We start from the raw sequence: 144,179 nt of genomic DNA, 5'->3' as shown, positions 1-144,179 counted from the left end.
AATAGAACATGAATGTTAGAAATGCAAAAAAACTTACTGCCTTTAACATCAAGGTGGCTTTTGACCAAGTGGCGCATTAAGGTGCCCGAGTAAAATTGAAGTCAACATAAATCATGATTTGCTGCTTGGACTCACACCTAGCACAAAGGAAGATGGTTGTTGTAATGATATGTAGACAGACATACAACTAAGGGGTTAATCAGAACACCCAGTTGTGGCCTAACTACTAGAGGGCATTACACGACCACTATAAAACCACAGCTCACACAAGCTATCGCTCTTACTCTCAGCAGAGACTGGAGGAACAACACGAGTGTAGCAGAGATCTCAGTCAAGCCACCAGATGTGGCTTAGATACAGTTTGTACAGCTAGTAAAGTTTACTGAATTGTTAAAGTTAGATCGGCAGAGTGTCGAACTCATCTATGAGCTTTGTCATTACTAAATAAATACTTTCAACTTACTTTGAGGACAGGAGTATTCTTCAACATCATCTCCAGTTAGTAGCGACTTATGTTACTCAAATAACATAACATAATAGTTGAGGCTGTTCCTTCCATCATCGTCAGAATACCTCCACAAATAATGAAATAGTCTGTACCTGCATACAGCAAGGCACCAATCAGTGCATATCAGTACAGAAGAGTTAGGACAACTAAAGAAAATAAAAAAGACCAAAAGCTAACCTATGTGTGGAGGTGGAAGATGTGGGTATGGTTCTTCATCAATACTTTGCCTTAACAAAAGAGGGGAGGCTGAAATGTACCCCAGGCTGTTATACAATGCCAAGGAGGAACTAGTGGAGGGTCAGAATATCATTTTTCAATCCTCACTGGATACCGGTGTGGTTCCGAAGGATTGGAGGTCTGCTAACATTTTGTATCTTTGTTCCAAAAGGGAGCGAGAGATAGATTGAGTAATTACAGGCCAGTCAGTCTTAGTGAGCATATTTTTGGAATCAATTCTGGGTGTCACTTGGAAAAGTAAACATTAATCAAGGTCGGTCAGCATGGATTTGTGGAGAGAAGGTCATATCTGACTAATTTGATTGAGCTTTTTGAGGAAGTAGCAAGGAGTATTGATGAGTGCAGTTGATGAGGCCTAGTGGAATTAAAGCAAAGCTTTTGAGGAAGTCCCACATGGAAGACTGGTTAAAAAAAATAAAAGCCGTGGGATCCAGGGGAACATATCGAGCTGGATACAAAATTGGCTCAGTGGCCTGATACAAAGACAATTGTTGATTAATGTCTTTTTGACTGGAAGGTGTTTCCATTGGAGTTCCACAGGGCTCAGTATTACGTTCCTGTTTTCTTGTGGTATAAATTAAATGTTATGTCAATAAGGCATGAACAGAAATCCACAACTGTATTGCTTTTTGCTATTTTTAAAATGGGTCCTGAACCAAAAAGGTGGCTGCCTACAAGTCACTTAACCACAGAATTGGCCCTTTGTTCTGAAAGCTACCAACAGGATTTACAAGAACAAAATACTCCTCCTCTCATCATCGTGGAATCTGACACAGGATTGTAAAGTCTTTACAATCACAAAACCAGGGGATTCGCAGATCGAAACTCATTACTCCCACGGATTTGTTAAAAGACCCACCTCACACCTGGGACTGCCCAATTCCATTTCAAAGAGGGATTTTAAAAGACTATCGTTCATTTCAAGGATTTTTGAGTTGCCTCTGACCAGAAACCCAGCTGGGCTGAACGCTGCCAACCTTTTCTCACCATCCTTGCTATATGTGAGTGTGTGTGTGTATGTATGTGTGTGGGGTTGTATGCGTATTTATCTGTGTATGTGAGTGTCTGTGTATTTGTGTGTATGGATGTAGGTGTGCTTGTGTGTATATAAGTGTGTGAGTGTGTCTGTGTGTGTATGTGTCTGAGTGTGTATGTGTGTACAAGGCTGTGTGTGTGTTTGTGTATATATGGGTGTAAGTGTGCACGTGTGAATGTGTGTGTGGGATGTTGCAAACAATCTACCCACCCCTGGGTTTTGAATGTGAATAAGTAACCTTCTGGGTTAATCAGAACATGGGTTTGCTGCAAATTATTACTAAACTGGATCACAGCAGCTGAGAAATTGGCGAAACATGTCACAGCCAACTTTAGAAACAATTCAAAAGCACATCTGCTTACAGATTGGGAGAGGATAAGGAAGTTAATTTTTTCTCTCTCCTGTCTATAACGTAACGATTTGGATGTAAACATAGGGGAATGATCAACAAATTTGCAGAAGACACAAGAATTGATCACATGGTTGACAGTGAGGAGGATTGCTGTAGACTGCTGGAAGATAGCAATGGACTGGTCAAGTGGGCAGTGAGTGACAAATGGAAGTCAATTTAGAAAAGTGTGAGGTGATATATTCAGGGAGGTCAAACAAAGCAAAGGATTACACAATGAATGGGAGAATACTGAAAGGTGTAGAGGGAATGGGGAATCTTGGAGTGTATATCCACAGCTAGTTGGACTGGTTGATTGGCGATTAAGAAAACATGGTATATCATTTATTAGCCGAGGTATAGAATCTAAGAGCAGGGAGGTTATGCTGGAAATGTAGAAATCATTAGTTAGGCCACAACTTGAGTACTGTGCACAGTTCTGGTCACCTCATTACAGAGAGGATGTAGTTAATTTCGAGAAGGAGCCGAGGGGATTTACACAGGTGTCGCCGGGACTGGGGAATCGCAGCTGTGGTGAAAGATTGGAGAGGCTGGGATTGTCCTTCTTGGAACAGAGGAGGTCGAGGAGAGATTTGGTTGAGAAGTACAAAATTGTGAGGGGGCCTGGATAGAGTAGATGTAAATGTAAAGGGCCTATTTACTTTAGCAGAAAGGTCAGGGAGTTAGGGGCATGGATTCAAAATGATCGCTGGAAAGATTCGAGAAGGAGATGAGGAAAATCTTTTCACTATGAGGGTTGTGGGAGTCTGGAACTCACTGCCTGAAAGGGGAGTAGAGGCAGAGACCCTTAACTCATTTAAAAGGTGTCTGGATATGCATGCACCTCCACACAGCCTGAAGGGCTACGGACAAAATGTTGGAAATGTGTGAGCATTCAAATTAGGAACAGAAGTAGGTCCATTGAGCCTGCTCCACCATTCAATAAGGCCATGACCAATCTGAATGTGGCCTCAAATCAACACTTCACCTCCCCCAATCACCTTTAACCCCCCATGTTCGTCAAGAATTTGTCAAACTCTGGTTTAAAAATATTTAATGGTTCCGCCTCCATTGCACTCTGCGGAAGAGAATTCCAAAGATTGATAATCCTCTGAGAGAAGGGAGTGAGTGTGCGTGGGAGTCAGTGCCAAAAAAGGGTCAATGATCTTCTGCGCTCGGCAAGGGTGAGTTCTGAGTTGGCCTGGCCCCATGTGGAGAAAACTGGTAGAGTGGTCATTCTTAGCGGCACTGTTGAGGCTGGGAGATAAGATTCATAGAAGAACTACCTTCACCTTCATAGACTTTATGGCCAGAATTCTCCAATCGTTGCAATTCAGTTTACGCGCCAGCAGCGCACTTGCGGCAGTGGGCTTCATGGTGGCATGGGTGGTTACAATGGGAGATCCCATTGATAATCGGTGGAAAGGTTGAATCCTGACGCCAGCAAACGGCGCGCGCCCGGCAAACACATGGCTGGGGGACCGGAGAATCCCGCAGCAGTGCTAACCACTGTGTCACCATGCCAGGTTGACATTGGAGCATCTGTTTATATTGTTTCAGAAAAGACATGGGTGACCATTTTCAAGAAATGTTCATTGGAGAAAATTGAATCGCAACGACTGGAGAATTCTGGCCATAAAATCCATGAATGTGCAGATAATATGTGACAACAGGATCTGGTTCTTTGAGTCTGTGCAATGTGCCAAGTCAGTTCCCATGATACATACCTTCTGTGACACTCCCAGGCGACAAGGCATTTTTAAAATCCAGTTTGGCTGGATGGTTGGTTGCTGGGTGACAAAAGGTATCATGACACCATTCTACCACCCAAGGACAGGAGCGGAGGAGAGGTACAATCGTTGTCATGCCTCCACAAGCATGGTGGTGATTGCGAGCATCCACACTGGCCTGTAAATATACTTGGAAAAATGTCAGTTCTAGCTAAGTATGGAGATCAGACAGCACGGGCGTCACTTATCATTGTTCATCACTTATTGGCAGAAACTGGCTAAAAGAAATTCGGCTATACTGGAATAAAGTAAGTACAATGTGTGGCAACCCCATGTTGCGGTCCTTGTTAGACAAGCATGCTGACATCTTCAAAGAAGGTCTTGGATTAAAGACATTGAAGCCATACTCACTGTGAAGGCCGAAGCTTCTCCAAGGTTCTCCAAACACATTCAGTTCCTGACTCAATACCACTGAAAATCGAGCAGAAGGTAGAACAACTTGTAAACTTTCAAATAATTGAGAAAGTTGATTATACCGAGTGGGCAGCTCCCATAGCCCCAGTAATGAAGGACCAAGGATCTATCAAAATATGTGGCAAATATAAAATCAACAGTAATCCTACAGCTACTAAAAACTGATGACCTGTTCACTGCTCTGAGTGGAGGTGAATTAATCATAAAACTTGAGATATCACAGGCATTTCGGCAAAAGCAGCTGAGTGGTAATTCCAGGAAGTGTACAAGAGCACATACAGAGGTCTATATCAATACAAAGGACTACCTTTCAGAATCGAGTCATCACCAGCCTTATTCCAGCAGGCCATGGACAAAATGGTCTCCCTGGTGTAATCTGCTTCCAAGACAACATGCTCATTACCAGGGAAAACACACCCAATTCATTTAGAAAACCTAGGCAGAATCCCACGTACACTAGGAAAATACAGCATCTGCTGTAAGAAATCCAAATGCTCAATCCTGAAGCCCTCAGTGAAGTACCTTGGCGTGTGATCGATGAATCTGGCCTCTCAACCTCAGACAGAAATGTGGAGGCATTGATGAAAGCACCACAGCCCAAAAATGTTAAGGAGCTTAATTTGCAGGATGCAGCACCACTGAATAATCTGCTGAGAAAAATGCAAAATGGGATTGGCCACATGACTATTTGGAAAATTTCAAGGAACTCAAACTAGAGCTTACTCCTGCTAACGTTCTGGCACATCACAATTAAAAGTTGTCTATCAGTCTGGCTTGTGATACATCTAGATATCGTGTTGCAGTTGTCATCACCCACACATTTCCTGATGGCAGTGAAAAATCCCACTGCGCATGCCTCACGCATATTGTTCAAGGCAGAACAGAATTATACATAGAAACATACATAGAAAATAGAAGCAGAGGAGGCCATTTGGCCCTTCGAGCCTGCTCCACCATTCATTATGATCATGGCTGACCATCAAGTTCAATACCCTGATCCCACCTTCCCTCCATTTGTATCTTCTGCAAATTTAGAAATACTACATTTAGTTCCCTCACTCATATCCCTTGATCCCTTTAACCCCAAAAGCTATATCTAATTCCTTCCTGAAATCATGCTATATTTTCGCCTCAACTAATTTTGGTGTTAGTCAAATCCACAGATTCACCACTCTCTGGTTGCAGAAATTCACCTCAGTCCGAAAAGGTTTTGCCCCTTATCCTCAAACTATGACCCCTTGTTCTGGACTCCTCCACCATCAAGAACATTCTTTCTGAATCTACCCTGTCTAATCCTGTTCGAATTTTATAAGTTTCCATGAGATCCTCCCTCACTTTTCTGAACTCCAATGAATACAATCCTAACCGATTTAGTCTCTCCTCATATGATAATCCCGCCATCCCAGGAATCAGCCTGGTAAATCTTTGCTGCACTCCCTCCATAACAAGAACACCCTTCCTCAGATAAGGACACAGAAACAGCACACAATATTCCAGGTGTGGCCACCAATGCCCAATACAATTGTAACAAAACATTCCTATTCCTACCCAACATACCATTTGCCTTATTTACTGCCTGCTGTATCTGCGCGCTTACTTTCAATAACTGATGCACGAGGGCACCAAGGTCTCATTGAGTATCCATCTCTCTCAACTTACACCCATTCAAATAATAATTTACCTTCTTATTTTTGCTACCAAAGTGTCATATTTATCCACGTAACTGCACCTGCTATGCATATGCCCACTCACTCAGCCTGTCCAAATCCACTGAAGCATCTCTGCACCCCCTTCAAAGCTAACCCTCCCACCCAACTTTGTATCATCTGCAAATTTGGAAATACTACATTTAGTTCCCTCGTCCAAATTTTTTACGTATAATGTGAGCAGTTGGGGTCTGAGCACAGACGCCTGCGGGACCCCACTAGTCACTGCTTGCCAATCAGAAAAAGACCCATTTATCCCAACTTTTTGCTTCCTGTCTGCTAACCAGCTTTCTATCCATCTAAAGACACTACCCGCAATCTCATGTCCATTATACCCAAATTGAGAAGGAAGCCTCATATTATATATCTTTCATGGCTTTTTAAAATATGACAGCAGGGGTAGGGCAGGGATTGGATCTATGTATGGTTGTCTTTCAAATGCTCGGTGCAGATTCAATGGGTTGAATGGCCTCCTTCTGCACGGTAGGGATTCTATGATTCTATAAAGGGTGATGAAGACTGCTGCATGGAACTGATAAGTGCATTTCCAGAACTGCTTATGGGCTAAGGGGAACAGGACTGTCGTGCTCCATCTCCACTAAGCTGGTTGATTGGACTTATCCCCATAATCGAACCATCCCAAGATCATTAGCGTTCCCTCCAAGCTTGCATGCCCCTCGAACTCTCTTCTCAATCCCCGATGTCTTCCTTGCCTACTACGATAACTGCTTGAACCTCAAAGCCATGCTATAACCAGCCAACAACCCCCATCCTCATGATCTCTTCCACAGCAGCAAGAAACCTATGTATTCCTGGGGTTCTAAGTCTGTCAGTACCAAGACTTCCAGGTGTGGAACATGTTGAAAATAAATCTCCACAATCTTCAGAGAAGATCTATTCCCGCCTGGCTGGAAATCATTCTGCAATGAAGATAAGGGCCTATCTGTGGCCAGTAAATCATAGCTTCTATCATGGATGTTATTTCTAATGATGTAGAAGTTGACTTGAAGAATAGCTCACATGAAAAAGTTCCAAATTCGATTGACATTTCTAGCACGAGGAAAGTATATTTGAATTCTTTCCAAAATAAGTCTTATGACAACTGTTTGAAATTACTTTTACAGTCAGTTGAAATGTGAATGAAGATAAATGAAGTGTGGTTAATGAATGTATTTGGATTTATAATGTCTGGTTAAACACCACTTTATTAATCATTTTAAAATGAATATTTTATTGTTACCACATTTTTCAGTGGTTGATTTTGGCTTACTTTGAAACTCTGTTAGCTGGCCAGGAGATAACAAAATGTCTGCTTTGTCAAATTGTCTGGCAAATTCTAATTGAAAAGAAGAATTTCTCCTCTCCTTGTTATTGTAGCAAATATTTAACAAGGGATCCAATGGAATCTTGTTGAGACACAGGCAGTGGCCTCGAAGAGTCAGCGTTGAATACAGTTTCTCAGTATTCTGCATTGAGGCAATAAATGCTTCAATATCACCTCACCTGTCAGCCTCTTCTCTATACAATGATCCAGATCAAAACTTTCTCAGGAGAAACTCTTATACATGTAGTTTTGTTTAAATCCTTAATTTGATAAAAGAAGTGCAGCTTGCATAAATTACCATAAACTGTTGATGGCAGAAGAAATGACAGGAAAGATGTGTTTGTATCCCCTTTGGAAAATTTACAGATCATTGTAATATTAATGAGACATATAATGACACTGTGCACAGCATTAGTGGTAAGATAAGAGGCACTTTGATTCTTATTCCTGTGGATGGTGCGTAAATTGTGCAAACTCAGAGATTTATGTATCAATGTGGATTCTCCCAATCTCTGACACCGTCAGTTACTACATGTTCACCCCGTTAAAGGATATGGTCGTGTTAGGGACAGGGAGGGTTAATTTAATGCCTGGAACTCGCTGCCGGAGGAGGTGGTGGAAGCAGGGACGACAGTGACGTTTAAGGGACATCTTGACAAATACATGAATAGAATGGGAATACAGGGATACGGACCCCGGAAGTGTGGAAGATTTTAGTTTTGATGGGCACCATGGTCGGCGCAGGCTTGGAGGACCAAAGGGACTGTTCCTGTGCTGTATTTTTCTTTGTTCTTTGTTCTTTATGACTAATTTCTTCTTCCTCACCACCAGTCTGTAAAGAGAACGGTGTTTTGATTTGTTACAGACCTGTCTACATGGAGACGGAGCCCTCATGCCCAATTCTCACTCCGGAGGTATGGCGGTGTGATTAGTGGGGCCTGCTGCCTCCAGAGACAGTTTGAAGGGAATCAAAGAGATGGGTGAGTGCCGAGGTGGGCTGGTTAGAAGGCCCGCCTCAGTTCTCAGAGACTTTGACTCAGTTGAACAAAAGGTTGTTCGGCCTAACCCCCTCACGCCCACCATGCTACACCCAGGCTCCTTCGAATTCCTCTGCTATCTCCATGTCCCCTCATTTAAAAAATATATATTTTTATTCGCCTCCTTTTTCACATTTTCTCCCAAATTTACACCCACCAACAATAAACAGTAAGCAGTAACGAATATAATGTCAATCCCCATATCAATAACAACAATCCCATTCTCCCACCAAACCCCCAAACAACTGCCCACATGTTAACATAAACAAACAACAAAAAAGAATCAGGAATCACCCATGGTCACCATTAACACATACAGTCCCCCTACCCCCAACCCTCCCAACAGTCCCCCCACTATTGTTCGATGTTATCCAATTCTTGAAAGTGCATAATGAATAACGCCCATGAATTGTAGAGCCCCTCCATCCTTACCCTCAGTTCAAACTTAACCTTCTCTTTAAACTAATGTTGCAGGGGGATGGGAACCACATTAGGAAGTTAGATGTCAGCAAAGAGGCAGCAACTAAAGCCAGTAAGGTGCTAGATAATAAACTCATTGTGACTCAGGGGAAGAGTAGACAGGGAAGAGATGATGAACGCAAAGGGACAGGTGGTCTGAGGTGCATTTGTTTTAATGCGAGAAGTGTAGCAGTTAAGGAAGATGAACTTAGGGCTTGGATTAATACCTGGGAATGTGATGTTATTGGTATTACTGAGACTTGGTTGAGGGAAGGGCAAGATTGGTAACTAAATATCCCAGGGCATAGATGTTTCAGGAGGGATAGAGAGGGAGGTAAAAGTAGCAGAGGAGTTGCATTACTGGTCAGAGATGTTATCACAGCTGTGATTAAGGAGGGCACTATGGAGGATTCGAGCACTGAGGCAATATGGGTCGAGCTAAGAAATAGGAAGGGTGAAGTAACATCGTTGGGACTTTAATACAGGCCTCCCAAAAGTGAGCGTGAAGTAGACGTACAAATATGTAGACAGATTATAGAAAAATGTAGGAGCAATAGGGTGGTCGTGATGGGAGATTTTAACTTCCCCAACATTGAATGGGACTCATGTAGTGTTGGGGGCATAGGTGGAGCAGAATTTGTAAGGAGCATCCAGGAGAGTTTTTTAGAGCAGTATGTAAATAGTGCACCTTGGAAAGGGGCCATACTGGACCTGGTAGATGGAGTTCAATCCAGGCAACTGCGAGTTCTTGCATTTTGGATTCAAGAGCGGACTATATGATCAATGGAAGAGTCCTGGGGAAAATTGATGTACAGAGACATCTGGGAGTTCAGGTCCATTGTACCCTGAAGATGGCAACTCAGGTCGATAGAGAGATCAAGAAGCATGCTTGCCTTCATCGGACGGGGTATTGAGTACAAGAGTCGGCAGGTCATGTACAGTTGTATAGGACTTTGGTTAGGCCACATTTGGAATACTGCATGCAGTTCTGGTCGCCACATTATCAGAAGGATGTGGATGCTTTAGAGAGGGTGCAGAAGAGGTTCACCAGGATGTTGCCTGGTATGGAGGGTGCTAGCTATGAAGAAAGGTTGAGTAGATTGGGATTGTTTTCGTTGGAAAGACGGTGGTTGAGGGGGGACCTGATTGAGGTCTACAAAATTATGAGAGGGATGGATAGCAACCCAGTGGGTTGACACTGTGCTGACTTGACTGGAGGCCTGATACTAGCCTAACCAGACTTACTGGCTACCACATGGTGTTTGCACCGGCCAGCTCACTAACTCCGACTGGGTCAGAGGCTGGGTCCCGAGAGAGCGGGAAAACTGATGCCCTCTGGCTTTATAGTGGTCGTGTCCTGTCTGGTGATTGGCTGCTCTGTTCTGTGTGCTTACTGGTCATCCTGTGTGTCAATCACTGCCTATCGGCACTCCATTATATACATAGATGTATATTATGACAGCCACCTCCCTCCGAAGCTGACCCGCTAACAATTTCCCTTGCCGCCGTCTTCCCTCCGTGCTCATAAACTGCACCCCTTGCTCGCCTCAGTTGGCACACCGTCTTCCTGGTAGGTTGTCGGTCAAAGCTCGCTGGGTCCCCATCTTCTGCAAAACTCCTATCTACCTGCAGCATCTCATCTATTACCCTCTGCCGCTCCTACCTCTCCTCTTTGTCCACCCTCGCCTTAAACGAGATCACCTCACCACTCACCACCGCCTTTAGAGCCTCCCAGACAACTGTCTTCGGCACCTCACCCGTACAGTTGAAATCTACATATTCCTCAATTACTTTTAAAATTCTGTCACAGAACCCTCGGTCCCCGAACAGTCCTAGATCTAATTTCCACCCCGGCCTCTGTACTAACCGCTTCTCCAGTATCATATCCACCCAAATGCGGAGCATGATCTGATACTGCAATTACCGAGTACTCTGACACCTCAGCCAGCAAAGCCTTCCTCATCATGAAAAAGTCGATCCACGAGTATACCTTGTGGACGGCCGAAAAAACGAGTACTCCCGCTCCCTTGGGTGCAGAAACCTCCAAGGGTCCACCCCTCCCATTTCCACCATTAGCCCAGCCAATGCCTTCGCCCCCCCCTGACGGGACCAGCGAGCGCGGCCGTGACCTGTCCAACCTTGGCTCCTGCACCAAGTTCCAGTCCTCCCCCACTATCAGTTTGTGTGTGTTCAAGTCGGGGTTGGCCCCAAACATCTTCTTCGCGAATCCTACATCGTCCCAATTGGGACCATATACACTTACCAGCGCCAATCACCTCCCCTCCAGCACCCCTGCCACAATCACATATCTACCCCCCTGATCTGCAACCACATTCTCCATCTGGAACCATACTCTTTTGCTGTCCATTACCGCTACCCCTCGAGCCTTTCCGTCAAATCCAGAGTGAAACACCAGACTAACCTAGCACTTTTAAAGTCTCACCTGGTCCTTCACCCTGCAGCATTGCTACATCGGCTTGCAAACTTTTAAGATGAGCAAACACCATTGACTTCTTGACTGGACCTCCTAACCCCCTCACGTTCCACGTGACTATCCTAACTGCGGGTCTCTCATGTGCCCCCCCCCCCTTCTTATCCACCATCATCAAACCACATGGCCCTGCCCCATGAACCTGACCCGCCCCTATCAATTATTGACATCAAACCCCTTTCCCCCCCCCCCCCCCCGAAGAATCGCCCCCTGCACTTCCTCTCGAAAAAACATCTCCCAGCATCAATCCTTTCCCCGCCCCTTGCTCGCCTCGTAGGCCCATGGAAACCTGCTAATCAGGCTCCAATGTCCACAGCCCTCCTCTCACCTCACCTTCATTCACGAGCCGACTTTCATCAGCTCGCGCGGGTGCTCCCCCCCCACCATCCAAGGCATGCCGTCCACTTCCACCCAGTCCCAGAAGAAAAAAAAACAAACCCCCCCCAAAAAAACAACAATCCAACCCATACAATTCATCAAAATAACATAACCATCGCAACAAAGAATGCCAATCAACCCAAACAAAAACTTAAACTCTATAACAGGAGGCAAAAGAGGGGGAGGTGTGGCGCTGCTAGTCAAGAGCAGTATTACGGTGGCGGAGAGGATGCTAGATGGGGACTCTTCTTCCGAGGTAGTATTGGCTGAAGTTAGAAACAGGAACAAAGAACAAAGAACAAAGAACAAAGAAATGTACAGCACAGGAACAGGCCCTTCGGCCCTCCAAGCCCGTGCCGACCATACTGCCCGACTAAACTACAATCTTCTACCCTTCCTGGGTCCGTATCCTTCTATTCCCATCCTATTCATATATTTGTCAAGATGCCCCTTAAATGTCCCTATCGTCCCTGCTTCCACTACCTCCTCCGGTAGCGAGTTCCAGGCACCCACTACCCTCTGCGTAAAAAACTTGCCTCGTACATCTACTCTAAACCTTGCCCCTCTCACCTTAAACCTATGCCCCCTAGTAATTGACCCCTCTACCCTGGGGAAAAGCCTCTGACTATCCACTCTGTCTATGCCCCTCATAATTTTGTATACCTCTATCAGGTCGCCCCTCAACCTCCTTCGTTCCAGAGAGAACAAACCGAGTTTATTCAATCGCTCCTCATAGCTTATGCCCTCCATACCAGGCAACATTCTGGTAAATCTCTTCTGCACCCTCTCTAAAGCCTCCACATCCTTCTGGTAGTGTGGCGACCAGAATTGAACACTATACTCCAAGTGTGGCCTAACTAAGGTTCTATACAGCTGCAACATGACTTGCCAATTCTTATACTCAATGCCCCGGCCAATGAAGGCAAGCATGCCGTATGCCTTCTTGACTACCTTCTCCACCTGTGTTGCCCCTTTCAATGACCAGTGGACCTGTACTCCTAGATCTCTTTGACTTTCAATACTCTTGAGGGTTCTACCATTCACTGTATATTCCCTACCTGCATTAGCCCTTCCAAAATGCATTACCTCACATTTGTCCGGATTAAACTCCATCTGCCATCTCTCCGCCCAAGTCTCCAGACAATCTAAATCCTGCTGTATCCTCAGACAGTCCTCATCGCTATCCGCAATTCCACCAACCTTTGTGTCGTCTGCAAACTTACTAATCAGACCAGTTACATTTTCCTCCAAATCATTTATATATACTACAAAGAGCAAAGGTCCCAGCACTGATCCCTGTGGAACACCACTGGTCACAGCCCTCCAATTAGAAAAGCATCCCTCCATTGCTACCCTCTGCCTTCTATGGCCTAGCCAGTTCTGTATCCACCTTGCCAGTTCACCCCTGATCCCGTGTGACTTCACCTTTTGTACTAGTCTACCATGAGGGACCTTGTCAAAGGCCTTACTGAAGTCCATATAGACAACATCTACTGCCCTACCTGCATCAATCATCTTAGTGACCTCCTCGAAAAACTCTATCAAGTTAGTGAGACACGACCTCCCCTTCACAAAACCGTGCTGCCTCTCACTAATACGTCCATTTGCTTCCAAATGGGAGTAGATCCTGTCTCGAAGAATCCTCTCCAGTAATTTCCCTACCACTGAAGTAAGGCTCACCGGCCTGTAGTTCCCGGGATTATCCTTGCTACCCTTCTTAAACAGAGGAACAACATTGGCTATTCTCCAGTCCTCCGGGACATCCCCTGAAGACAGCGAGGATCCAAAGATTTCTGTCAAGGCCTCAGCAATTTCCTCTCCAGCCTCCTTCAGTATTCTGGGGTAGATCCCATCAGGCCCTGGGGACTTATCTACCTTAATATTTTTTAAGACACCCAACACCTCGTCTTTTTGGATCACAATGTGACCCAGGCTATCTACACCCCCTTCTCCAGACTCAACATCTACCAATTCCTTCTCTTTGGTGAATACTGATGCAAAGTATTCATTTAGTACCTCGCCCATTTCCTCTGGCTCCACACATAGATTCCCTTGCCTATCCTTCAGTGGGCCAACCCTTTCCCTGGCTACCCTCTTGCTTTTTATGTACGTGTAAAAAGCCTTGGGATTTTCCTTAACCCTATTTGCCAATGACTTTTCATGACACCTTCTAGCCCTCCTGACTCCTTGCTTAAGTTCCTTCCTACTTTCCTTATATGCCACACAGGCTTCGTCTGTTCCCAGCCTTTTAGCCCTGACAAATGCCTCCTTTTTCTTTTTGACGAGGCCTACAATATCACTCGTCATCCAAGGTTCCCGAAAATTGCCGTATTTATCTTTCTTCCTCACAGGAACATGCCTGTCCTGTATTCCTTTCAACTGACACTTGAAAGCCTCCCACATGTCAGATGTTGATTTGCCCTCAAACATCCGCCCCCAATCTATGTTCTTCAGTTCCCGCCTAATATTGTCATAATTAGCCTTCCCCCAATTTAGCACATTCATCCTCGGACCACTCTTATCCTTGTCCACCAGTACTTTAAAACTTACTGAATTGTGGTCACTGTTACCGAAATGCTCCCCTACTGAAACATCTACCACCTGGCCGGGCTCATTCCCCAATACCAGGTCCAGTACTGCCCCTTCCCTAGTTGGACTGTTTACATATTGTTTTAAGAAGCCCTCCTGGATGCTCCTTACAAACTCCGCCCCGTCTAAGCCCCTGGCACTAAGTGAGTCCCAGTCAATATTGGGGAAGTTGAAGTCTCCCATCACCACAACCCTGTTGTTTTTACTCTTTTCCAAAATCTGTCTACCTATCTGCTCCTCTATCTCCCGCTGGCTGTGGGGAGGCCTGTAGTATACCCCCAACATTGTGACTGCACCCTTCTTATTCCTGATCTCTACCCATATAGCCTCACTGCCCTCTGAGGTGTCCTCTCGCAGTATAGCTGTGATATTCTCCCGAACAAGTAGCGCAACTCCGCCTCCCCTTTTACATCCCCCTCTATCCCGCCTGAAACATCTAAATCCTGGAACGTTTAGCTGCCAATCCTGCCCTTCCCTCAACCAGGTCTCTGTAATGGCAATAACATCATAGTTCCAAGTAGTAATCCAAGCTCTAAGTTCATCTGCCTTACCCGTAATGCTCCTTGCATTAAAACATATGCACTTCAGGCCACCAGACCCGCTGTGTTCAGCAACTTTTCCCCGTCTGCTCTGCCTCAGAGCCACACTGTCCCTATTCCCTAGTTCTCCCTCAATGCTCTCACCTTCTGACCTATTGTTCCCGTACCCACCCCCCTGCCATACTAGTTTAAACCCTCCCGTGTGACACTAGCAAACCTCGCGGCCAGGATATTTATGCCTCTCCGGTTTAGATGCAACCCGTCCATCTTATACAGGTCACACCTGCCCCGGAAGAGCTCCCAGTGGTCCAGAAAACGGAAACCCTCCCTCCTACACAAGCTGTTTAGCCACGTGTTTGTCTGCTCTATCTTCCTATTTCTAGCCTCACTGGCACGTGGCACAGGGAGTAATCCCGAGATTACAACCCTCGAGGTCCTGTCTTTTAACTTTCTGCCTAGCTCCCTGAACTCCTGCTGCAGGACCTCATGCCCCTTCCTGCCTATGTCGTTAGTACCAATATGTACAACGACCTCTGCCTGTTTGCCCTCCCCCTTCAGGATTCCCTCTACCCGTTCGGAGACATCCTGGACCCTGGCACCAGGGAGGCAACATACCATCCTGGAGTCTCTTTCACGTCCACAGAAGCGCCTATCTGTGCCCCTGACTATAGAGTCCCCTATTACTATTACTCTTCTGCGCTTTGACCCTCCCTTCTGAACATCAGAGCCAGCCGTGGTGCCACTGCTCTGGCTGCTGCTGTTTTCCCCTGATAGGCTATCCCCCCCGACAGTATCCAAAGGGGTATATCTGTTCGAGAGGGGGACAACCACAGGGGATTCCTGCACTGACTGCCTGCCCTTTCTGGTGGTCACCCATTTCTCTGCCTGCACCTTGGGTGTGACCACATTTACATAACTGCGATCTATGACGCTTTCCGCCACCTGCATGCTCCTAAGTGCATCCAATTGCTGCTCCAACCGAACCATGCGGTCTGTGAGGAGCTCCAGTTGGGTGCACTTTCTGCAGATGAAGCCACCCGGGACGCTGGAAGCCTCCCGGACCTGCCACATCTCACAGTCAGAGCACAGCACCCCTCTAACTGACATTGCGTCAATTAATTAAAATTTGTCTCTTTTTTTTTTTTAAATACTTTTTTTTTTAAATTGCAAAGTTAAATTGCAAAAGGAAAGGAGAGGTCACCCTGTTGGGAGTTTTTTATAGGCCTCCTAATAGTTCTAGGGATGTAGAGGAAAGGATGGCGAAGATGATTCTGGATATGAGCGAAAGTAACAGGGTAGTTATTATGGGAGACTTTAACTTTCCAAATATTGACTGGAAAATATATAGTTCGAGTACAATAGATGGGTCGTTTTTTGTACAGTGTGTGCAGGAGGGTTTCCTGAAACAATATGTTGACAGGCCAACAAGAGGCGAGGCCACGTTGGATTTGGTTTTGGGTAATGAACCAGGCCAGGTGTTGGATTTGGAGGTAGGAGAGCACTTTGGGGACAGTGACCACAATTCGGTGACGTTTACGTTAATGATGGAAAGGGATAAGTAAACACCGCAGGGCAAGATTTATAGCTGGGGGAAGGGCAATTATGATGCCATTAGACGTGACTTGGGGGGGATAAGGTGGAGAAGTAGGCTGCAAGTGTTGGGCACACTGGATAAGTGGGGCTTGTTCAAGGATCAGCTACTGCGTGTTCTTGATAAGTATGTACCGGTCAGAAAGGGAGGAAGGCGTCGAGCGAGGGAACCGTGGTTTACCAAGGAAGTGGAATCTCTTATTAAGAGGAAGAAGAAGGCCTATGTGAAGATGAAGTGTGAAGTTTCGGTTGGGGCGATGGATAGTTACAAGGTAGCGAGGGAGGATCTAAAGAGAGAGCTAAGACGAGCAAGGAGGGGACATGAGAAGTATTTGGCAGGAAGGATCAAGGAAAACCCAAAAGCTTTCTATAGGTATGTCAGGAATAAGCGAATGACTAGGGAAAGAGTAGGACCAGTCAAGGACAGGGATGGGAAATTGTGTGTGGAGTCTGAAGAGATAGGCGAGATACTAAATGAATATTTTTCGTCAGTATTCACTCAGGAAAAAGATAATGTTGTGGAGGAGAATGCTGAGCCCCAGGCTAATAGAATAGATGGCATTGAGGTACGTAGGGAAGAGGTGTTGGCAATTCTGGACAGGCTGAAAATAGATAAGTCCCCGGGACCTGATGGGATTTATCCTAGGATTCTATGGGAGGCCAGGGAAGAGATTGCTGGACCTTTGGCTTTGATTTTTATGTCATCATTGGCTACAGGAATAGTGCCAGAGGACTGGAGGACAGCAAATGTGGTCCCTTTGTTCAAAAAGGGGAGCAGAGACAACCCCGGCAACTATAGACCGGTGAGCCTCACGTCTGTAGTGGGTAAAGTCTTGGAGGGGATTATAAGGGACAAGATTTATAATCATCTAGATAGGAATAATATGATCAGGGATAGTCAGCATGGCTTTGTGAAGGGTAGGTCATGCCTCACAAACCTTATTGAGTTCTTTGAGAAGGTGACTGAACAGGTAGACGAGGGTAGAGCAGTTGATGTGGTGTATATGGATTTCAGCAAAGCGTTTGATAAGGTTCCCCACGGTAGGCTATTGCAAAAAATACGGAGGCTGGGGATTGAGGGTGATTTAGAGATGTGGATCAGAAATTGGCTAGCTGAAAGAAGACAGAGGGTGGTGGTTGATGGGAAATGTTCAGAATGGAGTACAGTCACAAGTGGAGTACCACAAGGATCTGTTCTGGGGCCGTTGCTGTTTGTCATTTTTATCAATGACCTAGAGGAAGGCGCAGAAGGGTGGGTGAGTAAATTTGCAGACGATACTAAAGTCGGTGGTGTTGTCGATAGTGTGGAAGGATGTAGCAGGTTACAGAGGGATATAGATAAGCTGCAGAGCTGGGCTGAGAGGTGGCAAATGGAGTTTAATGTAGAGAAGTGTGAGGTGATTCACTTTGGAAGGAATAACAGGAATGCGGAATATTTGGCTAATGGTAAAGTTCTTGAAAGTGTGGCTGAGCAGAGGGATCTAGGTGTCCATGTACATAGATCCCTGAAAGTTGCCACCCAGGTTGATAGGGTTGTGAAGAAGGCCTATGGAGTGTTGGCCTTTATTGGTAGAGGGATTGAGTTCCGGAGTCGGGAGGTCATGTTGCAGCTGTACAGAACTCTGGTCCGGCCGCATTTGGAGTATTGCGTACAGTTCTGGTCACCGCATTATAGGAAGGACGTGGAGGCTTTGGAGCGGGTGCAGAGGAGATTTACCAGGATGTTGCCTGGTATGGAGGGAAAATCTTATGAGGAAAGGCTGACGGACTTGAGGTTGTTTTCGTTGGAGAGAAGAAGGTTAAGAGGAGACTTAATAGAGGCATACAAAATGATCAGGGGGTTGGATAGGGTGGACAGTGAGAGCCTTCTCCCGCAGATGGATATGGCTGGCACGAGGGGACATAACTTTAAACTGAGGGGTAATAGATATAGGACAGAGGTCAGAGGTAGGTTCTTTACGCAAAGAGTAGTGAGGCCGTGGAATGCCCTACCTGCTACAGTAGTGAACTCGCCAACATTGAGGGCATTTAAAAGTTTATTGGATAAACATATGGATGATAATGGCATAGTGTAGGTTAGATGGCTTTTGTTTCGGTGCAACATCGTGGGCCGAAGGGCCTGTACTGCGCTGTATTGTTCTATGTTCTATGTTCTATAACAATGTGAAGTCAAGTAAATTACAATACATGTCAATGAAAAGAAAGAAGTCTTACAACACCAGGTTAAAGTCCAACAGGTTTGTTTTGAACCACTAGCTTTCGGAGCGCTGCTCCTTCTTCAGGTGAATGAAGAGGTAGGTTCCAGAAACAGATATATAGACAAAGTCAAAGATGAAAGACGGTACTTTGACTGCGAGCCTTTGCAGGTAATTAAGTCTATACAGATCCAGAGAGAGGGATAATCACAGCTCACAGAGGTGAGAATTGGCTCAAGCCAGGACAGTTGGTAGGATTTTGCAAGCCCAGGCCAGATGGTGGGGATGAATGTAATGCGACAAGAATCCAAGGTCCCGGTTGAGGCCGTACTCATGTGTGCGGAACCTAGCTATAAGTTTCTGCTCGATGATTCTGCGTTGTCACGCGTCCTGAAGGCTGCCTTGGAGAACGCTTACCTGAAGATCAGAGGCTGATTGCCCTTGACTGCAGAAGTGTTCCCCAACTGGAAGGGAACATTCCTGCCTGGCGATTGGCACGCTATGCCCGTTCATCCGTTGTCGCAGCGTCTGCATGATCTTGCCAATGTGCCACGCTTTGGGACATCCTTTCCTGCAGCATATGAGATAGATAACGTTGGCCGAGTCGCACGAGTATGTACCACGTACCTGGTTGGTGGTGTTCTCACGTGTAATGGTAGTACCCATGTCGATGATCTGGCATGTGTTGCAGAGATTGCCATGGCAGGGTTGTGTGGTGTTGTGTTAGCTCTTCTGAAGGCTGGGTAGTTTGCTGCAAACAATGGTTTGTTTGAGGTTGCGCGGTTGTTTGAAGGCAAGTAGTGGGGGGGTGGGGATGACCTTGGCAAGATGTTCATCTTCATCGATGACGTGTTGAATGCTGCGAAGAAGATGTCATAGTTTCACTGCTCCGGGGAAGTACTGGACGATGAAGGGTACTCTGTCGGTTTTGTCCCGTGTATGTCTTCTGAGGAGGTCGGTGCGGCTTTTTGATGTGGCGCGTTGGAACCGTCAATCGATGAGTCGAGCGCCATATCCCGTTCGTACGAGGGCATCTTTCAGCATCTGAAGATGTCTGTTACGCTCGTCCTCGTCTGAGCAGACCCTGCGTGTATGGAGGGCTTGTCCATAGGGAATGGCTTCTTTCATGTGTTTAGGGTGGAAGCAGGAGAAGTGGACCATCGTGAGGTTATCCGTGGGCTTGCGGTAAAGCGAATTGCTGAGGTGACCGTCCTTGATGGAGATGAATGTGTCCAAGAATGCAACCGATTTTGGTCAGTAGTCCATGGTGAGTCTGATGGTGGGATGGAACTTATTAATGTCATCGTGTAGTCATTTCAGTGATTCTTCGCCTTGGGTACAGAGGAAAAAAATGTCATCGATGTATCTGGTGTATAACGTCGGTTGAAGATTTTGGGCGGTGAGGAGGTCTTGTTCAAACTTGTGCATGAAGATGATGGCATATTGAGGTGTGAATTTGGTCCCCATGTCTGTTCTGTGTGTCTGGATGAAGAACCTGTTGTCGAAGGTGAAGACGTTGTGATCCAGAATGAAGTGGATGAGTTGCAGAATTGTGTCTGGAGATTGGCAGTTGTCTGTGTTGAGTACTGAAGCTGTTGCAGCAATGCCGTCGTCATGGGGGATGCTGATGTAGTGAGCCGAGACATCCATTGTGACGACGAATGTTCCAAGTTCAACTGCTCCATGGGTGCTGTCATGTGAGAGTACCTTTAAGAAATTGGTGTTTATTACTACATTGATGTCAGAGAGTGGAGCTCGGCTGTCTGTCAGCTTTTTACATTCGTTTTAGGCTGTTTACTGTAGGGTCTGTTTTAGTTTTGTTTTCAGAGCTGGATAGCTGCAGTCACAGCCAGAAAGTGTATTAGAGTCTCTGTCTATAATCTAAAGACTGTAAATTGATCCTGGTGATTTAAAACTAATAACAGTAGTGACTTTAACCAGATGTGCTTCTGGCAAAAGGTGTTTTAAGTCTTCTGGATGTTGTTTGGGAAGTTATTAAGGATTGCTTTGTGAGTTGTATTTGAATTGGTGGTTGCTAAGATGTTCACTGTATGTTTTAAAAAGGTTAACCTGAGTTCTTAGAATAAACATTGTTTTGCTTTAAAAAATACTTTTCCATTTCTGCTGTACCACACCTGTAGAGTGGGCCGTGTGCTCCCCATACCGTAATCTCTTAAAAGGTGTGGGTCAGGTGAACTCCATGATACACTTTGGGGTTTTCCCAACCCTGGCCCATAACAGGGCTGAGTTTCTATAAGAAGTCCGTCGTGTCGCGGCAGAAGCTGGGCGTTCCTTGTTCGATGGGTTTCAAGATGTCCTCCATGTAGCCAGAGAGGTTTTCACACAGGGTCCCATTGCCTGATACAATAGGACAGCCTGGTTTAATGGCCTTGTGTATTTTCAGGAGGCAGTAGAGATCTCCAACGCAGGGAGTACGTGGGATGAGAGCACGTAGGGTGCTCTGAAGGTCGAGATCCAAGATCTTGATCAGTCTGTTGAGTTGGCGGGTGTGTTCCTTGGTCAGATCTGCGGGTAAATGTCTGTCATGTTCCTGGTTGTTGAGTTGTCGGTACACTTTTTGCAGTAATCCGTTCTGTTCAGTATGACAGTGGCCGCTCCTTTGTCTGCTGTTTTGATGATGATGTTGCGGTTGGTCTTGAGAGCGCGGATGGCATGCATTGTGCTTGGGTGACGTTCGGGGCTGTCTTGTGAATGCGACTGATGAATTTGGCATTGCCGCGACTCCTGACGGCTTGAGCATACATGTCGAGTCTAGGGCAGCGGCCTTCCGGAGGGATCCAATTCGACTACCTGGCTCACATTCAAAGTATCGTCTTGCATCTTTGTTTCTGGAACCTATCTCTTGATTCACCTGAGGAAGGAGCAGTGCTCCAAAAGCTAGTGATTCGAAACAAACCTGTTGGACTTTAACCTGGTGTTGTAAGATTTCTTACTGTGCTCACCCCAGTCCAATGCTGACATCTCCACATAATGAAAAGAAAGTTATAGCATTTATACATTTTCCAGCTCCCCAATCAGAGTCCACAGTCTCTCTTCCAGCTTCGCTCCTCACGTATGTTCCAAGTCTTCTGCCTTCACAAACGCCTCAGCTGCCTCCACTGTTTCGAAATAAAAATCTTTGGCGTAATACGTTACCCTCAGCTTCGCCGGGTATTGTAGTGATCTGTACATCAGTACATACATCTGCACATACACCAGGCACTACAGCACAGATGTAACAGCCACAGCATCACTAGAGGGCAGCATCAGAGACGGGTATAAAGGGTCCAGCCCAAGGGAGGATCCGCCTCTTTCAGAAGCACAAGGCTAGTGAGCAGCAGCAGACAGAGACAGCTCAGCATAGGCAGTTTACCTTAACTTCACTGGTCATACCTCGTGACTGTATTATATCTAGTTAAGCTCTGGAAACAGAACGTACCCACTGAATAAAGTATTTGTGTTAACTGCAAGTCTACAATCTTTATTCAGACTTAGAGAATAACACAGGTATACCATACCAAATCGCACCCTCTTGTACAGTGCCGCCTTTACTCGGCTGAACGCCGCTCGTCTCTTTGCCAACTCCACGTCAAGTGCTGGTAAATCCGAACTGTAGCACCTTCCCACTGCACCTCGCGATTCTGCTTTGCCCAGCTTAACACCTTCTCCTTCATGTGATATTTATGGAAGCAGATAATTACTGCTCTTGGCGGCTCATTTACTTTGGACTTCGGCCTTAATGACTGATGAGCTGGGTCCAGCTCATAACGGGAGAGGTTCACACTCTTCCCCATCAACTTTGCCAGCATCTTAGCGAAGTACTCTGTTGGCCTCGAGCCCTCTGTCCCTTCGGGCAAGCTCACAATTCTCAGATTGTGACACCTCAAGCGGTTCTTCAAGTCCTCGAGCTTTGCTCGGAGTCCTCTGTTGACCTCCCCATCGAGGTGAGCTGGTCTCTGTGCTGTGACACGCCCTCCTCCATTTCCTTCATCTTCTTGCCCTGCTCTCTCACCTCGGCCGATGTTTTAGCCACAGCTACCCTCACCGAGGCGATTGCCTCCTCGACCAATAACTTCAGTGCGACCGCCATCTCCTTCCTCTACGCTTCCATGTGCCTTGCAAACTGCTTTTCCAGCTCCACAGCCATCATTTCGGTCATCTTTTCCACCGTAAGCAGTGCGGCCCCACCATGCGGTCCGGCATCCGCCATCTTGTCAGCGCTTTTGCTGGTCTTCTCATTCGACGGTGAACCTGCGGTTCCTTCCTTCTTCACAGCTGCTTTTCGCATCAATTAACAACTTATTATTTTTCTTTTTTCAATCTTTTAAAAAACAAATTTCAAAAAACAAAAATTCAAAACAAAAACGTTTTCATAATTTGTTTTTGCAAAAAAAACCTTCCGCCGGGACCTGACTTCAGACTTCTTAAAAACACATTTTAAGTGGGAGCCACCCGATGTGCAACATCCCCACTACATTGCGCCCTGCGTTCGGGCAAGCTGCCACTGCAGCCTCGTCTTCAGTTTGGCCCCTGCCTCGCTGTTCAAAATGCCGCGCGCCCCGGGCTCGACATCTCAGCTCCGGCCGTCCGACACCCGCGCAAGGTTCCTCGCCGGTTTCCACACCGGCCCGGTTTGGTGCCCGGGACGGCCCCAGATGCCGACAAAAATTGGGGGAAGAGCAAAAAAATGGGGAAACCCCGAAAGCGGCGTAAACAGCGGACACCAGCGGGAGCTCGTCTCGATGCGGTCGACCCGCTCGCGAACACCACCGGAAGTTCCCCTCCATGTCCTCTCATATCCCCCTATTGCATCTATAGCTACTCACCCGAAATCCACAATGCCATTTGGAGATGAAAAGAAAGTAAACCTCCAACAATCCAAGAACATAGAATATAGAACATACAGTGCAGAAGGAGGCCATTCGGCCCATCGAGTCTGCACCGACCCACCTAAGCCCTCACTTTCACCCCTTCCCCGCAACCCAATAACCCCTCCTAACCTTTATTTTGGTCACTAAGGGCAATTTATCATGGCCAATCCACCTAACCTGCATGCCTTTGGACTGTGGGAGGAAACCGGAGCACCCGGAGGAAACCCACGCAGACACGGGGAGAACGTGCAGACTCCACTCAGATAGTGACCCAAGTCGTGAATCAAACCTGGGACCCTGGCGCTGTGAAGCCACAGTGCTATCCACTTGTGCTGCCCCTAAAACAATTATTGTTTCGTGGTCACCATTACCGAGACTGGCTTTCAATTTTATTAACTGAATTTAAATTCCACCAGCTTCCGTTGTGGTATTTGAACCTTTGTCCCCAGACGATTGGCCTGTTTCTCTGGATTACTAGTCCAGTGACATTACCACTGTGCCACAATCTCTCCAAAGAAGGCACTCACTTGCACACATGATAAAGAAAATAAAACTCATCATGAAAGCCAGTCAATAATATTTAATTTCTCCAAGTGATCAATCTGTTGTAAAAACAATCAAACTTCGATTCACGAACAAGATCAAAGATAGCCAACACATGATAGCCTCTTAAACTGTCAATCAAAATGTGAATTATGATAAGTGTTGAACATATAGAACAGAGAACTGTACAGCACAGTACAGGCCCTTCAGCCCACGATGTTGTGCCGAACTAGTCTGAAACTAAGATCAAATCAACCTACTCCCAATCATTCTAGTGCACTACATATGCCTATCCAATAACCGCTTGAAAGTTCCTAAAGTGTCCGACTCTGCTACCATAGCTGGGAGTGCGTTCCACGCCCCAACCACTCTCTGAGTAAAGAACCTACCTCTGACATCCCTCCTATATCTTCCACCATGAACCTTATAGTTATGCCCCCTTGTAACAGCTGCATCCACCCGAGGAAAAAGTCACTGAACATTCACTCCATCTATCCCTCTCATCATCTTATATTCCTCAATTAAGTCACCCCTCATCCTCCTTCGCTCCAATGAGAAAAGCCCTAGCTCCCTCAACCTTTCCTCATAAGACCTACCTTCCAATCCAAGCAGCATCCTGGTAAATCTCGTTTGAACCCTTTCCAATGCTTCCACATCCTTCCTATAATGAGGTGACCAGAACGGCACACAATACTCCAAATGTGGTCTAACCAAGGTCTTAGATAGTTGCAGCATAACCTCACGGCTCTTAAACCCAATCCCCGTGTTAATAAATGCTAATACACTATAGGCTTTCTTCACGGCTCTATCCACTTGGGTGGCAACTTTCAGAGATCTATGGACATGAACTCCGAGATCTCTCTGCTCCTCCACATTCTTCAGAACCCTGCCGTTTACCCTGTAATCCGCATTCAAATTTGTCCGACCAAAATGAATTACCTCACACTTAACAGGATTATACTCCATCTGCCACTTTTCAGCCCAGCTTTGCATTCTATCAATGTCTTTTTGTAGCCTACAACAGCCCTCCACATTATCCACTACTCCACCAATCTTGGTGTCATCAGCAAATTTACTAACCCAACCTTCAACTCCATCGTCCAAGTTATTGATAAAGATCACAAATAGCAGAGGACCCAGCACTGATCTCTGTGGTACACCGCTGGTGACTGGGCTCCAGGATGAAAATTTACCATCTACCACCACCCTCTGTCTTCTATGTGATAGCCAGTTACTGATCCAATCAGCCAAATTTCCCTCTATGCCATGCCTCCTTACTTTCTGCATGAGCCGACCATGGGGCATCTTATCAAACACTTTACTAAAATCCATGTATACGACATGTATACAACTACTCTACCTTCATCTATGTACTTAGTTACCTCCTCAAAGAATACAATCAAACTTGTGAGGCAAGACTTACCCCTCACAAATCTGTGCTGACTATCCTGGATTAAGCTGTATCTTTTCAAATGATCATAAATCCTATCCCTCAGGACCCTTTCCAATAATTTACCTATGACCGAAGTGAGACTAACCGGTCCATAATTCCCAGGGTTATACCTATTCCCTTTCTTGAACAAGGGGACAACATTCTCCTCTCTCCAGTCTTCTGGCACTATTCCGGTAGACAGTGAGGACATAGAGATCAAAGCCAAAGGCTCTGCAATCTCATCCCTCGCCTCCCAAAGAACCCTAGGATATATCCCATCAGGCCCAGGGACTTACCTATCCTCAGGCTTCTCAAAATTTCTAACATATCTTCCTTCTGAATATCTACCTACTCCAGCCAACCAGCCTGTATCGCACTATCCTCCTCAACATGTTGGCCCCTCTCCTTTGTGAACACTGAAGAAAAGTATTCATTTAGGGCCTCTCCTATATCTTCAGAATCCATGCACACGTTCCCACTATTGTCCTTGACCGGCCCTAACTTCACCTTGGTCATTCTTTTATTCCTCACATAAATATAAAAAGCCTTGGGGTTTTCCTTGATCCTACCCGCCAAGGACTACCCGCCTAACTGAAACTTGTTTTCTCATCCTTACATAAGCCCCCTTCTTCCTCTTGATAAGACATTCAACCTCTTTTGTAAACCATGGTTCCCTCACTCGATCATTTCCTCCCTGCCTGACAAGGACACGCAGTATTTGCTCCTTGAACAAGCTCCACATCTCAATTGTGCCTATCCCTGACAGTTCCTGTTTCCATCTTATGCTCCCCAATTGTTGCCTAATCGCGTCATAATTACCCTTCCCCCAGTTATAAACCTTGCCCTGCCGTATGTTCCCACCCCTGTCCATTGCTATAGTTAAAGTCACCGAATTGTGGGCACTATCTCCAAAGTGCTCTCCCACAACCAAATCTAACACTTGGCCCGGTTCATTACCAAGTACCAAATCCAATGTGGCCCCACCTCTTGTCGGCCTATCGACATATTGTGAGAGGAAACCCTCCTGCACACACTGGATAAAAGCAGGCCCATCCAAACTATTCAAATTATAATGGTTCCAATCAATATTTGGAAAGTTGAAGTCACCCATGACATCTACCCTGTGACTACCGCACCTATCCAAAATCTGCATTGCAATCTTTTCCTCCACATCTCTGTTACTGTTTGGGGGCCTATAGAAAACTCCTAACAAAGTGACCGCTGCTTTCGTATTTCTAACTTCAGCCCACATAACCCCTCCTAACCTTTATTTTGGTCACTAAGGGCAATTTATCATGGCCAATCCACCTAACCTGCACATCTTTGGGCTGTGGGAAGAAACCAGAGCACCGGAGGAAACCCACACAGACACGGGGGAACATGCAGATTCCGCACAGACAGTGACCCAGCGGGGAATCGAACCTGGGACCCTGGCGCTGTGAAGCCACAGTGCTATCCACTTGTGCTACCGTGCTGCCTGTGGTGGTTTGCAGTAGACACACTTCAAACCACCTCCATGCCTGCAGGTCTACTCTTGTGACCTTGGTACCTTCCTCAGTACTGCACTACCCTCAACGTCCTGAACTCCAGCAATGCTATCTCCTGGGCTACAAATCAGTTTCTCATCCCCCTGCCAAATTAGTTTAAACACCCCCCCGAAGAGCTGTCGCAAATTTCACCCCCAGGATATTGGTGCCCCTCTGGTTCAGGTGTAACCCGTCCTGTTTGTACAGGTCCCACCTTCCCCAGAATGTGCTCCAATTATCCAAGTAACTGAAACCTTCCCTCCTATCCCATCCCGGTAGCCACATGTTTAACTGCACTCTCTCCCTATTCCTCACCTTGCTAGCACGTGGCACTGGCAGCAAACCAGAGATGACAACACGGTCTGTCCTGGCTCTCAGCTTCCACCCTAGCTCCCTGAATTCCTGTTTTACATCCCCATCCCTTTTCCTACCTATGTCGTTGGTACCGCTGTGTACCACGATTTGTTGCTGCTCCCTCTCCCCCTTAAGGATCCTGAAAACACGATCAGAGACGTCACGGACCTTGGCACCCGGGATGCAACACACCAACCGTGAGTCTCTATCGTTGCCACAGAACCGTCTATCTGTACCTCTAACTATAGAGTCTCCAATAACTAATGCTCTCCCCCTTCCTTTCTGAGCCACAGGGACAGACTCTGCCAGAGACCTGGACACCGTGGCTTACTTCTGGTAGATGCCAACCCCCCCCGCCCCCCCCCCCCCCCCCCCCCCCCCCCCCCACCCCCCCAACAGTATCCAAAATGGTATACCTGTTATTGAGGGAAACAACCGCAGGGGATCCCTGCACTGACTGCTTCCTCACCCTCCTTTTAAACGCCACCCAGCTACCTTTATTCTTAGGAGTAACTACATCCCTGTAGCTTCTATCTATAACTGACTCTGCCTCCAGAATGGTCCTCAGTTCATCCAGCTCCAGCTCCAGCTCCAGTTCCCGAACACGGTCTTTGAGGAGCTGGAGATGTGTGCATGTCCCGCAGGTGAACTCAGCAGGGCTACTGACGGTGTTCCTCACCTCGAACATCCTGCAGGAGGAACATAAGGGCAGTACGGTAGCATAGTGGTTAGCAAAATTGCTTCACAGCTCCAGGGGCCCAGGTTCGATTCCCTTCTTGGGTCACTGTCTGTGCGGAGTCTGCACTCTGCACGTTCTCCCCTTGCCTGCGTGGGTTTCCTCTGGGTGCTCCGGTTTCCTCCCGCAGTCAAAAGATGTGCAGGTTAGGTGGATTGCCCATGCTAAATTGCCCTTAGAGTCCAAAATTGCCCTTAGTGTCGGGTGGGTTTACTGAGTTATGGGGATAGGGTGGAGGTGTGGGCTTGGGTGGGGTGCTCTTTCCAAGAGCTGGTGCAGACTCAATGGGCCGAATGGCCTCCTTCTGCACTGTAAATTGTATGTATTGCACTGCCCTCTCTGCCATCCCTTCCATTTATCCAATTGACAATTACAGAGGAAAAAAAAAAGCTTCCTTGATTTTCACACTCCCCGCAGGTTAGAGGTGGTAGAAGGGTGGAGAGAGGAAAAGGAAAGAAAGGCTTACCTCACCAACTCACCACACAGTCTTTTTTTGGGGGTCAGAGGAGGAGGATGGGTTGGAGACACTACCTGTGTAGTGTCTCGGGTTTAGCCACTGCCTGAAATATATTCTAGAAACTCATCCGACAGCAGCTTTCCACAATTCACTCCCCGTAACAGCCAATCAGCATCGCCGCTCTGCCGCCCTCTGCAGGATACTTGCCTCAACTTGTCCCCGCAGTCTATCCTCACTGAGAGCTCCTTCTAGTCACAGTGACTGCACCTGAGGCAAATCACTCACCGCATCAGCCAATCAGTGTCGCCGCTCTACCGCGCTCTGCAGGAGGACGGTAGAGCACCCTCCTGCAGAGAAGTGTTGTTTGCAGCATTTGGAACTCTATCATGCATTAACAATGGCTTCAGCTGTAATAACAGCCCTTGGGAAATGCCAACAATAAAGTTTATTGAAGCTGTATTAACAGATGTTTGTTTTCCTAAGCTACAGCAAATGCCTCTAATGCCATTAAGTCTCATGGCATCAGGCCAAACATGGACAAGGAAACTTCCTGCTGATTACCACACACCGTCGCCCCTAATACTCCTCCATGTTGAATACCACTTGGAGGAAGCACTGAGGATGACATAGGTGCAGAATGCATTCTCAGTAGGGGGCTTCAATGTCCATCACCAAGAGTATCTTAGTGACAGCACTACTGGCCAAGTTGGTTGAGTCCCAAAGGGCTGAGTCTGCGGCTGATGGTGAGAGAATCAATCGCATTGTCACCAACCTGCCTGCTGCAGTTGCATCTGTCCATGACAGTATCGGTAGGAGTGACTACCACAAAATCCTTTTGGAAACAAAGTCCCAAGTTCACAAAGAGGATACCCTCCATTTTGAAAATGCTGGAAAATCTCAGCAGGTCTGGCAGCATCTGTAGGGAGAGAAAAGAGCTAACGTTTCAAATCCAGATGACCCTTTGTCAAAGCTAACACACAGAGAAAGTGGGAAATATTTATACTGTGGAGCGAGAATGAAAGATGAGTCATAGCCACAGAAACCCAGGGAAACGGGGTGCTCATAGCCACAGAAACCACGGGGAAAGACTGCTAATGGCAGTCCCCAGAGAAAACAAAAGGTGTGAAAGGCCAAACTGCAGAGAAACTAACATCAGAGGGTAAACTGTGACAGATGTAGATGTGGGAGGAGGAGAAGTATAAGGAAAGGTGGATCAGATTGGGCGGGGGGGGTTAAATATATATAAATACAGACAAGAGAGCAAGAAATGGTAAAATACAGTTAAAATGAAATGGGATGAAAACAAATGGGTTGAGGTGGGGTAGAGCTAATCATCTGAAGTTGTTGAATTCGATGTTGAGACCGGAAGGCTGTAGTGTGCCAAACCTGAAGATGAGATGTTGTTCCTCCAGTTTGCGTTGAGCTTCACTGGAACCTTGCAGCAGGCCAAGGACAGACATGTGGGCATGGGAGCAGGGTCTTGTGTTAAAATGGCAAGCAACGGGAAGGTCAGGGTCCTGAATGCGCACAGTCTGAAGATGCTCAGCAAAGCGATCACTCAGTCTGCATTTGGTCTCTGTGATAGAGAGGAGACCACATTGGGAGCAACGAATGCAATAGTGCAGGTTGAAACAAGTGGAGGTGAAACGCTGCTTAACCTGGAATGAGTGTTTTGGGCCTGGGATGTTAGGCATGGAAGAGGTAAAGGGGCAGGTGTTACACCTTCTGCGATTGCATGGGATGGTGCCATGGGTGATGGGAGAGGAGTTGGTATGGTGGAGGAGTGGACTAGATTATCTTGGAGGGAACGGTCTCTGCAGAATGCTGACAGAGGGAGTGAAGGGAAGATGTGTTTGGTGGTAACATCACGCTGGAGTTGGCAAAAATGGCGGAGGATTATGCTTTGCATACGGAGGCTGGTGGGGTGAAATGTGAGTATGAGGGGGACTCTATCCTGGTTCTGTGTGTAGGGGGAGGGGACGAGGGTAGTGGCGTGGGAGATGGACCGCACACCGTTGAGGGCCCTGTGCACAACTGTTGGTAGGAAATCACGGTTGAGGAAGAAGGAACACATTTTTGAAGCTCCATTTTGGGAAATGGCATCATCGGAATAAATGCGACGGAGGCGAAGGAGCTGAGAGAAAGGAATGGGGTCGTTACAGGGTGTAGGGTGCGAAGAACATAAGAACATAACAGCTAGGAGCAGGAGTAGGCCATCTGGCCCCTCAAGCCTGCTCCGCCTTTCAATGAGATCATGGCTGATTTTTTTGTGGACTGAGCTCCACTTTCCGGCCCGAATACCATAACCCTTAATCCCTTTATTCTTCAAAAAACTATCTACCTTTATCTTAAAAACACTTAATGAAGGAGCCTCTACTGCTTCACTGGGCAAGGAATTCCATAGTTCTGCTTTCACCCGCCAGTGGAAACAACCTGCCCGCGTCTATCCTATCTATTCCCTTCATAATTTTATATGTTTCTATAAGATCGCCCCTCATCCTTCTAAATTCCAACGAATACAGTCCCAGTCTACTCAACCTCTCCTCGTAATCCAACTGCTTCAGCTCTAGGATTAACCTAGTGAATCTCCTCTGCACACCCTCCAGCGCCAGTACGTCCTTTCTCAGTTATGGAGACCAAAACTGAACACAATACTCCAGGTGTGGCCTCATTAACACCTTATACAATTGCAGCATAACCTCCCTAGTCTTAAACTCCATCCCTCTAGCAAGGAAGGACAAAACTCCATTTGCCTTCTTAATCACCTGTTGCATCTGTGAACTAACTTTTTGCAACTCATGCACGTGCACACCCAGGTCTCTCTGCACAGCAGCATGTTTTAATATATCATTTAAATAATAATCCCTTTTGCTGTTATTCCTACCAAAATGGATAACCTCACATTTGTCAACAGTATTCCATCTGCCAGACCCTAGCCCATTCACTTAACCTATCCAAATCCCTCTGCAGACTTCTAATACCCTCTGCACTTTTTGCTTTACCGCTCATCTTAGTGCCATCTGCAAACTTAGACACATTGCACTTGGTCCCCAACTCCAAATCATCTATGTAAATTGTGAACAATTGTGGGCCCAACACTGATCCCTGAGGGACACCACTAACTATTGATTGCCAACCAGAGAAACACCCGTTAAGCGCTACTCTTTGCTTTCCATTAATTAACCAATCCTCTATCCATGCTACTACTTTACCCTTAATGCCATGTATCTTTATCTTATGCATGCCTGGGGGCTGTTTAGCACAGGGCTAAATCACTGGCTTTGAAAGCAGACCAAGGCAGGCCAGCTGCATGGTTCAATTCCCGTAACAGCCTCCCTGAACAGGCACCAGAATGTGGTGACTAGGGGCTTTTCACAGTAACTTCATTTGAAGCCGACTTGTGACAATAAGCGATTTTCATTTCATTTCATTTCAATCCTAAATTTCTAACTAAACATTATTTATTGGGGGCAGCACGGTAGCCTTGTGGATAGCACAATTGCTTCACAGCTCCAGGGTCCCAGGTTCGATTCTGGCTTGGGTCACTGTCTGCACATCCTCCCCGTGTGTGCGTGGGTTTCCTCCGGGTGCTCCGGTTTCCTCCCACAGTCCAAAGATGTGCGGGTTAGGTGGATTGGCCATGATAAATTGCCCTTAGTGTCCAAAATTGCCCTTAGTGTTGGGTGGGGTTACTGGGTTATGGGGAAAGGGTGGCGGTGTTGACCTTGGGTAGGGTGCTCTTTCCAAGAGCCGGTGCAGACTCAATGGGCCGAATGGCCTCCTTCTGCTCTGTAAATTCTATGAAATCTATGAAATGCAGCAACCTTTTGTGTGGCACCTTGTCAAAGGCTTTCTGGAAATCCAGATATACCACATCCATTGGCTCCCCATTATCTACTGTGCTTGTAATGTCCTCAAAAAATTCCACTAAATTAGTTAGGCACGACCTGCCCTTTATGAACCCGTGCTGCGTCTGCCGAATGGGACAATGTCCATCCAGATGCCTCGCTATTTCTTCCTTGATGATAGATTCCAGCATCTTCCCTGATACCGAAGTGAAGCTCACTGGCCTATAATTACCCGCTTTCTGCCTACCTCCTTTTTTAAACAGTGGTGTCACGTTTGCTAATTTCCAATCCGCTGGGAGCACCCCAGAGTCTAGTGAATTTTGGTAAATTATCACTAGTTCATTTGCAATTTCCCTAGCCATCTCTTTTAGAACTCTGGGATGCATTCCATCAGGGCCAGGAGACTTGTCTACCTTTAGCCCCATTAGCTTGCCCATCACTACCTCCTTAGTGATAACAATCATCTCAAAGTCCTCACCTGTCATAGCCTCATTTCAATCAGTCACTGGCATGTTATTTGTATCTTCCACTGTGAAGACCGACCCAAAAAACCTGTTCAATTCCTCAGCCAGTTCCTCATCTCCCATTATTAAATCTCCCTTCTCATCATCTAAAGGGCCACTCTTTTTTGTTTGAAATATTTGTAGTAACTTTTACTATCTGTTTTTATATTCTGAGCAAGTTTACTCTCATAATCTATCTTACTCTTCTTTATAGCTTTTTTAGTAGCTTTCTGTTGCCCCCTAAAGATTTCCCAGTCCTCTAGCCTCCCACTAAACTTTGTCACTTTGTTTGCTTTTTCCTTCAATGTGATACTCTCCATCATTTCCTTCGATATCCACGGTCGATTCTCCCTCTTTCTACCATCCTTCCTTTTTGTTGATATAAACTTTTACTCAGCATTGTGAAAAATCGTTTGGAAGGTTCTCCACTGTTCCTCAACTGTTTCACCATAAAGTCTTTGCTTCTAGTCTACCTTAGCTAGTTCTTCTCTCATCCCATTGTAATCTCCTTTGTTTAAGCACAAAACACTGGTGTTTGATTTTACCTTCTCACTCTCCATCTGTATTTTAAATTCCACCATATTGTGATCATTCCTTCCGAGAGGATCCCGAACTAGGAGATCATTAATCAATCCTGTCTCATTACAGAGGACCAGATCTAGGACCGCTTGTTCCCTCGTAGGTTCCATTACATACTGTTCTAGGAAACTATCGCGGATACATTCTATAAACTCCTCCTCAAGGCTGCCTTGACCGACCTGGTTAAACCAATCGACATGTAGATTAAAATCCCCCATGATAACTGCTGTACCATTTCTACAGGCATCCGTTATTTCTTTGTTTACTGCATGCCCCACCATAATGTTACTATTTGGTGGCCTCTAGACTACTGCTTTTTTGCTTTACTATTCCTTATTTCCACCCAAATGGATTCAACCTTATCCTCCATAGCACTGATGTTATCCCTTACTATTGCCCTTACTAAGAACTGTAGTCCAGATAGCTGTGGGAGTGAGTGGGCTTGTAGTGGATATTAGTAGATAGTTAATTGTCTGAAATGTAGACAGAATGATCAAGGAAGGGAAGGGAAGTGCCTGAGATGGACCAGGTGAAAGTGAAAGAGGGTTGGAAACTGGAAGCGAAGGTGATGATTTTTTCCAGGTCTGGACGAGAGCATGAAGCGGCACCATAAGACCATAAGACATAGGAGCAGAATTAGGCAACTCGGCCCATCGGGTCTGCTCCGCCATTCAATCATGGCTGATATTTTTTCATCCCCATTCTCCTGCCTTCTCCCAAGAACCCCTGATCCCCTTATTAATCAAGCAAAATAGTCATCAATGTACCGGTAAAGGAGTTGTGGGAGTGTAGGCTGGAACAAGGAATGTTCCACATACCCCATGAAAGGCAAGCGTTAGGGTGGCATGTGGCGCAGTGGTTGGCACTGAGATTGCGGTGCTGAGGACCCAGGTTCCAATCCTGTTCCTGGGTCACTTTCGTGTGGAGTTTTCACATTCTCCCCATGCCTGCATGGGTTTCACCCCCACAATCTGAAGATGTGCAGGGTAGGTGGATTTGCCACGCTAAATTGCCCCTTAATTGCAAAAAATAACTAATTTGGTGGGTACTCTAAATTTATTAAAAATTAATTAGTTAAAAGACAGGCGTAGCTAGGACCCATGCGGGTATCCATTGCTACACCTTTGATTTGGAGAAAATGGGATGGGTTTCTCCAAATCAAAAGCCGTGTATTACGTGCGCTTCTTTCAATCTGGTCTATTGCATTCACTGCTCACAATGTGGTCTCCGCAATATCGGGGCGCCCAAAGGCAGACTGGGTTATCGCTTTGCTGAGCACCTTCAGTCTGTGCGCATTCAAGGCCCTGACCCTCCCCTTGGATGCACATTTAACACAAGGCCCTGCTCCCATGCCCACAGGTCTGTCCTTGGCCTGCTGCAATGTTCCAGTGAAGCTCAATGCAAACTGGTGGAACAACATCTCATCTTCCAGTTAGGCACACTACAGCCTTCCGGCCTGAACATCGAATTCAACAACTTAAGCTCCACCTCACCTCGACCCATTTGTTTTCATCCCATTTCATTTGAACTCTCTTTTACAGTGTCTTTCTGTCTTGTCTGTCTTTATACATATTTAACCAACCCCCAATCTTACCTTTCCTGACCCTTTCTCCCCTTTGCTTCCATCTACCCCTCCCCCCACATCGACATCTGTCACAGTTTACCCTCTGATGTTCGGTTCTCTGCTGTTTGACCTTTCATACCTTTTGTTCTCTCTGGGGACTGCCATTAGCACTCTTTTCCCTTGCTTTCTGTGGGTATTTGCACCCCGTTTCCCTGGGTTTCTGTGGCTATAACTCATCTTTCATTCTCACTCCACAGTATAAATGTTTCCCACTTTCCCTGTCTTTTAACTTTGACAAAGGATCATCCGGACTTGAAACATTAGCTCTTTTCTCTCCCTACAGATGCTGCCAGACCTGCTGAGATTTTCCAGCATTTTTCCTTTGGTTTCAGATTCCAGCATCCGCAGTAATTTGCTTTTATACCCTTCATTGTGCTGTGTGGCATCATCAATGGGATAGATTTCAAATGGATCTAGCAACTCAAGACTGAGAATGCTTGAGGTGCTGTAGGCCATCAGCGGCAGAATTGTACTGAACCACAATCTATAACCTTGTGGTCCAGCATACCCCTATTCTACCATTACTACCAAGCGAGGGATCAACCCTGGTTCAGTGAAGAGTTGGGAAGGGCATGCCAGAAACAGCACCTAAAATTGAGGTGTAAACCTGGTGAAGCTACAACACACATTTGCATAAGGAGCAGGGAATAGAAAGAGTTAAATGATCCCACAATCAACTGTACACATCTAAACTCTGCAGTCCTGCCACATCTAGCCGTGAGTAGCAGTCATAATTAAACAGCTCACTGGAGGTGAGGGGTCACAAATATCCCCATCCTGAAAGATGGAGGAGCCCAGCACATATGTGCAAAAGACAAGGCTGAGACGTTTCCTACATTCTTCAGCCAGAAGTGCCGAGTGGATGATCCATCTCAGCCTCCGGAGGTCCCCAACATCACAGGTGCCAGCCTTCTGCCAATTCGATTCACTCCACATAATATAAAGAAATGGCTGAAGACACTGGATACTGCAAAGGCTTTTGGGCCCTGACAATATTTTGGCAATAGCTCTGAAGACTTGTGCTCCAGTACTTGCTGCACCCCTAGCCAAGCAGTCCCAGTACAGCTACAGCACTGGCATCTACCTGGCAATGTGGAAATTTCCCAAGTATTTCCTGTACGTAAAAAGCAGGACAAATCCAATCTGACCAATTACCGCTCCATCAGTCTACTCTCCACTATCAGTAAAGTGATGGAAGGAGTCATCAACAGCACAATCAAGTGGCACTTACTTAGCAATAACCTGCTCACAGATGCTCAGTTTGGGTTACGCTAGGACCACTTAGCTCCTGACCTCATTACAGCTTTGATTCAAACATGGATAAAATAGCTGAATGCCAGGGGTGTGATGAGAGTGACTGCCCTTGACATCAAAGCAGCAATTAACCGAGTATAGCATCAAGGATCCCTAGCTAAACTGGAGTCAATGGAAATCAGCAGGGGAACAATCTCCAATAGTTGGAGTCATAACTTGCACAAAGGAAGATGGTTTTGGTGGTTGGAGGTCAATCATCTCAGCGCCAGGACATCATTCCAGGAGCTATTTATGGGAACTAGACTGCAGTTTTATCTGGTTCTAAAAGGAGTACAAGAAAAGTTTCAGGGCGACAGCTCCTAGGTACTTTTGGTGTGTGACGTATATCTAATTTTTCACGCGAGCGCTGTTGGGAACGCTCAGGTTGTTGTGTGGGACGTTGCCGGGCTCCGCAACCTCATGGTCCCAGTGAGTGTTTGCAAGGAAAATAACGTCAATTTGTGCCTTGGGTTGATGGTTAGATGCCATATCGCGTCCCGTTCCTGGGTTTGGTTGTTGCCGACTTCGCGTCCTGTGTGTGACCTGTAGAGGCTGTCGGGCCGGAGTTTCTGGCTGGGTACATGCCATCTGCTCCTACCCATCCGTTATATGGCCCCGGACTGGAACTGGGACGCTTTTGTATTTTTTTCTTCCCTGTCCTCCATCACCGCAGGTGCTACGCCGGTTCCGTCCTCTGTTTTTCTTCGACTTGACAATTTCGTCGATTCCTCCTCATCGTTGCCCTTCATGGGTTTTCTGACCATGGGGCACAAGGGGCTGGATTCTCCCAAAATGGGGCAATGTCCCCACGCCGGTGTAAAAATGCTGACGTTGCACTCCCCAGTTTCCTGCAAAAAATACAAGTCGATTCACTTACCTTCTGTGGGCTAGCAGTGACCCGGAGTTGTACGATACTGTTTGGCTGTGGATACAGCCCCCGCACCTCCGGTTCCGAGTCCGCGCATGAACACGGCGGCGGAATCCAGCAGCTGCACTGACCAACACCAAAAAGCTAGGCCCCTCGAAAGGGTGCGCGCCCAAGTATCCTTCCGGCCCGATCGCTGCCCCGGCTGCCTAAAGGCCCCCCCCCCCCCCGATGCTCGTTCCCCTTCCCCCCCACCAGGCCGGCCGTGGACTGAGTCCGCAGCCGTCATGCGAGAGTCCTGAACGGCCATAGAACATTAGTTCCACGCCGTCGGGAACTCAGCCGGTCGGGAGCGGAATATCGCTGGGACGGCCTCTGGCCAATGGCCCCCCAGCCACGTGGCATAATTTACGGACGCGCGGATATTCGGGGCAGGAGAATCACCAGAGCGGCGCCGGGCCCGATTGCATTGGGAACTTTGATTCTCCGCCCCCGTGCCAAATGCAATTTCGGGGCAGGGCTGCGGAGAATCTAGCCCTCGGAGTGTAATAACCTGCACATGGCATGTTCAATTGAGGATGATTGTTTCCCTAGGCTCATTGGGAGTGCCAGCTCTCTCACCCTCTTGAGAGTGGGGTAGCTTACTAGCACTGGGATAAAAGGTCAGCCAGTGTGAGGCTGACTAGAAAGGAGTGAGAGGTCCCAGTAAGCTTTAACTGGGCCTTGTGTAAATAATGTGTGAATAAATGTCTCGACAACTCGCCTTGGACTCCCTGTGCCTTTATTAAACATTAATTCCCTCCACCACTGATGCATAATAGCAGGGATGTGTACCATCTACAAGATGCACTGTAGGAACCCACCAACACTGCTTTGACAGCACCTTCCAAACCCACAACCACTACCATTGAGAAAAACAAAGGTAGGGGATACATGGGAACACCATCACTTGGCGGTTCCCCTGCAAGCCACTCACCATTCTGTCTTGGTAAACTAAAGAGCTGGTCATTGACTTCAGAAAGCAAAGTACTGAACACCCCCCCCCGTCAGCATCAACGGGGCAGAGGTGAAGATGGTTAGCAGTTTCAAATTCCTTGGGGTACACATCTCCAAAAATTTGTCCTGGAACACCCACGTCAATGCTAACACCAAGAAAGCACAACACGCCTGTACTTCCTTGGGAAACTAAGGAAATTTGACATGTCCACATTAACTCTGAACAACTTTTACGGATGCTCGATAGAAAGCATTCTATCTGGCTGCATCACAGCCTGGTGTTGGGCCAGGGTTTAGAGAACCCCAAATTGTATCATGGAGTTCACCTGACCCACAACTTTTAATAGATTGTGGTATGGGGAGCACACGGCCCACTCTACAGGTGTGGTAAAGCAGAAATGGAAATGTATTTTTTTAAACAAAACAATGTTTATTCTATGAACTCAAGTTAACCTTTTTAAAACATACAGTGAACATCTTAGCAACCATTAATTCAAATACAACCCCCAAAGACTACAACACTAAGTAATCCTTTAAGCTTTCCCTTTAACATCCATACGACTTAAAAACAAAACCTTTAACAGAAGCACATCAGGTTAAAGTCACTACTGAAAACATTTATAATTCTGAATTCACCAAATGATCAAGAGATAGTCTTTTGATGGCAGAGAGAACAGCAGTACACCTGCTTGGTCTGGCTTCAGCTCCAACACTGAAATGAAACTAAAACGCACCCTGCAGCAAACAGCCTAAAATGAAAGTAAAAAGCTGAAAGAACGCCCAGCTCCACCCACACTCTGACATCACTGATATACACCCATTTCTTAAACACACATTTCTTAAAGGTACTTTCACATGACACCTCCCTCCAAGAAAAAAAAAAACCCCATCAAATTCAAGATGGTTTCATTTTTCACCTTTTCACCATCCTTTAAGATACGCACACAGTAAATATACTTTTTCATTTAAAAAAAACAACACATGAAAACAGGTATAATAATATAATCCATTTTTTTTCGTTCGTCTTCCTCCAACTGAAATCCTTCTCGATTGACAGTATCTTTGAACAAGAAGGTCTCTACGCTATCCATCCATTTCTCTATGTCTCGACATTTCTCTTTAAAGTCAGATACGTTAGTTCAACCTGATCACAAAGTCCCTTGTAATTCTCCAACACAGGAGCATTGGTTATCACAGCTTTCAGGCAGTCAAATGCCCGTTGAAAGTCCGCTGTCCATTGAAATTTTTGAAGTTTCTTCAGCAAGTCCATCAGTGGAGCAATCACGCTACAAAACCTTTGCACAAATGTCCGATCAAATCCACTCATGCCAAGAAATCGCATTATTTCCCTTCGTCTTGTGGGTATCAGAAACTCCTCAATGACTGTTGGTTTCACATCCCGTGTGACCATTCGACCCTGTCCGATTGTATGGCCAAGGAAAGTGACTTGGGCTTTTCCAAATTCACTTTTGGCTAGGTTTATCAACCGACCCGTCTCCTGAAGCCGATCGAATAAATACATCAGATGTGTTAAATGTTCCTTCCATGTCTGGCTGAAAATTACCACATCGTCGATGTACACCGCACAATTGGGTAATCCTGAAACAACTTTGTCAGTTAACCGTTGAAATGTGGCTGGTGCGTTTTTCATGCCAAATGGCATAACTTTGAATTGGTATATACCATATGGAGTCACAAAAGCTGAAATCTCCTTCGCCCATTCGGATAAAGGTACCTGCCAGTAACCTTTAAGTAAATCCAGTTTGGAAATAAAAGCTGATTGTCCCACTTTCTCAATGCAATCCTCCAAACGTGGGACAGGATAAGAGTCCGTTCTTGTAACTGCATTAACCTTTCTATAGTCCACACACAACCGTTGGGTACTGTCTGGTTTTGGTACCATAACTATGGATAAGCTCCATTGGCTGCAACCCAGTTCAATTCTGCCATTTTTAAGCATACTCTCAATCTCTTTGTTAACCTGTGCCAATTTTGAAGGGTTAAGTCTGTATGGATGTTGTTTGATTGAAACAGTATTTCCAAAATCTACGTCATGTATAGCCATTTTAGTACATCCCAATTTATTTCTGCAAACTTGCCCATGTGATATCAATAACTCTTTCAGGTCAGTTTGCTTTTCCTCTGGAAGGTAACTCTAAAATTTATCCCAATTTTTAAGAACATCCTCGTTTTCCAATTTAATTTGAGGTATGGCAAATTCACAGTCATCTGGATTTGGTTCGTCACTTTGAGTTAGAATCATTAAAACCTCCTCCTTTTTCTCTCCTTCCCTTTCAAAGTACCTTTTAAGCATATTCACATGACACACTTATATGTTTTTACCATATAATTCACCTCACTTAAGTTCCTTTCAATCTGATAAGGTCCACAAATCCTTGTTTTTAAAAGGGTCACCTACCACTGATAACAATTTCTTGTCCGCTACCCGTTTCATCACATTTAGTGCAACTTTTAAATGTTGTCCAGCCAATTCATCTACTCTATTTAATCGTTCCCCAAAATGTGACACGTAATCCAATAATGTAAGTTCCCATTTCTCACTCACCAATTTTTCCTTAATCAATTTAAGTGGTCCTCTTACATCATGACCAAAAGTTAGTTCAAAAGGACTAAATTTGGTTGACTCATTAGGTGCATCCCTAATGCAAACAGTAAGAATGGAATTCCTTTATCCCAATCCTCTGGATAACCTTTACAATAAGCCCTCAACATTGTCTTTAATGTCTGATGCCACCTTTTTAACGCTCCCTGCGATTCTGGATGGGTACGCAGTTGATTTAAATTGCTTTATTCCTAAGCTATCCATAACTTCTTTGAATAACCTTGAGGTAAAATTCGATCCTTGATCTGATTGTATTTCTGTGGGTAGACCATATCTAGTAAAGAATTTAAGTAACTCTTCCACAATCTTTTTAGCTGTAATATTACGTACTGGAATGACCTCTGGAAACCTAGTAGACACATCCATTATCGTCAAAAGATATTGATTCCCACTTTTCGTTTTAGGAAGCGGTCCTACGCAATCAATTAGGACCCTTGTTAAAGGTACCTCAAATGCTGGAATGGGTATTAAGGGCGCTGGTTTTATCACTGCTTGAGGTTTCCCTATCATTTGACATGTGTGACATGATCGACAAAATTTAACTACATCTTTATGTAGTCCAGGCCAATAAAAATGTTTCTGCATTTTAGCTTGAGTGTTCCTTATTCCCAAATGACCTCCCACTGGTCCCTCATGTGCAACTCGCAACGCCTCCTTTCTTTTAAAAAAAAATATATTTATTAAGAATTTTAACACAGTTTTTCACCCTTACAAACAACCCCCCCCCCCTCCCCCCCGTAACAAAAGGAAAGAAAGCGCACATAGCAAGACATGAACATGGTAAAACGATATATTACAGAGCTTTGTAGATTGGATTCCTCCCATACATGTCAGTTTTCCAGATCCTTCATGTATTTTCTTGCTCAAATACCCCCCAGACAGACCCCCCTACCCCCTCCCTCCCTCCTCCCCCCCCACCCCACGCAAGACATCCCCCCCTTTCCCCCACCTCCCCCCCACCTGGGTTGCTGCTGCTGACCGACCTTCATCTAACGCTCCGCGAGATAGTCTAGGAACGGTTGCCACCGCCTGTCGAACCCCTGCGCAGACCCTCTCAAGGCAAACTTTATCCTCTCCAACTTGATAAACCCTGCCACATCATTTATCCAGGCCTCCACGCTGGAGGGCTTCGCCTCCTTCCACATTAGCAAGATCCTTCGCCGGGCTACTAGGGACGCAAAGGCCAGAATACCGGCCTCTTTCGCCTCCTGCACTCCTGGCTCGTGCACTACTCCAAATAGTGCTAGCCCCCAGCTTGGCTTGACCCGGACTTTCACCACCTTAGATATTGTTCCCGCCACTCCCCTCCAGAACCCCTCCAGTGCCGGGCATGACCAAAACATATGGACATGGTTCGCCGGACTTCCTGAGCACCTCCCACATCTGTCCTCCACCCCAAAGAACCTACTCAGCCTCGCCCCTGTCATATGCGCTCTATGAACCACCTTAAATTGTATCAGGCTAAGCCTGGCACGCGAGGAAGAGGAGTTAACCTTACTTAGGGCATCAGTCTATAGCCCCTCCTTAATCTCCTCCCCCAACTCCTCCTCCCATTTACCCTTCAGCTCCTCTACCAAAGCCTCCCCCTCTTCTTTCATCTCCTGGTACATCGCCGACACCTTGCCCTCTCCGACCCATACACCCGATATCACCCTGTCTTGAATCTCCGGTGCCGGGAGCAATGGGAATTCCCTCACCTGTCGCTTCACAAACGCCCTCACCTGCATGTATCTGAAAGCATTTCCCGGGGGTAGACCAAACTTCTCCTCCAGTGCCCCTAGGCTCGCAAACGTCCCATCAATGAACGAACAGGTCCCCTATTCTTCTAATCCCTGCTCGATGCCAGCTCTGAAACCCCCCGTCCATCCTCCCTGGGACAAACCGATGGTTACCCCTGATCGGGGACCACACTGAGGCTCTCATACCACCCTTGTGCCGTCTCCACTGGCCCCAGATCTTTAGCGTTGCTGCCACCACTGGACTCGTGGTGTACCTTGTCAGCGAGAGCGCTAGCGGAGCCCCAGGCTCGTTTCCTTGCAGGACGCCATCTCCAACGCAACACGTCCTTTCTATATACTACGTGATGAACTTCTGCCCACTTTTCATCCGCTTGCATATGTAAAGGTCTCCATTTTCTCATCAAGACATTACTTTTACGGTAATAACACTCTGGTATACATGCAGATTCCTCTTCTGTATATGCTTTCTGATACATCCGTTTTATTTCTACATCTTTCTGTTATAACTGCGCCAATTTTCCTGAACTAAAAATATCCGCCTCATCCTCCACCTGTTCTTGTTCTTTTTCAACCATCTGATCAAAAATTGTTTCTGGTAATTGCACTTCAACTTCATCTTCACTCTTTGATTTCTCCTCTTGACTGTGACTTTGTGACCTTGTTACTACACAATCCAGAAAAATCCCAGGATATTCATCTTTCAACCCTTCAGTTGTCTGATTTTCCACTGGCTTATCAACCACAGTAGGCATCACTCCCACCTGCGATCCAGCTATATCATTACCCAAGATAAACTATATTCCTGGACAAGATACTTTGTCTATTACTCTTACTACCACTTCACCACTCTTCACTGGACTTTCCAACCTTACCTTATAAAATTGAACACTACTCCTCTCACCCTGAATTCCATACTAGCACCGTTTATGGCAACATTCTTCCCAAACTACATAACTCCTCATCTCTTACCATCAAAGATTGACTAGCTCCCGTATCTCTTAAAAGTGTGACTTCTTTACCTGCTCCTCCTGATACACAAGAGTAAACTTTGCCCACACAAGTAAATTCTTTAAAGAGATCTGGCACTTTCTTATCAATCACCTCTTGATCAGGATGTACAATCTTTTGCACCTCCTTCGCTTCACTTGGGCTTTCCTTTAACAGACCCCACTGTCTTATCCTGTTTTACCACATCAGCCTTCCCAGTGCTTTTCTTCAACCACCAACGCTGTGACTTTGCATGGCCCAGTTTATTACAGTGAAAACATTTTCATTTATTTTCCACCCTCCTGGATTTCCTTTTAATCTGTGGTACACTCTCCTTATTATCTCCCATCAGATCACCTTTACCTTTACCACTTGAGTATTTCTCATATCCCCAGTTTCTATCAGTCCCAGGCTGAAACTGATGTCGGAAAAAAAGCTTTGATTTATGAACTAATTCATAATCATCTGCCATTTCTGCTGCTAATCTCACAGTTTTAACCCTCTGCTCTTCTACATGAGTTCTCACTACATCAGGAATTGAATTTTTAAACTCCTCCAAAAGCATAATTTCTCTGAGAGCTTCATAGGTCTGGTCTATTTTCAAAGCCCTTATCCACCTATCAAAATTACTCTGTTTGATCCTTTCAAACTCCATGTATGTTTGAACAAATTATTTCCTTAAATTTCTAAACCTTTGTCTGTAAGCTTCAGGCACTAGTTCATGTGCACCGAAGATGGAATTTTGCACCTCCTTATACGTCTCAGATACCTCCTATGGTAGTGATGCAAACACTTCACCAGCCCTACCTACCAGCTTTGTTTGAATCCGTAATACTCACATGTCCTGTGGCCATTTCATTTGTTTAGCTACCTTCTCAAATGAAATGAAAAAGGCTTCTACCTACTTCTCGTCAAACCTTGGCAATGCTTGGACATATTTAAATAGATTCCCACCATGCCTTCGACTCTGATGCTCTTTCTCACTATCCTCATCACCATCTTCCAACCGTACGTTTCCCTTTACTTCTGCCAATTTTAACTGACTGAAATGATTCATAGCCATTCAAACTCTCTCTCTTTTTCCCTTTCCTCTCTATCTCTTTCCTTTTCCGCTCTATCTCTTTCTTTGTTTCTTTCTTCTCTCTGCTTTTCTTTTTCCCTGATCTGTATCTCCCTTTCTCTTTATTTTTCTCTCATTGCATATTCAAGCTGCTTTAATTCTTTATCATGTTGAAGTTGTTTAATCTGCAACTGGATCTTTGCCATTTCTAATGAGTCAAACTGTATCTCAGGCAACTTTAAATGCTCAACCACCGCCATAATTACCTCATCTTTTCGCATTTTGTCAGGTAATGTTAACTGCAATGTTTTTGCCAAATCTAACAGTCTGTTTTTACTCTCTGTCCATAAGGTACTACGTGTGACCGTCTCCACCCCCAAAAACTTCAGAGCCTCTGAAAGAGCCATTGTCCACAACACACACCCTACTTAAACTAAAATACCACACCTGAAAACCACCCACAATATGCTCAACCCTCCCTGTCTTTAAGTTCACAAAGCCAATCCAATAGATAGACTTTTATCCCCCTTGAGCCCCCAATCTGTTATGGGCCAGGGTTTAGAGAACCCCAAAGTATATCATGGAGTTCACCTGACCCACAACTTTTAATAGATTGTGGTGTGGGGAGCACATGGCCCACTGTACAGGTGTAGTACAGCAGAAATGGAAAAGTATTTTTTAAAGCAAAACAATGTTTATTCTATGAACTCAAGTTAACCTTTTTAAAACATACAGTGAACATCTTAGCAACCATTAATTCAAATACAACCCCCAAAGACTACAACACTAAGTAATCCTTTAAGCTTTCCCTTTAACATCCATATGACTTAAAAACAAAACCTTTGACATAAGCACATCGGGTTAAAGTCACTACTGAAAACATTTATAATTCTGAATTCACCAAATGATCAAGAGATAGTCTTTTGATGGCAGAGAGAACAGCAGTACACCTGCTTGGCCTGGCTTCAGCTCCAACACTGAAAACGAAACTAAAACACACCCTGCAGCAAACAGCCTAAAATGAAAGTAAAAAGCTGACAGAACGCCCAGCTCCACCCACACTCTGACATCACTGATAAACAACCATTTCTTAAAGGTACATTTCTTAAAACACCCATTTCTTAAAGGTACTCTCACATGACACTGGTATAGCAACTGCTCGGCCCAAGACCGCAAGAAACGTCAGAGAGTCATGAACACAGCCCATTCCATCAAACGAACCTGCCTCCCATCCATTGACTCCATCTACACATCCCGCTGCCTGGGGAAAGCGGGCAGCATAATTAAAGACCCCTCCCACCTGGCATACTCACTCTTCCGAATTCTCCCATCGGGCAGGAGATACAAAATTCTGAGAACATGCACAAACAGACTCAAAAACAGTTTCTTCCCCACTGTTACCAGACTCCTAAACGACCCTCTTATGGACTGACCTGATTAACACTACACCCCTGTATGCTTCACCCGATGCCGGTGTTATCTAGTTACATGGTGTACCTTGTGTTGCCCTGTTATGTAATTTCTTTTATTTCCTTTTCTTTTCATTTACTTAATGATCTGCTGAGCTGCTCGCAGAAAAATACTTTTCACTGTACCTTGGTACACGTGACAATAAACAAATCCAATCCAATCCAATCCAAATATATCACTGTTCATTCATTGTTGCTGGGTTGAAATCCTGAAATTCCCACCGTAACAGCACTGTGGATGCACTTACACCACGTCGACTGCAGCGGTTCAAGAAGGCAGCTCACCACCACTTTCTCAAGGGTAATTAGGGATGAGCAATGAATGTTGACTTAAAAACTCAGAACAGCAGGAGCAGTAAACGCACTGTTATTTTCTCAGCAAATCTGGGCCAATATTTCTAATACATGCTTGTTGTGCAAATCGCATAATGTACATCACAAATGAAAATATCTTCACATCTGGATTCAAAATGCCTTAATTTGCAAGCCCAGTGTGAAATGCAATTAGTATCACAGCTCAGAGAGAATAAGGGAAAGACTTGCTTTTACTAATAAGGAATAATAGCTGCAACATCCAACTGCAATCACTAACCACGCATTCAGTGAAGCCTCAGGTCTTGTGGGTTGTCTAGAAATAGAGAATGAATGGTGGAGACACCAGCAGCACTCTCAACCTAAAAGAAATCAGTCAAATTAATGAAGGTTGTTTTGTCATTAAGATCTTTACTTGTTTTTTTTTTCAAATATGGTAAAGGTTCGTCATGTGGACCAATTCCTCCCGATAGTATCAACCAATGACGGAGAGAGTGCCAGTATTTAATGATTTTGTCAAAGAATTAAATAAATTAGATAAACACAATTATATGTTATAACACACAGGTAATGAAAAATTAAATGAATCCTGAATTATTGATTATTAGTGTCTAATCTGCTATTAGCTGCTCGACAAAAATCTATAGATGGACGAAGCCGAGGGACAAGTTATACTTGCTTGAGCTAACAAAGAGTAAAATTTAAATCTATATGCACATGTATTTGGCATTAACAAAATTAATTGTTAATACTGATCTTCCTTGGGGGAGGGCAGAGGTTACATTTACTTTACTGATGTTGACACGACTATGAAGGATTTAATTTTGAAAAGTGTATATTCTCTTCATAATCTGAGATAACTGGAGGATACATGAAACTCTTCTTATATCTCACCTAAAAGAAGGTAGCTGTGGGGCTGTGGGTCAGGGAGCCCCTATATTTAAAGTTGGGGGAGTGGCAAGGGGGCGATGGGGAGATTTGGTTGCCAACTCGAGTTGTGTATATTCATGGAGGTTTCATTGTATGACCAACTGCTTGACCTCATGCCCCTAACATTGATGACCAGCGATGCCCAACCACACAAGTTGTTGCCCCCTTGATCCTTCCATCAATGGGAACAGTTGTTCCCTGTCTCTTCTGCCCATATCCCTCATGACATTGCATACCTCCATCAAGACTCCTCTCAATATTCTCTTCTTCAAGGAAAACAGTCTCGACTTCTGTAATCTATCTACTTAACTGAAACTCCTCATCCCTGAAACCATTCTCTTCAATCTTTTCTGCACTTTCTCCAATGCTTTCTCAACCTTCCAACAGTGTGATGCTCAAAATTGGACACAATGCTCTGGTTGAGGCTAAACCAATTCTTCATACAGGTTTAACATAATTTCCCTGTTCTCGTACTCTATGCCCCTTTTAATAAATCCCAGAATACTGCCTGCTTTATTAACCACTCTCTCAGCCTCTCGAACTACCTTCTATGAAGACAGAACAGTGGCACTGTTGTTAGCGCTGCTGCCTCACAGCTCCAGGGGCCCGTTTTCGATTCCGGACTAGGGTGACTGTGTAGAGTTTGCATGTTCCCCCCATGTTGCGTGGGTTTCCTCCGGTGCTCCGGTTTCCTCCCACAGTCCAAGGATATGCAGATTAGGTGGATTGGTCATGATAAATTGCTCCTTACAGTCCAAAGGTGAGGTTTACGGGGATAGGGTGGGGAATTGAGCTTGGGTTGGGAGGGTCTGTGCAGGCTCGATGGGGCGAGTTGCCTTCTTCTGCACTGTAGGGATTCTATGTCTCATGCACATATACATCCAGGTCTGTCTGCTCCTGCACTCCCTTTATTAAGTTATCCTTATTTTATTTTGCCTCTTCATGTTCTTTCTCCCAAAAGGAATCACTTCAAACTTCTCTGTGTTAGGTTTAATCTGCCACTTGCCCGCCCATTCCACCAACTGCCTATGACCTGTTGGATTTCTATACTATCTTCCTCACAGTTCATAATACTTCCAAATTTTGTATCATCTGCTAATTTTGAAATTGTGCCCTGTACACCAAGGTGCAGGTCAGGAATGTATATCAGAAAAATCCAGACTCCTAACACCAAATGCTGGGGAACTCCACTACAACCGTTTCTTTTGTCTGAAAAATAAACATTAACATCTACTCTCTGTTTCCTGTCACTTAGCCAATCTTGTATCCATGTTGTTATTGTCTGTTGTGCAGCATTTTATCAAATGCATTTTGGAAGGCTGTACTCCACATCAGCATTACGCTCATCAACCCTTTCTTCTAACTCAACAGCAAAACTCAAGCAAGTCAGATTACCATTAACAAATTCATGTTGGCTTTCCTTAGCCAATATTTGCCAAAGTGACTCGGATTATAATTTCTTGAAGTTTCCCCCTCTCTAATTGAGGTTACACTGACCGGCCTCCAGTTACTGCATTGTTTTGAACAAGTGTGCAATATTTTCACTTCTCCAGTCCTCCAGCATCACCGAGTCTCGACAAGACGACAAATTATGGCCAGTGCCTCCACAATTTCCATCTCACTTTCCTCGTTATCCTCGGATACATATCATCAGGTCACGGTGCCTTATGGGGAGACGGTGGCTTAGTGGTATTGTCACTGGATTAGTAAACCAGGGACTCAGGGCATTGCTAGAGGGACCCAGGTTCCCACCACTGCAGATAGTGAAACTTGAATTCAATAAAAATCTGGAATTAAAAGTCAAGTGAGGATCATGAAACCATTGTTGATTGTCGTAAAAACGCATCTGGTTTACTGATATCCTTCAGGGAAGGAAATCTGCCATCCTTACCTGGTCTGACCTACATGTAACTCCAGATCCACAGCAACGTGGTTGACTCTTAATTGCCTCCTCAAGGGCAATTAGGGATGGACAATAATGCTGGCCCCGCTAACAATGTCCACGTCCCATGAATAAATAAACATTTTCAAGTTACCCTCACTTTGGTACTAAAATGGCAATCATAGAACATCAATTATTGGGGAAAATTCTCAGGGACAGGATTTATACTCATTTTGAAACAAATGGACTCATCAGCGTGAGACAGCATTGTTTTGTGAAGGGGACGTCGTGCCTCACTAACTTGATCTAGTTTTTTGAGTAGGTGACAAAGATGATTGATGAGGGGAGGATGGTGAATGTTGTGTACATGGTACATCATGACAGATTGGCGCAAAAGGTGAAGTCACACAGTATCAGTGGTGAGGTGGCAAGATGGATACAGAACTGGTTTGGTCACAGAAGGCAGAGGGTAGCAGAAAAAGGGTGTTTTTTTGAATGGAAGATTGTGACTAGTGGTGTTCCACAGGGATCGGTGTTGGGACCTCTGTTGTTTGTACTATACATAAACAATTTGGAGGAAAATGTAGCTGGTCTTTGAAAACACTACGCCAACCATCCTGAAATAAGCAACACCATGAAAACCACAGTTAGCACTGCTGCCTCACAATGCCAGGGTCCTGGATTCAATTCCGGTCTTGGCTGACTGTGTGGAGTTTGCACATTCTTCCCATTTCTGCGTGGGTTTCCTGCAGTTGCTCTGGTTTCCTCCCACAAGGTGAGGTGGATTGATCATGCTAAATTTCCCCTTAGTGTCCAAAGGTTAGGGTGCTCTTGCAGAGGGTCAGTGCAGACTCGATGGGCCAAATGGCCTCCTTGTGCACTGTTGGGTTTCTCTGATTATTCACTTCAACCACTCTCTGTGGAAGGGGGTTCCACAGTCTCATCACTCCTTGGGTGAAGATGTTTCTTCTGAATTCTCTCTTGGATTTCTTGGTTTCTTACATTGACGGCTTCTAGTTAAGCACCCCACAAGAGGGAACATTCTCTCCATATCCACGATATCAAAATCTTTCAGAATCTTAAATATACTATTAGATCACCCCTCAATCCTTTTTCAAGAGAAAAGAGATCCATCCAGTCAATCCTTTCTTGATGTGTGTACCAGATATTACTGATATCGTTCTTAGAAATCCTCTCTGTTCCCTTTCCACCAGTGCCTCTATGTCCTTTTTCCAATATGATAATCAGAACTGCACTCAGTACGCTAAGTGTGGTCACACCAAGATTTGATGCAGGTTTACCATATAAATCTATCCCTCTAGAAATAAATTGGTTGGCTTTTTTTTAACCTGTGATGCAACTTTTAGTGATTGATATCTTTGTACTCCCAGATCCGTTTGTTCCTCTATCCCATCTAAACCCGCACTTCCACATAATAATAAGTGACTTTTTGGGTGGCACGGTAGCATAGTGGTTAGCACTGTTGCTTCACAGCGCCAGAGTCCCAGGCTCGATTCCGGCTTGGGTCATGTCTGTGCGGAGTCTGCATGTTCTCCCCGTCTGCGAGGGTTTTCTCCGGGTGCTCCGGTTTCCTCCCACAAGTCCCGAAAGACGTGCTTGTTAGGTGAATTTGACATTATGAATTCTCCCTCAGTGTACCCAAACAGGCGCCAGAGTGTGGCGACTAGGGGCTTTTCATAGTAACTTCATTGCAGTGTTAATGTCAGCCTACTTGTGACAATAATAAAGATTATTAGTATTATATTCCCTCTTCTGCCTGCCAACATCTACTACCTCATATTTATTGGTGTTGAACTAAATGTGCCAATTATCTTTCCATTCTCTAAGTTTATTAATGTCCTCTGACCATTTATTGTCATCTTCCTCCAATGTTGACTGCAAATTTGGAAATTGTATTTTTGATTCTAAAATCTGATTTGTTCATGTAAATTGTGAACAACATTTGTCCTAGCATTGATCTTTGTGGAACACAGCTTCCTAACTTCTGCCATTCTGAATAACTACCTTATAACTAGTCTTTATTCCCACTTTACTTTCTGTCCTGAAGCCAACTAGCTCTCTTTCTTAGGTGCAGTCAGCTAACTGAACAATGAACATGGGGGTGGGAATGTGAGGCATTTATCCTTTGGTCTGTACAGGACAGTATTAGACCTGGCAGAGCATTTACTCACTCAGGTATGGAGGAAGTTTAATGTACCTCATTCTAAACAGATTATGAAAGCTCTTGTTACAATTTCTTTCGAAGAAATCTGTTCTTGTGTGTAACTGCATGTTGTGTTCCTCACAGTGAGGGGGACATTATTGTTCACAAATTGTATAATTTATGAAAAAAGTGCAGGTAAGTTGTATTTCACTAGGAAGGAGTGTTGGAGCCCTGGATTAGGGGTAAGGAGGAGATAAAAGGACAGATGTGTTACATGGCCAGTCGGTATCATTTGGGAGGGGAGAAGGTGGAGGGGGTGACTGAGGGGTCGACCAGTGTGTCGGGGGAAGCAGTCCCATCAGTTTGTTGGCAGAGAAGAGGAGGGAAAAGGTGTCTGTGAGGGAAAAGCATCACACCAGCTGTGGTGGAAATGGAAGAGGATGACGAGTTAAACTGGAGGCTGACATGGAGGAAGGTGAGGAAAAGAGGAGTCCTGGGATGGAAGGAGAGCAGTGGGAAGTGTGGAGGATACAGTTGAGGGCCCAAGGTGGAACGGAATCTTTTGTTGGTATAAAGGGAGAATAAGGAAGTGTTGATATGGAAGTTAATTGGCATCATTCGTGCAAATGCAACAAAAACAGAGAAACTATCCTAATGAAGCAGTGATTTATTTATACTTCTTTCTTACATTGTGCTGTATTCATTACACACCATGCAGACACCGATACACTGGGGAGGCCAAATGCATTGTGAATGATCCAATTTGCAGAATATCTCTGTTCAGCCTGTAAGTGCGATATTTCATTTTAATTCTCCATCCCACTCCCATTGTGACCTGCCTGTCCTTGGCCTCCTACACTGTTCCAATGACTCTCAATTAAAGTTCGAGGAAAGCACCTTTTTCAACCTTCTTAACTCAACATTGAACTCAGCAATTTCAGATCACACCCTCCACACCCATTTTGTCAGTCATCAGGTGATGGTTCTGTTATTCCTATTCACACCACTTCTAGGTCTTTCTTCTGCTCCTTGCCTCATTATTATCTTTTTTTGTCTTGCTTTTCATCCGTTTACCATTTAATCTCTTCTGCCTTTCACCCTATTATTCTTTCTCACCCAGCCCCTGCTTCCAAAATTGCTCAAAATCTGTTTCTTTTCTCATTTTCCCCCAAAGAACAAAGAACAGAAAAGCAAAGGAACAGGTCCTTCGGCCCTCCAAGCCTGTGGCAATCATGATGCCTGTCTAAACTGAAACCTTCTGCACTTCTGGGGTCCATATCCCTCTATTCCCATTCTATTCATGTATTTGTCAAGATGTCTCTTAAGCACCACTCTCATATCTCCTTCCACCACCTCCCCCGGCAGCACTCACCACCCTTTGTGTAAAAAAACTTCCCTCGCAAATCTCCTCTAAACTTTCCCCCTTGCACCTTAAACCTATGTTTCCTAGTAATTGACTTTTCCGCCCTGGAAAAAAGTTTCTGACTATCCACTCTGTTCATGCCACTCATAATTTTGTTAACCTCGACCTCCTTCATTCCAGTGAAAACAATCCAAATTTATCCAATCTCGCCTCATTGCTAATACCCCCTAGACCAGGCAACATCCTTGTAAACCTCTTCTGTAGCCTCTCCAAAGCCTCCACATCCCTCTTGTAGTGTGGCGATCAGAACTTTACACAATATTCCAAACATGGCCTAACTAAGGTTCTGTACAGCTGCAGCATGACTTGCCAATTGATCTGAAAGGTTAACTTTGTTACTCTCTCCAAAATGGTGGCACTGTAGACTTGATCAGCCAATCTCTGAGGTGATTTAATGTCATAATCCAGAGAACCATTGATCACCAGATGACCTTATTTGTCATTGGTTACCTCTCTGCAGAAAGGCACTTTCTAAATGGGCAACAAATCTAAAAGTCCCTGAAAATGTCAGGGTCACTCAGTTCAGGCTGCCATGACAACATTCCTAAGTTGGTAGGGTGGCATCTTGTATACCCCTTATCTATACAAGTGTTTGTAAAGGGCCAGGAAATGACCGTCAGCATGACATAAACTAAAAATCTAACCTCGAGCAGGGTGGCGAACGGACAAGAGTAACCACACTGTAATTCCAGGGGCCTGTTTTATATCCATTTGAATAGGTGATCGACAAGGAGTAAGCTATCGGCCCGCAGAAATAGTGCACATTAACATGTGCTTGGGGATAGGGGGGAGAGGCCTGGTGAGTTGGCAGTATGCGTTAAGCCTCTTTCTTCTTCAGATAGAAGAGGAAAAGGAGAAGCAGGAAGACCAAGGGCAGAGTTCCCTAACACTTCAATTAGACAGCAGAATGCATCTATCACAAACTATTGAGATCAACACACTCACCCTCTGGGATCAGTAAACTGCTCTCACTTTCACGGGTCGTATACTTTTTCTGTCTAATTATATTTTTTTCTGTCTAATTAATTAGCTGCTTCTTAATAAACTTAATAGAATATCATTAAATTATTTACGAAATGTCATCTGCTTAACATAGATCACTGTGGCCCTGCATCCAAAAGTCTCACAGTATAGTTCTGTTACTGAGGGGCTTTATAAGTGTGCAATAGGTACCTTACTGTGGGGTATAGGAGTGAACCATGGCTGTTGGAATTAGGGATCTGACATACTTGCGGGAATGAGTGATCAACACTGAGTTACCAGAGACACCTGTAAGAATGAATAGTTATACACAACTGCAGGAATTAATGATCAGAAGGACCCGCGACAACGCAGAATCGCCGAGCAGAAACTTATAGCCAAGTTCCGCACACATGAGTGCGGCCTCAACCGGGACCTGGGATTCATGTCACATTACATTCATCCCCCACCATCTGGCCTGCGAAATCCTACCAACTGTCCTGGCTTGAGACAATTCACACCTCTTTAACCTGGGGTTACCCCATCTCTGGATCTGTAAAGATTTAATCACCTGCTAATGCTCGCATTCCTAGCATTGTTTGGCATCTTTGAATTTGTCTATATATGTGTTTCTGGAACAGACCTCTTCATTCACCTGAGGAAGGAGCAGCGCTCCGAAAGCTAGTGACATCGAAACAAACCTGTTGGACTTTAACCTGGTGTTGTAAGACTTCGTACAGAAGTACCAAGAGAGTGAATGGTCAGAGATACCTTTACAAATGAGTGGTCAGGCTACCTGCAACAATAGGAGATTTAATGAATCTATAGGAAAGGGTGATCAGCAATACTTGTAACTTCTGCTCCAGAAATACCCACGCCCAAGCTATGCTATTTCAGTAAAGCTACAACACTGGCATCACTAACAAAATATTGAAAATTTGCTCAGGTATGTCCTGTCCACAAATATCAGGACAAATCCCATCTGTTCAATGACTACCTCATTAGTCTTGCCTCAATCATCAGCAAAGTGACAGAAGACGCTGTCAACAGCACGAACAAGAACTCTTCCACAGCAATAATCTGCTCAATGATTGGGTTATGCCAGTGGCATTCAGCTCCAGACTTCATCAGCCTGTGAACAAACATGAACAAAAGAGCTAAATTCCAGAGATGAGGTGAGAGTGACTGCTCTTGAAATCCAAGCAGCATTTCATCACATGTGGCATCATGTAGTCCAAGCAAATTTGAAGTCAATGTAAATTGGGGGAAAATTCTCTCAACTGGTTGAAGTCATACCTAACACAAAGGAAGATGGTTGTGCTTGTTGAAAGACAAACATCTCAGTCCCGGGACCTCACTGCAAGAGTTCCTCAGGATAGTGTTCTGGGCCTAACTACGTTCAGTTGTTTCATAAATAACCTTACCTCCATCATAAGGTCTACAAAAGCAGGTCACAGTCTGGGAATTCTGCAGGGAGTAACTCACCTCCTGATTCCCTAAAGTCTGTCCACCATCTGCAAGCCACACATCATGAGTGTGATAGAATACTTTCCACTTTCCTGGTTGAGTGAGCTCCAACAGCACTTCAGAAGTTCAACACCATCCAGGACAAAACAGCCCGCTTATCGGCACTCTATCTACCACCTTAAGCACTCCCCTCCTGCACCACTGGTGCACAGTGACAGCAGTGTGTTCTACAAGATGCCCTGCAGCAACCTGTCAAAGCTCGATCACCAGCACCTTCCAAACCCGTGACCTCTGGCACCTAGAAGGACAAGAACAGCAGATTCATGGGGGCAGCACGGTAGCACAGTGGTTAGCACTGTTGCTTCACAGTGCCAGGTGCCCGGGTTCGATTTCCAGTTGGGTCTGTGCGGAGTCTGCACGTTCTCCCCGTGTCTGCATGGGTTTCTTCCGGGTGCTCCGGTTTCCACCCACAAAGTCCTGAAAGATGTGCTTGTTAGGTCAATTGGACATTCTGAATTCTCTCTGAGTGTACCCGAACAAGCACCGGAGTGTGGCGACGAAGGGATTTACACAGTAACTTCATTGAAGTGTAAATGTAAGCCTACTTGTGACAATAATAAAGATTATTATGGGAACACTACCGCCTGGAGGTTCCCCTCGAAATCACTCACCACCATGCTTTGGAAACATATCACTGTTACTTCACTGTCACTGGGTCAGAATCCTGGAACTAACTCTCAGCAATGTACATCACATGGGCTTGAGCGGTTTAAGGAGACGGCTTTCCACCATCTTCATGATAGCAATCAAAGATCCAGGCTCTGGGTCACTGTCCGTGTGAAGTTTGCACATTCTCCTCGTGTTTGCATGAGTTTCACCCCCACAACCCAAAGATCTGCAGGGTCGATGGATTGGTCACGACAAATTGCTTCTTAATTGGAAATTTATTTTAAAGAAAGGAAAAAAAAGATGGACAACAAATGTTGGCCTTGCCTGTGACACCCAATCGCACAAAAAGAACAAAATATCATTAGTGATCAGACACATTTAGAAGAATAAGTGACCAGCACAGAACAAGGCTACACCTCTACAGATGTTCATGTTCCACTTACACTCCCCCACTTCAATTCAATCTTTCAGCAGATCATTCTATTCCTTTCTTCTTCATGCGTCTGTCTCTCTTCTCATCAAATACATTGATGCTATTCTCCTTAACCATTAGCAAGTTCCCCTTCCTCAACTCTCTCTGGCTATTTCTCCTGAAGTCCCTCCTGAATTTATTGGTAACTAACGTTTAACTATGGCTGTAGTTTTGGTCACCCCCACATGTGGAAACATTTATGTGGGATTCAAAACCTTTTATCATCTTAAAGATCACTTAAAGAGCGAGTTGTTTGTGATCCAGGCCAAGGGACAGGAGGAGCGACTGAAAGAGCTGCTGCTCAGGATGGTAGAGAAAAGTTTTCGTTGCCTGGGTATACAGGTGGCCAGGAAATGGGATGCCCTTCACAGGCTCAACCTGACCCGGTTGGTGGAACAAATGGAAGGGGACATTAAAAGGTGGGACATGCTCCCGCTGTCACTGGCAGGGAGGGTGCAGACCGTGAAAATGACTGTCCTCCCCAGATTTTTGTTTGTCTTTCAGTGCCTCCCGATCTTCATCCCTAAGGCCTTTTTTAAGTGGGTGAGTGGGATCATTTTGGCCTTTGTGTGGGAAAATAAGACCCCGCGAGTAAGGAGATCGCTGTTGGAGTGCAGTCGGGAGTGGGGGGGGGGTTCGCACTGCGGAACTTTTGCAACTACTACTGGGCGGCCAATATAGCTATGATTAGGAAGTGGGTGATGGGGGGTGGGGGTGGGGGTGGGGGGGGGAGCAGCTGGAGGCGGCGTCATGTAAAGGTACTTGTCTGGGAGCTTTGATAACGGCTCCTTTGCCGTTCTCGCCGACCCGTTACTCCACAAGTCCGGTGGTGGTGGCGACACTGCGGATCTGGGGACAGTGGAGGAGGTAAATGAAGGTGGAGGGAGCGTCGGTCTGGACCCCGATATGTAACAATCACAGGTTTGTCCCGGGTAGGATGGATGGTGGGTTCCAGAGCTGGAAGAGGGCAGGCATCAGAAGGATGGGAGATCTGTTCATAGACGGAAGCTTTCCCAGTTTGAAGGCACTAGAGGACAAATTTAATCTGTCGCCAGGAAACGCCTTTAAATATCAGAAAGCGGTCTTTCCGACGCTGCCGCCACTGAGGATATAGGACAGGGTGGTCTCCGGCACCTGGGTGGAGGAGGGGAAGGTGTCGGATATCTACCAGGAACTACAGGAGGCGGAGAAAACCCCGGTGGAGGAGCTCAAGGGCAAGTGGGAGGAGGAGCTAGGTGAGGAGTTGGAAGCGGGTCTGTGGGCAGAGATCCTGGACTGGGTTAATTCCTCCTCATCATGTGCCAGGCTCAGTCTAATTCAATTTAAGGTGGTCCACCAGGCACACATGACGGCAGCGATAATGAGCAAGTTTTTTGGGGTAATAGACAGTTGTATGAGGTGCAAGGGCAGCCCTGTAAACCATGTCCACATGTTTTGGGCATGCCCGGAGCTTAGAGAGCTCTGGCAAGGGTTCGCGAGGGCAATGTCCAAGGTGCTTAACACACGGGTGGTGCCGAATCTAGAGATAGCGATCTTTGGAGTGTCAGAAGACCCGGGAGTTCAGAGGGCAAAAGAGGCCGACGTCTTGGCCTTTGCCTCCCTAGTACCCCGGAGACGGATTTTATTAATGTGGCGAAACCCCCGAGTGTAGAGACTTGGGTTAATGACATGGCGGGGTTTCTCAGCCTCGAGAAAATAAAGTTTGCCTTAAGAGGGTCTACGTTAGGGTTCTCTCGGAGGTGGCAGCCTCGTCGACTTTCTCGGGGAAAATTAAAATGTCAGCAGCAGTAATCCGTGGGGGGGGGGGGTGAGTGCTTCATTGGGATGGTGTGGGAATACTGAGTCGCGTGGGGTAATGTCTATTTAATTGTTATTATATATTCTCCTTTTGTACTATGTTAACGTTCACTCTAGTTTGTTTTGTTATTATTGTTACTACTGTTTTATTATGAAAAATTCTGCAAAATCTTAATAAAAATACTTTTTTTTAAAAACCTTAAAGATCACTTACCAACCGTCCCTTTTTTTAAATGAAAAAAGCCAGAGTCCAGCTGATCTTTCCTGATAGTTACATCATTCTCGTTCTGATATCAATCTTTCCCAGTGTCAGGATAGATAGATCAAAGTCAAAATCAGCTTCAATATACATTTAACGCAACCTCTCTGCTTTTCAATTCTATTCCTCTGGAAATGAATTCTCGTGCATTGTTTGCTTTCTGTATTCATTAGCTATAACCTTTCACTTTGTGAATGCTGCCGTCTTGCCAGTGTGGGCTGAGTTGGGGAGGGGGCTGATGTTGCAAAATGGTTCCCACATCTTAATAGTTGGAGAAAAGAGCAAACATAAAGAGGGCGGAACTCTTTTGTCATATGCCGCTTTGAAGTGGTGAATTAATGGACTGCACTATCCATATCTTAGAGTGTGACTAATTGAACCCACTGTATATTCTCGCTCCAGCCCATGCCTCTGAACCAGCTGTCCAGACAGTCTCTTGTCCCTCTGTTGGTTAAATAGAGAGGGGTCTAATCAAACAAGTCTGGCAAGCTGTGGAACTTGGCAGCTGAACAGGAAAATTATGAAGGAAAAAGAGCAGCACATTTATTCCTTAACCATATATTTTCTCATAGTTTTCACACTTTGTCTCCTGCCGTAACAGCTGGAGTCATATCTCGCACAAAGGAAGATGTTTGTGGTGGTTGGAGGTCAATTATCTCAGTCTCAGGACAGCACTGTAAGAATTCCTCCGGATTGTTTTCTAGGCCCAATCATCTTCAGCTACTTCATCAATGACCATCATAAGGTTAGAAGTTGGGATGTTCACTGCCGATTACACAATGTTCAGCACCATTTGCAATTAGAACATAGAACATAGAACAGTACAGCACAGTATAGGCCCTTCGGCCCACGATATTGTGCCAACCATTTATCCTAATCTAAGATCACCCTAATCTACACCCCTTCAATTTACTGCTGTCCATGTGTCTGTCCAAGAGTCGCTTAAATGTCTATAATGACTCTGACCCAACCACCTCCGCTGGCAGTGCATTCCTCACACCCACCACTCTCTGTGGAAAGAACCTACCTCTGACATCTCCCCTAAACCTTCCTCCAATCACCTTGAAATTGTGTCCCCTCGTGACAGCCATTTGTGCGCTGGGGAAAAGTCTCTGGCAATCCACTCTATCCATACCTCTCATCACCTTGTACCTCTATCAAGTCACCTCTCTGCCTTCTTCGCTCCTGTGAGAAAAGCCGTAGCTCCCTCAATCTTTCTTCATAAGACATGCCCTCCAGTCCAGGCAGCATCCTGGTAAATCTCCTCTGCACACTCTCCTAAGCATCCACATCCTTCCTATAATGAGGCGACCAGAACTGGACACAATATTCCATGTGTGGTCGAACCAGGGTTTTATAAAGCTGCAGTAAAACCTTGTGGCTCTTAAACTCAATCCCCCTGTTAATGAAAGACAACACACCATAAGCTTTCTAAACAACCTTATCCATCTGGGTGGTATCTTTGAGGGATCCATGTACGTGGACCCCAAGATCCCTCTATTGTTCCCCACTTCCAGGAATCCTGCCTTTAACCATGTATTCAGCATTCAAATTTGATTTTCCAAAATTAATCACTTCACATTTATCAATGTTGAACTCCATCTGCCACTTCTCAGCCCAGCTCTGCATCCTGTCAGTGTCCTGTTGTAACCTGCAACAGCCCTCGACACTATCTGCAACTCCACCAACATTCGCGCCATTGACAAACTTACTAACCCACCCTTCCACTTCCTCGTCCAAGTCATTTATCAAACCCACAAAGAGCAGAGATTCCAGAACAGATCCCTGCGGGACACCACTGGTCACCGACCTCCAGGCGGAATACTTACCACTCGCTGTCTTCTGTCGGCCAACCAATTCTGTATCCAGACTGCCAAATTTCCCTGTATCCCATGCCCCCTAACTTTCTGAAAGAGCCTACCATGGTGAGCCTACCATGGGGAACCTTATCAAATGCCTTACTGAAATCCATGTACACCACATCCACTGCCCGACCTTCAACAATGTGTCGTCACATCCTCAAAGAATTCAATGAGGGTTTGTGAGGCATGACCTGCCCCTCACAAAGCCATGCTGACTATCTTTAATCAAACTATGTTTTTCTCAATAATCTTAAATCCTATCTCTCGGAATCCTTTCCGATATTGTGCTCACCACAGACGTAAGACTGACTGGTCTGTAATTCCCAGGGATTTCCCTATTCCCCTTCTTGAACAGGGAACAACATTCACCTCCCTCCAATCATCCGGTACTGCTCCAGTAGAGAGTGAGGACGCAAATATCATCGCCAATGGCGCAGCAATCTCCTCCCTCGCTTCCCGTAGTAACCTTGGGTATATCCCGTCAGGCCCAGGGGACTTAACTGTCCTGATGCTTTTCAAAATTTCCAGCACATCCTCCTTCTTAATATCAACCTGTTTGAGTCTATTAACCTGTTTCAAGCTGTTCTCATGAGCAACAGGGTCCCTCTCTCTAGTGAATACTGAAGCAAAGTATTCATTTAGGGCCTGCCCTATCTCCTCAGACTCTATGCACAAGTTACCTCCACTATCCATGATCGGCCCTACTCTCACTCTGATCATCCTCTTATTTTGATTTGATTTTGATTTGATTTATTGCACATGTACCGAATTACAGTGAAAAGTATTTTTCTGCGGCCAAGGGAACGTACACAATAGATAAAAGAATAATAATCAACAGAGAACATTGACAAATGGTACATCGACAAACAGTGATTGGTTATAGTGCGGAACAAGGGGCCAAACAAAGCAAATACATGAGCAAGAGTAGCATAGGGCGTCGTGAATAGTGTTCTTGCAGGGAACAGGTCAATCTGAGAGGGAGTCGTTGAGGAGTCTTGTAGCTGTGGGGAAGAAGATGTTCCTATGTCTGGATGTGCAAGTCTTCAGACTTCTGTACCTTCTGCCTGATGGAAGGGTCTGGCAGAAGGCAATGCTTGGGTGGGAGGGGTCTCTGACAATGCTGTCTGCCTTCCTGAGGCAGTGGGAGGTGTAAACAAAATCAATGTGCACAGAATTTCCCACGTAAGTGTAGAGCGCCTTGGGGTTTCCCCTCATCCTTCCCGCCAGAGCTTTTTCATGCCCCCTTCTAGCTCTCCTAAGTTCATTTTTGAATTCCTTCCTGGCTACCTTGTATCCCTCTAAAGCCTTGCCAGATCCTTGCTTCCTCAACCTTATCATAGATTATCATAGAATTTACAGTGCAGAAGGATGCCATTCGGCCCATCGAGTCTGCACTGGCTCTTGGAAAGAGCACCCTACCCAAGGTCCACACCTCCACCCTATCCCCATAACCCAGTAACCCCACCCAACACTAAGGGCAATTTTGGACACTATTGGCAATTTATCATGACCAATCCACCTAACCTGCACATCTTTGGACTGTGGGAGGAAACCGGAGCACCCGGAGGAAACCCACGCACACACGGGGAGGATGTGCAGACTCCACACAGACAGTGACCCAAGCCGGAATCGAACCTGGAACCCTGGAGCTGTGAAGCAATTGTGCTATCCACAATGCTACCGTGCTGCCCCTGTAAGCTTCCTTCTTCCTCTTGACTAGAAGCTCCACTTCTCTTGTCATCCAAGGCTCCTTCACCTTACCATTCCTTCCTCGTCTCAGTGGGACAAACTATCCAGCACTTGCAGCAAGTGATCCTTAAACAACCCCCACATTACTCTTGTGCATTTCCCCAAGAACAACTGTTCCCACTTTATGCTCCTCAGCTCCTGTCTCACAGCAGTATAATTTCCCCTCCCACAATTAAATGCCTTCCCATACTGTCTGTTCTTATCCCCCTCCATGACTCTGGTAAATGTCAAGGAGTTGTGGTCACTGTCACCGAAATGCTCTCCCAACGAGACATCTGACACATGGCCTAGTTTGTTGCCGAGCACCAAATCCAATATGGCCTCCCCCCTAGTCGGCCTATCTACATATTGAGTCAGGAATCCTTTCTGTACACACCTGACAAAATCTGCTCCATCCAAACCATTTGCAGTAAGGAGGTTCCAGTCAATATTAGGGAAGTTGAAGTCACCCATGACAACAACTCTGTTACTTCTGTACCTTTCCATGATCTGCCGCCCAATCTCTTCCTCTACCTCTCTGCTGCTATTCGGGAGTCTATAGAAAACTCCCAATAAAGTGACTGTTCCTTTCCTGTTTCTGACTTCCACCATACTGAATACTGACTCAGTAGACAAACCCTCCTCGACTACCTCCTTTTCTGCAGCTGTAATGCACACCCCAATTAACATTGCCACGGCCCCTCCTCTTTTACCTCCATCCCTATTCTTCTTAAAACATCTAAACCCAGGAACATCTAACAACCATTCCTGCCCCTGTGAAATCCATGTCTCTGTAATGGCCACAACATCGTAATTCCAAGTACTGGTAAATGCTCCAAATTCATCTCCCTTATTCCTGACACTCCTTGCAATCATACAGACACACTTTAACCCATTCCACTGAGTGCAACTTTGCCCTATCCTTCCTCACAGATTGCTGCATGCTATTTCTGCCTGTTCAACAGCTACCCTATCCTCTGATCCATAGCTCTCGTTCCCATCCCCCTTCCAAACTAGTTTAAACCCTCCCGAAGAGTTCTAGCAAACCTCCCACCCAGGATATTGATGCCCCTCCAGTTTAGGTGCAATCCGTCCTTTATGAACCTCCCCAGAAGGTATCCCAATGATCCACATATCTGAAGTCTTCCCTCCTGCACCAGCCCTGTAGCCTTGTGTTCAGCTGCACTCACTTTCTTGCCTCACTTGTACGTGGCACTGGTAGCAATCCTGATATCACTACTCTGCTTGTCCTGCTCTTCAGCTTCCAACCTAATTCCCCAAAATCATTTTTTAGATCCTCATCCCTTTTCTTAGCTATGTCGTTGGTACCTATGTGCACCACGACTTCTGGTTGCTCCCCCTCCCCCTTAAAAATCCTGTAGACTCGATCCGAGACATCCCTGGCCCTGGCACCTGGGAGGCAACATACCTTCCAGGCGTCTCATTCACAACCACAGAATCTCCTATCTGTTCCCCGAACCATTGAGTCTCCTACCACTATTGCTTTTCTATTCTCCCCCCTTCTCTTCTGAGCCACCGTCAGAGACGTGGCCACTCGGGCCTTCCCCTCGTAGGTCATACCCCCAAACAGCATCGAAAACGGTATACTTGTTTTGAAGGGGACTGGCCACAGTGGATCCCTGCACTGTCTGCCCGTCCATTTTCTTTCCCCTGACTGTAACCCAGCTACTCTTGTCCTGCACCTTGGGTGTGGCTACCTCCCGGTAACTCCTCTCTATTACCCCCTCTGCCTCCCAGATGATCCGAAGTTCATCCAGCTCCAGCTCCAGTTCCCTAACGCGGTCCCTGAGGAGCTGAAGTTGGGTGCACTTCCCGCAGGTGTAGTCAGTGGGGACACCAGCGATGTCCCTCGCCACCCACATCCTACAGGATTCCTCAGATGCCGAAGCAGTCCATGTGCAAATGCAATAAGACCTGGGCAATATCAAGGCTCGGGCTGACAATTGGGAAGTTACATTCCTACCACACATGTACGAGATAGGAGAGGATCCTACAAGAGAGAATCTAACCATCGTCCCTTGACATTCAATGACATCACCATCACTGAATCCCTCACAGTCAACACCCTGGGGGTATCCTTTGACCAGAAACTGAATTGTACTAGCCATCTAAATACTGCGGCTATAAGAGCAGGTCAAAGGCGAGGAATCCTACGGTGAGTTATTCACCTCCTGATTTCCCAAAGCCTGTCCATCATCTACAAGGCACAAGTCAAGAGTGTGATGGAATACTCTTCACTGCCTGGATGAGTGCAGCTCCAAGTACACTCAAGAAGCTCAACACCATCCAGGACAAAGCAGCTCGCTTGATTGACATCCCGCCCATAAACATTCACTCCCTCCGCTACCAATTCACAGTGGCAACCATGCCATCTACAAGATGCACTGCAGGAACTCACCAATACTCCTGAGGCAGCACCTTTAAACCCACAACCACAACCATCCAGAAGGGCAAGGGTAGCAGATAACCCGGAACATCACAAGCAGAATCCCCCAGATGCACACACATGAATACAGCCCCTGGGATGAGAGGGCCATACCTGGGCAGTACCGTGACACTGTCCCCTGGCTGACACCTGGCACTGCCCCCCCCCCCCTCGCACTGCCCCAGAGGGGTAGTCCCATGGGAGGGGAGGGGTTAGTTCTATGGGGGGGAAGGGTGGGGGACTTCCATTTGAGTAGGGGAGAGGGTTGGGGAGCACAAGAAGTTCCGTTTTTATTCACTTACATTCGGGACGCCCTTAGGTTTTTACATCGTGGGACCGCTACACTCCCCTTTCCCCACCCGAGACGGCACTTCGCCAAAAAATAACAAAATTCTGCCCATGACTTGAAATGAGTGAATTGCAATCTAACCCTTTATTATTTTATAAACCTCAATCGCATCATCCCAAATCTATCTATTAATCCAACCTATGTGCATAACATTACACTCATCTAGGATAAGCATCATTTGCCAGAAGAAAACAACATAATTTGCCAAAGCTGGGCCTTTTTCTCTAATGCATCGAGACCTACGGATAGAATATTGAGCATACTCTATAATCTCAATTCCCACACATATCTTGAAGTTATCGGCAATCGTCTGGATCATTCCCAACTATGAACCCTAGTTCCTGACTCCCCCACCATCGGGCGCATTCTTTCTGAATCTAGCCGGTCTAATCCCCTTTGTCTATCATATCCAATGCTTCATATTCTTCCTCCTTAACCATAACGTCTGCATTATTCCCCTTTTTGGGAAGACCAACACAAAGTATTCATTAATTGGGTAACATTCATGCTTGGCTGAAAAAGGACAAGTAATATTTGCATCTCACAAGTGCGAGGCAATGACAATCTCTCACAGCATTGAATTTGATCATCTTTCTTTGACATTGTGTATGAATTTTAATCCTAGCCCCTTTTTAAGACCAGCCACTCCTCAGATGATCACTCTCACTTCAGGTTGAAAAAGACATGAAAATGGATCTGAAGAAGTGATCTAACGCAGAGCAGTGTTTTTCAAATTTTTTTCTCAGATCCACTTTTACCAAACAGACAACCTTCGGGACCAACGCCAACTCACCTTCACGACCCATACTGGCCGAACTTTGCAGCCGATATTTGAGACCCACGCCATCCAACCTTCATGACCCACACCACCGGAACTTCGTGACACACCATTTTTGCTTACCTTTAATGCGGCAGGTCCTCATGATCTCACTTGCTTTGCCATTAAATGTTACATTCCTGCTCAGGGCTTCATAGATCATAGAATTTACAGTGCAGAAGGAGACCATTTGGCCCATCGAGTCTGCACCAGCTCTTGGAAAGAGCACCCTACCCAAGGACACCTCCACCCTATCCCCATAACCCAGTAACCCCACCCAAAACTAAAGGCAATTTTGGACACTAAGGGCAATTTATCATGGCCAATCCACCTAACCTGCACATCTTTGGACTGTGGGAGGAAACCGGAGCACCCGGAGGAAACCCACGCAGACACGGGGAGGATGTGCAGACTCCGCACAGACAGTGACCCAAGCCGGAATCGAACCTGGAACCCTGGAGCTGTGAAGCAATTGTGCTATCCACAATGCTACCGTGCTGCCCGGTAATGATGATTCAACTGATGATTGAAGTTCTCGCTGCATCCTTTGAAACAAAAATCAAGCTGTTTTTCCTCATGCTCATCATGCTTAGCCTTCAAATGTCTTTGAGGTTTCGAGGGTTTTTTTACTTCAATTTTCCAGTACTTCCTGCATATAACACACACGGGCTCTGCATTCTGATTTGCACTTTGCATTGGCACAATTAATAAAGCTTTACATCAAGAAACCATCTTTGTACTGCTTTGTTCCTGATTTCAGTTTCTTCTTAATGAGTTGACCCTGGAGCTCATAACAGCACTGCTGTGTCCTGCCGTGGACTCTCCAAAGCAGCTCTCTCTGTCATATTTAGTTGTGAGATCCTGGTCTGCTTTTGTCTCTGGTTTTCGTCCCTTATTATGAAACAATCCATTTTCTTTTTTATAATATAAATTTAGAGTACACAATTATTTTTTTTTCCAATTAAGGGGCAATTTAGTGTGGCCAATCCACCTAACCTGCACATAAGAACATAAGAACTAGGAGCAGGAGTAGGCCATCTGGCCCCCCGAGCCTGCTCCGCCATTCAATGAGATCATGGCTGATCTTTTGTGGACTCAGCTCCACTTTCTGGCCCGAACACCATAACCCTTAATCCCGTTATTCTTCAAAAAACTATCTATCTTTATCTTAAAAACATTTAATGAAGGAGCCTCAACTGCTTCACTGGGCAAGGAATTCCATAGATTCACAACCCTTTGGGTGAAGAAGTTCCTCCTAAACTCAGTCCTAAATCTACTTCCCCTTATTTTGAGGCTATGCCCCCTAGTTCTGCTTTCACCCGCCAGTGGAAACAACCTGCCCGCATCTATCCTATCTATTCCCTTCATAATCTTATATGTTTCTATAAGATCCCCCCTCATCCTTCTAAATTCCAATGAGTACAGTCCCAGTCTACTCAACCTCTCCCCCTAATCCAACCCCTTCAGCTCTGGGATTAACCTAGTGAATCTCCTCTGCACACCCCCCAGCGCCAGTACATCCTGTCTCAGGTAAGGAGACCAAAACTGAACACAATACTCCAGGTGTGGCCTCACTAACACCTTATACAATTGCAGCATAACCTCCCTAGTCTTAAACTCCATCCCTCTAGCAATGAAGGACAACATTCCATTTGCCTTCTTAATCACCTGTTGCACCTGCAAACCAACTTTTTGCGACTCATGCACTAGCACATCCAGGTCTCTCTGCACAGCAGCATGTTTTAATATTTTATCATTTAAATAATAATCCCTTTTGCTGTATTCCTCCCAAAATTGATAACCTCACATTTGTCAACATTGTATTCCATCTGCCAGACCCTAGCCCATTCACTTAACCTATCCAAATTCCTCTGCTGACTTCCAGTACCCTCTGCACTTTTTGCTTAACCACTCATCTTAGTGTCGTCTGTAAACTTGGACACATTGCCCTTGGTCCCCAACTCCAAATCATCTATGTAAATTGTGAACAATTGTGGGCCCAACACTGATCCCTGAGGGACACCACTAGCTACTGATTGCCAACCAGAGAAACACCCATTAATCCCCACTCTGCTTTCTATTAATTAACCAATCCTCTATCCATGCTACTACTTTCCCCTGAAGGCATCTTTATCTTATGCAGCAACCTTTTGTGTGGCACCGTGTCAAAGGCTTTCTGGAAGTCCAGATATACCACATCCATTGGCTCCCCATTATCTACCTCACTGGTAATGTCCTCAAAAGATTCCACTAAATTAGTTAGGCATGACCTGCCCTTTATGAACCCATGCTGTGTCTGTCCAATGGGACAATTTCCATCCAGATGCCTCGCTATTCCTTCCTTGATGATAGATTCCAGCATCTTCTCTACTACTGAAGTTAAGCTCACTGGCCTATAATTACCCACTTTCTGCCTACCTCCTTTTTTAAACAGTGGTGTCACGTTTGCTAATTTCCAATCTGCCGGGGCCACCCCAGAGTCTAGTGAATTTTGGTAAATTATCACGAGTGCATTTGCAATTTCCCTAGCCACCTCTTTTAGCACTCTGGGATGCATTCCATCAGGGCCAGGAGACTTGTCTACCTTTAGCCCCATTAGCTTGCCCATCACTATCTCCTTTGTGATAACAATCATCTCAAGGTCCTCACCTATCATAGCCTCCTTTCTATCAGTCACTGGCATGTTATTTGTGTCTTCCACTGTGAAGACCGACCCAAAAAACCTGTTCAATTCCTCAGCCATTTCCTCATCTCCCATTATTAAATCTCCCCCAACCTCTAAAGGACAAATATTTACCTTAGCCACTATTTTTTGTTTAATATTTGAAACTTTTACTATCTGTTTTTATATTCTGAGCAAGTTTACTCTCATAATCTATCTTACTCTTCTTTATAGCTTTTTTAGTAGCTTTCTGTTGCCCCCTAAAGATTTCCCAGTCCTCTAGTCTCCCACTAAACTTTGCCACTTTGTATGCTTTTTCCTTCAATTTGATATTTTCGCTTATTTCCTTTGATATCCACGGTCGATTTTCCCTCTTTCTACCGTCCTTCCTTTTTGTTGGCATAAACCTTTGCTGAGCACTGTGAAAAATCACTTGGAAGGTTCTCCACTGTTCCTCAACTGTTTCACCATGAAGTCTTTGCTCCCAGTCTACCTTAGCTAGTTCTTCTCTCATCCCATTGTAATCTCCTTTGTTTAAGTACAAAACACTAGTGTTTGATTTTACCTTCTCACCCTCTATCTGTATTTTAAATTCCACCATATTATGATCGCTCCTTCCTAGAGGATCCCCAACTATGAGATCATTAATCAATCCTGTCTCATTACACAGGATCAGATCTAGGACCGCTTGTACCCTCGTAGGTTCCATTACATACGGTTCTCGGAAATTATCGCGGATACATTCTATAAACTCCTCCTCAAGGCTGCCTTGATCGACCTGGTTAAACCGATTGACATGTAGATTAAAATCCCCCATGATCACTGCTGTACCATTTCTACATGCATCAGTTATTTCTTTGTTTATTGCCTGCCCCACCATAATGTTACTATTTGGAGGCCTAAAAACTACTCCTATCAGTGACTTTTGCGCCTTACTATTCCTGATTTCCACCCAAATGGATGCAACCTTATCCTCCATAGCACCGATGTCATCCCTTGCTATTGCCCGGATGTCATCCTTAAATAACAGAGCTACACCACCTCCCTTACCATCCACTCTGTCCTTCCGAATAGTTTGCTACCCTCGGATATTTAACTCCCGGTCATGACCATCTTTTAACCATGTTTCAGTAATGGCCATCTTTGGGTTGTTGGGGTGAAACCCGCGCAGACATAGGGAGAATGTGCAAATTCCACACGGATAGTTACCCAGGGCCGGGATTCGAAACTAGGTCCTCAGCGCCGTAGTCCCAGTGCTAACCACTGCGCCAAGTGCCACCCCAACGATCCATTTTCAATTCTTCAGTCCTGTTGCTTGCTTGCTGGCAGGACAAAATGGAAGAATCTCTCTCGGGGCCCAGAGCAGGTGACATCAGGGTACGCGGTGCGTGACTTGGTCTCTACCACCACTTCTGACGGGAAGACTCCATCGATTTGAAAAAAGCTATCTGCTCCTGGGTCAGCACACTGACATCAGGAGGAGGTGGTCTGCCCCGCTGGGCTCCGAGCCAGCGCAATGCGGAGGGGGGCACGCATGCGCGGGACAGCCAACATTCTGAAAGCCGGTCACGGCCAACATTTTTAAAAGCACTGTGTCCTGCGATCGGGAATGCCGCGGTGACCCATGGCCCCACGACTCTCCAACACCCGCCCAAGACCTACCCGCGGTCATGAACCTGAGTTTGAAAATAACTGCATTAGAGAGTATTACTGTCCTCCAGGTGACCTTTGTAGCAACTTTTAACTAGATTATAACAGCCCGACTATTATAAGGGTCCGGGCATCTCTTATCAAAAATGTACTACTCCCCACTGAAGAGAGTACAAAGATGGTTTATCGAGTTTGGATACAGAGGCTATATGGGACAATATATTGTCTAAATTACATAAGTGTTTCTTAAAGAATCAAACATGCAATTCACCTTTGATGATAATTGCAACATTAATAGTTCTAGGAAAGCTGAGTATAATCTTGTTTCTACAAGAGATTCCAAGTCTTTATAATATTACAGAGTGAATTTAAGGTAGTCATCATAGAATCCCTATGGTTCAGAAGTAGGCCATTCAGCCCATCAAGTCTGCACCGACCCTCTGAAAGAGCACTCTACCCATATCCACACACCCAACAACCCGTCCCTTCCCCCATAACCCAATAACCTAATCCAAACATCCCTGGACACTAAGTGGCAATTTAGCATGGCCAATCCACCTAACCCGTTCACCATTGGACTGTGGGGGAAACCAGAGTGTCATAATATACACCAGTGTATCATGGTACAGACACACACTGATGGACACACAGTGGGACCAATCAACATACACAACACCGCAGCCAATCACCAGTGAGAGCACACGCACTATAAAGACAGGGGACATCAGAGTTCCCGTTCTTGGGAGTAGCAGCCAGCAAGGAGCACAGAGTTCGCAGCCTGCAACACAGACATTCACCATGTGCTGAGTGCATCAACTGGTTAGGACGAAGCAAAGATCTATAGTTAAAGCTGGTATCGTATTTACCCACAGTTCAAGTATGTTTAAATAGTTAAGCTTGTAATAAAATAGAGTTGCACCACTTCAAGTGTTGGTGACCTGTTTGTGATCCAGAACACCCAACACATCATGGTACCACGAGTGGTTGTGTACTAGCACTTCTTCGACCTACCTGCAAGTAATCAGCCTTCCACCAGAATGCCGTCATCCTGCAACATGGACAACTTCAGCCCGCCGCCGCCGCTCCGCATCGCCGGCAACCTCGGGGCCAACTGGAAGATTTTCAAAGCGTTTCCAGCTCTTCCTCGAAGTCAGGGAGGGCCCCTCGGACAGCAGAAAGATTGTTCTTCTCCTCTCCACGGCTGGGGAACATGCCATCCACATTTTCAACTCTCTCACCTTTGCAGATAACGAAGACAAGACGAAGTTTAAGACGGTTCTCCTCAAATTTGACACTCACTTCAGCGTGGAGGTGAATGAAAGTTTTGAACGCTACGTGTTCCAGCAGAGTTTGCAGGGTAAGGATGAGCCTTTCTAATCCTTTTTAACGCACCTCCGCATCCTTGCGCAATCTTGCAGCTACGGGCCCACATCCGACTCCATGATACGCGACCAGATCGTTTTCGGTGTTCAGTCAGATCCCCTACGTCAGCAGCTCCACAAAGTTAAGCAACTCACCCTAGCAACCGCCATCGAGACCTGTGTCCTGCATGAAAATGCCACCAGTCGATACTCCCATATCCAAGCGGCTGAAACGGCGTGGCAAGGTCCCCAGAGGCGGAACGGATCCAAGTAATTGAACACTTCCAGGGCCTCAGCCTGGATGAAGGCGGCCATTTCTCGCGCTTTTTGCGGACTCCCATGCTTGTACGCACCAAACGAGGGGACGGCGACGTGGAGGAACGTAATGTGCAGGCGCGCACCACGCAGGACAGCACCGCGCATGTGCTGTGGCGCAGCGAACGTGCTGACATCATGACGTGCGGAAACTGTGGCTCCGCCCATTTAAAGCGGCAATGCTCCGCAAAATCTCAACAATGCCTATGATGTGGCAGACTTGGCCACTATGCTGCCTGTTGTCGAGCAGCTCAGCCTTCCAATTCACATCGCTCCAGCCAGCCTCGCAGGAATGTTCGGGCAATTCAACCCACGGTCACCGAGTCCGATTCCGACCTCCCACATAGCAGTGACACCGAGGACCCGGAGGCGCCTTTTGAGTTGGTGTCGTAACGAAAAACAGGCTGTCCCCGAATCAAATACACCAGCCGCTGTCGGTGTACAGCATTGATCCAGACGATGAGTGGTGTGCCACCCAGACGGTAAACCAGAATTCGTCGCCCACCTCAGAGACTTAATTTGTGAACTTTGCCCTAATGGACTCTCTGGTTCTGTTCTTCTGTTTAATCGTTCAAGTGGTTTGTATATAATGTTCATCTAGTTGTTGGTGTGACACACTGTTTTTCTGCATCAGGCACCTTCCCATGTAAATAGCTTAGTTTTATGTACATAGTCCTGTAAATAATTTGCACACACATAGTCAGGAACATTCACCACACACTATTTATTGTCACGCAGGCACATTTTTTTAATATAAAAAGGGGGATGTCATAATATACACCAGTGTATCATGATACAGACACACACTGATGGACACACAGTGGGACCAATCAACATACACAACACCGCAGCCAATCACCAGTGAGAGCACATGCACTATAAAGACAGGGGACATCAGAGTTCCCGCTCTTGAGAGTAGCAGCCAGCAAGGAGCACAGAGCTCGCCAGCCTGCAACACAGACATACACCATGTGCTGAGTGCATCAACTGGTTAGGACAAGGCGAAGGTCTATAGTTAAAGCTGGTATCGTATTTACCCACAGTTCAAGCATTTTTAAATAGTTAAGCTTGTAATAAAATAGAGTTGCGCCACTTCAAGTGTTGGTGACCTGTTTGTGATCCAGAACACCCAACACATCACAGAGCACCCGGAGGACACCTACGCCATATTCGCCACCATTTAAAGTAATATTTACCTCATATCTCTGAGTAGAAATCTACCAACTACAGTGAGATACCTCCATCACAATTAAGGGGGGACTCTCATAACTACACTACAGCATCATATCTTTACATTGAGCAATGTTGGAGTGAATCCAGCAAATCTAAAAATCCTACTGTGGGTACCAATACTGAGCCCAGAAAAGAACTGAACCAACAGGAAGCATGGGTTGAGCACTTATGCTGGAGAACATCCTTTTGTTTAGTCAACATTCTTCATTTTAGTTAACATTTTTCAAGCAAACAGAATATTGAGAGATGCAGATAGTGGTCACTACACTCCATTTCCAGGATTCCATTGACATGCTATTTTGGTGTATTATTAAGGGTATAAATGTTTAGATTGTGGTATCCGATAAATATTCAGTGCTTTGATGAGACGTTGCCAGCTCCTATTTTATTTTCAGGAACTTCCATGTATTAGAGATATACCATATCCTATGCCATAGGATGTTACTCCCTTTGAGCAGACAATTATGCCCAAGCATTTAAAAAAGCTTCTAAACCTTGTCCGACAAATGAATTCTGCTATAATTTTTAATCCCTACTTCATACGAAAATCACTCTTTTTAATCTCATAACTCCGTATTTATATCTGGATTATTTGGTAACTGTATATTCATAGCTACATTCCCTCACAATTCTACAATAATGAAAGGCTTCTCATCAACATCCTGGGGTTAGCATTGATCAGAAAATAAATAGGATCAGCCATATAAATACTGTGGCTGCAAGCAATGGCCAGAGACTGGGAATTTTGTAAGTGAGTAACTTACATCCTGGCTCCCCAAAGTTTGTTCCCCATCTACAAGCCGGGACTCTGATGGGAAACACTTCACTTGCCTGGATGAGTACACCTTCAACAATATTCAAAAAACTTTTTAAAAAAAAATTTATTCAAATTTTTACATATTTTCCACAAAACCCATTTACAGAAAAAAGAAAAACAAAGAACACATAAATAAACATCTTACAACTACATCACGAATTTCCCCAATATACAAACCCCCCCATTAAGCAATAATAAACACAATAGTAAACACAGAGTACACCCCCCCCCGCCCCCCCCCCCCCCCCCCCGCCCCCCCCCCCCCCCGGGTTGCTGCTGCTGCTGACCACCTCCTAACGCTCCGCTAGAAAGTCTAGAAACGGTTGCCACCACCTCTCAAGGCAAATTTTACCCTCTCCAATTTAATGAATCCTGCCATGTCGCTGACCCAGGCTCCCACGCTTGGGGGGCCTCGCATCTTTCCACTGTAGCAGAATCCTCCGCCGGGCTACCAGGGACGCAAAGGTCAGAATACCGGCCTCTTTCGCCTCCTGCACTCCCGGCTCGTCCGATACCCCAAATAGTGCTAACCCCCAGCTCGGCTTAACCCGGGTGTTCACCACCTTAGACATCGTCATCGCAACGCCCCTCTAGAACCCATCCAGCGCCGGGCGCGCCCAGAACATATGGGCATGATTTTCTGGGCTCCCCGAGTACCTCCCACACCTGTCTTCCACCCCAAAGAACCTGCTCAGCCTTGCCCCTTCCATTACCCACTTGCGTTGGCAGCCCAGTAATACCCACACAGATTAGGCAACGCTAACCCTCCTCTATCCCTACTCCGTTCCAGAAACACCCTTTTCACCCTCGGGGTCTTTTTCGTCCACATGAATCCCATGATGCGCCTGCTGACCCGCTTAGAAAAGGCCTTAGGGATCAGGATGGAGAGGCACTGGAATAAAAAAAGGAACCTCGGGAGCACCGTCATTTTCACCGACTGCACCCTACCCGCCAGGGAGAGTGGCAGCATATCCCACCTTTTAAAATCCTCCTCCATCTGCTCCACCAGTCGCGTCAAGTTGAACTTGTGTAGGGCCCACCAGCCCCTGGCAACCTGGATCCCCAGGTACTGAAAACTCCTTTCCGCCCTCTTCAATGGAAGCTCGTCTACCCCCCTTACCTGGCCCCCTGGGTGTACCACGAAGAGCTCACTCTTCCCCACGTTGAGCTTATACCCGGAAAAGTCCCCAAACTCCCTGAGGATTCGCATCACCTCCGGCATCCCCCCCACTGGGTCCGCCACATACAGTAACAGGTCATCGGCATACAACGATACCCGGTGTTCCTCCTCCCCCCGGACCAGCCCTCTCCAGTTCCTGGTCTCCCTTAAAGCCATAGCCAAAGGCTCAATTGCAAATGCAAATAGCAAGGGGGATAGGGGGCACCCCTGCCTTGTCCCCCGGTACAGCCGAAAGTATCCCGACCTCCTCCGATTCGTGGCCACACTCGCCACCGGCGCTTCATAAAGTAGCCTAACCCAACTTATGAATGCCTCCCTGAACCCAAACCTCCTCAACACTTCCCAGAGGTACCCCCACTCCACCCTATCGAAGGCCTTCTCCACGTCCATCGCCACCATTATCTCCACACCCCCCTCCACTGCAGGCATCATGATTACGTTAAGGAGCCTCTGCACATTGGTATTCAGCTGCCTTCCCTTCACAAAACCCGCCTGGTCCTCGTGAATCACCCCCGGGACACAGTCTTCAATTCTGGTAGCCAACACCTTCGCTAACAGCTTCGCGTCCACGTTGAGGAGAGAGATTGGCCTAAACGACCCACACTGTAATGGGTTCTTGTCCCGCTTCAAGATCAGCGAGATCAGCGCCCTGGACATCGTCGGGGGTAGGGCCACCCCCTCCCTCGCCTCATTGAAAGTCCTCACTAGTAAAGGGCTCAGCAGGTCCATGTACTTCTGGTAAAATTCCACTGGGAACCCACCTGGCCCCGGTGCCTTCCCTGCCTGCATACTCCCCAGCCCCTTAGTCAGCTCCTCCCGCCCTACCAGTGCCCCAAGTCCAGCCACCTGCTCCTCCACCACCCTCGGGAACCTCAGCCGATCCAAAAATCGACACATCCCCCCCTCCTCCATTGGGGGCTCAGACCTATACAGCCCCTCACAAAAGTCTCTAAATACCCCATTTATTCCCACCGCACTCTGCACCGTTCTCCCCCCTTTATCCCTAACTCCCCCAAACTCCCTCGCTGCCTCCCGCTTCCGAAGCTGGTGTGCCAACATCCGGCTAGCCTTCTCCCCGTACTCATACACCGCCCCTTGCGCTTTCCTCCACTGCCCCTCTGCCTTCTTGGCGGTCAACAGGTCGAACTCAGCCTGGAGGCTTCGTCGCTCCTTGAGTAGTCCCTCCTCGGGGACCTCTGCATCCCTCCTATCCACCCTTAAAATCTCCCCCACCACTCTCTCCCTCTCTCTCTTCTCCTTCCTCTCCTTGTGGGCCCTAGTGGAGATTAGCTCTCCCCTAATCACCGCCTTCAGTGCCTCCCAGACCACCCCCACCTGCACCTCCCCATTATCGTTAGCCTCTAGATAGCTTTCAATGCACCCCCGGGTCCGCCCGCTCACCTCCTCATCCGCCAGCAAGCCCACATCCAGGCGCCACAGCGGGCGCTGGTCCCTCTCCTCCCCGAGCTCCAGCTCCACCCAATGCGGGGCATGGTCTGAGATGGCCATGGCCGAATACTCCGTGTCCTCCACTCTCGGGATTAGTGCCCTGCTCATAATGAAGAAGTCTATCCGGGAGATGGCTTTATGGACGTGGGGAAAAAAATAAAATTCTCTGGCCCCCGGCCTGATAAACCTCCATGGGTCCACTCAAAGAACAAAGAACAAAGAAATGTACAGCACAGGAACAGGTCCTTCGGCCCTCCAAGCCTGTGCCGACCATGCTGCCCGACTAAACTACAATCTTCTACACTTCCTGGGTCCATATCCCTCTATTCCCATCCGATTCATGTGTTTGTCAAGATGCCCCTTAAATGTCACTATCGTCCCTGCTTCCACCACCTCCTCCGGTAGCGAGTTCCAGGCACCCACTACCCTCTGCGTAAAAAACTTGCCTCGTACATCTACTCTAAACCTTGCCCCTCTCACCTTAAACCTATGCCCCCTAGTAATTGACCCCTCTACCCCGGGAAAAAGCCTCTGACTATCCACTCTGTCTATGCCACTCATAATTTTGTAGACCTCTATCAGGTCGCCCCTCAACCTCCTTCGTTCCAGTGAGAACAAACTGAGTTTATTCAACCGCTCCTCATAGCTAATGCCCTCCATACCAGGCAACATTCTGGTAAATCTCTTCTGCACCCTCTCTAAAGCCTCCACATCCTTCTGGTAGTGTGGCGACCAGAATTGAACACTATACTCCAAGTGTGGCCTAACAAAGGTTCTATACAGCTGTAATGTGACTTGCCAATTCTTATACTCAATGCCCCGGCCAATGAAGGCAAGCATGCCGTATGCCTTCTTGACTACCTTCTCCACCTGTGTTGCCCCTTTCAGTGACCTGTGGACCTGTACTCCTAGATCTCTTTGACTTTCAATACTCTTGAGGGTTCTACCATTCACTGTATATTCCCTACCTGCATTAGACCTTCCAAAATGCATTACCTCACATTTGTCCGGATTAAACTCCATCTACCATCTCTCCGCTCAAGTCTCCAAATAATCTAAATCCTGCTGTATCCTCTGACAGTCCTCATCGCTATCTGCAATTCCACCAACCTTTGTGTCGTCTGCAAACTTACTAATCAGACCAGTTACATTTTCCTCCAAATCATTTATATATACTACAAACAGCAAAGGTCCCAGCACTGATCCCTGTGGAACACCACTGGTCACAGCCCTCCAATTAGAAAAGCATTCTTCCATTGCTACTCTCTGCCTTCTATGACCTAGCCAGTTCTGTATCCACCTTGCCAGCTCACCCCTGGTCCCGTGTGACTTCATCTTTTGTACTAGTCTACCATGAAGGACATTGTCAAAGGCCTTACTGAAGTCCATATAGACAACATCTACTGCCCTACCTGCATCAATCATCTTCGTGACCTCCTCGAAAAACTCTATCAAGTTAGTGAGACACGACCTCCCCTTCACAAAACCATGCTGCCTCTCACTAATACGTCCATTTGCTTCCAAATGGGAGTAGATCCTGTCTCGAAGAATTCTCTCCAGTAATTTCCCTCCCACTGAAGTGAGGCTCACCGGCCTGTAGTTCCCTGGATTATCCTTGCTACCCTTCTTAAACAGAGGAACAACGTTGGTTATTCTCCAGTCCTCCGGGACATCACCTGAAGACAGTAAGGATCCAAAGATTTCTGTCAAGGCCTCAGCAATTTCCTCTCCAGCCTCCTTCAGTATTCTGGGGTAGGTCCCATCAGGCCTTGGGGACTTATCTACCTTAATATTTTTTAAGACACCCAACACCTCGTCTTTTTGGATCTCAATGTGACCCAGGCTATCTACACACCCTTCTCCAGACTCAACATTTACCAATTTCTTCTCTTTGGTGAATACTGATGCAAAGTATTCATTTAGTATCTCGCCCATTTCCTCTGGCTCCACACATAGGTTCCCTTGCCTATCCTTCAGTGGGCCAACCCTTTCCCTGGCTACCCTCTTGCTTTTTATGTATGTGTAAAAAGCCTTGGGATTTTCCTTAACCCTATTTGCCAATGACATTTTGTGACCCCTTCTAGCCCTCCTGACTCCTTGCTTAAGTTCCTTCCTACTTTCCTTATATTCCACACAGGCTTCGTCTCTTCCCAGCCTTTTAGCCCTGACAAATGCCTCCTTTTTCTTTTTGACAAGGCCTACAATATCTCTCGTTATCCAGGGTTCCGGAAAATTGCCGTTTTTATCCTTCTTCCTCACAGGAACATGCCGGTCCTAAATTCTTTTCAACTGACACTTGCAAGCCTCCCACATGTCAGATGTTGATTTGCCCTCAAACATCTGCCCCCAATCTATGTTCTTCAGTTCCCGCCTAATATTGTTATAATTAGCCTTCCCCCAATTTAGCACATTCATCCTCGGGCCACTCTTATCCTTGTCCACCAGCACTTTAAAACTTACTGAATTGTGGTCACTGTTCCCGAAATGCTCCCCTACTGAAACTTCTACCACCTGGCCGGGCTCATTCCTCAATACCAGGTCCAGTACCACCCCTTCCCTAGTTGGACTGTCTACATATTGTTTTAAGAAGCCCTCCTGGATGCTCCTTGCAAACTCTGCCCCGTCTAAGCCCCTGGCACTAAGTGAGTCCCAGTCAATATTGGGGAAGTTGAAGTCTCCCATCACCACAACCCTGTTGTTTTTACTCTTTTCCAAAATCTGTCTACCTATCTGCTCCTCTATCTCCCGCTGGCTGTTGGGAGGCCTGTAGTAAACCCCCAACATTGTGACTGCACCCATCTTATTCCTGATCTCTACCCCTGTAGCCTCACTGCCCTCTGAGGTGTCCTCCCGCAGTACAGCTGTGATATTCTCCCTAACCAGTAGCGCAACTCCGCCACCCCTTTTACATCCCCCTCTATCCCGCCTGAAACATCTAAATCCTGGAACATTTAGCTCACAATCCTGCCCTTCCCTCAGCCAGGTCTCTGTAATGGCAACAACATCATAGTTCCAAGTACTAATCCAAGCTCTAAGTTCATCTGCCTTACCCGTAATACTTATTGCATTAAAACATATGCACTTCAGGCCACCAGACCTGCTGTGTTCAGCAACTTCTCCCTGTCTGCTTGCCTCAGAGCCCCACTGTCCCTATTCCCTAGTTCTCCCTCAATGCTCTCACCTTCTGACCTATTGCTCCCGTGCCCACCCCCCTGCCATACTAGTTTAAACCCTCCCGTGTGACACTAGCAAACCTCGCGGCCAGGATATTTATGCCTCTCCAGTTTAGATGCAACCCGTCCTTCTTATATAGGTCACACCTGCCCCGGAAGAGCTCCCAGTGGTCCAGAAAACGGAAACCCTCCCTCCTACACCAGCTGTTTAGCCACGTGTTTAGCTGCTCTATCTTCCTATTTCTAGCCTCACTGGCACGTGGCACAGGGAGTAATCCCGAGATTACAACCCTAGAGGTCCTGTCTTTTAACTTTCTGCCTAGCTCCCTGAACTCCTGCTGCAGGACCTCATGCCCCTTCCTGCCTATGTCGTTAGTACCAATTTGTACAATGACCTCTGCCTGTTTGCCCTCCCCCTTCAGGATGCCCTCTACCCTCTTCGGAGACATCCTGGACCCTGGCACCAGGGAGGCAACATACCATCCTGGAGTCTCTTTCACATCCACAGAAGCGCCTATCTGTGCCCCTGACTATAGAGTCCCCTAGTACTGTTGCTCTTCTGCGCTTTGACCCTCCCTTCTGAACATCAGAGCCAGCCGTGGTGCCACGGCTCTGGCTGCTGCTGTTTTCCCCTGATAGGCTATCCCCCCGGACAGTATCCAAAGGGGTATACTTGTTCGAGAGGGGGACAACCACAGGGGATTCCTGCACTGACTGCCTGCCCTTTCTGGTGGTCACCCATTTCTCTGCCTGCACATTGGGTGTGACCACATTTATATAACTGCGATCTATGACGCTTTCCACCACCTGCATGCTCCTAAGTGCATCCAATTGCTGCTCCAACTGAACCATGCGGTCTGTGAGGAGCTCCAGTTGGGTGCACTTTCTGCACATGAAGCCAGCTGGGACACTGGAAGCGTCCTGGACTTGCCACATCTCACAGTCAGAGCACTGCACCCCTCTAACTGACATTGCGTCAATTAATTAAAATTAAACGTTTAAAATTTTTAAAAATGTATATATTTTTTTTTAAGTTACTGATAACTATCTGTTTCCTAGCATTAGATTTCTAATATAAATGTGAAAGCTAAATATAGTACTCTCCGATCTCTGGCTTAGATACCCCTCTAAATTACAATTCAGTAATTATGTTTAATTAGTTACCAATGCTTAATTTTTTTAATTTAGTGTAGATTCCCAACCAGCCACTCAGGTCACAGCTTTTCTGTGATGCCACTTCAGTTTCCCCCCGACACACACAATTTGAAAAAGGTATAAAAGTAAAAATGAGTAAAAATCACTTACTTACCTTCTGAGTGTCTTAGATGTTCTCAGGTTCTCTCCCTGACAGAGACTGCTCCTCCTCCTCTGAACGGCTCCCGAAACTAGGCCGCGATGTTTCAAAATCTCCGCTCTGACTCGCAGCTCCTGCGCTTTTTAAATCTCCCGCGCTTTTTAAATCTCCCGGCTCTCTCTCCTCTCGCGCTGTTTTCAATATCCCGGCTCTCTTTCCTCCAGCGCTTTTTAAATCTCCCGCGCTTTTTAAATCTCCCGGCTCTCTCTCTTCCCGCACTTTTTAAATCTCCCGGCTTTCTCTCCTCTCGCGCTGTTTTCAATGTCCCGGCTCTCTCTCCTCCCGCGCTTTTTAAATCTCCCGGCTCTCTCTCCTCCCGCCCTTTTTAAATCTCCCGGCTTGCTCTCCTCTCGCGCTGTTTTCAATGTCCCGGCTTTCTCTCCTCTCGCGCTGTTTTCAGTGTCCCGGCTCACTCTCCACTCGCGCTGTTTTCAATGTTCCGGCTTTCTCTCCTCCCGCGCTGTTTTCAGTGTCCCGGCTCACTCTCCACTCGCGCTGTTTTCAATGTTCCGGCTTTCTCTCCTCCCGCGCTGTTTTCAGTGTCCCGGCTCACTCTCCTCCCGCGCTGTTTTCAATGTCCCGGCTTTCTCTCCTCTCGCGCCGTTTTCACTTCTCCCATCTGGTCCATAAACCTCCCCAGCACCTTGGCTGCCGCCGGCCTCTTACCCGTCCTGGACCTGGAGTGGTCCAATGCTGGATCCAGTACCGTATTAAAGTGTCCCCCCCCATTATCAAGCTCCCTGCCTCCAGGTCCGGAATCCGGCCCAACATGCGCCGCATAAATCCGGCATCGTCCCAATTTGGGGCATATACATTCACTAATACCACCTGCACCCCCTGCAGCTTACCACTCACCATCAAATACCTACCTCCATTGTCTACCACGATGTTCAGCGCCTCAAACAACACCCGCTTCCCCACCAAAAACGCCACCCCTCGATTCTTTGTGTTCAACCTTGAGTGGAAAACCAGCCCTACCCACCCCTTTCTCAGCCTAACCTGATCGACCACCCTCAAATGCATAACCGCATCTGCCTTCAGTCCCTTCAGGTGCGCGAACACACAGGCACTCTTGACTGGCCCGTTCAGGCCTCTCACATTCCAAGTTATCAGCCGGATCAGGGGGCTTCCCCCCCCCCCCCCCCCCACCCACCCCCCCCACACCCTGCCGATTAGCCATCCACTTTTCTAGGCCAGCCACGTGCCCGGGCCTCCCGCCCTCTCCATTCCCCCCAGTGGCAGACCCCCGCCCCGACTCTCTCTCCGAGCTCATAGATTATCATAGAATTTACAGCGCAGAAGGAGGCCATTCGGCCCATCGAGTCTGCACCGGCTCTTGGAAAGAGCACCCTACCCAAGGTCAACACCGCCACCCTATCCCCATAACCCAGTAACCCCACCCAACACTAAGGGCAATTTTGGACACTAAGGGCAATTTATCATGGCCAATCCACCTAACCCGCACATCTTTGGACTGTGGGAGGAAACCGGAGCACCCGGAGGAAACCCACGGACACACGGGGAGGATGTGCAGACTCCGCACAGACAGTGACCCAAGCTGGAATCGAACCTGGGACCCTGGAGCTGTGAAGCAATTGTGCTATCCACAATGCTACCGTGCTGCCCAGCTCCACTTTGGCGAATGCGGCAGACCCCCGCCCCGACTCTCTCTCCGAGCTCCAGCTCCACTTTGGCCAATGCAGCACCAACCCAGTTCACCCCTCCCCCCCCCCCCCCCCCTCCCCAGCTAGGTCCCGCCTAGCTGCGTTGCTACCCCCATAGCACTCCTGTAAGTCAGCTGACTCCTGCTGACTCCTGCCACTCCCGCCGCTCCATCGACCCCCCAATGTGGTAGTCTCCCCCACCCTCCTGTCCATCAGTGGGCGCTCCTCTCCAACATTGCCCTTCCACCCGGCCCCACCCCCTCCCTTTTCTCCCGCGCTTTCCATCAACCCGGTCCCGCCCTCTCTGGCGCAGCTCCCTTTTGCGGCCAAATCCCAGCCCCCCCACCTCGGGCCTCCCATCTCCCCCCCGCCCCCCACCCCCCAGGACTCGGTGGGCCCCATCCAGCTTCAGGGGCCTCGGGAAGGCACCCGCGCCCATCAACATGTATGACCACGTATGCTCCAGCATCCGACCCCTCCATTCCCTCTGGGAAACCCAGAATCCGCAGGTTCTTCCTCCTCGACTGATTCTCCACGTCCTCGAACTTCTTCTGCCATTTCTTATGCAGCGCCTCGTGCGCCTCTACCTTCAGCGCCAGGCCTAATATCTCGTCCTCATTCTCCGAGGCCTTCTGCCGCACCTCCCGGATCGGCGTCCCTTGGGCCTTCTGGGTCTCGACCAGCTTTCCGATTGAAGCCTTCATCGGCTCCAGCAGCTCTGCTTTCAATTCCATGAAGCAGCGCTTGAGAAACTCCTGCTGCTCTTGTGACCACTGCGCCCACACTGCCTGGTCTCCACCCGCCGCCATCTTGGTTTTCCTCCCTCGCACTTTTCGCTGCACCAAAATCACTTTTTTCACCGCTCCGCTCCTGGTCCAATCCATACAGTTCTGGGGAAATCGTACTGTCACCTACCCACACTGGGAACCGTCGAACAAATGCCGCTGGGGCCCCTAAAAAGAGCCCAAAAGTCCATATCTGGCGTGAGCTGCCGAACGTGCGACTTAGTTCAGCATAGCCGCAACCAGAAGTCCAATATTCAAAAAACTTGACACTGAAACAAAGCAGCCCACTTGATTGGCACCCCAGCCACCATTTTCAACATTCACTCCTTCCAACACTGATGCACAATGGCAGCAATATGTGCCATCTGCAACATACACTGCTGCAAATCACCAAGCCACCTTCAATATCAACTTCCAAACCCATGCCCTCTGCCACCTAGATACAAGGGATCACTGCCACCTGCAAGTTCCTTCCAAGTCACTCATCATCCTGACTATATCATCATTCCTTCGTTGCCACTGGCTCACGATCCTGGAATATTTTTTTATTTGTTCATGGGACGTGGGCTGTGCATTTATTGCCCATCCCTAATTGCCCTTGAGGAGCAGCTAAAATTCAACCAAATTGCTATTGGTCAAGATCAACCAAATTGCTGTTGTTCAGGAGTCAAATATAGGCCAGACTGGGTAATGTTATGGGCCAGGGTTTAGAGAACCCCAAAGTGTATCATGGAGTTCACCTGACCCACAATGTTTAATAGATTGTGGTATGGGGAGCACACGGCCCACTCGACAGGTGAGGTGCAGAAGAAATGGAAAAGTATTTTTAAAAGCAAAACAATGTTTATTCTATGAACTCAAGTTAACCTTTTTAAAACATACAGTGAACATCTTAACAACCATTAATTCAAATACAACCCCTGAAGAATACAACACTAAGTAATGCTTAATAACTTCCCAAACAACATCCAGACAAAAGAAGCACCTTTTAACACAACCACATTAGGTTTACATTCACTACTGAGAACATTTATAATTCTGAATTCACCAAATGATCAAGAGATAGTCTTTTGATGGCAGAGAAAACAGCAGTGCACCTGCTTGGTCTGGCTTCAGCTCCAACACTGAAAATGAAACTAAAACACACCCTGCAGCCTGCTCAAAAACAAAAGTAAAAAGCTGACAGATAGCCCAACTCCACCCACATTCTGACATCACTGATAATAAACACCCATTTCTTCAAGGTACTCTCACTACAGATATTTATATACACACCCATTTATAAACACCCATTTCATAAAGGTACTCTCATATGACAGTAAGGATGGCAGATTTTCTTCCCTAAAGGACATTAGTGAACCAGATGGGTTTTTACAACAATCGACTATGGTTTCACAGTTATCACTAATTCCAGATTTTTTTAATTGCATTTAAATGTTACCATCTGCAGTGGTGGGATTTGAACCTGGGGCCCCAGAGTACTCTGGGTCTACTGGATTACTAGTCCAGTGACAATACCACTACGCCATCGCCTCCATAACAGCACTGTGGGTGTACGTACACCACATGGACTTCAGTGGTTCAAGAAAACGGGTTACCAGCATCTTCTCAAGGGCAATTAGGGATGGACAACAAATGCTGGGCTTGTCAATGGAATGCCCCTCCCATGAAAATATAAAAAATAAGGATATCACCTGGGTTATCAACCTGATATAATTTAAGGTTCTGTATTCTTTCTAAAGTAACATGAACATCTACCTTAATAATCGTGATTTATTGTTAACAGTCCCACTTAATGCTGTCAGGTACGCATCATCTTCAACAATGAAGGCTGATGTAAAGATTCTGTTTATCAATGGTTCAGGAGAGTCTTGACAGGACTTTGCTCCATCTGCAGTTTCTGCTGCTCAGTGGTATCTCCTTCAAGTACTGTACAAAAGGATTGTCCCCTGTCCCACCATCAAGTTATGTTTCATTTTACTTGATGTGGGCATTTATGGCTTAGCCAGCATTCATTGCCCATCCATAATAACACTTGAGAAGATGGTGGTGAGCTGCCTTCTTAAAAGGGCTGCAGTCAATGTGGTGTGCTGCCATTCCCACTGACTTGGTGCCATGGTCGAAAGGACTGCACTATGTGTAGTTGCTTAAGGAGGTGCATTATTGGAGTTCTGATCACATTCCACAATGACCACATATTGATGCTCAGAATGAATGTTTTGTTAGGGCCCCACCTCGAAACCTGAAGAGAACTTTGATAGCGAAAACTTGTCTTCACCTTATTCCTCGTGAAATCTGGCAGCAATGAGGTTGCCGCGGACATGGCTGTCACATTGTATCCATGCAATGGCTTCCTCATGTGCTCGTCTGAATCCTAACCCTCCTCAGAGCCAGCCTCCTCAAAGTTCCCCTCAGCTGGCAACACATCCCCCATTACTCAGTATTTCCTATAATCAGCGAACAAGCTTCTGGTAATAAACTTCCAGTGGCCTTGCCAATAAATATCGAAACTTAATCCTTGCATTCATGTCCTGATTGCAAGCATGGTGCATTGAATGCCATGACCTGTGCATTGGGAATGAGGAGGCTTATAGGGTCCATGTTGCTTCTTGGCAGCAGCCCTGGCCCTTGATTGTTTGATCCTATATCCATTCTCACAAGCCTCTGTAAGGATCAGATGCCAATTAAGATCAAATTCATGGTAACACAGAAACATAATGGATTCTCACCTGATATTGCAGCTTTGATAAAAGGTCAAGTTCATTCATAGTCTATTAGACCCTTGAGCCCAGCATCTAGCTGATCTGTGCTCTGCATGGTTTGAGCAGGATATTTATAGAGTGCTCTTTCCATCGGCCAAATGTTATTTTTCTGAACTCTTCCAACATGCCCTGAAACCTCATCTTAATCGATTTTTTAAAACTGTGTCATTCTTAGGTGAATGCAAAAATGGTGCTAGTAACTTTTGTGAGTGGGACCAGCTTCTAACCTCCCCCATCATCAACCAAGTTCCTCCCCTCCTACTCCATATTTGCCGCCTCATAATTACCCTTCCGCCTGTCACCATCCAGCCTCCCCCTCTTACCTGTGACCCCTATCATTGTCCATGTGGACGTTCCTGTCCTCCTCCAAACCCTTTATTGTTGATGTCACCATTCTATTTGTCGAACTGACTCGTCCCCATCTCAAGGTCACATACACCCTTACTTTCCAGGATCCCCCTCCCAAATAATCATCCAACACCATCCCCCCCAAGACTTTTCAACTTCCGACATACAAGCTCCAGAAGACTTCCCTGAATGTTACTGTGCCCTCTGCCTCACAATACCATGACTCGAACCCCCAGGACAAAATGCCTGACCATGGCCTGCAGACCATATTCTGTCGAAAGAGACCTGCACCTGCCCAAGGTCAAGATGAAGACACGCATGGTATGCAGAGCCCTCAATCATGGCCCATACAGCACGAGGATGGTCAAGTCAATATGCCGCCGACAGTGAGGCCTCAGCCCCAGGATAATCTCTTCAATATGACTTCAATATATAAATGATTTGGAGGAAAATGTAACTGGTCTGATTAGTAAGTTTGCAGATGACACAAAGGTTGGTGGAATTGCGGATAGCGATGAGGACTGTCAGAGGATACAGTAGGATTTAGATTGTTTGGAGACTTGGGCGGAGAGATGGCAGATGGAGTTTAATCCGGACAAATGTGAGGTAATGCATTTTGGAAGGTCTAATGCAGGTAGGGAATATACAGTGAATGGTAGAACCCTCAAGAGTATTGAAAGTCAAAGAGATCTAGGAGTACAGGTCCACAGGTCATTGAAAGGGGCAACACAGGTGGAGAAGGTAGTCAAGAAGGCATACGGCATGCTTGCCTTCATTGGTCGGGGCATTGAGTATGGGTCTTCAGGTGATGTCCCGGAGGGCTGGAGAATAACCAATGTTGTTCCTCTGTTTAAGAAGGGTAGCAAGGATAATCCAGGGAACAACTGGCCGGTGAGCCTTACTTCAGAGGTAGGGAAATTTCTGGAGAGAATTCTTCGAGACAGGATCTACTCCCATTTGGAAGCAAATGGACGTATTAGTGAGAGGCAGCATGGTTTTGTGAAGGGGAGGTCGTGTCTCACTAACTTGATAGAGTTTTTCGAGGAGGTCACTGAGATGATTGATGCAGGTAGGGCAGTAGATGTTGTCTATATGGACTTCAGTAAGGCTTTTGCTTTGACAAGGTCCCTCATGGTAGACTAGTACAAAAGGTGAAGTCACACGGGATCAGGGGTGAGCTGGCAAGGTGGATACAGAACTGGCTAGGTCATAGAAGGCAGAGGGTAGCAATGGAAGGATGCTTTTCTAATTGGAGGGCTGTGACCAGTGGTGTTCCACAGGGATCAGTGCTGGGACCTTTGCTGTTTGTAGTATATATAAATGATTTGGAGGAAAATGTAACTGGTCTGATTAGTAAGTTTGCAGACGACACAAAGGTTGGTGGAATTGCGGATAGCGATGGGGACTGTCAGAGGACACAGCAGGATTTACATTGTTTGGAGACTTGAGCGGAGAGATGGCAGATGGAGTTTAATCCGGACAAATGTGAGGTAATGCATTTTGGAAGGTCTAATGCAGGTAGGGAATATACAGTGAATGTTAGAACCCTCAAGAGTATTGAAAGTCAAAGAGATCTAGGAGTACAGGTCCACAGGTCACTGAAAGGGGCAACACAGGTGGAGAAGGTAGTCAAGAAGGCATACGGCATGCTTGCCTTCATTGGCCGGGGCATTGAGTATAAGAATTGGCAAGTCATGTTGCAGCTGTATAGAACCTTAGTTAGGCCACACTTGGAGTATAGTGTTCAATTCTGGTCGCCACACTACCAGAAGGATGTGGAGGCTTTAGAGAGGGTGCAGAAGAGATTTACCAGAATGTTGCCTGGTATGGAGGGCATTAGCTATGAGCAGCGGTTGAATAAACTCGGTTTGTTCTCACTGGAACGAAGGAGGTTGAGGGTCGACCTGATAGAGGTCTACAAAATTATGAGGGGCATAGACAGAGTGGATAGTCAGAGGCTTTTCCCCAGGGTAGAGGGGTCAATTACTAGGGGGTATATGTTTAAGGTGAGAGGGGCAAGGTTTAGAGTAGATGTACGAGGCAAGTTTTTTACGCAGAGGGTAGTGGGTGCCTGGAACTCGCTACCGGAGGAGGTGGTGGAAGCAGGGACGATAGTGACATTTAAGGGGCATCTTGACAAATACATGAATAGGATGGGAATAGAGGGATACGGACCCAGGAGGTGTAGGAGATTGTAGTTTAGTCGGGCAGCATGATCGGCACGGGCTTGGAGGGCCGAAGGGCCTGTTCCTGTGCTGTACATTTCTTGGTTCTTTGTTCTAACACCTTAGCTTCAGCCCCAGGACTATCACCGACTCTGTCTTGGACAACATTTAGAGTGGGCGGCCTGATAGCGATGTCCAGTGGCCAGCCACTGCATATCAGCCCCCACCCCTGGATTGCTGGATGGCTTCCCCCTTCCTTCAACTATGGGGGTTAGCCAATCCCCTCCCCCCCCTCCCTGCCAGGGACCACCTAACAAGGGAGATTCCCCTGGTACCCTGGAATAAGGAGACCCTCAGGGACACCTGCAATCAGGAGCCCCCCTCCAGGCACCCTCTAGCTAAAGAAACACTCCACAGAGACCCCCTCATTAAAGGACCCCTGTACAGAGCCTCCCATCCCTCAGAAAAGAGATCCCTGTCAGGAAGCGAAAGAACAGCCCAGACAGGGGCAGTGAAAAAGATTACAGCTATAATACTTACCTGGCAGCTCTATGTGTCTATTCCTCGAAGGAGAACAGCTGTGACCTGTATCTAGACCCCTCAGATCCTTTGTGGAGGCCCCTCTAGTTAGGGTGTAATTGCAAGTCAATTCGAACTTTCTAGTAGTGGGCTCTGATTGACAGTTTCCATCAACCAGCTGCAGCCTTGATTCATTCATCTCCCTTAATGGCTCAGTTACTCTAAGTGGTGAGATCCCACTGTTGTCAAACTTGATCTCATCAGAGAGGGGTAAGTGCATTCCGAGCACGAAGTGCATTCCAATCACTCATGCGTACAAGTGAATCAGAGGGTCCCTGTGGGGGTGGGGGGGGTCCCTCTAATTAGGGTGTCACTGCGGGAGGTCTCTCGAGTTATGGGTCACCTGTTGGTGGTCCCTTTAGTTGGTGGGCTCTGCATAGCATGCGTGTCTTCACCTAGACCTGGACAGGGACTTTGTGTGGATCCCTCTGGTTAGAGGATCCCTATGGGGGTCCCCCTAGTTAGGGATTCCCTGTGGGGGGCCCTTCTAGTTAGTGGGTGCAGGGACCCTTTAGATAGGGGGTCTCTGTGGAGGTCCCTCTAGTTAGAGGGGGGGGGTCCTTAAGTTAGGGAGTTCCAGGAAGGTATCCCTATTCATGGGGTCCCAGGGGCAGGGGTCTCCCTATTCTTGAGATCCTGGGGGGTCTCCTTATTCATGGGGTCCTTGGGTGGGTCTCCCTATTAATGAGGTCCTGGGGAGGGGGGGCTGAGTCTCCCTATCAAGGATGTGCCAGCAGGGATGTGGGGGGTGATGTCTAGTGGAGGAGGGGTGGGCAGGTGGTTCATTGTTACGGGGCTGGAGAAGGTGGTCCTTGGATGGACCTTGGAGGCAACTCCCATTTCGGGCATCTTGGAACGGAGAATCCCGCTTCAGATTTCTTGCAGAAACAGTCTTAAATGAAGACTGCACCTACTGACCTTGAAGTCATGGGTGAAGTAAAGCCGACCAGGTGTGTGACTCTGACATGCAATCGTAAAACACACCGTTCGAGTTGTCTGCTGGTGGGGCACTTCATTTGGAGGGACATGTAATTCCAGCAAGTTAGTCATTTAACGAGCATTGATGTGATCAGCGGGAAACTCAACCTTCCTTTAACCTACATCAAAGCAGGAAGAACAAAATTCCCACCGGTGGGAAACAGACTTTTCCAATCTTGTCAAATCTTCCTGTCCATCACCATTCCCACCATGAGTGGGAGAGGAAAGTTCTCCCACAGACACTGTTGGGATTTCCAACCTGTCTGGAAATGGGATTGTGAAGAGCACCAACACAAGGAAAGCAATACAGTGGTTTGGGGAAGTTGTTTCCAAAGAAAAGAAATTACAGATATGCTTGTTTGATTTTAATTGCAGATGAAAAACGAAACAGATCAATTTGTTGGTGTGGCTGGAAAATTCAATTTTTATTCAGACCTTCAATTAACGATCAGAGAACATGTTTATTCCTTTCAGTAACCGAGATCTTCATATAAACTGAAAAAGACCTTAAACGGCAATACTGGGTTCTCAACAATAAGTTAATTCAATTGTGGTACAAGCTGCCTAATAGGATCAATGAAGGTACAAGCAATTTAAAAGTGAGAATTGAATGTTGCCCACAATAAAGCATGCTGCTGCAATCTCTGACACACCAATAGGCCCAGAGAGTTTCTTTTATTTGAAACAAAATAGGTTGGAGGCTGAGGATCTGAAATTAAAAACAGAAAGTGCTGGCAAAACTCAGCAGGTCCGACCGCACCCGTGGAGAGGAAAACAGAGTTAAGGGGAAGATATTCCACCCCCACTTCCGGCAGACAGGAATAGCAGAGGAGGCAGAGAATCGAAGAGGGGGAGTCCCAAAACAGCCTTTACACCAGTGGGATCCCACGCTCTATTTTCCCCGTTAAAAGGATGCAAAAAGGCAATCTAAAATAAAGGGCGCAATTCTAAAGGAGGTATAGGAGAGTTGGGTTTACATGTGCAGTAATCAATGAAGGAGGTAGGACAGGTAAAGAGAGCAGTTAAAGCATACAGTATCCTAATAAGGGCATAGAGTACAACAGCAAGGAGGTTATTTACGTTATTTAGAACATTAATTCGGCCTCAGCTGGAGTATTGCATCCAGTTCTAGGAGATTTAATCGTGGTTCTCAAAACAATGAGGGGTCTTAACAGAGTAGATAGGGAGAAATTGTTCCCACTGGTGGCAGGATCGGGAGGAAAAGGACACAGATTTAAAGTGACTGGCAAAAGAAGCAATGGAGACATGAGAAGAAAACTTGTCACTCAGCGAGTGGTTAGGATCTGGAATGCGCTGCCTGACAATGTGGTGGAGGCAGATTCAATCGAGCCATTCAGGCGTGAACTGGATTATTATCTGTAAAGAAAAAATGTGCAGGGTTATGGGGAGAAGTGGCAATTGGTGAATTGCTCCTTTGGAGAGCCAGCACAGACACGACAGAACAAATGGTCTCCTTTTGTGCTGTAACCATTCTGTGATCCTGTGATTCTGCAGCTTGCAGTCGAGACTTCTGCCTGGACTAAAAGACAATTTAATACTGAAATCTATTCCTACTGAGAAATAAGTCAGGAGGGTGATAAGGAGGCATGCAATGCAATGTGTGTGCAATCTGCTGCACATTGATCCTGGCCATGGAGCTAAACCTTCCATTCCTGGTGCCAAGAGTAGCAGATTTTGCATTTGACATGCCTCCCCTTTAAAGTTATCACCAACTCCTCTTCAAAGAAATACTTCTATTGTTGCAAACTACCACTCAGTCTCCAATGCCATTACTTCCCCAAAGTCTTTGAAGTTCTTGTCAACTCCCAAACCCATGCTTACGGATTTCTGTAAATCCATGCTCCAATCCCGCTCAGCAAACCCGAGTCCCCACACCACTAAAACGGCCCTTTAGCACATATTACATCTTCTGTGACTGCCAGTCGTGAACCAGATCTCCACATTCCTCTCAATGGGTATACAGCCTTTGGAATGATTGACTGCACCATACCCCACCATTGCCTACAATGACTAGCTAGATGGGATTATCCTCATCTGGTTCTATGACAGCCAGCTGACAAATTTCCTGTAATCTCTTCACTTCTTATACCTTTTCATAGGGGCTGGTTTAGCTCAGTGGGCTAGACAGCTGGTTAGATGCAGAGTAAGGCCAGCAGCGCAGGTTCAATTCCCATACCAGCTGAGAATTCTGAATTTTCCCTCTGCGTACCCGAACAGGCGCCGGAATGTTGCGACTTGCGGCTTTTCACAGTAACTTCATTGCAGTGTTAATGTAAGACTACTTGTGACAATAAAGATTTATTTTACTTCCTTGAATCCGGAGGATCCCAAGGATCTATCCTTTGAGACTTCCATTTTCTCATGGGCTTTGCTGGACACGAGGTTACAGTGACATTACGTGTTGTCATGTAGCAGAGCACGGGTCCTCTGTATCACCAAAAGTGAAAATCATTGACCCAGCAGACTGGTATAATTATCATTCTATACGTTCTAAAGGTTTAATGATTCTATCACTGGTGTCACTATTGGTCTGGGCATGATGATGTCTCTTAAAGGCCGAAGTCTTCCAAATAGAAAGACAAAAAATATATAATGCATGAGATAGCTCTGCTGGGGCTGCACAAAAGTTCCTCATTGGATACAAGTCCAGTAGAATGAAACATAAAGGGTGTGAACTGGTCGTCAGCAGACTGATTTACACTGCATCACTTTTTGTTTTTATTTGGAAATGGGTATTGTGGTGATTGTCCCTTTAAGGGCATCACAGCAGAAAAGGGTCTGCTGGCTTGGGGGATCAATTGGATGGATGGATTTGTTTATTGTCACGCGTACCAAGGTACAGTGAAAAGTAATTTTCTGCGAGCAGCTCAACAGATCATTAAGTACATGAAAATAAAAGGAAATAAAAGAAAATACATAAGTGGGCAACACAAGGTACACAATGTAACTAGATAACACCGGCATTGGGTGAAGCATACAGGGGTGTAGTATTAATCAGGTCAGTCCAGGTCATTTGGGAGTCTGTTAACCGTGGTGAAGAAGCTGTTTTTGAGTCTGTTCGTGCATGTTCTCAGACTTTTGTATCTCCTGCCCAATGGGAGAATTGAGATTCAGAGTGGCTAATCGAGTCCTCTTAGGCAGGAGACATGTAGGGGTCTAGGTGCAGCTGTGATGCTGCTGTACAATTCTTCTTATTAATAAATCATAGAATCCCTACAATGCAGAAGGAGGCCATACAGCCTATATAGTCTGCACCCACCCTCTGAAAGAACACTCCATCCAACCCCATTTCCCTGCCCTATCCCAATAATCTCTCAATCTAACTTAGACGTCCTTGGACACTAAGGGGCAATTTAGCATGGTCAATCCACCTAATCCGTACATCTTTCAATTGTGGGAGGAAATCGGAGCACCCGGAGAAAACCCACGTAGAAATGGGTAGAATGTGCAGACTCCACACAGTCACCGAAGGTCGGAATCGAAACCTGCTCCCTGGCTATGAGGCAGCAGTGCTAACCACTGTGAAACCGTACCGCCCACAAAATACTTTTGCGTTTCAAATGAAGTCTATGAAAGTGCATCATTAGAGGTGTCATATGTGGACACAATTAAAACAATCTGCTTCTATCACCTTATTATCTGAAATAATCAATTTTATGCACTGTATCATAAACAGGGCAAAAAAAACAACAATCTGACGCACAATAGTGACAACACTCAGCAGGTCAGTGCGGCGAGGATGGAGAAGCTATAGTTTTGAAGGCTGAGCCTTTACCCTTTGGAAAGAAAAATTGCATTTATATAGCTTCTTTTGTCATGTCATGCCATCTTAATATGCTTCACGGCATATAGTGAAGTACATTCTTTGAACTGTATACAGTTCAGCGATGTTAGAAATGAGTCTCCAGGGAGAGACCATGAATGACCTGAAAGAGGAGGCAGTAGAAATCCCCAGAAACTTGGCAAAAGAAGACCCCAGAAGGAGGGCAACAATAGAACCTAGAAGGAGGGCAACTAAGGACCCCAGAGGGAAGGCAGTGAAAGACCGCTGGTTCAATCCTTCACTGGACTTGTTCTTATTTTCAAGTTGCCTTTTCATGGAGTTCAACTTATTCGACACTGTCTCAATAATTTCTCCTTCTTCTCACTTGTCAATTTGCACAAACCAAGTTCCTACTGTTAGGAAAATAAAGTTAGTTTACACAAATTTATATTTGTATTGGTAAACATTAGAAATAAGGAATAATTTTAAGTGTGTTTAATGTATTGTCTCTATGCCTGGAAGGGTGAAACCTATAGTTAGATCCATGCTGGACAAAGGTATTTGTATGTGTGGGCATTGGCTTTAATTCCAACTGTGATTATATTGTGCTGAGAAGAGGCTACCACGTGAAGAGTAAATAAACCAGTAGTGGTTGCTTGGTAGCTGGGTTCCTTAGAAGGTAGAGAAGATTTTAAGTTTTAGTTTAGCTAATCTGATTGCAGGTGGAGATAGGTAGTAAGAGAAGTTCCCTCAGCTCTGCTCGAATAAGTTGGCTTTAGAATCATCTCTCTTAGCCTTGCCCGAAGAAAAGCCATGCTATGGAGTAATGACTGAGTAAACATAATTGGGAAAACTAAAATCCAGTTAGTTAAGGAAAGTAGAGAAATGAAGAGAAGCTTCCAAGTAGTCTGGAGTTAATGGAACAGAGGAAATTGGGAACCAGAACAGATTACTGTTCAGCAAAGTCACGGAGAGTCGAAAAGGCATTGGATGATCAGAGGCCAGAAAAAAACTGCAGTAGTTCTAAGGTTTTAGAGAAATTACGACAGTTGGAGACATTATTTGAAATAATTGTAGAAATCAGTGGCTGGACCTCAGAGTTTCTGGAAAAGCCTTTAAGACAAAGGAACCCTGAAAGGAGAGGTGTAAAACCTGAAAGTTAAATTTGAAGGAAGCAGCGGAAGGAAAGCATAGTTTAAAAGAAGGTTTGAAAGTGTGACTTTTGAAAGTGGAATTTGAAACCTCTCATGTGGAAGTCGGAGTTCAGTGAGACAAGGTGGGTCACGGGATCATCTTGGAGGATTTTGCGACGAAATCCACAGATATTCACTTGGGCTCAGAGAGGAGTGTGTCTGACCACAGTCATCTTGTGTGCTTAAAAGGGACTTTGTGTGTTAATGAGACCATTGTAACTTAAGATGTACTTTGTAATCTGTGTTCATTCTAAAATCTGTGTGTAATTGTTAAACTAAAGGGGGAGTAAAGGAGTATTGTACAATAATCCAACTTTTCATGTTTGATAAATGTCTTTTGTTGTTAAAACTGATTATTATTCTTGTGATTCTCTTCCCCCATGTTTTATCAGAAAAAGTAAACGTTGAGCCAGGATTCCATTCTGGGATCTTCCCATCCAGTTATAACACCAACTGAGATTACATAGAACATAGAACAATACAGCGCAGTACAGGCCCTTCGGCCCACGATGTTGCACCAAAACAAAAGCCATCTAACCTACACTATGCCATTATCATCCATATGTTTATCCAATAAACTTTTAAATGCCCTCAATGTTGGCGAGTTCACTACTGTAGCAGGTAGGGCATTCCACGGCCTCACTACTCTTTGCGTAAAGAACCTACCTCTGACCTCTGTCCTATATCTATTACCCCTCAGTTTAAAGCTATGTCCCCTCGTGCCAGCCATTTCCATCCGCGGGAGAAGGCTCTCACTGTCCACCCTATCCAACCCCCTGATCATTTTGTATGCCTCTATTAAGTCTCCTCTTAACCTTCTTCTCTCCAACGAAAACAACCTCAAGTCCATCAGCCTTTCCTCATAAGATTTTCCCTCCATACCAGGAAACATCCCGGTAAATCTCCTCTGCACCCGCTCCAAAGCCTCCACGTCCTTCCTATAATGCGGTGACCAGAACTGTACGCAATACTCCAAATGCGGCCGAACCAGAGTTCTGTACAGCTGCAACATGACCTTCTGACTCCGGAACTCAATCCCTCTACCAATAAAGGCCAACACTCCATAGGCCTTCTTCACAACCCTATCAACATGGGTGGCAACTTTCAGGGATCTATGTACATGGACACCTAGATCCCTCTGCTCATCCACACTTCCAAGAACTTTACCATTAGCCAAATATTCCGCATTCCTGTTATTCCTTCCAAAGTGAATCACCTCACACTTCTCTACATTAAACTCCATTTGCCACCTCTCAGCCCAGCTCTGCAGCTTATCTATATCCCTCTGTAACCTGCTACATCCTTCCACACTATCGACAACACCACCGACTTTAGTATCGTCTGCAAATTTACTCACCCACCCTTCTGCGCCTTCCTCTAGGTCATTGATAAAAATGACAAACAGCAACGGTCCCAGAACAGATCCTTGTGGTACTCCACTTGTGACTGAACTCCATTCTGAACATTTCCCATCAACCACCACCCTCTGTCTTCTTTCAGCTAGCCAATTTCTGATCCACATCTCTAAATCACCCTCAATCCCAGCCTCCGTATTTTCTGCAATAGCCTACCGTGGGGATTGTAACACAACTAACAGTAATATGATAGTAACCAGATAATCTGCTTATATTGATGATGCACGATGGATAAATATTGGCCAGGACACCAGGGAACGAAAGGCAATAAATGACCAAATCCCAGATGAATCCCCAATTTATAAGTTATGAAACCCCACTGATGTTATATGCAAGAGCATTCCAACTTGAAACACTGGTTTTGCACTGTGTATTTGTTCTTGGATATTATTGAGAAATATCTGCGGAAACAGTGAGAATTCAAACCACTCTTTCATGAAACAACAATAAAAGTATTTATTAAAGCAGAAGAAAGGTAATGAAACACAACAAAGAACAATCTTTTCTTCATCCCATTAACAGTAAGCACTCAGTGCCTCAAAGACTGGAAACTCAAACGCATCTGTTTCCCTCGTAATCCACTGATACTCTTTCTCAGACAACAATCATAAATCTATTGGTCAAATCTAGCCGATGACTAACACACCATATGGCTTAAGTGACCAGGGCTTGTGAATGGTCTTTGGTTCAGCGAAGAAAGCAATCCTTTGCAGAAATGGAACTTTTGCCTTCAGCACTTAATCTATAGCTGTGTTGTTTCCTGGGTTTGGCTGCCTCTCTCACTCTCTTGCTGTTATTTCTTCAACACCTCTACCTAGCTTCCTGGCTTACAGCACTATGATTATAAATGTATCAATTGCAAAGAACACTTTGCTCCCTATTCTTTCCTGTTCCTTTTCTTCTCTTAGTTGCTGCCCAGACATGGTTTACAAAATACATGGTAGTTTGATTTTAATTGTGCAAAAAGCAATGCATTCATTTCAATAACATCCTACCATTTCATGACACAAGTGACTCCAGTTCCACAGCAATGTGGTTGACTCTTAACTGTCTTCTGCCATGACATAGTAAGCCAGTCAATTGCATCAAAATTGCCATGGAAAAAAAAACATGCAGCAATTCAAGAAAAAGGTCCATCAATTTCCTTCAGGCAGCTTGACATTAACAATAAATGATGATCTCAGCTGTGACCCCACATATCTGCGAGCGCGTATTCATAAAATTGTCCCTTAATTTGAACCTCGTATGTGGCTGTGCGTTAAATTAACTTTTGGTGCGATTTGGTATTTACAACAGCATAAATCCCTTAATCTTTTTAAAAATACATTTAGAGTACCCAATTCATTTTTTCCAATTAAGGGGCAATTTAGCATGGCCAATCCACTTACCCTGCACATCTTTGGGTTGTGGGGGTGAAACTCACGCAAACACGGGGAGAATGTGTAAACTCCACACGGACAGTGACCCAGAGCCGGGATCGAACCTGGGACCTCGGCACTGTGAGGCAGCAATGCCAACTACTGCGCCACCGTGCTGCCCTCATAAATCTCTTAATCAATGTATCACTGCAATTGCATCATTCCATCTGCAAGGGATGATGGGAATGCAACCTCAGTGAGGTCAGATGAGATCATCTGCGGCACATTTGTTGGTGGCTGAAAAAGCAACCCACCTAGGCCCACGCTCCTGCCCCATGACAAAATCAGTCACGCATGACACATATGAGGATATCCTTTGCTGGTGGTGCTGGATGATCTCTGCTGATGCCTTTTCTTTAGCGCTGACATCTGCCCTGGGGCTTCTGAAATTGCAGACTGTCTAGCTGGAAAATTCTTGCCCACAGCTGGTGTTGTTGTTTGCATCGATTAGGGCATCATGATCGGCATTAGGACATCATGATAGGCACAGACTTGGAGGACCGAAAGTCATGTTCCTGTGCCGTACTTTTCTTTGTTATTTGTTCTTAGTTCTTAACACCACTGCCTCACAGCGCCAGGGACCTGGGTTCAATTCCGACCTCGGATGACTGTGTGAAGTTTGCACATACTCCCCGTGTCTGTGTGGGTTTTCTCCGGGTGCTCCGGTTTCCTCCCACAGTCCAAAGATGTGCAGGTTAGGTGGATTGGCCATGATAGATTTCCCCTCAGTGTCCAAAAGGTTAGGTGGGGTTGCAGGGATGGAGCAGGAGCGAGGGTTGCTTTTTCAAAGGGTCAGTGCAGACTTGATGGGCTGAATTACCTCCTTCTGCACTGTAGGGATTATGTGACTCTATGATTCTATGGAAGTGAATAGAAGCCGTGCAGACCAAAGGATTTAACATTTAAAGCCTTGTGATATGTTTTGGTTAGGAACAGCTGCTACTTTCTTCACTTCTGTCTGAGGCAGCAGGTGTAAAGGACAGGTGAGTGAAAAAGCCGAGTTTTTTCACTCTTTCTGCCCGGACTGCTCTTTAGTTTGCAGGCAGGGGCGACTGGTTTGGAGGGTGGGTTTCTGATATCGGGGCTCTCTTATGCGAGGGTCTTGGATATGGAAGGAGGTCTTTGAGGAACTCTTATGTGGGGTCTCTGATGGTGGCATCTCTGATATGAGGGGTCTCTGATGAGGGGGTTGCTGAAATGGTGTGGGTCTTTGATGGGGGTTTATGATGGGGGTCTTTTGTGGGGGAGATCTGGTCTGTGTGGGGGTCTCTGATCTGGGTCTCAGATGGGGTGTCTGGTGGGTGGGTCTGGTGGGGGATATATGGGGGGTCTTTGATGGGGGAATCGGTGGGTGGGGCTTGGGTCACCCTCATGCGTGCGTGCTGTAGCGGGGTGACCCAGCAATCCCTGTGGCAGGTCGATGTGGTGGAGGGTGTCCCTACTTGTCAGCAGGGGGGGTGGAGAGGTGCTGGATTTGAGTTGTGGGGGAGGGGGGCCAGCCACCAGACCTTGGAATCGGGGAATCACTTCTGGGTGCCGCCCCTAGGGTCAGCACAAACCAGGAGCAATTCAGCTCCGGCATGAGAACGGAGGGCTGGATTCTCCGTCGGTGGGATCCTCCATTTTCGCTGGCAATATACTCATGCCCGTGGATTTTCCGATTCTGTGCGGATGTTCACAATGGGAAACCCCATTGGGCAGCTGCCAGGTCAGAGGATCCTGCTGCTGGCGGGGGCACGCTGCACCATAAAACGGGTGCGTCGGGAAGGAAAATCCCACCCAGAGTCTCCCAAACTGAGAATCCAGCCCACTATCCTCTCCCTATGCTAGGCACAAGGGAAGTACAGAGAGCAGCAAACGCCACTCTCACAAAAACATTTGACACTGAGCGGCAAGGTAGCTACGGACACTAAAAAAATGTCTGTCCTCCCAACCTTTGTTTTATGTGGTCAATAACATAGCAACACTGTTCAATTTGACAGTTCCACCTCTGACAATTTTGAGATCAGGAATGGGGTGAAACAGGGCTGGACTACTTAACCCCTATTCTGTTTGCTATCTATTTCTCTGTGGTTACACAGCAAAACACACACCCTTTTGAAAAATTATGGAGAAGGCACAGATGGAAGCTATACACAAACATTAAAGTTTATGGCTTGCAATCTAGAATGAAGATGATACATGGGTTGTTCATTGGAGTACATAACGGTTAATCATATCAATGGACAAGCTGACGTTCTGTGTTATTGCTGAGGTCTAACTCTGAGCTCAGCACCATTGTACTCTTTAGTTCTTGTGTTGGAACTGAAACATTTCTTTTCTTTCCTGACTTTAATGTTTTTGCACTTGCAGTTCTATCTTGCTGGAGCCTTGCACTTTGGGCATTCAGCTAAGCTTCTCAACCACTCCCCACTCTCCCTCCCTGCCCCGTTCTGTGTTTATAGAATCTGAGTCTCGATAATCCACTTGCAGACACTGAAAACTTTGGTTGGTCTGAAAAACTACGAACACTGAAAGTAATTATAATTCTAATTAAAATTAATCACTTTCTATTTTTAAACACTAACAGCTCCCTTCCTCATTGTTTTATGTGAAAGAAATGATCTATACCATTGACTTGAAGGTGTTTTTTACTTGGGAAATTTTAATTTGTAATTTCAATTCTAATTTTAATTTTAATTTCTTGCTTCTACTGTATAGGCCATCAGTAACAAAATTAAATTAATGGCATCAACGTTAATGATATAATAACAGGCTTCATGGTAATTGCTTTTTATCATTTTTTTAATATCACAAGTGTGTTAACCCACCAAGTGCTGCATCTACCACACAAGTCTCAGAATGGACTCCATTCCATACGCAGTACTTGTTATTTGCTGCCATCACAAGAAAATCTACTCTTTTGAAGGTACAATATGGTACAATATAAATGTAGCTATCCTTTCCATTTCTAATACAAAGCACCTCTTCAAGACCTCCTGATACATCTGGAGGTTCATCATCAAAGAGGTGATCTCTCTCTCTCTTTCTCATTTGCAGCCTCCAGTCTTCCACTTTCACCACCCCAACCTTTATTTTGCCAGTCATTGCTTCACTGTATTTTACCTTTTCCACTTTCTGAGCTTGATTAATGTACATCTTTTAATTCCTTGAAATTGGGGGAGTTCTCCAGAGGAGGAGGAAGTGAGGCGGGGGGTGGGGGTGGGGGGTGGCATTTGAGAGCATGGTTACCATGGAAGGAGAGGGCCCACTGCCTCCTACCAGTGTATCAAAGAACAACAAAGAACAAAGAAATGTACAGCACAGGAACAGGCCCTTCGGCCCTCCAAGCCCGTGCCGACCATACTGCCCGACTAAACTACAATCTTCTACACTTCCTGGGTCCGTATCCTTCTATTCCCATCCTATTCATATATTTGTCAAGATGCCCCTTAAATGTCCCTATCGTCCCTGCCTCCACTACCACCTCCGGTAGTGAGTTCCAGGCACCCACTACCCTCTGTGTAAAAAACTTGCCTCGTACATCTACTCTAAACTTTGCCCCTCTCACCTTAAACCTATGCCCCCTAGTAATTGACCCCTCTACCCTGGGGAAAAGCCTCTGACTATCCACTCTGTCTATGCCCCTCATAATTTTGTATACCTCTATCAGGTCGCCCCTCAACCTCCTTCGTTCCAGTGAGAACAAACCGAGTTTATTCAATCGCTCCTCATAGCTTATGCCCTCCATACCAGGCAACATTCTGGTAAATCTCTTCTGCACCCTCTCTAAAGCCTCCACATCCTTCTGGTAGTGTGGCGACCAGAATTGAACACTATACTCCAAGTGTGGCCTAACTAAGGTTCTATACAGCTGCAACATGACTTGCCAATTCTTATACTCAATGCCCCGGCCAATGAAGGCAAGCATGCCGTATGCCTTCTTGACTACCTTCTCCACCTGTGTAGCCCCTTTCAGTGATCTGTGGACCTGTACTCCTAGATCTCTTTGACTTTCAATACTCTTGAGGGTTCTACCATTCACTGTATATTCCCTACCTGCATTAGACCTTCCAAAATGCATTACCTCACATTTGTCCAGGTTAAACTCCATCTGCCATCTCTCCGCCCAAGTCTCCAGACAATCTAAATCCTGCTGTATCCTCAGACAGTCCTCATCGCTATCCGCAATTCCACCAACCTTTGTGTCGTCTGCAAACTTACTAATCAGACCAGTTACATTTTCCTCCAAATCATTTATATATACTACAAAGAGCAAAGGTCCCAGCACTGATCCCTGTGGAACACCACTGGTCACAGCCCTCCAATTAGAAAAGCATCCCTCCATTGCTACCCTCTGCCTTCTATGGCCTAGCCAGTTCTGTATCCACCTTGCCAGTTCACCCCTGATCCCGTGTGACTTCACCTTTTGTACTAGTCTACCATGAGGGACCTTGTCAAAGGCCTTACTGAAGTCCATATAGACAACATCTACTGCCCTACCTGCATCAATCATCTTAGTGACCTCCTCGAAAAACTCTATCAAGTTAGTGAGACACGACCTCCCCTTCACAAAACCGTGCTGCCTCTCACTAATACGTCCATTTGCTTCCAAATGGGAGTAGATCCTGTCTCGAAGAATTCTCTCCAGTAATTTCCCTACCACTGAAGTAAGGCTCACCGGCCTGTAGTTCCCGGGATTATCCCTGCCACCCTTCTTAAACAGAGGAACAACATTGGCTATTCTCCAGTCCTCCGGGACATCCCCTGAAGACAGCGAGGATCCAAAGATTTCTGTCAAGGCCTCAGCAATTTCCTCTCCAGCCTCCTTCAGTATTCTGGGGTAGATCCCATCCGGCCCTGGGGACTTATCTACCTTAATATTTTTTAAGACACCCAACACCTCGTCTTTTTGGATCACAATGTGACCCAGGCTATCTACACCCCCTTCTCCAGACTCAACATCTACCAATTCCTTCTCTTTGGTGAATACTGATGCAAAGTATTCATTTAGTACCTCGCCCATTTCCTCTGGCTCCACACATAGATTCCCTTGCCTATCCTTCAGTGGGCCAACCCTTTCCCTGGCTACCCTCTTACTTTTTATGTAAGTGTAAAAAGCCTTGGGATTTTCCTTAACCCTATTTGCCAATGCCTTTTCATGATCCTGCAATGACAAACCGCAGGTAATGCTGCAACAGCTCACTGGACGCTCACCCTGTCATAGATGAACAAGGAGACTGAATGTGGCCTTGGCCAGAGGGAGTCTTCCATTATTCATGCAAACTTATGGGGCGATATTCTCTGAAAATGGGGCTATGTCCCCATGCCTGCAGGAAAACTGGAGTCAACGACTCCGACGTCAACAGTCCCCGAAGGTGAGGAATTCTCACCTTTCTAGGGGCCTAGGTTGCTGCCGGAGTCGTCCCTGCTGCTCCAGCCAGCGCCGTAGGTTTGCGCATGAGCGGAACGGCCACCATGATCTCGCACATGTGTCCTTCTCCTCACCGGCCCCCTGGCAATATGGCAGAGCCCTACAGGGGCCCGGCGCGGAGGAAAGAAGGCCCCCCACGGAACCAGCCCGCCCGCAGATCGGTAGGCCCCAATCGCGGGCCAGGCCACCATGGGGGCCCCCCCCCCCGAGGTCGGATCCCCTCACGCCCCTGCCAGGACCGTTCTGCACATGAATAATTCACGCCGGCGGGACTGGGCAAAGCTGGATGGCCACTCGGCCCATCAGGGTCTGGCGAATCGCCAGAGGGTCTGCTGTCAACGGCCCCCGACCGGCGTGACGGGACTCCCACCAGCCCCCGAAAAACGGTGCCGGAGACTAGGGCAGCTGGCATCGGACAGCGGGGCCGGATTCGCTCTTCCCCCGGGGATTCTCCCACCCGGCGCAGGGTCGGAGAATTCCGGCCATAATGTTCCTCTGCTGTATCATAGAATTTACAGTGCATAAGGAGGCCATTCCTCCCACCATGTCTGCACCGGCCCTTAGAGAGAGCACCCCACTTAAGCCCACACCCACACCCTATCCCCGTAACCGCATAACCCCACCTAATCTATTTGGACACAAAGGGAAATTTATCATGGCCATTCCACCTAACCTGCTCATCTTTGGACTGTGGAAGAAAATCGGAGCACCGGAGGAAACCCACGCATACACGGGGTGAACATGTAGATTCCACACAGACAGTGACCCAAGCCGGGAATCGAACCTGGGACCCGGAGCTGTGAAGCATCTGTGCTAACCTCTGTGCTACCGTGCTGATGGGAATGCCCTCAGGATGGTCAGATATCAGAATGATGCAGGCTAGGGGGAGGCTGTGAGGTTTTCGAAGGGGCTGCGTTACCTGGTTGCTCCAAGGAAGATGGGTTGCTGTGGATTAGACTAAAAAAGCATTGCTGATCCTTGCCTGAGTTCCTGAGCTCCAGACTTCTCCTAATGGAGTCTTTACTGCAGAGGGCAGCACCACGAAATAGAAAGTGCATGTCAGAAAGGCAAGGTCACAGTGATCATGGGGGACTTCAATATGCAGGTGGACTGGGTAAATAATGCTGCCAGTGGACCCAAGGAAAGGGAATTCATTGAATGTTTACAGGAGGGCTTTTTGGAACAGCTTGTGATGGAGCCCACGAGGGAACAGGCCATTTTGGACTTAGTGTTATGTAATGAGCCAGACTTGATTAAAGATCTTAAAGTAAGGGAGCACTCAGGAGGCAGTGATCATAATATGGTAGAATTCAATCTCCAATTTGAAAGAAAGAAGGTAGAATCAGATGTAAAGGTGTTACAGTTAAATAAAGGCAACTACAGGGGCATGAGGGAGGAACTGACGAAAATCGACTGGGAGCAGAGCCTAGTGGGAAAGACAGTAGAACAGCAATGGCAGGAGTTTCTGGGAGTAATTGAGGACACAGTGCAGAGGTTCATCCCAAAGAAAAGAAAGGTTATCAGAGGGGGGATTAGGCAGCCATGGCTGACAAAGGAAGTTAGGGAATGCATCAAAGCAAAAGGAAAGCCTATAATGTGGCAAAGTGTAGTGGGAAGTCAGAAGATTGGGAAGGCTACAAAAACAAACAGAGGATAACAAAGAGAGAAATAAGGAAAGAGAGGATCAAATATGAAGGTAGGCTAGCCAGTAACATTAGGAATGATAGTAAAAGTTTCTTTCAATACATTAAAAACAAACGGGAAGCAAAAGTTGACATTGGGCCGCTCCAAAATGACGTTGGTAAATTTGTGATGGGAGACAAGGAAATAGCTGAGGAACTAAATAAGTACTTTGCGTCAGTCTTCACAGTAGAAGACATGAGTAATATCCCACCAATTCCGGAGAGTCAGGGGGCAGAGTTGAATATGGTAGCCATCACAAAGGAGAAAGTGCTAGAGAAACTGAGAGGTCTAAAAATTGATAAATCTCCAGGCCCAGATGGACTACATCCTAGAGTTCTAAAGGAGATAGCTGAAGAAATAGTGGAGGCGTTAGGTATGATCTTTCAAAAGTCACTGGAGTCCGGGAAAGTCCCAGAGGATTGGAAAATCGCTGTTGTAACCCCCCTGTTCAAGAAGGGAACAAGGAAAAAGATGGAAAACTATAGGCCAATTAGCCTAACCTCGGTTGTTGGCAAGATTCTAGAATCCATTGTTAAGGATGAGATTTCTAAATTCTTGGAAGTGCAGGGTCAGATTAGGACAAGTCAGCATGGATTTAGTAAGGGGAGGTCGTGCCTGACAAACCTGTTAGAGCTCTTTGAAGAGATAACAAATAGGTTAGACCAAGGAGAGCCAATGGATGTTATCTATCTTGACTTCCAAAAGGCCTTTGATAAGGTGCCTCACGGGAGACTGCTGAGTAAAATAAGGGCCCATGGTATTCGAGGCAAGGTACTAACATGGATTGACAATTGGCTGTCAGGCAGAAGGCAGAGAGTTGGGATAAAAGGTTCTTTTTCGGAATGGCAACCGGTGACGAGTGGTGTCCCGCAGTGTTCAGTGTTGGGGCCACAGCTGTTCTCTTTATATATTAACGATCTAGATGACGGGACTGGGGGCATTCTGGCTAAGTTTGCTGATGATACAAAGATAGGTGGAGGGGCAGGTAGCATGGAGGAGGTGGGGAGGCTGCAGAAAGATTTAGACAGTTTAGGAGAGTGGTCCAAGAAATGGCTGATGAAATTCAACGTGGGTGAGGTACCCTCAATAATGATGCTTAGAGATTAAACTGTAAAGAAGGCTTTATTAGGCTAATAACTATGCTACAGATTTGGACGAGAGCTGACTGCTATACAGACCATGAGGCAGGCCGTTATGTATGGCTCCCAGATGGGCGGAGCCAGAGGCGGAGTCCACAGGGTTCCAAGCCTGGTCTTAAAGGGGACATCACCTTACATGATGATAAGGCAGTAACCGTTCATCACAGTGGGCAAGTGCGAGGTCTTGCACTTTGGAAAAAAGAATAGAGGCATGGACTATTTTCTAAACGGTGACAAAATTCATAATGCTGAAGCGCAAAGGGACTTGGGAGCCCTAGTCCAGGATTCTCTAAAGGTAAACTTGCAGGTTGAGTCCGTAATTAAGAAAGCAAATGCAATGTTGTCATTCATCTCAAGAGGCTTGGAATATAAAAGCAGGGATGTACTTCTGAAGCTTTATAAAGCATTAGTTAGGCCCCATTTAGAATACTGTGAGCAATTTTGGGCCACACACCTCAGGAAGGACATACTGGCACTGGAGCGGGTCCAGCGGAGATTCACACGGATGATCCCAGGAATGGTAGGCCTAACATACGATGAACGTCTGAGGATCCTGGGATTATATTCATTTGACAAGGTACCGCATGGTAGGTTGTTGCAGAAGGTTAAAGCTCACGGGATCCAGGGTGAGGTTGCCAATTGGATTCAAAATTGGCTGGACGACAGAAGGCAGAGGGTGGTTGTAGAGGGTTGTTTTCCAAACTGGAGGCCTGTGACCAGTGGTGTACCTCAGGGATCGGTGCTGGGTCCACTGTTATTTGTGATTTATATTAATGATTTGGATGAGAATTTAGGAGGCATGGTTAGTAAGTTTGCAGATGACACCAAGATTGGTGGCACAGTGGATAGTGAAGAAGGTTATCTAGGATTGCAACGGGATCTTGATCAATTAGGCCAGTGGGCCGACGAATGGCAGATGGAGTTTAATTTAGATAAATGTGAGGTGATGCATTTTGGCAGATCGAATCAGGCCAGGACCTACTTAGTTAATGGTATGGCGTTGGGGAGAGTTATAGAACAAAGAGATCCAGGAGTACAGGTTCATAGCTCCTTGAAGGTGGAGTCGCAGGTGGACAGGGTGGTGAAGAAGGCATTCGGCATGCTTGGTTTCATTGGTCAGAACATTGAATACAGGAGCTGGGATGTCTTGTTGAAGTTGTACAAGACATTGGTACGGCCACACTTGGAATACTGTGTGCAGTTCTGGTCACCCTATTATAGAAAGGATATTATTAAACTAGAAAGAGTGCAGAAAAGATTTACTAGGATGTTGCCGGGTCTTGATGGTTTGAGTTATAAGGAGAGGCTGGATAGACTGGGACTTTTTTCCCTGGAGCGTAGGAGGCTTAGGGGTGATCTTATAGAGGTCTATAAAATAATGAGGGGCATAGATAAGGTAGATAGTCAACATCTTTTCCCAAAGGTAGGGGAGTCTAAAACTAGAGAGCATAGGTTTAAGGTGAGAGGGGAGAGATTCAGAAGGGCCCAGAGGGGCAATTTCTTCACTCAGAGGGTAGTGAGTGTCTGGAATGGGCTGCCAGAGGTAGTAGTAGAGGCGGGTACAATTGTGTCTTTCAAAAAGCATTTAGATAGTTACATGGGTAAGATGGGTATAGAGGGTTATGGGCCAAGTGCGGGCAACTGGGACTAGCTTAATGGTAAAAACTGGGCGGCATGGACTGGTTGGGCCGAAGGGCCTGTTTCCATGCTGTAAACTTCTATGATTCTATGATTCTATGAGTTTAGGAGGTTGAGGGGAGATCTAATAGAAACTTACAAGATAATGAATGGCTTAGATAGGGTGGATGTAGGGAAGTTGTTTCCATTAGCAGGGGAGACTAGGACCCGGGGGCACAGCCTTAGAATAAAAGGGAGTCACTTTAGAACAGAGATGAGGAGAAATTTCTTCAGCCAGAGAGTGGTGGGTCTGTGGAATTCATTGCCACAGAGGGCGGTGGAGGCCATGACGTTGAGTGTCTTTAAGACAGAAGTTGATAAATTCTTGATTTCTCGAGGAATTAAGGGCTATGGAGAGAGAGCGGGTAAATGGACTTGAAATCAGCCATGATGGAATGGCGGAGTGGACTCGATGGGCCGAATGGCCTTACTTCCGCTCCTATGTCTTATGGTCTTATGGTCTTAGGGCCTTGGATTTACCAGACTCCCGAGGTTGTGTGAATTCTGCTCCCAGTTACACCTGAATTCCTCACAAAATAGAGTCTCAGGACCAGGTTCCCAACTGTACGATCACTGTAAGCCCCCAGATCAATACCTGATGTTAACACCACTAGTCTGTCCACAAGGAATGCACTTGAGTTAAAATTCATGTAAGCTTCAATGAAGATACCACATTTGCAGCCTTTATTCTGTGGCTGTATATTTCTGCTGCTATATGACAAAAATCAGAGAAATTATGATTCATTGCAGATAGTATTCCATGAAATATTAAACTGCAAGATAAATTCAGAGAACATTAGCAGACGTAACAATATTTTGTGCAATGTATTAAAATCATGATAATTGGGGAAAATGCTGAGTTTCAAATAGTTGCTGGGATTTTGCAACAGTGTTTGCTGAGAGCGCAAATGGCAGCACATTGACAGAAAATATCACAAGACTCGGGAAACGAGAATCTCACCAGCGAGATCTCGTTTTCCAATTTTTCCCGCCCCTGGGAGCAGACACAGGAAACGAGAATCTCACCAGCGAGATCTCGTTTTCCAATTTTTCCCGCCCCTGGAAGCACACGGGAAACGAGAATCTCACCGGCGAGATCTCGTTTTGCAATTTTTCCCGCCCCTGGGAGCAGAGCCCGGGGACAGTGCCAAGGGCATCAGGAGAAGTATCAAGGGCAGTGCTGGAGTGGGCCGCTGTGGGGAACTCCATTCATAGGGGGCCGGGGGGTGGGGGGGGGGTGTTCCCTTGTGCTTGTGGGGCTGGGTTCCTGTGATGTCTATTGGAGATCAGGGCGTCCTTTGGATGACAGGGTCTTCCCCACTCGGATCGGTCCAGGTTTGGTTTTTTTCTCATGTAGAAGAAAGAACAAAGAAAATTACAGCACAGGAACAGGCCCTTCAGCCTCCCAGCCTGCGCCGATCCTGAACCTTTATCTCAACCTGTCGCCTATTTTCCAAGGATCTACTTCCCTCTGTTCCCCGCCCGTTGATATATCTATCTAGATGCATCTTAAATGATGCGATCATGCCCACCTCTGCTGGCAAAGCGTTCCAGGCTACCACCACCCTCGGTGTAAAAAACTTTCCACACACGTCTCCCTTAAACTTTCCCCTCTCACCTTGAAATCGTGACCCCTTGTAATGGACACCCCAACTCTTGGAAAAAGCTTGTTGCTATCCACCCTGTCCAGATCTCTCATAATTTTGTAGGCCTCAATCAGGTCACCCCTCAACCTCCATCTTTCCAATGAAAAAAATCCTAATCTACTCAACCTTTCTTCATAGCTAGCACCCTCCATACCAGGCAACATCCTGGTGAACCTCCTCTGCACCCTCTCTAAAGCATCCACATCCTTCTGGTAATGTGGCAACCAGAACTGCACGCAGTATTCCTAATGTGGCCTAACCAAAGTCCTATACAACTGTAACATGACCTTGTACTCAATACCCTGTCCAATGAAGACAAGCATGTGTATGCCTTCTTGGCCACTCTGTCGACCTGCGTTGCCAACTTCAGGGTACAATGGACCTGAACTCCCAGATCTCTCTGTACATCAATTTTCCCCAGGACTCTTCCATTGACCATATAGTGCACTCTTGAATTGGATCTTCCAAAATGCATCACCTCGCATTTGCCTAGATTGAACTCCATCTGCCATTTCTCTGCCCAACTCTCCAATCTATCGATATTTTGTTGTATTCTCTGACAGTCCCCCTCGCTATCTGCAACTCCACCAATCTTAGTATCATCTGCAAACTTGCTAATAAGACCACCTATACCTTCGTCCAGATCATTTATGGATATCACAAACAACAGTGGTCCCAGCACGGATCTCTGTGGAACACCACTAGTCACCTTTCTCCATTTTGAGACACTCCCTTCCACCACTACTCTCTGTCTCCTGTTGCCCAGCCAGTTCTTTATCCATCTAGCTAGTACACCCTGAACCCCATGCGACTTCACTTTTTCCATCAACCTGCCATGGGAAACTTTATCAAACGCCTTACTGAAGTCCATGTATATGACACCTCCAGCCCTTCCCTCATCAATTAACTTTGTCACTTCCACATAGAATTCTATTCGGTTTGAAAGACATGACCTTCCCTGCACAAAACCATGTTGCCTATCACTGATAAGTATATTTTCTTCCAAATGTGAATAGATCCTATTCCTCAGTATCTTCTCCAACAGTTTGCCTACCACTGATGTCAAGCTCACAGATCTATAATTGCCTGGATTATCCTTGCTACCCTTCTCTAACAAAGGGACAACATTAGCAATTCTCCAGTCCTCCGTGACCTCACCCATGCTCAAGGATGCTGCAAAGATATCTGTTAAGGCTCAGCTATTTTGTCCCTCGCTTCCCTCAGTTACCTGGGATAGATCCCATCCGGACCTGGGGACTTGTCCACCTTAATGCCTTTTAGAATACCCAAAACCTCCCCGTTCCTTATGCCGACTTGACCTAGAGTATTTAAACATCCATCCCTAACCTCAACATCCGTCATGTCCCTCTCCTTGGTGAATACCGATGCAAAGTACTCATTAAGAATCTCACCCATTTCCTCTGACTCCACGCATAAATTCTCTCTTTTTGTGGGCCAATCCTTTCTCTAGTTACCCTCTTGTTCCTTATATACGAATAAAAGGCTTTGGGATTTTACTTAACCCTGTGAGCCAAAGATATTTCATGACACCTTTTAGCCCTCTTTATTGAACGTTTGAGATTTGTCCTACTTTCCCGATATTGCTCCAAAGCTTCATCAGTTTTAAGTCGCCTAGATCTTGTGTATGCTTCCTTTTTCATCTTAGCTAGTTTCACAATTCCACCCGTCATCCATGGTTCCCTAATCTTGCCATTTCTATCCCTCATTTTCACAGGGACATGTCTGTCCTGCACTCTAATCAACTTTTCCTTAAAAGATTCCCACATTTCAAATGTGGATTTACCCTTAAACAGCTGCTCCCAATCCACATTCCCTAGCTCCTGCTGAATTTTGTTCTACTTGGCCTTTCCCCAATTCAGCACTCTTCCTTTAGGACCACTCTCATCTTTGTCCATGAGTATTCTAAAATTTACGGAATTGTGATCGCTCTTCCCAAAGTAATCACCGACTGAAACTTCAACCACCTGGCCGGGATCATTTCCCAATACCAGGTCCAGTATGGCCTCTTCCCAAGTTGGACTATTTACATATTGCTCTAAAAAAACTCTCCTGGATGCTTTTTACAAATTCTGCTCCATCTACGCCTCCAACACTACACGAGTCCCATTCAATGTTGGGGAAGTTAAAACCTCCCATCACGACCACCCTATTGCTCCTACATTTTTCTATAATCTGCCTACATATTTGTACCTCTACTTCACGCTCTCTTTTGTGAGGCCTGTAGTAAAGTCCCAACAATGTTACTGCACGCTTCCTATTTCTTATTTCTACCCATATTGCCTCAGTGCTCGAATCCTCCATAGTGCCCTCGTGAATCACAGCTGTGACATTATCTCTGACCAGTAATGCAACTCCTCCACCCCTTTTACCTCCCTCGCTATCCCTCCTGAAGCATCTATATACCCTGGGACATTTAGTTGCCAATCTTGCCCTTCCCTCAACCAAGTCTCAGTAATACCAATATCATCATATTCCCAGGTACTAATTCAAGCCTTAAGTTTATCTGCCTTACCTGCTACACTTCTCGCATTAAAACAAATGCACCTCAGACCACCTGTCCCTTTGCATTCATCATCTCTTCCCTGTCTACTCTTCCCCTTAGTCACAATGAGTTTAGTATCTAGTACCTTACTGGCTTTAGTTGCTGCCTCTTTACTGACCTCTAACTTCCGAATCTGGTTCCCATCGCCCTGCCACATTCGTTTAAAACCTCCCCAACAGTGTTAGCAAAAGCACCCCCGAGGACATTGGTTCCAGTCCTACCCAGGTGTAGACCATCCGATATGTAGTGGTCCCACCGCCCCCAGAACCGGTTCAAATGTCCCAAAAATCTGATCCCCTCCCTCTTTCACCATCTCTCAAGCCACGTATTCATTCTGACTATTCTTGAATTTCTACTCTGACTGTCTCGTGGCACTGGTAGCAATCCTGAGATTACTACCTTTGAGGTCCTACTTTTTAACTTATCTCCTAACTCCCTAAAATCTGATTGTAGGACCTCATCCTGTTATCCTGTTTTTTACCTATATCGTTGGTGTCTATATGCACTGCGACAACTGGCTGTTCACCCTCCCCCTTCAGTATGTCCTGCAGCCGATCTGAGACATCCCTGACCCGTGCAACCGGGAGGCAACATACCATTCGGGAGTCTCGTTTCCGACCACAGAAACACCTGTCTACTCCCCTTACAATTGAATCCCCTGTGACTATAGCGCTGCCTGTCTTTTTCCCGCCCTTCTGTGCAGCAGAGCCAGTCACGGTGCCATGAGCCTGGCTACTACTGCCTTCCCCTGGTGAGTCATCTCCCCCAACAGTATCCAAAACGGTATACCTGTTTTGGAGGGAGATGGCCGCATGGGACACCTGCACTGCCTTCCTGCTCTTTCTCTGCCTTTTGGTCACCCATTCCCTGTCTCGCTCACCAATCCTAATCTGCGGTGTGACCAACTCACTGAACGTGCTATCCATGGCCTCCTCAGCATCGCGGATGCTACAAAGTGAGTCCATCCGCAGCTCTAGAGCCGTCATGCAGTCTAACAGGATCTGCAGCTTGACACACTTCCCGCACATGAAGGAGTCAGGGGCATCGGCCGCGTCCCTGAACTCCCACATTGAGCACGAGGAGCACAATACGGGTCTGGGATCTCCTGCTATTTTTACACTTTACCTTAAATGATTACAAATATAATATCAAATAATGAATAAGTGAAAGGAATAAAGATTTTACTTTCCAATCACAGTACTTACCAACACACAAAGAGTTAAATTTCTCCCAGCTACTGCTAATTGGAGCACTTTCCTTACCAGCCAATCAGGTCACTGCTTTGCTGTGATGTCACTCTTCAAATTTATCCCCAAAGACCTGTGGCCGCTGTTTAATCCGCGAAGCAGCTCCGCCCACTCCAACAGCTGAATTCCCGCCGAAAAGACACAAATCCGCGAAGCAGCTGGTTTAAATACTCACCGCTCGACTCTGTAGCTCCGCCCACTCCAACAGCTGAATTCCCGCCGAAAAGACACAAATCCGCGAAGCAGCTAGTTTAAATACTCACCGCTCGACTCTGTAGCTCCGCCCACTGCAACAGCTGAATTCCCGCCGAAAAGACACAAATCCGCGAAGCAGCTAGTTTAAATACCCACCGCTCGACTCTGTAGCTCCGCCCACTCCAACAGCTGAATTCCCGCCGAAAAGACACAAATCCGCGAAGCAGCTAGTTTAAATACTCACCGCTCGACTCTGTAGCTCCGCCCACTGCAACAGCTGAATTCCCGCCGAAAAGACACAAATCCGCGAAGCAGCTAGTTTAAATACCCACCGCTCGACTCTGTCGCTCCGCCCACTCCAACAGCTGAATTCCCGCCGAAAAGACACAAATCCGCGAAGCAGCTAGTTTAAATACTCACCGCTCGACTCTGTAGCTCCGCCCACTGCAACAGCTGAATTCCCGCCGAAAAGACACAAATCCGCGAAGCAGCTAGTTTAAATACCCACCGCTCGACTCTGTAGCTCTGCCCACTGCAACAGATGAATTCCCGCCGAAAAATAAAAATAAAAAGTGGGTCCAACTTACAGATTTTGAGATAGGCTTTCAATATGGCTTTGTATCTGAGTCTGAGACACCCAGTATGAGCTCCCTCTGGTTCCCTTCTCCAGCTTCCTGTACAATATTGCCTTTGGTATGCGGAAATTGTCCATGTGAACCGCATGGTTCTGTCTAATGATGACCATGAATCTATTGTCGATTGTTGTAAAAACTCATCAGGGTAACGAATGTCCTTTCAGGAAGGAAATCTGTCATCCTTACCTGGTCTGGCCTACATGTGACTCCAGACCCACAGCAATGTGGTTGACTCTTAAATGCCCTCAGGAATGGGCAATAAATGCTGGCCCAGCCAGTGACGCCCACATCCTATGAACGAAAAAATAACACATGGGCAACCGAGTGAAGCTGAGCTCTGATGAGCACTCTCTCAGACGAGACAGAGCATTCTGAGGCCATGGAAAAGTAGTCCACAAGCAGCTAAGTGTCCTCTGGAGTATGGGTTTTGAGAACAGAGTTCATTGAGCAGCTGTTCTATGGTATTTATGTGAGTCTTGACCCCAAGCAGAATGAAGAGGCCATCTGACCTGAAATGAGTAAGTACTCCTGCATCGAGATCTTTAAGTGCATATACACGCATGGCCACAAAGTAAATGGTAAACAGAACAGGAGCCATTAGCAGCTTTTCTTGGTGAGATTGATCACAGGAGAGGCAGCTGATGAGGAACCATTCTCCATCATACTGACCATTAAACCATCATGGAATGAGCGGACCCTGATTTTCTTTTCAGGGCAGCCAAATTTGTACAGCACCTTCCACAGGCCTTTGTGGTTTACTGAATCCAGGGCCTTGGTGAACTCATGGGCAGCATGGTAGCACAGTGGTTAGCACAGTTGCTTCACAGCTCCAGGGTCCCAGGTTTGATTCCCAGCTTGGGTCACTGTCTATGCAGAGTCTGCACGTATTCTCCTTGTCTGCGTGGGTCCCCTCCGGGGGCTTCGGTTTCCTCCCACAGTCCAAAGATGTGCGGATTCGGTGGATTGGCCATGCTAAATTGCCCTTCGTGTCCAAAAAGGTAACGTGGGGTTACTGGGTTACGGGGATCGGGTGGAGGCATGGGCTTCAGTAGGGTGCTCTTTCCAAGAGCCAGTGCAAAGTCGATGGGCCGAATGGCCTCCTTCTCACTGTAAAATTTATGATACTATGAAACACCATGTTTGTGGGAATTTCTCGAATTTGAAGCGCAGCAAAGATCATGTTGACTGTTTGTCATCCAGCACAATAGCAAGACTTTCATTCTTAGTAGCCATGTCTCTAAGATGAATGAAAGTTCTGTTAAGAACTCACTACGGAGAGAAGCGAAATATCACAATGATTATCACGAAGGATATGTTTCCCTTTTTTGTACAAGTACAAACTTTTTGTACAAGTTTGTACAAGTGAGTTATGAAACCATCTGTTTTTTTTTAAAAATATGTTTATTCAAATTTTTCCAACAAAATTTTTATAACAAACAAACTCCCCCCCCATAACAAAAAGAAGAAAGAACACAAACACCACAATCAAAAATAATAAACTACTGATACATTGGATTTCTGCCACATATATTAACCCCCCCATATAACATTCAAAAGTACCCTTGGAGAAACCCCCCCCCCACCCGCCCAGGTACCCCCCCCGACAGAGACACCCCCCCCCCCCCACGCCCCCTCCCCCCCACCCCCCTCCCGCCCCGTTGCTGCTGCTGCTGCTGCTGACCTCCTCCTAGCGCTCCACGAGAAGGTCTAGGAACGGTTGCCACCGCCTGCAGAACCCCTGCACAGACCCTCTCAAGGCAAACTTTATCCTCTCCAACTTAATGAACCCTGCCATGTCATTTATCCAGGCTTCCACGCTGGGGGGCTTCACGTCCTTCCGGCTACCAGGGACGCAAAGGCCAGGATACCGGCCTCTTTCGCCTCCTGCACTCCTGGCTTGTCCGTTACCCCAAATAGTGCCAACCCCCAACTCGGCTTGACCTGGACTTTCACCACCTTGGACATAGTCCTCGCGAAACCCCTCCAAAACCCATCCAGTGCCGGGCACAACCAGAACATGTGGACGTGATTCGCCGGGCTTCCCGAGCACCTCCCACATCTGTCCTCCACCCCAAAGAACCTACTCAACCTCGCCCCTGTCATATGCGCTCTGTGAGTAACCTTGAATTGTATGATGCTGAGCCTGGCGCAAGAGGAAGAGGAGTTAACCCTACTCAGGGCATCAGCCCACAGACCCTTATCAATCTCCTCCCCAAGCTCCTCCTCCCACTTGCCCTTTAGCTCCTCTACCAAAACCTCCTCCTCTACTTTCATCTCTTGATAGGTCGCCGAAACCTTGCCTTCTCCGACCCATACACCCGAAATCACCCTGTCCTGAATCCTCTGTGCCGGGAGCAACGGGAATTCCCTCACCTGCCGCCTCACAAACGCCCTCACTTGCATATACCTGAACGCATTTCGCGGGGGTAACCCAAACTTCTCCTCCAGCACCCCTAGGCTCGCAAACGTCCCATCTATAAACAGGTCCCCCATCCTTCTGATCCCTGCCCGATGCCAGCTCCGAAAGCCCCCATCCATCGTTCCCGGGACGAACCGATGGTTCTCCCGAATCGGGGATCAAACCGAGGCTCCCATCTCGCCCCTATGCCGTCTCCACTGCCTCCAGATCTTCAACGTTGCAGCCACCACTGGACTCGTGGTGTACCTTGTCGGCGAGAGCGGCAGCGGTGCCGTCACCAGCGCCCTCAGGCTCGTGCCCCTGCAGGACGCCATCTCCAACCTCTTCCACTCCGCCCCCTCTCCCTCTATTACCCACTTACGGATCATCGCTACGTTGGCTGCCCAATAGTAGCCGCACAGATTCGGCAGAGCCAGCCCTCCCTGTCCCTGCTACGCTCCAGAAACCCCCTCTTTACCCTCGGGGTCTTATTTGCCCACACAAAACCCATGATGCTCCTACCTACCCGTTTAAAAAAGGCCTTGGTAATCACAATGGGAAGGCAATGGAACACAAAGAGAAACCTCAGGAGGACCATCATTTTAACCGACTGTACCCTGCCCGCTAGCGAAAGTGGCAGCACATCACATCTTTTGAAATCCTCCTCCATCTGCTCCACCAACTGCGTCAAATTGAGCTTGTGCAGGGCCCCCCCAGCTCCCAGCCACCTGGATCCCCAAGTACCGAATGTTCCTTTCCGCCCTCTTCAATGGTAGGTCGTCTATCCCCCTTCCCTGGTCCCCTGGATGCACCACAAAGAGCTCACTTTTCCCGACGTTGAGCTTATAGCCCGAGAAGTCCCCAAACTCCGTTAGGATCCGCATGACCTCCACCATCCCCTCCACTGGATCTGCCACATACAGCAACAGGTCGTCCACATACAGCGACACCCGATGTTCCTCTCCCCCTCCGACCAACCCCCTACATTTCCTGGACTCCCTTAGTGCCATGGCCAAAGGCTTGATTGCCAATGCAAACAACAAGGAGCACAGGGGGCACCCCTGCCTCGTCCCTCAGTACAGCCGAAAGTACTCCGACCTCCGCCGATTCGTAGCCACACTCGCCACCGGGGCTCTATTTTGGAGCCTGACCCAACTGATAAACCCCTCCCCGAACCCAAACCTCCGCAACACTTCCCAAAGATACTCCCACTCCACCCGGTCGAAGGCCTTCTCTGCGTCCATAGCTGCCACTACCTCCGCCTCTCCCTCCACCGATGGCATCATAATCACGTTGAGGAGCCTCCGCACATTAGTGTTTAGCTGCCTGCCCTTTACAAATCCCGTCTGGTCCTCATAAATCACCCCAGGGACACAGTCCTCAATTCTCGTAGCCAGCCGTTTTGCCAGCACCTTAGCATCCACATTGAGGAGCGAGATCGGTCTATACGACCCACATTGCAGTGCGTCCTTCTCCCTCTTCAGAATCAGCGAGATCAGCGCCCCGGACATTGTCGGGGCAGGGTTCCCCCCTCCCTTGCCTTATTGAAAGTCCTCACTAACAACGGGCCTAGCAGGTCCACATATTTCCTATAAAACTCGACCGGGCACCCATCTGGCCCTGGGGCCTTCCCCGCTTACATGTTCCCCAATCCTTTAACCAGCTCCTCCAACCCAATTGGCACCCCTAAACCAGCCACCTCCTGCTCCTCCACCCTCGGGAACCTCAGTTGATCCAAAAATCGTCGCCTCCCCTCTTCCCCTGCTGGGTGCTCAGATCTGTACAGCTCCTCATAGAAGTCCTTAAATACCTCATTTATTCTCTCTGCACTCCGCACTGTATTCCCCCTGCTATCCTTAACTCCACCTATCTCCCTCGCTGCCACCCTCTTACGGAGCTGGTGTGCCAGCATCCGGCTCGCCTTCTCCCCATACTCGTACGTCGCTCCCTGTGCTTTCCTCCACTGTGCCTCTGCTTTCCCTGTGGTCAACAGGTCAAACTCCGTCTGGAGGCTTCGCCGCTCCCCAAGAAGCCCCTCCTCGGGGGCCTCTGCATATCTCCTGTCCACCCTTAAGATCTCCCCCACCAACCTCCCCCTCTCCCTGCCCTCTCTCTTCTCCCTGTGGGCCCTAATGGAGATTAACTCTTCCCTGACCACCGCCTTCAGCGCCTCCCGGACTACCCCCACCTGCACTTCTCCGTTATCAATGGCCTCCAAGTATCACTCAATGCACCCCCGCACCCTCCCGCACACCTCCTCATCCGCCAGTAATCCCACATCCAGACGCCACAGCGGGCGTTGGTCCCTCTCCTCTCCTAACTCCAGCTCCACCCAGTGCGGGGCGTGGTCTGAGATGGCTATGGCCGAATACTCCATTCCTTCCACTTTCGGGATTAGCGCCCTACTCGAAACAAAGAAATCTATCCGGGAGTAGGCTCTATGTACATGGGAGAAGAATGAGAATTCCCTGGCCAGGGGCCTAGCAAACCTCCATGGATCCACTCCCCCCATCTGGTCCATAAACCCCCTAAGCACCTTGGCCGCAGCCGGCCTCTTCCCCATCTTGGATCTGGAGCGATCTAATGCTGGATCCAGCACCGTGTTGAAAACCCCACCCATTATCAAGCTTCCTGTCTCCAGGTCCGGAATCCGACCCAGCATGCGCTTCATAAATCCGGCATCATCCCAGTTTGGGGCATAATTCTTTACCAGTACCACCCACACCTCCTGCAGCCTACCGCTCACCATCACATATCGACCTCCATTATCCACTACAATATTCTTGGCCTCAAACGACACCTGCTTCCCCACCAGTATTGCAACCCCTCTGTTCTTCGCATCCAGCCCCGAATGGAATGCCTGTCCTACCCATCCCTTTCTCAACCTGACCTGGTCTGCCACCTTCAAATGTGTCTCCTGAAGCATAACCACGTCTGCCTTCAGTCCCTTTAAGTGCACGAACACTCAGGCCCTCTTAACCGGCCCATTCAGGCCCCTCACATTCCAAGTTATCAGCCGGATTGGGGGGCTTCTCACCCCCGCCCCCCCCCCCCCCTCCACCCCCCTGCCGACTAGTCATCTCCTTTTCTAGGCCAATCACGTGCCCGCGCCTCCTGCCTTCCAGTCCCCCAGACGGTGGACCCCCACCCGACCACCTCTCCTATTTCCAGTTCCCCATTGGCAGCAACCCTATAGCCCCCCCTCCCCCTCTCCCCCCGCTAGATCCATACCTAGCTCTTTTGCTCCCCCCATAACACTCCCGTAAGTCAGCTGACTCCTGCTGACCCCGGCCTCTCCCGCCTTCCCATCGACCCCCCCAGTGTGGGAATCCCCCCTCCCCTTCAGTCAGTGTGCGCTCCTCCGACCCGCACCGCAGTCCTTCCCTAGCGCAGGAAAAAGCCCGGGCTTTCCTAAGCCGGCCCCGCCCCCTCTGGCGCAGCTCCTTTTGCGGCCTTATCTCAATTCCCCCATCCCTGGGCCTCCCCTCCCTCCAACACCGGCACCCACAATCTCCCACAGCCTCCCCATCAAATCCCTTCACCCATCCCCATCCAGCACCCAACCAAGCGAACATTCCCTACACGTAGTTAAAACCATATATACAGCAGACATCCCCCCACAACCACAGACCCTCAATTTGAGTCCAACTTTTCAGTCTGTATAAAGCTCCAAGCCTCCTCAGGTGTTTCAAAATAGTGGTGCCGATCTTGGAATGTGACCCACAATCGCGCTGGCTGCAGCATACCGAACTTCACCCCCTTCCGATGGAGCACCGCCTTAGCCCGATTAAAGCCAGCTCTCTTCTTGGCCACCTCTGCACTCCAGTCCTGGTAGATTCGGATCTCCATGTTCTCCCACCTGCTGCTCCGCTCTTTCTTGCCCATCTCAAGACACACTCTCTGTCCATAAAGCGGTGAAACCTCATCACTACAGCCCTTGGCGACTCGTTGGCCTTGGGTCTCCTTGCCAGGACCCGATGAGCCCCATCTAGCTCCTGGGGGCTCGGGAAGGCTCCCGCGCCCATCAGCGAATTGAGCTTCGTGCTCACATATGCCCCGGTATTGGGCCCCTCAACTCCTTCAGGGAGACCCAGAATCCGAAGATTGTTCCTCCTCGACTTATTCTCCAGGTCCTCAAATCTTTCCGCCCACCTCTTGTGCAGTGCCTCGTGCGCCTCCACCTTCACCGCCAGGCCCAAGATCTCATCCTCGTTCTCCGAGGCTTTTTGTCGTACCTCCCGGATCGCCGCCCCCTGGGCCCTCTGGGTCTCCACTAGCTTCTCAATCGCCGCCTTCATTGGCACCAGCATTTCTGTCTTCAGCTCCTCAAAGCAGCGTTTAAGAAACTCCTGCTGCTCCTGCGACCACTGCGCCCACGGACTCCACCCGCCGCCATCTTGCTTTTTCTCCCTCTCACTTTTCGCTGCTCCAAGATCCCTTTTTTCACCGCTCCACTCCTGGTCCAATCCATACACTGTCGGGGGGACCTTGCTGTAACCTTCCCACACTGGAAGCCGTCGAACAAGTGCCGTTGGGGCCCCTCTAGAGAGCCCTAAAGTCCGTTCCCGGCGGGAGCTGCCGAACATGCGACCTATTCAGGCATGGCCGCTACCGGAAGTCCATGAAACCATCCTTGAGAAACAACATCATTGCCCCTTATTAATTAGAACAGCCTATTGACCATATGAGCTCATCCAAGCTTGAATATTTTAGGTGGAATACCGTCGGCTCACAGAAACTCACTCACAGACAGTTGTTTTCTGACCTTGGTCACTTTGGCTTGCGGTGGATAGTGGGCAAGCATGTCCAGAAAGCAATGCTGTCGGCATGGTCATGTGAGTGTCCCTTTAAGAAAGGTTTTGTTTTACCACATGGCTTGGAGCACGGCTTCAGTGATGTCATTTGTGGGTGGAGCTGGGCTGTGGCTGTCAGGTGAGGGGGGTTTAGTTTTTTGGTTTCATTTTTTGGATTGTTTGTTTGGACTGCAGAAGAAGCAGCAGTGTTGGGAAGCACTGTGTTAAGCTGCAGGAAGTTCCCCTGTTTTCTCTGTTTTATTTTAAAGCAGTTCCAGTGAACTGAAAGGATTGGGTGTGGCAAACTGCCTTTGTAACCTTAAAGCTAGTGTTGCTTTCCTGAAGGAGTTTTGAACCTGTTGGTTGGAAACTGGATCAGAATCTCAGGGGAAGGACCAGTCCCATTCAAGTGAGACTACACTGTGCTGCATCACGTCTTGAAAGGGTTTTTGGTTTTATTGGATTTTGTATTGAATTGGAACAGCTAAGGGGGATTCATTGAGAGTTATGTACATAGATTACTGTTGTGTTTTTTCATGTTTGTAATTGATAACAAATTCTTGCTAAGTTGTTTATATATGTTAACTACTTTCTTATAATAAACTTTGCTTTGATAAAAGCGCCCAGGAAGTCTGATGAATCACACCTGAAGTGAAGGCACGTGTGCTCCCCCTAGCCAAATTCAACATAAAAGTATAGGTCAGGTGAGCTTCATAATACACTTTGGAGTTTCTAAGCCCAGGCCCACAACACCGCACACTGTGGATCCTGAATTCAGGAGATTGTTAAAGTGCTCAGCCCAACAAGAGCGGATCACGCACCAGTTTGTCAGGAGATGATGGCTGTCTGCAGAGAGGATGGTTGGTGTAACATTGGCTTTTGGGTCACAGACAGATTGGAGACCTTCCTTGAAATCCTCAGATCACATTTACATAGTATCTGGCTCTGCTATTGATTTTATTTTTTTAGATATGGAGGATCTGTGTGCATTGGGCACATGATTTAGTAGCTTGTTGATGTCTTGCTGTTCTTGTCGATCCAATCTAGTTCTTACAATTGAGAAATCAATGCTACGCTATGAGTGCCATCCTTTAACATCTTCCAAGAATCATCAATGTCTACATTATCATCTGAGATACCAGCAAGTTTCACAGCTAATTTTTGTTCCAGTTCCTGTCTCTTGATTGAGTATTTTAGGGTAGGCATTCAATCTCCTTTTGTGGTTTGAATCTATGTTGTAGGGTTTTAGGTGTTATCTTCAAAGATATGTGCTCCTGGCAAGTTGATGGTCTGAACAGCATTCAGCAGCTCTAACAGAATGGTTATTAGGCAAAGTAGATAAATGAGGAATGATTTGTTCGTTGAAATTCAATTTAATGGGAATGACAAAAAAGAAAAACCTTTACTTTCATTGCATTTTTCACCACCCGAGGACACCTAACAGCAATTTACAGCCAATTAAGTCCTTCCTCTGAAGTGAATTGGTGGATTTACACACAAGCTTCCGCAAACAGCAATAAAATAATGACCAGACAATCTATATCTCTTAGATGTTGGATAAGGGATAAATATTGACCAGTACACCAAGGAGAATTCCCTTGCTCTTCTTCAAAACATCCATAGAATTTCCTACAGTGCAGAAGGAGGCCATTTGGCCCATTGAGTCTGTACCACCCTCCGAAAGAGCAACCTACCGAAACCCACTCCTCTGCCCTATCTGCATAACTGTGCACATTGAGAGGTGGGGTGCAGGGAGGTGGGTGTGGGTCACGGGAGGAAAGTGGTGTGTGGGACATGGAGGTATGTGGTGTGTGGGGAAGGCGAGGGAGATGGGGTGTGGGGCAAGGGGAAGGATAGGTGGTGTGGGGGAGGGGTAAGTGGAGTGTGGGGCACCGGGAGTTGTGGAGTTTGGGGCAGGGGGATGGAGGTGGGGCGATATTAATCAAATAAACTATTATAGCACCGGAGAGTGATGATGTATTTCAGATCCGAAAGATGCAGTTTATTTGGTTTGAATTAAAGAACAATACAGGATCCATTGCACTGCTGAAAGGTTACTGCAGGTCAAAAAACAGTGGGAAGGAGAAAGAGGAGAAAATTTGTCAGGAAATTTCAGAAAGATGCAAGAACTTTAAAGTAGCAATACATACCGAGAATGGTAGAAATACTCCGCAGGACTGGTCATATCTGCAGGGCCATTCTCTCCCCATAGATGCTGCCAGGCCTACTGAGCTTTTACAGCATTTCCTGTTTCTTTCAGATTCCTGAATTCACAGTATTTTTCTCATTATAAATTTGGGATGATGGGGAATTTCAATTACTCTGATAGAGGAGAGGGAAATAATGTCATGGATAAAACAAGGGGAGGAATTCATGAAATATGTAGAAACAAAATGTTTTAATCAGCGTGCTACCAACCCAACATGGAAAAAGTGGGTTAGATTGGTTCCTGGGGAAAAAAATGGGTTAAATGGAGGATGCTTCAGAAGAAGAACATATGGGAAAGAGTGATCATAATATCATTAGGTTCACTATGGGAAAGGGCAAGGAGGAAAAAAAGAAGTCAATAATTGGAGGAAGGATAATTTCAGTCAGTTAAAAAGGAACTCTGGCTTAAGTAGAATAGAGTCAAAAGTTTGAAGCCAGAAAAATTCAGGTATAGATGTGGCACATTCCCACAAGGGGAAAATGAAGCACATCGGAAGATGGAGCTCACTGATCATAATGACAGCTGGAAAGCTGGAATTTTATGATAAATATTAAAATACATAAAGTACAACAGAGAAAGGAAATTAGAGTAGATTAACAGGTGTAAATGTCACCACATCCCAAAGGCTGCTCGCCCCTTTGAAAGCTGACTGGTGGTGATTTAATCTGAGGGTGACCATCCCTCAGGCAAGGTTGAGAAGGTGGAGTCTTATATGAATAATATCAGCCGGTGCAGGATTTGAACTTGTGCTGCTGGTGTCGCTCCGGTTCACAAACCATCCGTCAAACAACTGATATAGTCGACCCTCAAGTAACAGCTAGCATAGAAGGGAACACAAAAGTTATCTCAGAAATATATTAAAGTAAAACTGGAGTCAAAGGATGGGTGAGGCTGTGGGGGCCTAAAGGAAATCATCTTGTGGAGGCAAAGGACATGGTTTGGATAGTAAATGAATACTGTGCATCTGCCTTTACTTTTACTAAGAAGAATGTTTCCAATGTCACATGAAATGAAGAATTATTTGAGCAATGTGTCGGATAAAAATAGATTTTGCAAAAAAGTTACTTCCAACGTTCATGATGGCAAAAGTAGAAATGTCCAGATGGAATTGATCCCTATTTCCATGGAAAAAAAATGAGTGGAGATAAACAGAAACTTTGGCCACAATTTTCCAATCCTTCTTGTAAATGGGAATGCTGTCAGAGGAATGGAAGTTGGAAATTGTTACACCCTATCTAAAAAGGCGAGTCAGATCAAACCAGCATTTACTGGCAGTCAGCCTGAACTCTCCTGAACAAATAATGTTTATTGTTCATTTACAGATTGTAGGTGTCACTGACAAGGCCAGCATTTATTGTCAATCTCTATTTAGCCCCTCAAAGATGTTGATAACCTATCTCATTGAACTGCTGCAGGTACACCCAGGGTGCTTTTAAATAGAGTCTCAGGATTTGCAGCCACACCAATCCCTCCAATCACAGAGATTCCTGCAAGTCTCAGTGTGGGATGGCCTGAGAATTTTTGCAAGGCTATGATCTGTCATTGTGGGGACGTCCTGGTCAAGGTAAGCATCTTTCCTGCATGGATGCTGCAGTGGTCTGTTAGAGCTGCTGGTGTTTCATATGGATAGCCTCACACACAAACCCATTCTACTGGCTTCCTTCACCCACTAAAGCCCCAGTCCTTCAATGATGCCAGGTGAACTTTGATTGCAAACCTTTACACAATGTCTACTTCACCATCGATAAGGAGATAAGCAGGCCAAACAAATCTCCATATGAGCTCTGAAAAAGCTTCATTCAACTGCACACCCACCTCTTAAATCCTACACACAAATCCCTCACAGTCAAGACTAAATTGTCCACTGCCTCCTTGCTTGCAACCTTCACCTGTATCTTATTGAACGTGCTCACCACAACTTCCTCCAGACATATAGGGTAGCCTCTGGTTTTCAACTGCTAATAAGACAGTGTAGAGCTTCACTCTCTTAGCCCTGACACTACATCCACAGTGTTCCTTGCCACTCACAAAGCAGATTTACCTCTCCTTGAGTAATTGTGACATCTTCCCACATCTGACACCAACAGCAGTAAGACCTGCAATGACCTCGTTGAACACAATTTCAGAGCTCAGGACAGCGCAATTGTCCAGGGGGCGCCAGCACTTCTGGACAATTGTTGTGCACATGCTTACCTGGAAACCTCTGAGAGTGATTCCCCAGCCCATCTTTGAGCCACTCTGATGGAAGTTCCAAGCCATTTAATCGCCAGACTCAATCAATTCAGTCAAATAATTCTGCATCTTAAATTATGATCAAAGCTAATCTTAAGTAGGATCGATAACATGGTGGTCACTGGGCTAGTCATCCTAGTGATCTGCACTAATGATCTGGAGACTTGAGTTTGAAAATCAACTTGGCAGCTCATGAATCTATATTCAGTTAATAAATGATAAAGTATTGAAGAGCTCGCCTAAGAAATGGTGACAATAAAACTGCTGCCATAGAAACCCATTGACTTCAATAATATCTTTCAGAGGAGGAAGTATGCCATTCTTACTGTAGATCCCCAAATTTCTTTCTCTGTCAGTCTGGCCTCAATAAAAGTTGAGACGGATTCGCACGTAAAAAGAAGTTATTTATTTAGCTTGCAAGCTTGAATCATCTTACAGAAACGTAAGAGACATCCAGCCTCTTACACCCCAGAAAACGACTGAACTAAAAGACAAAGGGATCTCTGCAAAATCAATTCAAATGGTATCAAGTTTCACATACTCGACGGACATAGGTCAGCCTATGTCCCTCCTGACCTGTTCGATCTATTCTGATTGGCTCACTTCCAATCCCTTTCTCTGGCCCCTATCAATGCAGCATCACTCTCATAGACACACCTCTTCCTGCTTTTTCCATGCGGTCTCAAACTCCTTTGTCCCTAACTGCAAGAATCAAAGTGGCTTATTTCTACATTACATTAACGAGTATCTCGAAAGTAACTATTTTATATCACATTCGTCATTCCCTCCTTTTATCATTCCATGATAACCGAACTATCCAATCTATAGCTACGGTTCCTCATCTAAAAAGATCCGTCGCTGCATTTCCAATTCCTGTCTTAGCCCCCCTTCATCTGCCTCACCCTCATGGATTTTAACAGTTAAATTTTTTTTCTCGGTGATTGGGGCAGTGATCTGATCTAGTGCACCCCGCATTCTACCCATCACACATTTAAGGATGGCCAGGCCCACAAAGATGCAGCCGATAGCTACCACTAGATACATGGCCATATTTATCAACCAGTCCTTCCATCCTCCAAATCCCCAGTCACCCCAAGAGCCAGGATCCTGCATCCCGTCCAAGTGATCCCGTATGCGATCCATAAATTTAGTGATGTTAGAGGTCAAGTCCTGAACCCCCATAATACACTTGCCCTGTACTATGGCGCATACCCCACCCTCACGGGCCAGAAGATAGTCAAGAGCATACCGGTTCTGCATTGCAAACAACCGTAGCTGAGACAACTCCTTAGTTATTGCCCCGAGGGCTCCCAAGGTTTCATTTCCCAAGATGGTAAGGCCGCAAATAAAATAATTCCGATCACTAACAGCCAAGGAACCCCCCACACCTCCCAGTGTCAATACGCTCAGAATGCCCCACCCGGCTGAGTGGCCCCGGTTGGGTGCAAGAACCTGAGGTTTTTTCCAGTTCTCGCAAAATTCAGCAGAGACTGCCCGGCGTGCTAACTGATTATGCAGGTTCCACGCCGAAGGGCAGGGGACTGTGGTAGGGACTAGAGTCCCTATAGCAATCCGGCGGGGAAATGGGGGTGACAAAACGTTGGTCGCCGTACCATTAAATAAAAAGTAGTATCCTTGTTCCGTGTGGAGACTAGCATCACAATCAGCATATCGGTTGCGTAAGGACCTCCCAGTAGCCCAGTTTATCCAATTTTGAAATGCCCATTCGGGCCGCCCAGCAATGCGGAAAGCCCTATTCCCAACAGTGATATGAGAGACATTCGCCCAGCCACAAAGGAGCTGGAGGCCAGCGTTCAATGGAACGCAAGTGGTGTTATAACAAACGCATTGGCCAGACGCCTGGGTGATATGGCACCTCCTGTCCGTACAGGTGGGAAACAGACATGTTATATTTGTGTCCACCTCTACCAGCAAACAGCCATATCCTTCACTGCTGAAGCAATTCTCGTACGACCGGGAATCCCTATTGGGAGTAAAGTGGCTAGGTATGTACGCCCTCCACCGTCGCAGCCTATCGTACTGTGAATGGGAATTATCCCGAGGGAGGGGAAGGCAAATAGCCGGTGGTGCTGAATCCGGATCGTAAGGAAGAGTGACGTGCTCGGGCAATGGCTCGGAACGCTGACAATGAACCACCGTTTGGGGAGTGCCCCAAAGCGGTGAAACAGAAAATAACCTAGACACCGCTGCGGGGTTTGGGTAGCAGACAACCCGTCCCTGGCCATACAGACGGTGGTAAATCTGGTAGAAGAGATTCATACTACCCGGGTTTTCCTCAGTTTGGCCTTTAATTAACTTAAGTGCATCTCCCGGTAACCTACGTTCTAGCTGTACTTCCCTTCTCACACGCCCCCTCCTCTCTCTAGTCCCTTTCTCTTTCTCATGGTCTCTTCCTACACTCTTCTGACAGCCTGATGTTACCTTTATTGTACCACTTTTAACACATCCAAAATCAAATTTACATGTATTCCAAAAACAAGGCAATGTCCATATAATGTTCCCTTCCCATCGCCGGGACCGGTGCAGCTGCTTCATGACTCCCGCATTCTCCTTAACTTTGATGACCTTCCATGAGTCGATACCATGTCCTCGTATATGGGGGCAGTGAAGAACATCACCTGTGCATAGGTGATGTATCCTTGTAGATTGGTTGGGGCTACACAGATACATAATATTCCCCTTTTCCATGTCCATCGCCAATAACACGCCAAGCGAAGTGAGGCCAAATATCAGACAGACGATGCGTAGCCACTCCATCATGCTCCACACCTGGAAAATAGCACTGGAGAAGGGAGGCAGGTTAGTATCCGACCTTTTACAGTAGTGGAGATGGACTCAATTTACAGTGATGTAGGTGGACCCAAGCACTTCGCCCCTCCACTTTAACTGCTGTGGGGGTGGTAAGGAGAACTTGGAAGGGCCCATCCCATCGCGGCTCCGACCCCTTCCTAGTCCAATTTTTGACCATGACATAACTACCGGGCTGGACTGAAAGTGAGCTAGGTACTGGGGGCAATGGCTCGTGAGCCGCGCGGACTTGGCCATGGAGTTCCTTGAGCACTTGCGTAAGGGCTAGAACATAGGTGGTCATTTCTTCAGTCATCTGATGAAACTGAACCCGTCTGGGAACCTGCAGGCTCCAAGGAGTTCTAAGAGGCCTGCCATAGAGAATCTCGGCGGGAGAGAGCCGGGCTGGTCCCGCAGGTGTAACCCGCAGCTGGAAGAGGGCAACGGGGAGCAACTTAAGCCATGTCAGTCCCGTGTCTGCTCTTAATTTAGCCAATTTAGTTTTGAGGGTCTGATTGTGTCTCTCAGCCAACCCGGCTGCCTGCGGTCTGTAAGCACAGTGTAACTGCTGGCGTATGCCCAACTGGGAGCAAAACTCCTTGTTAATTTGTCCAATAAAATGAGGCCCATTATCAGAACTTAACTGAGCTGGTATACCGTACCGGGGAATGATTTCCCTCATCAAGACTTTAACCACAGGAGCAGCTTTACTATAGATAGTCGGATACGCCTCGACCCATCTGCTGAACACATCCACAATGACCAAAACATATTTGTAACATTGACACCTTTCCAACTCAATGTAATCCATTTGGAGCGTCTCAAAGGGACCACTGGGCAACTGGGTTTGCCCCTTCCCACAAGGGATACCTTTTCCGGTGTTATATTGCTGACAAATCAAACACCGATTACTGATACTTTGGGCCAACCCCTGCATTTTAGGGTGCCACCAAGTGTCCAGCAACAAATCACTAGTCCCTCGAGCCCCACAATGAGTTGCAAAGTGTACACATTCAATGACCCATAAAGCCAGCGCATCAGACATACAAGTCTGATGTGCAGGCGTGGTCCATAAAGAGGAAACAGAATCATATGTACAACCTAACAGTTTCCACATTTGTTTATCACTCTCAGGAGCGTCCTCCTGTAACCTTATGACGTCTTGGATGGTTGGCATTGGCTTGTCAGAAGCAGACACATTCATAGTAGATCGTTTAGTCTGACTTAACATTTTAGGCACCATCACTTGCTGAATTTGTGCGGCTGTGCGCGCTGCACGATCTGCTCGTTCATTACCAACGTCAACTGGGGTTGTACCATTCGTGTGGGCAGCGCATTTAATAACGGAAATCTGCGCTGGCAGAAGGAGGGCCTGCAGTAGGTCATTAACTAAACCCCGGTTGGATATTTCTGTGCCAGCCGAGGTAAGGAATCCCCTATTCTTCCAGAGTTGTCCGAAGTCATGAACTACCCCGAAAGCATATCGGGAGTCAGTGTAGATATTTACCCGGCGATCTCCCCCAAGTATACATGCACGGGTGAGGGCAAAAAGTTCGGCTTGTTGTGCTGAGTAAGGGGTCTGGAAAGCTGCCGCTTCTAAAATCAGACCATCCTGATCTATGATTGCATAACCGGACAGTCTCCGGCCAGTGGGGCTTACTAATGCACTGCCATCAACATACATAATCATGTCAGGTTGTTCTAACGGAATATCACTCAGATCGTCCCTTATTGTTGTAGTTTCCTGAATCAAGGCTAAACAGTCGTGACCAGGCGCATCCTCATGGACAGGGGGACCGCTAAGAAAACAGGCTGGATTGATAGTGGTACAATATTTATATGTCAGACGTGGATTGTTCAAAAGGTATATTTCATACCTATTCTGACGAGCTGCGGTAAGATGCTGAGTCTGCAGTTGCCCCAATAGTGCGATTACCGAGTGGGAGCTATACACCATAATATCCTGTTGTAGAGTGATGTTGGCAGCAGCCTGCAAACTATTGTATATCGCTGCCAGGATCTGGGTGCAAACAGGGTGGCCCAATCCCTTTCTCTGGCCCCTATCAATGCAGCATCACTCTCATAGACACACCTCTTCCTGCTTTTTCCATGCGGTCTCAAACCCCTTTGTCCCTAACTGCCAGAATCAAAGTGGCTTATTTCTACATACATTAACTAGTAACTCTAAAGTAACTATTTTATATCACATTCGTCATTACCAGGTTTGGTTTATGTAGCCACTTAGAAAGGAAAATTCAGAATGAGCAATAAATGCTGGCTTTGACATGGCGATCATATCACAAGACTGAGTGAAAGAATGCTCTCCCACACTTGTAAATCCAAGCAGTGCAGATTTCTGCGTAATCACTTGGGAAAGTGAATTGTTGAAATGAACTGTAGTCTAGGATGAGCCTTGAATAGGAACACAGAGATTTCTGGCCATTTATCACATGAAGGAACATGGGGCGAAATTCTCCGGTATCGGCGCGATGTCCGCCGACCGGCACCCAAAACGGCGCAAATCAGTCGGGCATCGCGCCGCCCCAAAGGTGCACAATCCTCCGCATCTTGGGGGGCTGAGCCCCAACCTTAAGGGGCTAGGCCTGCGGCGGACTAATTTCCGCCCCGCCAGCTGGAAAAGGCCTTTGTTGCCCCGCCAGCTGGCGCGGAAATGACATCTCCGAGCGGCGCATGCACGGGAGCATTAGCGGCCGCTCACGCCATCCCCGCGCATGTGTTGTGGAGGGAGTCTCTTCCGCCTCCGCCATGGTGGAGACCGTGGCGAAGGCGGAAGGAAAAGAGTGCCCCCACGGCACAGGCCCGCGCGCCGGTGGGCCCCGATCGCGGGTCAGGCCACCGTGTGGACACCCCCCGGGGCCAGATCGCCCCGCGCCCCCCCCCCCCAAGACCCTGGAGCCCGCCCGCGCTGCCTTGTCCCACCGGTAAGGTAGGTGGTTTAATCTACGCCAGCAGGACAGGCATTCTAGCAGCGGGACTTCGGCCCATCCGGGCCGGAGAATCGCGGAGGGGGGGCCCGCCAACCGGCGAGGCGCGATTCCCACCCCCGCCGAATATCCGGTGCCGGAGAATTCGGCAACCGGCGGGGGCGGGATTCACGCCAGCCCCCAGCGATTCTCCGACCCGGTGGGGGGTCGGAGAATCTCGCCAGGATTTCACATTTTAACTTATAAAATTTCACACAGATTTATTACTGCATTAACAATGATCATGTGGTCCCAAAGGTTCTTATGCTGTTAATTGCCAGTCTTAACTTTATTAGCTAGTTCTGAGAAAGAAGTGGAAAACTCTGGGTGTGATGCGCACTAGCCACTGCAGGAGATATGCAACTCACGCTGCATCACTAAATCCCCTTTCGGACCTGTTTAGCTCAGTTGGCTGGACAGCTGGTTTGTGATGTAAAGCAAGGCCAGCAGCACAGGTTTAATTCCTGTCCTGGTTGAGGTCATTCATGAAGGCCCCGTCTTCTCAACTTTGCCTCTCGCCTGAGGTGTGGTGATCCTCAGGTTAAATCACCACCAGTCAGCTCTCTCCCTCAAATGTTCATCTGGGACTATGGCGATATTACCTACTTACTAAATCCCCTGAACCTGCTGGCTAATCCTGACATTAATAACGCCATGCACCTTGGGCACAACGGGTATTTTTACAGCAGGATCCTGCCCAATAATTGTATTTCCCATGATTTGTCCAATGATGGTTAAGTGGGTGCAGTAATTATTTGAGCAGCCTGCACCACCAGAGTTGCATTTTATTATTGGAAGTCGACAACTCATCTTTCAGTTGAGCTACGTTGTGTATGTGTCTCCCAGGCACAAGTTCCATTTGAAACATTCCTCATGGAATTTTAAGGAAATGTAAATCTCATACTCTCACAAACAGTGCAGGAGGCATCGAGAGTTGACAAGCTCTTTGCTTGAATTCTGGAAGGCAAAGGAATCGGAGAGACTTTTCAATTTGATCACAAACGTGCCACTTGGCAGAAACCTGTGCACTCGAGGAGAAATCGGTGGTAAAAGAAAGCAAGCAAAGATGGGAAGCAAGACCCAGCTGCAATTAGTATTCACCTCTCAGTAGCTTTGTTTCCACTTGTTTGCTCAGATGGAAAGCGAGCAGTTCTGAAAAGGCCCTGTCTGAAATGCAAAATGACCTGTGAAGTCCAATTATGTGTGAATAAAAAGCTTCACAATAATAACTGGGAAGAACCATCTGGACTGTATTGAAGATCCATTTGTTAGAGGATTCTGTTCAAACATGAGTGAGATTTGCTGGAGACGTGCGATTATAATGCATCAGCCCCTTGTTAATCCACAGATTCTGTCCGCTGTCTTTTGCAGTTGTTTTTTGCAATTTGTCTTTGTGTGTGTGCAGAGGAATGGCTAGTTTGTGATTTCTTTTTGATGCAGCCCCCTTTATTTTTTTGAGTCTTCTGAACTGAACATTTGTAAATGTAAACTTGTCCTCACTGCCCTGTGTGCCTCTTGTTCAAAGTCAGTATTCTTAATCCTTTTCTTTCTCCTCTGAAGTTGAATTAATGGGGAGGTAAAGAATTATTCAACTCGGTGCCCCTCTTTTCCCATCGGGATGAAGTGGGGAATGGATGTAATTAATCTTTTTAACATCCGGCCCATAAATCTTGAAGGTTTGGCCTTTGATTGTGATGACACATACCTTTGTGGTTATTTATTCCTCTCAAGCCTTGTGCTCTGTCGAAAATGGATGATCAAACTCTCCCCATGGCTTTCAGTGAACAAGCCTGCATGTTAGGCTATGCAGATAGGGAAGGCCTGAGGTCTGATCCCGGGATAGTAATTTGGGACAGTGCGCTTGGCCCTTCTACTTCCTGGCTAGGGCAGAAGCTTGGCCTGGTTTCCCCGATATTCAGTGATCGTTGCTGAGCAATGCATGAACAAGAGTTGACGTTGGGATTACAATGCACTCCACGGTTGAATGGCTGCCGACATTAGCACGCAAGGCTTAGGTAGGAGTGTATCATTGGAGTGAGAAAAGCGCCCCAATCGTAGAGTTGGATCCTGCCAGAGGGAATGATGGAGGTTGAAAAAAAAACGGCAATCAAGATTGATGGGTGGCACAGTGGCACAGTGGTTAGCACTGCTGCCTCACAGCACCAGGAACCCGGGTGCAATTCCAACCTTGGGTGACTGTACGAAGTTTGCACTTTCTCTTTGTGTCTGCGTGGGTTTCCCCTGGGTGCTCCGATTTCCTCCCACAGTCTCGATGTGCAGGTTAGGTGGATTAGCCACGCTAAATTGTCCTTTAGTGTCGATAGGGTATTCGGGCTTACGGGATAGGTCGGGGATTTAGACTTAGGTAGGATGATCTTTCGGAGGGTCAGTGCAGACTCAATGGGCCGAATGGCATCCTTCTGCACTGTAGAAATTCCCTGATTCTATCAAGTGGATGCTGATTTTGCAGGGTCAGTGTAGCCGGGAAATGGTGACATCTGACTTGTCTGTGAGGTGTGCAAACGGTGCTGTGGAAAACAGCACCTGACCAGTGATGGTCTGAAATTCTGGCATTGTAGAAATTACATGAATGTGAGCAGATTTCAAGCATTGACAGGCTGAGGATAAACACAGAGAGATCTGTTCCTCCTTCAGCTGGAACACAATGAGAGCCTTTGTTCCTGTCCTGTTGCAAAATAGACTTTAGTTAGGGAATGGTTAGACACCTTGCATCTCCGGCAATGGAAACACACCAGAGGAAGGGTTCCCACGCTATTTTTTTCTCTTGGCTGGTGATGAGTCTATTTGGAATAAACCAAACAGCAGCCAAATTATGGAGTTCGAAAACCTCCGTGAAAAAAGAATTCACCCTGAATTAACAATGCAGATGCAGGAGAAGTTGCTGTATTCTAAACACTCTCAATGTTTTTATTCATTTGTAGTGAATGTGAATTTAACATGGGCTAGGATTTCACAATCCTACCACGGTATGTCTTACCCCATCCTCTGCGGTCGCAGTGGGCTGTTTAAATTTAAGTTCACTCCGGCAGGGCTGTGATATCCTGCTGAACGGGGTGGGGGGAGGGGGGAGTGATGGGGGGATGCTGGTCACAGAATTAATCTCGCCCTGTTTGACAAAGTACCCCATAAAAGATGGGTTCACAAAATTGAAGTTCATAGCATAGGAGGGCCAGTGTTAGCCTGAATACAACACGTCAGGGGAACTTGACCTTTTTCAGAGGGGGGGGGGGGGGTGATAGACAGTGGCATTCACCAAGGATCAGAGCTTAGACTGTTGCTTTTTTGATGTATGGAAATGACATGGATTTGAAATACATTGCAACATTTCAAAATTTGCCACTTATACCAAACTTGCAGGTGTACCAAACAGTGAGGTGTGATGAATGTAGGTATTTCAAATATCTTGGGCGGGATTCTCCATCCCCTCCGCACCCGTTTCTGGTGCTCCACGCCACTGCTGGCAGTGGGTTTCTCCGTCCCGGCAGCCAGCCAATGGGGTTTCCCATTGTGGGCACCCCCACGCCATTGGGAAATCTGGGGGCGTGAGTGCGCTGCTGGTGAAACGGATGATTCCGCCGATGGAGAATCCAGCCCCTTATATTGTATGTAATAGGTGCAGTAAGGGTTAAAAGCCTGGGTTAGTGTGTGTGACTGCTGCAGTCATGTTTTTAACAATCCTGATCTGCAAGACAGCTGGGCTTTCTGGAGCTAGAGGTTCAATTAAAGCATCATAAATGCTTGGGATAATGGATTGTTGTTTGCATTAAGAGAGTTCCCTGTGGAGCAGTTAATTAGGGACTTTGTGTTCAGTTAGTAAGATGATGTAATTAATGGAAGGAACCAAGGTTTGAAGCAGTCAGGCTTTAAGTGTCTCGTTTTGTGGCTGGAAATCAAGCTGAAACAAACTGGGTGCAGCTTCTGAAGAAATGCACCCACAGATGTTCTGCGTCATTCTGACAAAGTCAGGTCTCTTTCTTTAAAGCAGTGTCAAAAGATTTATCTTGTTGAAAGTGAATTTTCATCTCTGCACATCCCGTATTCCTGAGTGCTAACTGTATTTAAAAGTGGATGAGATGCTCTGTGGTTTGAATGAGAAGCAAAGATAGCAGTTAAGGATTAGTGTATCACTATTAATTAGCATTGTTTGAGCTATTTTTTTGTGCGGTTTTAAAGATATTTTAACACTGTGTTAGTAATAAAGTTTGTATTAATAAACGGTATCCCTATTTTGCATGAAATTATTCCTGGAGCGAGGTATCCTTTCCTCACAGTCTTACAAAATTAAAATAAAATATTGGGGTTTCTGTCCAGTATCCTAGCCACTGCTGTGGTCTGGTCCGGGATTGTAATAGAGGATGGCACCGAGCAACTGCAATGGAACATGCAAAGCGAGTAAAATGAGCAGGCATGTGGCAGGTGGAATTTAATACCAAGAAGTGTGAGGTGATGAATTTTGACAGAAGGGATAGAAGCAACATAGACTTAATGGTTCCATTCTAAATAGTGTGCAGGGACAGAGGCCCCTGCAGGCACATGTGCATCGATCTTTGTAGGTGGCAGGACATATTGCGAGAGTAGTTAAGCATATGGGGTCTTGGGATTCATAAAGAAGCATTGAATACAAAAGCAAGAAAGTTATGTTGGACCTTTATAAAGCTCTGATTAGACCACTACTGGAGCATTGTTCTGGTCACCACACCTTTGGAAGTAAGTGAGGGTCCTTGAGAGGGTGCAAAGGAAATTTATCAGAATAGTTCCAGCGATGAAGGATTTCAACTCCAAGGTTAGGTTGGAGATGCTGGAATTCCTCAAAGGAGATTGAAGGGAGATTTATAGAGGTGTACAAGATTACGTCAGGTTAGGATAAGGGTAGGCAAGATAAACTTCTTCCCATTAGTTGATTGTACAGATACTGAGGATACATATTTAAAGTTCTGGGAAAATGATGCAGATGGTTTGAGGAATGACTTTGTTACAAATCCTTGAGAGTGCTGGAAGCAGAGACGATGAATAATTTCAAAAGGAAAGTGGACGGGTACCCGAGGGAACTAGATTTGATGGGCTCTGGGGAGACAGCAGGATAATGGGACTGACTGGATTTCTCTACAAAGAACCAGCATAGATTCAATGGGTTGAATGGCCTCCTGGGCTGTGCCATGACGATTTTGTTTTTTGTTCGACACATGAAAAGCCTATCAGAGCCTATGAGTCAAAACGGGCTTTCAACACACTGACTCTCCAGAAACATATCTTCAATTGTCCCCGAACTCTATTCCTTCTCTTCACTTCAACGACATTCTGAAAAATTAATTCATAGGATGCAGCTACCAACACCATCCCTATCCCTGCAACAGCCTGAGATTAAACAAGTCTATTCACAACCTTGACATCACATTTGAACCCGAGATGAGCTTCGAACCTCATATTCATGCCATCGCTAAGACTGCCTATTTTCACCTACACAACATTTCACCCAACTTCACCCCTGTCTCACCGTATCACCTGCTGAAAGTCTTATCCACACCTTCATTCCCTCCAGACTTCACTATTCCAACACACTCCTGACTGGTCTCTCATATTTTACTCTCTGTAACCCAAATCACAGTTGTACCTGCCTTAACTCAAAACACTGTCCTAGTCCCCTCTCACCCCCAAACCCGCTGAATGACTTTGGTTCCCAGTCATGAAAAATCTTGATTTTTGTGTTCTCATCCTTATTTTCAAATCCATCCACAGCCTCACCTCTCCCCATTGCTGTAACCTCATCCAGATCCAAAATTCTCCATGAGGTACTCTTCACATCCTGGCCTCCCAGATTTTAATCTTTCCTTCTTGGCAGCTGTCCTTTGAGTTACTTTGGCCCTCAGCTCTGCGATTCGCTCCCTCTTGCCACCTCTCCACCTCACTTTGCTCATTTAAGACATCTTTAAACCCGTATCTTTAACACAGTTTATGGTTGTCTGACCAAACACCTCCTCTGTGTCTGGGTGTCATTCTATGTTATATCATGCTCCTGCAAACACCTTGGGGCATTTAATTATGTTAACAATGCTATGTAACTGTAAATTGTTGTTGTGACACCACCGGCAAGAATTTATTGGCCCTCCTTAATTGCCATTAAAAAGGCGGGGAGCGCCTTCAGCGACAGCGAAGGAACAGTGATAAATTTCCAAGTCTGGCTTGGAAGGGAACTTGCAGTTGGTTAGGGTTAGAGTTCCAATACACCTGCCTTGTCCTTCGAGGTGGGAGCAGTCATTGTTTTTTTGGAAGGCGAGGTTGAAGGAGCCTTAGCGAGTTGCTGTCATCTCAGCGACCAAAAATGTTCCAAGGGTGCGGCTGGTATGCAATCCTGAGATTGTCAAAGTACAATTACCAGGGCAGAACAGAAGAAGCTTGCTCTGAATTGGATTCGTGCCTTCGGCAGCTCGGTGCTGAAGTGGGAAAGTATTGAAATATTTCACTCTGCGGTGCAGGCATCTGTCACCTTGATGAACATCGAAACAGAAAGAAGCAAACAGCCTGGACTGTGGAGACATTGATGTAAATGACCTCAATCAGCTTGTGCAGTGACACAGGGCCTTTAAGGATTGAAATGAGGCCATTTATCATCTCACAGACTGCATTGTAGGCAGTCATTTTCCATAATTTTCCATGTGATTCTGACCAGTTTGTATGGTAAGTACTTTGCAACTTTCCGTCATGCGATAATCCATTGAATACCGAATATTCTGGATAGCTCCATCATTTATGGTTGCATATTTCAATATGAAATTGACAGCATTTCTGAAAGGGGAAGGGGATTATTGAATTTTCCCACATGAATATTCTCACCACATTAATCTGTCGGCCTTGTAGAATCTTATGATTTGTTTTAACATCTATGGAGTAGGTACGCGATGCTAAAGAAACTGGTATGAACCTTGCTGGAAATATACTGAACCCACATTGACAATATGCTACAAATAGGTGGGGCTGGATTCTCCGATCCCCCAACTGCGTGTTTCTCGGCGGTGCGCCGTTCACTGGCGGTGGGATTCCATACTCCTCCCACTTGTCAATGGGATTTCCCACTGAAGCCACCCTAGGTCGCCAGGAAACCTGCGGGCGGGGTTGAGCTGCCGACGGAAAGAGGGAATTCTTCCGGTCGTGATTACTTTGCATATGGATCCTGATTAGCTTCCTGAGTGGACACTGCTTTGATGTCACCAATTGAATGACAGCATAAGACACCGCCTCCTAAAATAAACATTTATTTTATGATTCGTTAAATACGAGTATAGAGGAAAATAATGTGCCGCTTTGCAATGGAATTTGCATTTTCTGCTCTTCCCTTCTCCTATTATTGGCAACAAGAGTCCTTAATGGTTTGAGGGGGGTCATGACGATATCGCTTACCGTAATGGTTCAGTCACATTCATGCATTGTTCTTATGTTTTTAATAAGTTCACAGGCGATGCTGCACCTGAATACTGTTTCCCCCTCCTTTAGCTCTTCGGTATTCAACAATACCAATTTCCAATTTTTGGCGTGTCAAGTAAGAGATCAGTGAGAGGGATAAAAACAGAAAATGTTGAAAAACTCAGACTGCAGGTTCTCTGTCGGCGGGATCCTCTCCTTCGCCGGTGGCACACCCATGCCCGTAGGTTTCCCGATGGCGTGGGATGGCAACAATGGGAATGCCCATTGACCAGCTGCCGGAATGGTGGGTCCCGCTTCTGGCAAGGGCGCCGCCCCGGAAAATGGGACTTCCAGGACAGAGAACCCACCCAGTCCAGCAGCATCCATGGAGAGAAACAAAGGTAACGTTTTGAGTCTGTTTGATTCTACTTCAGAACTGACTGAAAACATTAACTTTGAGCGGGATTCTCCGATCCCCCCCAGCCGTGTATTTCTCGGCAGCGCACTGTTCATATACTCCCACCGCTCCCAATGGGATTTCCCATTGAACCTACCCCACGCTGACAGGGGGGACAGAGAATCCCAATGGCCGGAGAATTCTGGTCTTTGTTTCTGTCCATAGATATTCAGGCCTGCTCAGTTTATCCAGCATTTTCTGTTTTTATTTCAGATTTCCAGCATATGGTCATAGAGATTTACAGCATGGAAACAGTCCCTTCAGCCCAACTTGTCCATGCCGCCCAGTTTTTACCACTAAGCTAGTCCCAATGGCCCGCATTTGGCCCATATCCCTCTACACCCACCTTACCCATATAACTGTCTAAATGCGTTTTAAAAGACAAAATGGTACCCGCCTCTACTGATGCCTCTGGCAGCTCATTCCAGATACTCACCACCCTCTGGACCCTTTTGTATCTCTCCCTTCTCAACTTAAACCTATGCCCTATAGTTTTAGACTCCCCTACCTCTGGGAAAAGACTATCTACCTTATCTTTGGCCCTCATTATTTTATAGACCTCTATAAGATCAGCCCTAAGCCACTTGCTCATTCTATTTTTCCACATCCGATGAAAGAGCCCCCATCACTGCCACACCTCTGCCTACCCACAGAATCGAGATCAATAACTCTTTCTTTTTAAATTTAGAGCACCCAATTATTTTTTTCCAATTAAGGGGCAATTTTAGTATGGCCAATCCACCTAACCTGCACATCTTTGAATTATGGGAGTGAAACCCACACAGACACTGGGAGAATGTGCAAACTCCACGCAGACAGTGACCCGGGGCCAGGATTGAACCCAGGTCCTCAGTGCCGTAGGCAGCAGTGCTAACCACTGCACCACTGTGCCACTCGAGATCAAGGACTCATCTTCCACTCTTCAAACCAAAGCCACACGTCATTGCAGTTCAATATTAAAATAGTAATGAAGAAAGCGATTGAAAATGAAATATTATATGAATTTTTTAGCTCTCACACACATCAAAAAGATTAAACGTTATGCAAATAAAATATGGGCACAAACATGATATTTACCAAAGTCTCCTTAAAAAAAACAATAATGTGAAAACTTTGAGAATTTTGGGGGCATTATTGGATTTGTTGTGCAGCTAAAGTGATTTACAAGAATTCTGATATCTTAATACCATAAAAATTATATATTCTGTTGCACACTGCTGCTGGGATTTAGGATGTGACAAACTTACTATTTCAGTAAGGTCTCAATGTGAGTGGTAGAAAAGTCATCAACAAAACACAAAACAATCCAAAGACATTCATGTATGTCAGCAGCCTGCACAAAATAGCCACCTAAATATGCAACTGTTTTAGGGTTGTGATGGAATTACATGAGTATTGACAATGGAGCACACGTTGAGCGAGAAAGATTGAACAATATTCCCTTGCTTTTTCTCTCTCTCACCCACGTGGTAAATTTTCAATTGTGTGATCTTGACAGTGAGAGTATGAGGGCTATTCTTCCATGAGTGCATCCTTTGCACTGCTGGGGCGAAATTCTCCGGAAACGGCGCGATGTCCGCCGATTGGTGCCCAAAATGGCGCATATCAGACGGGCATCGCGCCGCCCCAAAGGTGCGGAATGCTCCGCATCTTTGGGGGCTGAGCCCCAACCTTGAGGGCCTAGGTCGGCGCCGGACAAATTTCCGCCCCACCAGCTGGCGGAAAAGGCCTTTGGTGCCCCGCCAGCTGGCGCGGAAATGACATCTCCGGGCGGCGCATGCGCGGGAGCGTCAGCGGCCGCTGACAGCTTCCCACGCATGCGCTGTGGAGGGAGTCTCTTCTGCCTCCGCCATGGTGGAGACCGTGGCGAAGGCGGAAGGGAAAGAGTACCCCCACGGCACAGGCCCGCCTGCGGATCGGTGGGCCCCGATCGCGGGCCAGGCCACCGTGGGGGCACCCCCCCCGGGCCAGATCGCCCCGCGCCCCCCCCCAGGACCCCGGAGCCCGCCCGCGCCGCCTTGTCCCGCCGGTAAGGTAGGTGGTTTAATTTACGCCGGCGGGACAGGCATTTTAGCGGCGGGACTTTGGCCCATCCGGGTCGGAGAGTCGCGGGGGGTGACCCGCCAACCGGCGCGCCGCGATTCCCGCCCCCGCCGAATATCCGGTGCCGGAGACTTCGGCAACCGGCAGGGGCGGGATTCACGCCAGCCCCCGGCGATTCTCCGACCCGGCGGGGGGTCGGAGAATCTCGCCCCTGATGCTGATGGACTAGTGAACAAGGAATGTCAAGATAGGATCAACAGAAGAAACAGGAGCTGATCGATTTTTCCTCTCAGATTCCGAACCTGAGAAACACTGAGCCTCATCATCAAGCCCCTAACATTTCCATGTTTCACATCAGTTAAGAGGGAACAGTTCTAAGAACTGACCCAGGGTTCTCCTGATTGGTATACGTAACAGCTATCAGTTGTAATAACACAATTCCACATGCATTGCTTCAGTCAGATGTGCAGGCAGCAACAAACATTGCATTCACCAAACTCTTCTGGATTACCAACTAAGGTAATCTTCTGTGAAGATGGCTGCATGACTAGATTACTCAGTGGTCAAGCTTGTTGAAATGAAAACGAAGTGACAATCAGGCAAGGTGTATGTAATGATCTGGGACAAAATCAATTGTTACATAGTGTTATGGGCCAGGGTTTAGAGAACCCCAAAGTGTATCATGGAGTTCACCTGACCCCAACTTTTAATAGGTTGTGGTATGGGGAGCACTCGCCGCACTGTTGCACCAGAAATAGAAAAGTATTTTTTAAAGCAAAACAATGTTTATTCTATGAACTCAAGTTAACTTTTTTAAAACATACAGTCTTAGCAACCATTAATTCAAATACAACCCCCAAAGAATAATACACTAAGTAATCCTTAAGCTGTCTTTTTAACATCCATAAGACTTTTTAAAAAAAATTTAAACAGAAGCACATCAGGTTATAGTCACTACTGAGAGCAGTTATTAGTTTTAAATCACCAAATGATTCGATTTACAGTCTTTATGAAATGAAATGAAATGAAAATGAAATGAAAATCGCTTATTGTCACAAGTAGGCTTCAAATGAAGTTACTGTGAAAAACCCCTAGTCGCCACATTCTGGCGCCTGTTCGGGGAGGCTGGTACAGGAATTGAACCATGCTGCTGGCCTGCCTTGGTCTGCTTTCAAAGCCAGCGATTTAGCCCTGTGCTAAACCAGCCCCTTTAGATTACAGAGGGAGAGACTAATAACCCTTTTGGCTGTGACTGCAGCTATCCAGCTCTGAAAATAAATCTGAAACACACCCTGCAGCAAACAGCCTAAAACGAAAGTAAAAAGCTCAGCTCCACCCACACTCTGACATCACTGATAAACACCCATTTCTTAAAGGTACTTTCATACGACAGATGCCCCCAAGAAAAAAAAATCATCAACTTCAAGGTGGTTTCATTTTTCACCCTTTCACTGTCGTTCAAGAAATGCACACAGTAAATATACTTTGTCGTTTCAAAACACAGCACACGCAAACAGGTATAATAATATAGTCCATTTTTTTTCATTCTTCTTCCTCCAACTGAAATCCTTCTCAATTGACAGTCTCTTTGAACAAGAAGGTCTCTGCACAATCCGTCCATTTCTCAACGCCTCTGCATTTCTCTTTAAAGTCAGATATTTTAGTTCAACCTGATCACAAAGTCCCTTGTAAATCTCCAACACAGGAGCATTGGTTATCATAGCTTTCAGGCAGTCAAATGCCCGTTGAAAGTCCGCTTTCCACTGAAATTTTCGACATTTCTTCAGCAAGTCCATCAGTGGAGCAATCACGCTACAAAACCTTTTCACAAATGTTCGATCAAATCCACTCATGCCAAGAAATCGCATTATTTCCCATCGTCTTGAGGGTATTGAAAACTCCTCAAGGAAAGCGACCTGGGCTTTTCCAAATTCACTTTTCGCTAGGTTAACTACCACATCCGCCTCCTGAAGTCGATCGAATAACTCCATCACACGTTTTAAATGGTCTTTCCATGTCTGGCTGAAAATTACCAGGGGCGTCATTCTCCGACCCCCCTATGGGTCGGAGAATCGCTGGGGGCTGCGTGAATCCCGCCCCCGCTGGTTGCCGATGTCTCCGGTACCTGAGATTCGGCGGGGGCGGGAATCGCGCCACGTCGGTTGGCGGGCCCCCCCGCTCGATTCTCCGGCCCGGATGGGCCGAAGACCCGCCGATAAATTGCCTGTCCCGCCGGCGTAAATTAAAGTACCTTTCTTACCGGTGGGACAAGGCGGCGCGGGTGGGCTCCGGGGTCCTGGGGGGGGCGCGGGGCGATCTGGCCCCGGGGGGTGCCCGCACGGTGGCCTGGCCCGCGATCGGGGCCCACCGATCTGCGGGCGGGCCTGTGCCGTGGGGGCACTCTTTCCCTTCTGCCTCCGCCACGGTCTCCACCATGGCGGAGGCGGAAGAGACTCCCTCCACTGCGCATGCGTGGGAAACTGTCAGTGGCCGCTGACGCTCCCGCGCATGCGCCGCCCCGATATGTCATTTCCGCGCCAGCTGGCGGGCAACAAAGGCCGTTTCCGCCAGCTGGCGGGGCGGAAATCCCTCCGGCGTTGGCCTAGCCCCTCAATGTTGGGGATCGGCCC

Source organism: Scyliorhinus torazame, chromosome 14 (assembly GCF_047496885.1).
Source record: "Scyliorhinus torazame isolate Kashiwa2021f chromosome 14, sScyTor2.1, whole genome shotgun sequence".
Lineage (NCBI taxonomy): Eukaryota > Metazoa > Chordata > Chondrichthyes > Carcharhiniformes > Scyliorhinidae > Scyliorhinus > Scyliorhinus torazame.
This window is presented reverse-complemented; position numbering follows the sequence as displayed.